The sequence below is a fragment of the Tubulanus polymorphus genome, chromosome 6 (assembly GCF_964204645.1).
Source record: "Tubulanus polymorphus chromosome 6, tnTubPoly1.2, whole genome shotgun sequence".
In the NCBI taxonomy this organism is placed as follows: domain Eukaryota; kingdom Metazoa; phylum Nemertea; class Palaeonemertea; order Tubulaniformes; family Tubulanidae; genus Tubulanus; species Tubulanus polymorphus.
This window is the reverse complement of record NC_134030.1, coordinates 18,054,149-18,198,327: the sequence shown is the minus strand read 5'-3', so window position 1 is coordinate 18,198,327 and position 144,179 is coordinate 18,054,149. Positions and strand designations below refer to the sequence as shown.

Genomic DNA, 144,179 nt, shown 5'->3' with positions numbered 1-144,179 from the left:
CAGACTTGGAATTAATCAGTGGTTTACAAAAATTCAAGATACATTATGTTCCGCCATTCACTTAAGCACTGCGAAAGATTTGGATAAAATGTGGGCAAAGTTTCATGTTGCGACAACTGAAATCGAACTATTATATTATACGATGGAGATATTCAGTAAATGTAAAATTGACAAAGTAAATGAAAGAGCCGTTAACATATTTTTGCAATTTACTATGAAGATCCTCTTTCAGTACATGATCGAGGACCAATTTCACCATGACCGAACAAATGGCCGAACAATCGCGAAATTAACGATCGAGGAGGAGCAGGCGCTGCGATACACTGCAGGTTATATACCATATGCACTCGTAAAACATTATCAGAAATTCCCGAAGAATTTAACCGCCAAATCGTTCATCAGTCTACTAGAAACCTGGCGGATAAAACATGATTCAAAAATCGAAGCTAAAAGCTATTTTGAATATACGAGTCATTGGGTGGAAAAAATTAATCGTGGCGGATTGTTTACCATTCGTGATGATGTGTTCATATTTTTCAAAACTGTTGAGAATATTATACGACCAGAATTGCAAATTAAACAGGTAGATAGATTGATTGGAGCCAACGTACGTTCCAAGCTAGTAGATCAGTTGGAAAAAAGTATAACTGTAAATTATTTGTGGCAATGTTTAGTGCGTAAAGTCGACAATGACGATTTGTGCCAAAGTCTCCTGCATCGTGTTTTGTGCTACTGGGTCGACATACGCATCAATGCATTCAAAGATGCATACATATTCATTAAAAAACAGGACAAATCCACTAAAGTGTCACGCAAAGGTGAAAAGGCACTTCGAAAGGCGCTAGCAACTCTGAATGAAAACACCAACAGTTAAAACATGGTGACACTACCAATTGTATATACAAAATTGTGTGCGATATATTACAATCATACTCATGAACATGTATGTCAGTGTATAATAAATAAAAATTTACGTCTTGCAATTAATCGTCTTTTCACTTATCACTCAGAACTCCACCCGTTTTCTTTTTCGAGGAATTGGTGTGTCATCAACTGCATCTATCTGTTGGTGTTCCTGCCGTTTTCCTCTAAAATTTCCTGAAGGAGAGGCTTTAGCGCACTCGCTGGCGACAAACAAAGATATTTCATTGTGTCCATATGCATGCACAGTAGGATTGTCATGAGCACCTCCACATCCCCGCTGTTTTGAAAAATGTTCTTCCAAGGGATCCTGACAGAGTTTTTCACTGAGAAAGTATTTTACTCCTGGGATTCTAAACACAACTTTCAGCAACTCGGCGAAAGAACAAACTGAAAAATTAAAAGCTCATGAGTCATGGTATATACTTTTCGTAGATGTACATACTTTATGCACGGCTACTTAAATAATGCGCCTTTACCGGTAATTCACAATCCTTCGAGGGTTTCCCAGCTCATGCATTTCTGCGATCTTTCCTTTTTGTTGAGATTTTCATAATGTGCAGATTCGCCCTGCCAATCATCAAGAAAAGGAATAAATTCCTCAGTTAGCCACTGAAATGAAAAAAATGTCAATATTAATTAAGAATTTTTATTCTCAATCCATTACCATTTATTCAATGGAATTAACAATTTCTTACCTCAACCCTTGTATCATATGCTGAGGTGTATTTCTCTAAATTTCTGTTCTTTGTTCGAGCTGCATCATTAATGGTGGTGACGTTCAAACAGTCAAAGAATTTATTCATATTTTTAATGAAGAGTACGAGTGATTCATTTTCAGGATTATTCTGCATTTCGAGAGCCACTGCAACAGAATTACTCAAGACCTAAAAGTCAGTAAAGAGAAGCCAATTTAAATAAAACAAAGATGTAAGGACAAAAAATGAAAAGTAAAAATTTGTTTTATACCAACCTGTACAGCAAGATTTACTCGCATTCTAGTTGCTGGTGTTAAATGGACATGTTCATGTCTTAACTTATGCAGACGCCTTAAACCTGGTGCAGCCCGATTTAAGCCATATTCGTTCTCTACTAGTGACATAACCTGCGTCCATTTCAGTGGTTTATGCTGGTACTGAAAAATATAAAGAAATATTGCATGATACTTAATTTACATATTTAGTGTAGAATTACTATTCATATTCATTATGTTAGTACTTACCACAAAATTGCGAGTTTTCTTTCCATATCCAGAATTTTCCAAGTTGTTCCTAGTCGTTTTCAGCAGATGAGGCACGTCACACACAAAGAAAATTTTCCTCGAAAAGTCATATTTGTTAGTGGTAAAGTAGGTCAGCTCACCATTTTTATTTTGCCCATGTATACGGTAAAATTTCCTGTTAGGTGTTGCCCCGTCACTCACAAATGCCCTTACGTAGAATCCAATGCATTCCAATGTTTCGACTGCTTCCCAAACGCAGGGGTATAAGTTGTGCGAATTGAATCCTTGACAAGGAAAATATGCAATGGGCATCTTCAAATTACTGAACAGGCCACGGATCATGAATACACAAACATGTGTAGCTAGTTCTGGTTCTTTCTTGTTGGAAAGTGATCTTTTATAGGTCTCCATAATGTTGTTGACGGGACCCATGTCAAAAAATCCTATAAGTTCACCACTGCTTTTCGAATACACAAGATCACTTTTAACTTTCATTTCATCGAACAATAGCGCAACGTTTTTCTGAAAATCTTCGAGTTTATCAAATCCAATATTCTGTAGTCCACGTTCAATAAGGTCAAAATTGATGCCGGGATTCGGTTTTGTGAATTTTATGTAGTCGTCTAAAGTTGATGGATGAGGTAATTTGATGAAACCGGAATTTCTGATAAAATCATAAGTCCCACGACTTTTCTTTTGTAGGGCGATACACCACTTGATTATTAATGGGTGCCATCGCATTTGTGTTGTGGGTCCTTTACACTGTTGAACTTGCTGCTTCCAGAGTAATTCTTGGACTGAGCCCGTAGGAAAATCTGACTGGAATTTGTCCTGATTTTGCTGGATGATGTTATGAAAAAGACTGGAATGTTTTTCAGTTAATAAGACTGATTCTCTTCTGTAAAGTTTCGATATTTTCTTTTCCAGAGCAGCATTTGTACGCAGAACTTTTTGTCGATCACTCTGTGTATTTCGCAAACGTTTTATAGCTTCACTATGTGTCAAATAATCCAATCTAGTTGTACTTGACACATCAGTTCTTGAATTATTGGTTACGTGACGTTTCCTCATCACGAGCAAAGATTTTCGGAAATCTTTACATGCTGCACACTGTTGATTAATTTCTAAATCTGATGAAGCAAGAATGCAATGCAAGTGACTAACAGTCCTATCATACATTTCACCACGCCACTGGACACATCTTGAAATATCTTGAGCAATAATTGCTCCGGCCTGATCATAAAACTGTGTTTTTCCATCCTTGCAGCGTTTCTCACAAACATCTTTAAAATCGGGATTACCGGGGCAGGTTCCTGCAGTGAGCAAAAACACAAACTTCTCATCCACACTACCATTAATGCATGATGTAACCTCAATATTTGAAATGAATAAACGCAACGTCTGATCAGCCTCTAAAATTGCTTGCCGCAGTATGCCTTTATCGGAAAAAGCGTACGTATTCACAGGGCTGTTCGGAGAGCTGATGTTCTTAAAATTTGTCTTCTGTGCTGCTGCATCACATAGTTTACGCAGGGGTGAGTCACAACATAAATCGAATGTCCATTGTTTTAATTTGATAGTCACAGGGACAGTTTTTTTAACGTTTTTGTTCTTACGCCATTTTTGTAATTTTACACGACACATATTGCAGATATATATCGGGTACTGTTCAGTATCATCATCAAAATCAATGTTGAACAACTCCTTCACATGGCTTTGGAAATTATTTTTATCGATAGGACGACGATCCGGAGGTTTCGAATTTTTTCCACACAATCGACAAAGATCCATGCCTAAAAACAAGAAAAGGTTAATTAAATGAGATTGCTGATGCTATTTAGGCAACTTGGTTTATATGGGGGACAATAATTTGTAGGCCTAATGTAAACGTTATTATGTAGTAAATACACATTTTAAAGATCATACTTCGTGTATATGTTTGTGTCGTAACATAGCAACATGACGTCAGAAACGAAAGCTGCGCGAGTCTGGGCCGAAATATTTGACATCTTCAAGGCCCAAATAACGCTAAACCCGGAATCGGAACGAACTGGCAAAAACATATGTTTAACACATAAAAACAGACTTTAATCACAATATAAATACTTATTGTTCCGATACCGGGTTTCGGAGATATAGAAGAATAAAAATACATACCTTTTTGGACAAATTTTACGATAAATTGGTGAATTTCAACCGATTTTCTAAAGAAAAATATGTGCATACACAGCCACTTCCACGTTGTTCAATGAACTGCAGTGCGCATGCGTAGTATCGATCGCAGAACATTTATCGGGCTAAAACTATTGCGGGTTGTTCTGCGACCGAATCAAAGTTGATGTTGACTGGTGTTCAGCTGGTAACACACACTCGATAAGCGTAGCTTACTGCTGTTGCGGTAACCTTTGATGTACGGGCTGAATTGAATAGCCTACATCCGGCAATTAAAAGCGTCCGTATTCCATCTCATCACACTTCCCTGATCCAAGCATTGTAAGACTCGTTAATGAAAATACGACTATTAGACCAGCCGGCCACTGAACTCCAATCGCCTATAGAATTATGTTTTAGAATTTGTAGTAAATCTGTGATTGACGGGATTTCGGGTCTTTCAGGGAGTTCAAACACCAGTCTTTCGCTTACTTAACATGTCCCGTGCTCGGTGGAGGCCACAGGTAGTGAAACTATAGCAAAAGATAAGCAGTATTGGTGAGGAGAGAAGAATCTATTGCCTTAACTAGAGGATTTTTGCACTTAATAAAGTTATAAGTCATTGGAGGAGATATGGCGATATCTTTTCAGAGTTTATCACCGGACCCGTATTTGTTTCAAATGACAAAATAGACTTTGGATATTTCTAACAGCTAGCTAAGTGCAAGATAAATCATCACGAATAAATACAGTAATTTCCGCTAATTGCGTCATTAGCTTGCCCGCATTCTTGACACATAATCAGCGGATAAATCGAGGAAGTATTTACTTAAAACCGTATCAATATATTTCTTGAATTATGAAAATTCCAAAATCGTTCACAATGATTTTACCCCATATCTTCTGATGACGGAGCCCATTCATCGAATCTGTCAAATAAACACCAATTTTGGAGGTTCCCTTTGGCATGGTCCCCTTTGGGCCAACGGAAAAAGTAAATCCATAGATTAAATCGAGATCACCCCTTACATTATATAGCGGTTTTTCAATATGACCACCATCGTCATTACTGATGATGGCTGTTTGTCAACAGCCGAAACGTTGTGGTTTCAAAATAATAAATTCTATGTATATCAATGTAGCTCTACGATCCTGTGTAACCATCAGATTCTTGGTGAACATTACTGCACGAATATCACATTTTCAAGCCCAATTTTGCAACCACGTAACGTAGGCTTGTAAAACCATTGTCTTTACCAACTAAATCACAGTCAAACTATCATATAAAATTGTTGTTATTCAATATACGTTGGTTGTTTTTAATGTGGCCGCCGCTGCTATTACTGAAATTCAGATTTTAGTCTCGCATGCCCTTATAGGCAACTAACACGTTCCCAAATGTTTTGATACTTTCTCAGTTTGTATCAAAAATATTGCCAATTTCTGGTCCTTGAGTCCTGAAAAATGGTAAATTTACAGCGCAAAATCGTACAAACGTGTCAATTATACTTCTAAACACTTTATTTGCGGACCAGTTTATGAATTGAGCGTGGGCCATAGAGCGCTATATCCGCCTGTGATCTCGACTTTCAATTTATTACGTAAGCTATTCGTGAACAAAATGCGGCCGGCGCACAATAGAAACTTCGCTCTATGTATTCTTTCATTACCGCCGACAAAGAGGACCGATATTTCGCAAATTGGATTCGGGAGGTTTAAACCTCCCAAGGTCAAATCACTAAAATTGTGACCTTCGTGGAGATTATCTAAAAAGCCGATGGTAATCAAATTTAGCAGAACTTTTTACCCAAACGTTTAATGGTTTGAAAATCTTTCAATGGCATTCCTAAGTATTTGATGAAAGTTGAGAAATCATAAGATATTCATATAACCATGGACTCTAAAACCTAAATCGATTAAGAGTCCCTGGTATAAAAAAAAAACTTTGCATAACGAAGAAGCAAAAATTCGAATCTGAACCATCTGTTTGGAATTGATTCTTATGAAATGGAAACAAATGCGTGAGCACTACTCATTGATTCGTTCATTATTGTACAATATGTTTCATTTGTTGACCGTAAGACGTTGACATTATGTCAATTTCATTCAATTTACTTTGCGGCTTTACAACGGCTATTTCACTGGTTCTGCGTGATGAGATAATTCTGATTAGAGTTATTGTATTAATTTCTACATGTATATACGTAATGATACTCTTTCTGAATAAAAGATGCACGTTATTCGAATCCCCACCATTGTTCTCTACAATGTACGTTAATCAAACTCACGATAAAACCAGAGCCAAAACCATGGACTCAAAAACGAAGAATCCGTGGACAAACATACAATTCTAATTTCCCCGTCAGTTCACTGATGCCGTCAGTTTCTATCGAATGCAAGGATTCTAGCCAATCAGAGAGGCGCATGTAAACATCCATTGGCATGTAAGTTATAGTACAACTTAGACAATAATCAAGGCGCGAGCCAATGTCAGTAACTAGATGTTCTTTCATCAAATATAAATAACACAGCAGTAGTCAGTTAGTTGAGTTTGTTTGACTTGTTTTGTATTTCATCAATCAATCTATTTCATTCTATTTTAAAGTACAAACTAAACGCTTGAATTGCTTATAACACGACTAGGTATGAATTAGAATAGATTGGCTTAATATTTCGAATGCAAATTTGGCGATTAAGCAATCGGAAAGCGATAAGTTCATTGACACATGTGACCATTGTTTGATTACTTTCGATAGCGATTCGAATAAGCTATGCGACAGCTAACGACAGCACAATCGCAATATCAACAGAAGTTCATTTTATCCTACATGATGAGGCTAAATTCAGTGAAATCGATCGTGTTCTAAAATATATAATTGTGTACAGTTAGTACGCAGCGTATATACTGTCGGATTAGAGAATATTGAAAAAACTTAGAAAAAGTTCAGTGAAGGAAAATAAGCTCAGCAGTGACAAATTGTCATTTCATCCCCTTCACGTGATTAATTGATGTCCAAATATGTTCTACCGTGAAAACTCTGCATTTAGCGTCAAACGAATTTTTGTATACGTATCTCAGGATGCATGCTCTTAAAAAAGGTAGCCTATTAGGAAAAAAACTTACCCGGTAAAATCCTAATTTGTCCTAAACGATATTCCAACTATTATTTTGTTAATTATTCAACTATCATCACTAACTGGGTAAGTTAGTTGAACTTACATAAAGATATATCATTAGGGACACTTCAATTTCACACCATTCAATATCATAAGGGAACAAAATTCTTTGAAACTTGGTTAATGGTAGTTCTTAAGACTAGGTTTTGTTTCCGGAATTTACTAAATGTACCAATTCTAATAATTCACTCATTGAAGCTTCTATACATTAGAAGCGAAAGCTCGTGCGTCGAAATAAATAGTTAACCTTTAAAGTACTACTCGTCTCTTCATTTAAATTCTAATAACATGAGTCTTTATTGATTCTTTTTTTGTTGGAATATGCATAACTTTTTCTGGGCAAATTTCTATATTCTGTCAAGTCATGGACGTTTTAGAGTCCATGGTCAAGGTATTTTGGCTATAACGAATATAACTAACTCCCTGGGGCAACGATGTGGCTGATGAAATGATCTCTCCCATTGTAATCCCACCATTTAATTACTCATTGTATAACAACTCTCACAATTAAGCCTCGGACTCTTAAACGAATTATGAGTGCATACTTTAGTATAGGCTCTGATATAGAGCATATTGTCTTGATTTAGAACATGTATGCATAAACTCTAGGCTGCAAAGAAATACGTTTTCAGCGGCTCTTATCGAGTTAAATCTTTCGTGATAGATTAACACAGAGAGGCGGCACCCAATCGCTGCTTATTGACATTAGGCAGAAGCCACTGTTATGTTCATTAGTAAAACTAATATAGAATGAATACGTGAGGAGGGAAAATGTATAAATTAAATTTATAAATGAATTTATAAGAATTTAGCATGCATCGGAGTGCACTTAAATTGGATTATTACAAAATAACTCACTTCAGAATTTATGATATAGTTTCATTGATATTTATTACTTTAAAGCAATTCACTTTAAGAACTTTGGTCAACAATAAGTCTGACCTGCAAATCAAATCATCGGGAGACAAAATACTGTTTCAAAAAATTATATTGCTAATACATTCCTAATCTTAACCTTTCGCCATAAACCTACTGGATTTAGGGCCTGGGGCATTTTAGATGGTGGTAGGTAGAAATCCCCTCGGTAAAATATATATTTACTCCAGTGACAATATTTTGATTCAAAGATTTAATTCAATCATCTAGTCTGAGTCTTTATGGTAAAACTTCTGGCTAACCGAATACCGACAATAGAAGGTGGTCGCTTGAAAATTAGTTAATTTACGCAACAGGAATCTATCTTGATTTCAAGGGCACTTCAATTAATCGTTTCAATAGTGACCACTATAAATTAGCCAGTAGTTTAAATGACCGAATTCAATCAACCGATTCGTATCCTAAGAATGAGAATTGTATCTAACCACAGTAGTTATTCCTCATCAAACGTTCGGTCATCATATTATACATCTATACATCATTACTATCATCTTCAGTTAATAGAAGTGCAATAAAATCTAGAATCTATGAGTTGAGTTTTTTTTAACATAATAAATTGTGTTGATTTTATGTTAGTTAAATCAAATATTGGGAATATTTTACCGGGGGATTTTTACTTTGGGGATAATAACCTAAATTATTTTATATCATCGGTTTTCATTTAAAAAAAAACAACTATTAATCTTAACTACACTTATATTTCTTTTGGAACATTAAGATTCTTTCATTGAATTTAATATGTTATTTCGTACAGTAGTTCATCACAGTGCGTCATTCACGCTTAAATGTACAAAACTTCTTTACAGAGTTCAAAATATAAACCAACAATCTCATCTCAAGCATATACTAGCGCTGACGCTATGGGATAAAACCAAGTCTCGATTCATTGCCTAAAATGTGGGTACATTCATTCAAATCAGGACTAAAATACGCTTATATGAATATCTTGCATGATATCATTTTACATTACGGGTGTCTCATAGGCCTGGTTTTACTTGTACATTGTCATCAATTAATTAAACATCCCAAGTAACTTCTTTATTTACTTATGGCTTAATCACTGGTATTCAATAGCTAGTCGGCTATAGAAAGACTAACCCGATAAAATTCCATTAACCGTTCGTCTAGAGTCGAACACTCGCGCGTTAATTCGCATCGATTTTAAAGAAAGAAAATGATTGCATGAAATCTAGTTTTCGTATCAATCGGCGTCCAATCTCTTAAACCATCCTAAACACAGTAGTTTAGTAGTTTGTGTCTATTTGCTTTTGCTGATGTCATTTAACATAACAATGGAAATGTATTCGTTTATTTGGAAATTATATGAAGATATGGAGTAATCATGTGACAAATCAAATTATTACTGCAAGGCAAAACATAGCGCACTTTAGATATATGATATGGCCTTAAATACTTTTCATATATTAACAGTCCAGTTTAACGTCTATTGATATGAATAGTCCAGTTTTGATATGACTGTCGCAACAGTTGGAATAAAACCTATGAAATCTAGGAGCATTTATCTCATAAAATTTAGATTTGAGATAATTGTATTGTATTGTATGAGGATTAAACATTTCAATGGCTGGTGATTATTTGTGATGAAGTAATCAGTGAGATGGACTGTTGATGTAGCCCTGATTGAGGCACTCGGGTCAAATAATATTTTTAGATAAAACAGTGCTTTTGTTAAAGCAGAACACATGATTTTCAACTAAATATAAGTAGCTAAACCGTTAATTTTCATTCCTAGCTTTTCATCACTCCCGATTATCAAATATAATAATATATAATAATATATTTATTTCCACTAAATATTACAATATATCATTATACATTATAAAAATGAAGTTGAATGAAATATTTTAATATTAAGCAGGGGAGACTTGAAGAAGCCAGTTAAGACTTATGTCAAACGTACAAGTCCCCCAGCACGCAAAGAACCACACTCACACACACACGCACCCACGCACGCACGCACACATAATAAAGTGATAGATGACAGAAACCATAATGATGAAAAACGATAAGTATTACAGACACTGAGTTATTGATTGATTAGATAATGTTTTAATTTGACCTTGAATGATTGGGTACTGGTAATATGTTTCAAATATTCAGGTAGATTATTCCAAACTGTAGGACAAGATATTTTTACAGAGAATTTCACTTTATTGGTTTTAAATCTATCGATGCGAAATGAGTTATTATTTCGAGTGGCATAACTGTGGAAATTGGTACCTTTTTGAAAATAGGAATTAAAAGAACTAGGTAACTCTGAGTTGATGTAGTTATGCATGAATAAGGATAACTGAAATTTGGTAATATCCTTGAATTTAAGAATTTTGAGTTTTTTAAAGATAAGCTCGGTATGTTCAAGATAGGGGGACTTGTTGATAATTCTAATGGCGCGCTTTTGCAATATGATCAACGGCTTAAGGATAGTATCATAATTGCTAGCCCAAATGAGATTACAATATTGAAGGTATGGATAAACAAGGCTATAGTATAGTGAAGACAACAATTTTGAGGGAAATATCTTTTTCAATCGATTTAAAATTCCAAGACTTCTGGCAACTTTGTTTGAAACATGTTTTATGTGGACACCCCACTTTAATTTTTCGTCTATATGAAGTCCTAAAAAAGTAGTACTATGAACTTGATGAAGGGATACGTTATTTAATTTTATAGACAGATTTAAAGGATTGATACTACCAAAAACCATGTAATGACTTTTTTTCAAGTTTAGGGAGAGCTTATTGATTTGAAACCATTTTGATAGCTTGTTCAGTTCATGATTGACTTTGAGAAATAGACTATTTATGTTGGTGTCGCTTAAAAAACAGTTCGTGTCATCGGCAAAAAGTGTAATGTGTAATAACTTCGAAGCGTTAACACAGTCATTAATGTATAAAATAAAAAGAAGGGGGCCTAAAATCGAACCCTGAGGAACGCCTATAGAGATATTCAAGGGATTTGAAAAGGTATTGTTTATACTAACAATTTGGCGCCGATTAGTTAGATAATTTTTAAACCAGCTGAGGGCTACGCCTCGAACACCATAATGATATAATTTACCGATAAGAATATTATGATTGACAGTGTCAAAAGCTTTTGACAAATCCAAGAATAGACCAAGGGTTATCTTTTTATTTTCGAGATTATTTGATAAATCATCAATAACCTTAGTTAAAGCCATAGCTGTAGAATGTTTAGACCGAAAACCAAATTGGTTGGGCACTATAATTTCGTGTTTGTCACAAAAGGATATCAACTTGGAATAAACAATCTTTTCCAGAATTTTGGAAAAACCCGGAAGGACCGAAATAGGGCGATAATTGTTAAAAGTTGACTCTTCCCCGTTTTTAAATAAAGGGCACACTTTAGCTATTTTGAGGTCAGATGGAACGATACCAGTTTGTAAACTACAGTTGAATATATGGGACAATGGGAGATTAACAATATCAATGACCCGTTTGACAAGGTTGGTGCTAACGCCATCAAGACCCGTGCTCACTTTGGAGCGAAAACCCGATACAATATCACTAATTTCCTTAGGTGTAGTAGGAAAAAAGAAAAAATTATCGTTTACATGATTTGTTAAATACAGATGATAATCCTCACTGGTGCCAGGAATTTGACTTGCTAGATTGTCACCAATACATATGAAATATTCATTGAACTTATCTGCTATGTTTTTGCTACCAATAATGGCCTGGTTGTTAGAAATGAAGAGGTCAGGTAATTTTGAGGACGAGTTCCTCCCTAATACATGGTTAACTAATTTCCACGTATCTTTCATACTATTACCAGCGGCGCGTAATTTTTCAGAATAATATGATGTTTCGGCACTTCGTATAACTTTAGACAGAGTATTCTTATAAGATCTATATCTAGCATAAATTAGCTCAGAATTAGAGCGCAAAGATTTTTTATACAGACGATTTTTTTTGTTGATCGATCGAATTATACCGGGTGATATCCACGGTTTATTGAACTCCGGAATCTTCGAATTGATGTCCATAAAAGGAAAAGAACTTTCATAAGCGACATTAAATTTGTCCATGAAGATATGGTAAGATTCATCAGGATCATCATGGCTATAAATTGCTGCCCAATTAAAACTCAATAAATACCTAACTTTAACTAACGAAACTTTAAAATATTGCGCTCACAAAAATTACGTCTCCTGAAGGGTTGCTTATTCGAAACCGGAACATCGGCATAGCACACAGTATATACTGGAAAATGGTCAGATAGATCAGTACATACAATACCCGATTTATGAACAGGGATTAAGTTATTTGAAAATATATTATCAATCAATGAAGAAGAGTTTTTTGTAACTCTGGTGGGCTTATCAATCAGTGGAGAAAAAGAATTAGAAAGTAACGAATTAAAGAATATTTCTGTTTGTTTATGATCACTACATTTTAAAAGGTCGATGTTGAAATCGCCAATTAGATAACACAGTTTCTTTTCTCCGCTAATTTTTTCTAACAAAATATCAAACTCATTTTGGAAAGTTATTAACTTTTCACCTGGCGGCCGGTAAATTACACCAACGACTACATTCGAGTTTTTTCCATGATCAAGTTCTATAAATAAAGATTCAAAAGTTACAAAATCAGACGATAAATCAGACCGGGGCTTAAAATTAAAATCGTTCTTGATAAAAAGAGACACACCACCACCTTGTCCATTAATACGAGATTTAAATATACTATTATATCCGATAAGACGATACATGGTAGAGTTATCGTGCATATCATTGGTCCATGTCTCAGTTAGCCCAATGATTGAAAAACTACCACTGGCACATGACAAAAAATCACTGAAAGCGTCGAAATTTTTTTGAACACTTCGAACATTATGCGAGATTATTGAGAGTTTCCCGTGGTCCACGAGAAAATCATCTTTTGCGTATAAACAATTGTTGTTTACACTGGGTATATCAAAAACGTTCTCCATGTAATGTTCACATGATTAACACACGCTAAATTACATAAGTGAAAATAGACAATATTCATTAAATTTGAAAAAATATTAAATCGACACACTCCTCACAATGTGAGGAAAAAATAAAGAACTCTCTGGCGATCGGGAGAAATATTTAAGTCAATCGTATTACTTAACATTTGGTTTTTTTGAAGCTTTCTCGGCTGATGGTGGCGTTGCTGTGAAAGATCTTACTTTGCGTTTATTGCTAGCACCCGGAGTTTTGAAAACTTCAGAATCAATGGAGCCGTCAATTGCGTCGCAGAAATTTTTGATCAGCAGTAACTTTCCGGCGGGATTTAGATGAAGTCCGCTACTGTATGTAAGCGAATAAAATTGGTCCTGGGTCTTGCCTGAAGCTGATTTAAACGATGCGTCATTGTTAATGAAACTGATATTTTGTTTTGAACACAGATTTTCCATGTAGCTATTAATGTCATTTGCAGCCGTATTAAATTCCTTGCCGTTTTTGGAACCACCTTTTAGGGGAATTATGCTGGACAAATAAACGCGCGCATTGGGGTAATGCTCTGTAGCCTTAGCTAACGCTAGAGACATGTTGACTTTGATTGTGTTGGTGTCATTCTTGTTTTTGTTTACATCGTTAGTACCCAGGTGTAAAATTACGTCACTAACGGATGACGTATCGGGTACCATGGTATCGGCTTTACCGAGGAGTGACGATATCTTTTCGCTGGTTGCACCTGGTTGACACAGAACAACGCCTGTAGGAATTTCGCTGTCCCGTAAATTCGAGTCACCGATTACCAGGACTTTATCAATAGAATCACCTATATCGGAATCAAGGTTCACACTAGTATCAACCGCTTCGCTGGCTGCCGAGTCGTTCGGTTGGTTGACTGGACAATCGCGCGCTTTATGATTTGAGGCGCCACATTTAAAACACTTTGAACGTGACGGGCAATCCGCTGATCGATGATCATCTGAAAGGCAAAGCTGACAGCCTATACCTTCACAATATATCCTCACATTGAATCCAGCAATATTTGTATAGACTGGAATCACTTTAGCGACTTTTTTCAACTTTACGTATCTAGTCCCTGTAAATATTTGCGTGTTCTTTATCACACCTTTTTTGATAGATCCATCTACATATTCTCCAAAATTGCTGATAAAAGTCACAATTCGCTGATCAGACATCTCAATCGGTGCATCGACGATTTTTACATTTATATAGTTCACATCCACATCTACCGGTGTAATTTTAATCCCACCAAATTCTAAACCAGAATGATTAATAACGTTTTTGCTCACTTCGTCCAATGTAGTCACAATGCAAAATTTGGTCGTTATTTGAATGGACAGTATTTTACTCACATCGATAGTTTTACGGACCGCGTCCATTACATCTTGATGGGACACTCGTCCGTTGACTTCGTCTAGCGAGAACTTCGTGGAACATTTTCTATCCAAAACGCTCATCTTGAACGTGCGATATTATCCGTGACAGGGAGAGGAAAATACAGCATATACTAACTTATTAACTTAGTTATTTCAAGAATTTTTAGCGACAGCTCATAATCCGTGTCAGCACTATTCCGCCATCTTGAATTATTATACAATTCAACAGTTTGATTAACGGATAGTTGCAGTTAACAACATTTCTTTCTGATAGAGAAGGTATACAGGTAGAGGAACAAGAAAAGAACATCCAACTAGACACTGAAAAATCTTTATTCGGGTTTTTTACCAAGGGCCTTTACCTTGGGGTATATTTAACTAGGGGATTTTTACTGAAAGGGACCTTTACGGGGCGAGTTTTTACCCGATCACATCGATTATTGAATGACATGTTCGATAAAATCATGACAAAAACTGGTATCACTGGTACAATTTGCTAATTTTCGCTATTCGGGTGGTTCTGTAGATTATTGGCTATACCGTTGGTAACTGACTAGCTATTTGTATTACTGATCGGACTGTGAAAATATAGCTTTGACAAAACCACAACGAGAAATGAATCAAATGCAATATTTGACTCGAAAACGAGCTTAACCATGGAATCAGTAACGTTTTTTTACAGTCCATGGCTGAAATGACGCTATTGAAAAAATCAATGAGAAATACTGCCTCCGATTTTTATGACGAAGATATAGGAATGAATTCCGAACAGAATTAAATCAGGTTGTTCTTATTGGTATTGTGTATACATTTCATTTATTAGATATTTCAAGTAATTCGCGTAATTAGGAAAAACTCGTTCCAATAATGGGTTTTTCTTTCGGTTTTAAGTAATTTACAACTTACCAAATATGGACTACATGGTTTGACATTAAAACCAGTGAGCATCAATCTTGATGGTATCAAGTTCAACCAAAATTGATTACGATCGGCCTTTCGTAGAATCTCCCTGAAGGTCACAATTTTAGTAAATTGACCTTGTGAGATTTAAACCTCCCGAATCCAATTAGCAAAATATCGGTCCTCTATGTCGGCGACAATAAAAGTACCCTGCGCGTAACTATTGTGCGCCTGCCGCGTTTTGGGCACGAGTAGCTTACGTAATCTTAATTGAAAGTTGAGATCACAGGCAGATATTGAGGTCTATGGCCCACACATAACATCATAAATTGGTCAGGAAATAAAGTGTTTTGTGGTATAGATGAGACGTTTGTACGATTTTACACTGTAAAATTATCATTTTTCAGGACTTTCAGGACCTAAAATCGGCAATATTTTTGATACAAACTGAGAAAGTATCAAAACATTTGGGAACGGGTTAACTACTGTCTGTCACACCTGCTCTTCGTGCGACGTTTTTGGTCCGTAATTTCGTTAATAATCATGTTTGCGGTCAAATCAGCGAGTCAGACCTCCGAGCGATTATCTAACTTAGATTAGATAATTGCTCGTAGGAGTCAGACAGACTCTCCGCCATAGTTTGTAAATCTTCTGATTATCTTTTGTCAGTAACATTTAATAGGGCCTGTGACAAATCTCTACGGCACTGACTCTGGCGTCATCGGTTGAATTCGCAATTCCGATAGAAATATAATTACTAAGGTGAGTAACGGAGGCCGCAGTAACTTACTTATTTCATTCGTATTAGCTCCAGATGTTTCTGCAATGTATAAGTTTCCCAATAGTAAAACTGTGCAGATTATTAAGAACAAACGCGTCTTCGTCATCGTGATATAGGATGGATTGATTCACATATATAACAATAATCGCTCTGGTTGAGGAAGTTTAACAGAATACTTCGATGATGGATTGATAATGTTTAATATATCCGAGTGTTTAAGCAAACGGAGGAAGCGAAAATTAAAAACGTTTGATGAAAAAAGTGTCGGACCCTTCTGAGCTGATCGTAGCAGCCGATAGTTCCTTTCATGAAGTCATGAATGATTTTGCCGCGATAAGGCCTGCAGTTATTTTGATTTAAGTTAATTATTCTTTCATTATTATTCAAACAATATTAAAAGTTATTCAAAACACTCAATTTGTTTTAATAATTATTTGATTTGAATTAGTTATCATCTCAATTGATTTAGAGATAATAAAGTTTTCAAATGTAAATTCAGAAAAATTTGAGTTCGCTAAAACTACATGCTCTAAAATATTTCTTACTTTTATTGGAATAATTTATCAATTATAAATTTCGATTAATAAATAATCGATTATCTATGAGATTTTGAATTAAAATGTCTGTTAACTGTTAGTTGTTTTAGGTGGAAGAAAATAATTTACTCATCAAATCAAACTAACTGCAGGCCTTGTAATATCGCAGAAATATCTTCGATTTAAATTAAAATCATCGAAACTTTCACTCTTCATTTTATCCTCTTTGATAACTGTGAAAAAAGCACAAAAAAGATTAATTTCTATAATACTTTAAAAAATACATTACGTTATGTTGGGGAAACTGGTAGGAATATTAAGGAACATATTAAAGAACATAAACGCGATGTATTCAATGGGGTTAAATTAGAAAGTGGGGTAGTTTCTCATTCTTTGGTTACCGGACACAATTTTGATTTTTCTGGAGCCAATATTATTTTTCTCAACAGTAGTCGCACTAAACGACATATAGTTGAATCTGCTTTGATTACTACTCATTCCGATCGTTCTGTCAACCTCAATAATGGTTTCAGCCCCCATAATAAACTTCTTTCAAGTTATGTCAGTGCTCTAGTCCCCATAAGTTAATGCGCAGCGATTCGTATCCTATTTCATATTTCATGTATTAATACCGTATTTGGCAAGTCATTTTAGACTAAAGAAAGGGTGGTAGTAACCACCCGAAATATTTCTTATATGTTTTTAATAAACATTTATCATTTAATTCATTTATTGTGGGATTTTACTCGTAAGGATAATTCTATCACTTTAAAAGCTGTATTTACGGATTATTCTGAACGAACAAAGAAGTGTAAGCTGACACTTCTATGTTTTAAAGTAAGCTAGTGTTGAACGGTAATGATAATGAAAATATCTGTATTCCTCGCATGCCACAGTAGAATAGCGAGGCTGTGTGAAATTCGAACCGGTCAGTGCTGCCCCTATGAATAACGTTAGCGGAATTTCTGTGAACTAAAATAACAGCGCAGACTTACCGCCGGAATATGAAATAAATAATGCACAGTTAAGATTTATGTATGATTTGCGATAAAGTTGAAGTCGAAAATTCGAGTTTAGAATGTCGAAGATTCTACTTAGAAAAGAAAAATCTTATGGCCGCAAAATACTCTTCCAAAACATGTTGTCAGTAGTGGTTGCTATAATACTGACCGTGAACTATATAATATTGTAAACGTGTCTGTATAAAATACGATCAGTTACAACTACTGCTTTACACGGCAGTTAGACTGGTTGCCTGTCCCATTCAATTAGACTGGTTGCCGGTCTCTACCTTCAGTTAGACTGCGAATGCAGGTGGCGCAGAATTGGACAGGCGACCAGTCTACCATTCAATATGGAATTGAAGATAGAGACCGGTAACCAGTCTAGATATGTTCTTTGATCCGGCGACAATAGGTTCGAACCCCACTTATCTTTGTAATCCGCGCACTTTGAAGATGATGAAGTTTTAGATCTGATTGGTTCAGCTCGCATTCATCATTTTATTTTCGTATATCCTTCGAAACAAATTCATCCACAGAAAAGTAAGATAGATAATATTTATAATCATAATTAACTTATTTTATTGAAAGTATAGCCTACTCATGATACAAACTATGTATATTGTCGATCTTGATGAAAGATCGATGGAATCGTCACTCAAAATACTGCCTAAAACAGTGGAGACAAACACGTCTCATTCTGTTTGAATTCAACAAAAATAGCTCGTTTTTAAACTTCATTTTCACAAAGATTACATCATAATTCGTTGCCGTGGCAACAACCGGTGGGAATTGACCTACATAACTTGTCAGTTTTAATGGTAGTTACAGTCACTGAGAATTACCCAAACATTAACTGAAATCGCGATATTTTTGGAGGAAAATAAAAATTCTGGCACAAAATTTTTACTTCTTCAAATTAGTTAGATATCATTTCATTATTGGTCGTGACGGTGGTTTTATATTGTACAATTCGAACATTAGTAAAACAAACAGAATTATTTTCATACTATTTTAACCTCTACGAATTGATAGCTAGAATTATATGATTCGTTTTTCTCTACCAAATCAATTCAAATTACCTGAGGTAGCTCATAATTTGAAATTTAACCTCTAAACACAAGAAATAAAATATAGATTCACGAATTCTATTGAAAATACCGATAAACAAACTAGTTTAATACAAAACACGTTATAAAACCACCCGTTCTAATATCCGTACTTCTCACTGGACGCCTTGATTTGCGTTGGCTTGTGTTTAGTAAACCTTGCTCATCTTCAGGTCGGTGATATCCTGACTTTCGGCTCCCTACAAAATTAAGCGTTTGAAAACAGTTGAAGCTTCTCTGGGAATCAAATAAACAACCGTTTTGAAAAACGTGGTTGAAACGTGATTTAAACCTAGTCAAATAGTTGCGTTGTATCATTGATGAAGTGTTTCCTATATACCACAAACAGTTAAAATGTCTTCTCACCGAATTAATGTGAGCAGTTTCTGGATTATCTTTTCCACGGGAGTCATCTTCTATCGGACCGTGCACATTTAAACTGCAGTTTATACGCCCAGCGTGACAGCAATCAGGTCCCGAAGAAGTGAGGAAGGTGTGAAGACAACTAATTTAGTATCCGTTGGTTTAGTCAGCACTGATTGACAGCAATCAGGCCCTGAGGAAGAAGAGCTGGATCTGAAATAAAAACGTAACGATCACTATTAGAAGTTTTAATCTTACTTGATACGTAACACATTATGATCTGGTCATCTACTCACCACCTATCTATCCGGTCAGGTTGGTTTCGTCAGCTCGTATTGGCAGCATCCAGATCCTGAGGAAGAAGAGCTCATCTGAAAAAATTGCAACTATCACCATCAGGATTTGACTCGATACATGAACATTGTAGTCTGTGCAATACCTACAAATACCTACAATGTACAATGTAGTTTCATTTCTAATGTGTTTAACCAATAGATGAGCAGTCTCTGTCCATCCCTGCAGACATTGGATATTTCATCACCGCCCTCTAATCCTGATCATGCAGAGTTCCACTTTCATGTTCAGATAGCCTTTACTTCCAAAACTGGTCTGTAACAATTACCTGGAATAAGACATTTTCAGAGTGTTTGTAGCAGCGCTTTCTAGAAGAGAAGAATATTTCTAACACATGCAGTAGAAATTAAAACCTCAATAACTCACCTTTATCAAGTTACATCTTGTATTTAGTTGAACTTATTCACAAGAGGTAAGTATAGATATTTTGTCTGATTTTACGGGAGATATGTACATACACCTCTAGATGTGAAGACATACGTACCGGTGGTAAAACAGATCTATGGTACAATCTACACCCAGTCCTGACAGTGTGATTGTCTCCACAGTGATCTGCGTCGCTCTAGGATCCCATCAAAACTGCAGTAACATCAGACACTCGCAGGTTCTTGGTGAATGGTACAGCGCCACGTAAACCAATAATGGTCAAATAACCAAGTGTCGCATTTCATTGGGATCAGTAAACTTACATTACACTAACTGTCATAATGCATCTTCGCTCTATAAATCTACTAAAATCAATCCATTCCCCGCCATGCATAAAGTTTACAACAAAGATTTCAATCTAAACATCTGAATCCATCAAGTGATTAAAAAATTGAATACTGCATGAGATATATCAGTTTATATCCGATGCTGTTAGCTACATCGCGACCAGGGGTCGATTCTACTCCAGCTGCAGTTGACACAAGAAATATCTATATATAAATTCTTTTTATTTAAGCGAATAAAATAAGCACGTTACATTATTAGCAATTTCTAGTAATTTCTTAAATTTTAGAATTTAAAAAAAATTCTTTTAGAATTTTAGAATTTCTAAAATCACCTCAATTTCTGCTAATTTATATTGTAATTTAAATCGCGAATAAAACATTATTATCATTATTATTAGTTAAACCGTAAACCAGTTACATTGCATTTAAAACAAAATACAGTTATACATTGTAAGATAAGTTTAAGTATATCCCGTTAATATTCAGTTACACTGTAATTTATCTACACTATTATTCAGTAACAATGTATTTCAGCTACACTATAAATCAGTTACACTGTATATTTCAGTAGTCAGTTTAGCACATATCAGTATATAAGTCATACAAACAAATCTGAACCTCCGCCGACTGAAGGACTGCGTAAAAACAGATTAGACGCGGAAAACGAATAATATACAATACTTTTTTTGACAAGAGATGAAAGGAGAAAATATCTTATAACATTAACATGATGATATAACAATCAATTGATTTATCAATAGAATAGAAATTAGATAGTGCAGAAATAACATTCAATTAAATAACAAAAATAAGAATGATTTTATTTAAAAGCGCATTCATCTCCTTTCGATGAATTGCTTTTTCTTTTCGTACAAAATCTCTTGATTCAAAAAATCTTGATTCAAGCACAAAAAGATTAATATACAGCATCAATCAGCAATAGGGGTGGTAGGAGTTCGGGAGGTGTGGTAGAGGTGGAGAGAGGGTTGGTAGGGGTGGGAGGTGTGGTAGGGGTTGAGAGAGGGTTGGTAGGGGTGGGAGGTGTGGTAGGGGTTGAGAGAGGGTTGGTAGGGGTGGGATGTGTGGAAGGGGTTGAGAGAGGGTTGGTAGGGGTGGGAGGTGTGGTAGGGGTTGAGAGAGGGTTGGTAGGGGTGGGAGCTGTGGTAGGGGTGAAGAGAGGGGTGGGAGCTGTGGGAGGTGTTGTAGGGGTGGAGAGAGGGTTGGTAGGGGTGGGAGCTGTGGGAGGTGTGGTAGGGGTTGAGAGAGGGTTGGTAGGGGTGGGAGGTGTGGTTGGGGTGGAGAGAGGGTTGGTAGGGATGGAGGGAGGGTTGCGAGGGGGAATGATATGACATCAAACCATCACCGAGATATATAAAATACATACAAACTCTAATATAAGATACGAATTATTTCAGAATATTTCCAATTTTTCCAAGTTATCATAATTCTTAATTATATAGGAAAATATCAAATAAATTGTATTTGTCAACATCTCTGAGGTTATCAAATAATTATATATACATTATTATTACAGAGAGTTTTGTTTTTCTCGAAAGTGTCACAAAGAACCGCTAAGCTAAAATATCATCTTCATTAAACTTAATATACCTCATCTAACTCCAACAATTAGACATTGGCTCGACGTGAGCGAGTGCGAGTTAAGAAGGGAAAAATTTGGTTATAGAAATTCAGAGAAGTGATCCATGTTTTTGGTCCAGTTACTCAAAAGTCCGAGCTTGGAGAAATCATTTGAAATTATTACCCCAAAGTCCGAGGTGAGGTTTATTGTAACGTTTAGCGTTCGTAATCGGAAAGGGCCGCCATCTGGAAAGTTTTATTATCGTTAATCATCGAAACCTTCCTCATCAATAGTGACTGCTTTTGAATGTTTATCTATTAAAGTCTTGAAAAGTTCACCGAGGCCGCGATTATACTGCCATGAGTCTTGGATGAGCGTCTCATACGCGACGTTACAAATTTCTTTAAGCGCTTCCAAACTTTCGATATTGCGGAAACAATATTCCTCCGAATATCAGTTCAGTTTCAGTTCTGTCTCTAGAGAAGCGACGTTGTATACAAAATGCGCGTTAGTCGTTTGAATCTTATAAATCGATGAATCTACTTATTGATGAATGGATACCGATATATCCCGATGAATCTGATGAATCTCTAGATGGTTCACATGATGTGTATTCCTACTCTCACTCTTTTATTGAGTTTTTTAAGTTCTGATATGATGTAATCTCTCGTCGTATCGCGGTCGGTGCTGTAGCAGCCGATATACAGGTCAGAAAGATGCGGAAGATTATTGATTATTCGACGATTAATTTGACGAATAAATCGATATCGTGCTGTGTATTAATCGGCGCGACTGAACTGTGAAACTTTAAATAACGAATTGATGAGACGTTTTTAAATTGTTGTAAGATGCGATTGTTCTGTTCCTGTCTATAGAGATAGCTATCAATACAGACTACTCGCAGCTGATTTACCGCATCTGATGATAGATACCCAACAAGTGCGTCACCATCATCTGACCACAACCGTATCGATAATACAGTCAGCCGCGGCAGGTGATCTAGAATGCGGTTTATTTGTAAATAAAATCCGCCAATGAACAGACGTTTTAGTTTCGGCATTGAACCGACGCTATCACTGATTGCTCCACGTTGATCTGTCGTTAGTTCGCGCATTCCGCACTGTTTGAGCCGAATTGTTTCGATACCTGAACGTTTTATGGCGCTATTAAAGTCCATCAATTCTTCCCTTGTCAAATTTTCATTGAATGTTCCGTAGAGTTCTAAGCTTTTCAAGCCCGGGATCAAGTTTGTCAGCTCTCTGTTTATATTTTCACCTTTACTGGGAGGTACGCGGAGATACAGATGCTTCAGGAATGGATAGGATTTCTGAATGTTGTCAAAAAGTTTCGCACTAACCTCAGTATCAATAATCAGAATCTCCAGTGTATTGTGTGTGTTAGTACCACTGATCAACTGCGTGTCATCATCAGATTCAATCACGTGACTTGTCTTAATCCATTCATTATCGAGTTTCTTGTAACATTCACCAGTCTCGCGGATTTCATGTAGCCGCACAAACCAGTTTATACTGTTGCTCTTCTTACACATACTCGAGTACTGATCACGTATTGATGACCAGTGTGTATCTTTTATCATACCGTGAAGACTAGTGTTACTCGCTATGGCTGTTTCTAATACGCGGTATTTGTCCGGGCTCAGTGTGTCAGTATACTTTATGTAAACTAACTCGATCTGACATTGTTTGTGTTCGAGTATTTTTGCGAGCATGTTTATCTGCGATCTGCTAAATTCAGATACGAACAACATTTTCTGCATGTAGGGAACTATTTCACTAATGGCGTCGTCCGGCCAGTCGGCTTCATCCAGGTAGATTGACCACTGATCAGATAAATCAGTTCTTTCAGATCGGAGTTCGATGTAGCGTTCGTAATCGGGAATGAGCATCACCTCTTCACTCGTAATGAAATCCAAGGAATTGTACTTATCCACTATTGTGATTGCTTTTAAATGTTCATCTATCAAAGTCTTGAAAAGTTCACCGAGGCCGTGGTTATGCTTGTAACGATGCAGCAGCCCTGCCATGAATCTCGGGTATAATTCACCATATTTCACAAGTTCGCGCGGTAGTTGATCAAACGCGCATTTATTCCAGGGTATTTCACGACTGTTGTTGAATTTCACGACCGAGTGTACCGCCGCCATAAATTCGTGCAAAGATTTGTGTATGAATCGTAGCTGGACGGAGCGGTCTGATTTCCGTCTTGGCGACACCTCTTTGCACGTCAAAGCCGTCCGCTTCGATTCGTTGAGTTTGAGATGATTTTTGCTGAAGCTGTTTTGATGCGCGATGAGCGTCTCATACGCGACTTGACAAATTTCATTAAGCGCTTCCGAATTTCCGATATTACGGAAAAAACATTCCTTCGACAACTCGAGGCCCTCGCGTTTACTGATCAGAAAACATGTCAAATCGATGTAGATATCGGTGAGTTTTGATGGTATCGTAATTTCTTCCTCGTCCATATACAGAAAACAAAACATAAGTAGTATCAGCGGGTTGTAGTAGATTCTGTTAAATAAAGGTGGCGCTGTGGCTGCAAGCTTGTTGAATAGCTCTTCTGCATCGCGCTCGGGGAATTTTCTCTTCATAATATCGATGACTTCTTCCTGTTTGAAGCCGGATATCGATACAACGGTGAATTTTGGATCAGTGACGATCATGCTGCCCCCGAACTCACGTGTCGTTATGACGATATACGCTTTCGGTAATTCATTGGTCACGTGTACGATGTCATTCTTCGCTTTATCGCTTTTCAACTCGTCGAAGCCGTCTAGCAAAATATCGAATTTTCTGCATTTTCCCGTAAGAATTCTTTAAAACTATCAATCGGCAGAACCTTTCTGATTTCTCGATTCAAAAGATGTTCGTAAATGTACGTATAAATACACGCGTTTTCAGCGGGCAGTTAATTTAACGGTATATAGAATAACATACGGAACTTCTTTAGAAACGGTGATCGCTCCCATGACAACACTTGATTGACAATCTGTGTAGTTTTACCCATACCGGGTTCACCTACGAGGCACACGGGTTTCACACCCTGCTCGTCATAAGTGAAAAGCTTCTCGAAATCATCGGGTTAAATCAATAATTGTTCCTCACTTTTTTCATTTCTCTGTTATCGGAGTCGAATTTTCGCATGTTCTTGGGTGAAGAAATCGTTGAAATTGGTGACTTCTTCCCTCCACGAAACCTCTTTGTAATATTCAACATCGATCATTTGTAGATACGTTTCTTTCAGACATTTCTGAATTTTATCGACATCTGTAAAAGAGAAATCAGTTTGGGATTTGGCACGTTCTAAGAACAGCGTTTATTTTAGCGCTAACTGAAAAATAATTATAGGTTCTTAAATCAACTAGTTGATTCAAGCAGGTCAAATTTTAATCGACTTTTTGGTCGGAAAAGTTTTTTCCCGCACAGACCCTCAAATTCTGAACCGCCCTCTTCGTTTTTTGTCGCTCGAAAATTCCATGTGTGAAAGTTCCGACCAGTCAGTGACATTCGATACCGAATTATAGATAATTAACGCAACTGATAGTTGACTAGAAATACTAATGGAACGTTGGAGCAGTCTGACGCAAGTGAACAAACATGTAACGACTTTCAAACACTCTCTATAGACTACTCTGAATTCAAATACATGAATGTCTAACCACATCATTTGATTTGAAAATATTTCTTCCTGCACCAAATTTCTTATAAACAAAGTGCTCCAATTTCAGCACAGTTAACAAATATATACGGCTATAAGAATTACTTTGCCGGGCTGGTATACCCCTTCCTAAATTTTCAATAGGCTCCTTAAATGTCAGCCTAACAAAATCCCAATTAACCTTTCCGATTAACATTCAAGCAATATGTCCTTCCTCCCGGGCCTGGAATAATCCCAACATACTTTTCTAGCAACGTTTCCTCTCAGAAATCTGTCTAACCCTTTCTCGACATGCCCCTCTATTCCTGGATCCTAACTATGCCTTATTTACAATTAATATTTCTTTGTTTAGAAATTTGTTCATGCTGTACTGTACTGAAGACATGAGAAAAAAAGTTTTTTCTGATTTATGAATTAAGAAAAAAGATTCAGGTATTTTTTGATGAGATTTGACTCGTCAGAAAATCTATTTAGTAAGTAAAATGATTTTTACCCATTTACCGACGAGATATATCTCGTCAAAAAATGTTTTTCATGAATACATTTCGAAGCATGAAACACTGCCGTCCTGGAGCCATCTTTTCGATTCAAAAATAATTCTTTTGATTTTCGAATTAAATAACAGAAATGCGTACGATTTTCGAATAAAGAAATGGCTGAAGTCTTAAGTTTGTGCTCCTTAACTCTTGTTACTAGGTGTCTTTTGGTTTTACCTATATAGGCAGTGTTTATATCACATAAACAAGTGTATTTGTAGACAACCATAGCTTTCAAGGATTTAGGAATCGGACATTTAAGTGAAAAGAAATTCTTAATCTTAGTGGTTACGAGCGAGCATTGAAGGTCTATTTCGAAATTCGATTTAAACAGTTTCTTTATACTTTTTGAGCATATAGCATAGACGGGAAACCCACAAACGGTATGGAAATGAAAAGAGAAACTTAACTCCTATCAACGGTTTTAGGCTGGGTAACGAATTTGGAGTCGAGAAATCTTTTAAAACAGTGATCAAAAACATGGCTAGGATAACCAATAAGTTTAATGAATAATTTTTTTAGCAAATCCAATTCTTCTGAAAGAATGTTCCAATTGCTGCATATATTGTATGCACGAAAAAGCATCGTGTTTATAAGACCAATTTTCCATCTGTACGGACACATTGCATTAAAGTTCAAAAGTAGTCCAGTATTGGAAGCTTTTCTAGACGCGTGAAATGAAATTAGTACTACCAGTGTCAGTCAGTGCTTGAATGAGAGTATAAGGAGCATAAACTAAAGACTTCAGCAATTGGCCAACATCTGTCAAATTGCCGTGACTGTCAGGTATCGTTTAGTAAAAAGAATTTCAAAGTGTTAGATAAAGGATCTTCGGATCTAGATCGCAAAATTAGAGATGCACTTTTTATCAAAACTCAACAGCCCTCCCTTAATCAACAACTATTCGAACACGGGTCAGGATTTATTCCTACCCCTGTGAAGCTGGCTCCCGGTTCCCGGTTCCTTATTCAGCTCCCGATTCAAAATGCTTTTGAACCGGGAGCCGAATCGGGAAACGGGAACCGGGAGCCGGCTACTGGTTCAGCTCCCGATTCAAAATGCTTTTGAACCAGGAGCCGAATCGGGAACCGGGAGCCGGCTGCTGGTTCAGCTCCCGATTCAAAATGTGAAGCTGGCTACTTATTCGCCAGGTGGCGCTGGTATACACTATGCCGTAGTCCAGACATTTTACGTAACTATGTCTACTCTGCTGATAAACAAGCTCGACCTCGACCTTGACAAGAAATCGCCAGGTGTGGCGCGAGCCAATCCAGACGTGTAAACACGATTGCGTATGCGACCGCGAGACTCGCGGTCAGCTGTATGTAGCTATACGTCAGTAAGCTGCGTCTATTAATAACATAACTTGGTTTAAGAACGTGCGTATTGCTCGGTCGTTTTTCTCGTCACCAATCGACTTCTTCATATGTTATTCGCCTCTTTAATCATTTAATCAATAAACCATCGATTGTTCCCGAGCTATAGGGTATTGATGAGTCAGCACTGAAAGGGTTAAGAAGAGAGAAAGTTTCTAACGAAAGTTATCGAATCCCCAAGAAAACAATATCTGCAAGCCCATGAAATTGTAAGATATAAAATAAACAGACGCTTTCTGCCCGCCGTATAAATCACCCTTCATGCAGGGTAAATCCATTGTCGAAGATGAAAAAACAATCACTTCAATATTCTATTAAACTTAATATTTTCCTATCTATCAAATTCCATAGAAAACATATAAGAACATTTTTCTCATCCCTAAACCGAAAATAGCTTGAAATGAGAGCGCACACAAAATTCTAATCCAAAAGTTACCACGGCTGCATGGTAAAACAGTGAGACCACTAACATTGGCGCAGAGATAAGATGGTTGTTTAGACGTCTCAATTGCAAAATGTGAAGCTGGCTACTTATTCGATTCGACTCTATTGCGGACAGCAGGTAAACATAATTACGTAACTATGTCTGCTGAAATGAGTGCAACCTTGACCTCGGCCACCAGGCTAATCGAGACGTCTGAATTAACACCACGCGTGTGACGATTTCCTCCCGATTCAAAATCATTTTGAATCGGGAGCCGAATCGGGAACCGGGAACCGGCTACTGGTTCCCGGTTCCCGGTTCAAAACCATTTTGAATCGGGAGCCGAACCGGGAACCGGGAGCCGGCTACTGGTTCAGCTCCCGATTCAAAAACATTTTGAATCGGGAGCCGAATCGGGAACCGGGAACGGGGAGCCGGCTACTGGTTCAGCTCCCGATTCAAAATGTGAAGCTGGCTACTTATTCGATTCGACTCTATTGCGGACAGCAGGTAAACATAATTACGTAACTATGTCTGCTGAAATGAGTGCAACCTGACCTCGGCCACCAGGCTAATCGAGACGTCTGAATTAACAACACGCGTGTGACTTCAATATACACAGTTACTATGCAACTATATTCTATACTATAAGCGGCTAAGCCATAGCGTATTAACTTTGTAGCGCGTAATCTCCGTTCGTGTGGCTTCGATTACGCGTTGAGTGGTATGGATTGAAAGAGGATGGTCTGATCTGTGTTAACGAATAGATTTCGTGCCGATACGATAAAGTTTAGGTAGACTTTTCTACCATTAAGTTTGGACTTTCCGCGTGACGTCACTGCGCGCGATGATGAAAACAAACATTTGCGCGATGTGAGCGTCAGCTGTTGCTCGTTGACTACAGAGACGCCGGTGACCTAATTTCATTTTGTCTGCCTACAGAGACGCGGATGACGTCAATTCTGGGGAATGTAATAGTGGAGAATACTGCGATGTGAGCATCATCGGTCTGATACGAGAAAGATGTACTGCATGATTTGTTATATGTTACTAGTTCTTCTGCCCTGGGCCCGGTTTAGGTGATAATTCTAATGGAAAATGCTTAATTCGGGTTAGTTGATTGGTTTACCTTTGTCAGCGATATGAAGTTGAAATGTGTATTGAAATATTGTCAACATATTTGAAAATCATTTTCAATCGGGAGCCGAATCGGGAACCGGGAACCGGTAGCCGGCTCCAGGTTCCCAATTCAAAATGTGAAGCTGGCTACTTATTCGCCAGGTGGCGCTGGTATATTCGATTCGACTCTATTGCGGACAGGTAAATGTTATGATTGCGTAACTATGGTGTCTGCTCTCAAGTGCTAGCCGCAACCTTGACCACCAGTCGAGACGAGGCCAATCGAGACGTCTAAACACATCGCGCAACCAGGTGTGCTGACCGCGAGCGTTGCCCGGAGCGTTGACATGCACTTTGACTCAGCAACTCATAATATCTTCTTTTATTCATTGAAGGTTTTGTGAAATAAGCGAAATCCTCGGAAATTTCTTTCCTTTTAAAAACTGCCAGCTGCTGCTAATACGTCATCATTCCGATATGAGTGTATGAAGCTACGAGATAGATTGTACGCGTGACTTGTGATATGTAGTTTTTCCCACAGCCAAATGGGTTAATGCCCTGGGCCCGGTTTAGGTGATAATTAGGGTTTTCTGTTATTTCACAGAAAACCCTATTGATATCCGCGTGATTGTTAGGGTTTTCTGTTATTTCACAGAAAACCCTATTGATATCCGCGTGATTATTATTATTATTATTTTCTTCCACACTCTTTTTACCAAAAGAACATAGGCTTTGTTACCGCTGTTTCATATACAATCCATATAATATCGTTCAGCTCACTGAGATCTACAAATAGCCCGCGTGTTTTTTCACGAATCATCGTTACAAAAGCGCTGTCGGGCTGTAAACATCGAACATTTTTTTCGAGTCGTCATCCCGAAATCAACCCGCAGGCCGACCGTCACTTCGATTATCAATTCAAGTATAAATGAACTAATTTATTGCCGCAGACTTCACATTCAGTCGCGGTCTTCAAACAGTGATTTTAACAATAGCCTATTTTCCTCATCAGATCATATTACCGATAAACTGGAAATTTACTACTTTAGATTTTAAAAGCACTGTCGAGCCGTAAACATCGACGAATCGACGTGTGTTACTACATCGTCGTTCCGGGGATCAGCTGCGAGTTTCTCCTCATCATGAGAATCAAATCGAGTACAAATTAATTTATTACTACAAGTGATTTTGCTGCGGGTTTCAAGGAGTTAGTTTAACAATACCTATTTTTCTTTACCGAATTAACCGTGTATTTACTAAGATAAATCTTTAGTGTACCGGGGAATCGTAGGCCTAAACTAAACAGGCCGAAGAGATAGGGCGGAGAAAAGCTGTTATGTCGACGAGGTATCAAAATAAAAGAATATATTACTTTATTCAGCCGCGGGCTTCAACCATTTATCAATACTCTATATTTCCTACAGTACATACCGATCATTGTCAAATGCACAAGGTATTTACTAAATACAAGTATATAACACAATCCTTTCCGTATGCTGGACTCACACTTGACATTCGGAGTAAGCGTTCGCTGTGGGGGAAAGGGATCGTTCGCTGTGTCGCTTGAAGTGTTTATCGAGTTTTACGCGGCTTTAGGCCTACCGGTACTGAGCTTTACTGTCTCAAACAAACACAGTATAATTGTTGCGTTTATTAACGGACTCATTGGATTGAACTTTAAACAAAGTTTACGATATTTAGGTGGGTTGTTATTCAATAGGCCTACGACCAATCTGTCCGGATGTTAGGCCTACATAGGCTAGTAGCCTCTACTAGGTTAAGCGTTCGCTGTGGGGGAAAGGAGATCGTTCGCTGTGTCGCTTGAAGTGTTTATCGAGTTTTACGCGACCTTAAGGCTTTAGTATGGTGGCTGATAAAGGCCATGCGTAAAAAAAACACGTATATGCAAATGAGGGCGACATTATGACAAAACGACAAAACTAAAATAACGCGACAAAACAATAATTTTGGTTTTGTCGCCCGGGACAATTCATTATTTTGGTTTTATCGCCCGCGACAATTCATTATTTTGGTTTTATCGCCCGCGACAATTCAGTATTTTGGTTTTATCTCCCGCGACAATTCATTATTTTGGTTTTATCGCCCGCGACAATTCATTATTTTGGTTTTATCTCCCGCGACAATTCATTATTTTGGTTTTATCGCCCGCGACAATTCATTATTTTGGTTTTTATCGCCCGCGACAATTCATTATTTTGGTTTTATCGCCCGCGACAATTTTTTTTTTGTCGCGGTTTTATCGCCTGCGACAATTCAATATTTTGGTTTTATCGCCCGCGACAATTCATTATTTTTGTTTTGTCGCCCGCGACAATTCAGTATTTTGGTTTTATCTCCCGCGACAATTCATTATTTTGGTTTTATCGCCCGCGACAATTCATTATTTTGGTTTTATCTCCCGCGACAATTCATTATTTTGGTTTTTATCGCCCGCGACAATTCATTATTTTGGTTTTATCGCCCGCGACAATTTTTTTTTTGTCGCGGTTTTATCGCCTGCGACACTTCAATATTTTGGTTTAATCGCCTGCGACAATTCAATATTTTGGTTTTATCACCAGCGACAATTCATTATTTTGGTTTTATCGCCCGCGACAATTCATTATTTTGGTTTTATCGCCCGAGACAATTCATTAGTTTCGTTTTGTCGCCCGCGACAATTCAATGTTTTTGTTTTGTCCCACGCGACAATTCAATATTTTGGCTTTATCGCCTGCGAAAATTCAATATTTTGGTTTTATCGCCAGCGACAATTCATTATTTTGGTTTTATCGCCCACGACAATTCATTAGTTTGGTTTTGTCGCCCGCGACAATTCAATATTTTGGTTTTGTCGCCGGCGACAATTCAAGATTTTAGTTTTATCGCCCGCGACAATTCATTTTTTTTGGTTTTGTCGCCCGTGACAATTCAATATTTTGGTTTTATCGCCAGCGACAAATGATTATTTTGGTTTTATCGCCCGCAACAATTAATTTTTTTGGTTTTGTCGCCCACTTTATTAGCTTTTGAATAATTAGGCCAATTAATAACGTAATAAAGACTTATGCTTTCGCCTATTTTGAAGTCGATTAATCTGATATAGTACGGAAGCGATAAAGGGCCTCGAGTTGTCGCGTTCAAACTCGACAAGTCGCCATATTTATGTCGATATATCGCGTCAAGTCCACATGAATATGTCTACATATCGTGACGTTTTCACAACAAATTTCGCTTTTTTGCTCATTTTCCACGGGACAAGCCGTCATTTGAAGACATGTCTAAATGTAAGATGAGGACGCTAGTAATATGACGACTGAGTTTCAAGTCGTCATGAATATGTCGACTTGTCGCGAGGAAAATGGTCGAGAAAACGAAATATGTTGTCAAAACGTCACGATATATCGACATATTCATGTCGACTTGACGCGATATATCGCGGTATGTTGACATAAATATGGCGACTTGACGAGTTGGAACGCGACATCTCGAGGCCCCTTATCGCTTCTGTACATATAGTGTCGAATATTAAGGTCATTTTGGCAGATTTTTTTAAAGTGATATTAAAGCGATCATTCAAGTGATCCTACTTAATGAAAGATCTACGGAAGCGATAAAGGGCCTCGAGTTGTCGCGTTCCAACTCGACAAGTCGCCATATTTATGTCGATATATCGCGATATATCGCATCAAGTCAACATAAATATGTTGACACATCGTGACGTTTTGACGAATTTAAACTCGGTCGTCATATCACTGGCGTCCTCATCTTTCAGCAACGCCAGTCACATGGAGTCGTACGTGTTCTACTTTCTGCGACGCGACACGACTGTCACAACCAACCGACGCGCTCTTGCGACTGGCAGAAACTAGTCGCACACAATCGTATTGCAACCGACTTGCACTGAAACTTGCGATGCAACGCGAGGATCGCATCGTGTCACAAGACTAACCTACATCCGGCTTTAAGTTACTTCGAAGCACCAGAAATATCTTTTTTTCGTTCAAAAGACCTTTCGCTTGAAAATTCTTTCGTCGGAACAAAATTTATTTCGTTCGAACCAATAATATTCTATACGATTGAACCAATTTGAAAAAATCGTAAGAACAAAGTTGAACAAACTTTTTTTTGTCCAAACGAAAGGTTTTTCGTTCGAACTATCGTTCAATTGAACAGAATCTTTTTTAATTTGAACATAATTTTCTTGTCAGAACATTAAGTTTTTCGTTCGAACAAGTATATTGAAAAAAGTTCAATCGAACAGAATTGTTTTCATTCAAACATTCGTTCGAAAAAATTGTTTTCGCTCGACCAAATTTTTTTGCCGGGAAAATTTCATTTCAACAATAACATAGCTTTTTATTCGAACACATTTTTTGTCAGAATGAAGAAAATTTTTGGTTCAAGCAAAAAGAGTATTGTTCGATCAAACAGAATTATTTTCATTCGATCAAGATTTTCTTGTTGGAACATTAAGTTTTTTGGTCGAACAGCGTGTTAAGGTCGATTTGGAAATTTACTCGGTCTGGTATATGTTGGATTACTGTGTATGTCATTTGTCAGGACATTAAACAGAAGACAACTTAGGATACTACCTTGCGTGACTCCACTAGTGTGACCGACTTATTCCAAGATGAAGCGTTCCGTTGATTTGGGCTACAAGTTTTCGTTCAGAGATAACTGCTGAGCCATTTGGGCGACCTATCATTGATACTGTTTCCTAATAGCCTGTTTAGTAATGGCTGATGTTGTGCCTTATCAAATGCTTCGTCGAAATCCACCGTTGAACAGGATTCTAAGACTGTGCAGAAAACCCGTTATCGCTGCTTTGCAGCTATATTTATTATTATTATTTTCTTCCACACTTTTTTTACCAAAGGAACATAGGCTCTATTACCTTACCGCTGTTTCATATACAATCCATATAATATCGTTCAGCTCACTGAGATCTACAAATAGCCCGCGTGTTTTTTCACGAATCATCGTTACAAAAGCGCTGTCGGGCTGTAAACATCGAAAATTTAGCCCCATTCAATGGGGCGACATGTTTTTCGAGTCGTCATCCCGAAATCAACCCGCAGGCCGACTGTCACTTCGATTATCAATTCAAGTATAAATGAACTAATTTATTGCCGCAGACTTCACATTCAGTCGCGGTCTTCAAGCAGTGATTTTAACAATAGCCCATTTTCCTCATCAAATCATATTACCGATACACTGGAAATTTACTACTTTAGATTTTAAAAGCACTGTCGAGCCGCAAACATCGACGAATCGACGTGTGTTACTACATCGTCGTTCCGGGGATCAGCTGCGAGTTTCTCCTCATCATGAGAATCAAATCGAGTACAAATTAATTTATTACTACCAGTGATTTGGCTGCGGGTTTCAAGGAGTTAGTTTAACAATACCTATTTTTCTTTACCGAATTAACCGTGTATTTACTAAGATAAATCTTTAGTGTACCGGGGAATCGTAGGCCTAAACTAAACAGGCCGAAGAGATAGGGCGGAGAAAAGCTGTTATGTCGACGAGGTATCAAAATAAAAGAATATATTACTTTATTCAGCCGCGGGCTTCAACCATTTATCAATACTCTATATTTCCTACAGTACATACCGATCATTGTCAAATGCACAAGGTATTTACTAAATACAAGTATATAACACACTCCTATCCGTATGCTGGACTCACACTTGACATTCGGAGTAAGCGTTCGCTGTGGGGGAAAGGAGATCGTTCGCTGTGTCGCTTGAAGTGTTTATCGAGTTTTACGCGACCTTAAGGCTTTAGCATGGTGGCTGATGAGATAAAAAAACACGAATATGCAAATGAGGGCGACATTACGACGAAACGATAAAACTAAAATAACGCGAGAAAACAATGATTTTGATTTTGTCGCCCGCGACAATTCATTATTTTGGTTTTGTCACACGCGACAATTCAATATTTTGGTTTTATCGCCCGCGACAATTCATTATTTTGGTTTTATCGCTTGCGACAATTCATTATTTTGGATTTGTCGCCCGCGAAAATTCAATATTTTGGTTTTATCGCCCACGACAATTCACTACTTTGGTTTTATCGCCAGTGACAATTCATTATTTTGGTTTTGTCGCCCGCGACAATTCATCATTTTGGTTTTATATTTTGTTTTTGTCGCCCGCGACAATTCTTTTTTTGGTTTTGTCGCCCGCAACAATTCAATATTTTGGTTTTATCGCCTGCGACAATTCAATATTTTGGTTTTATCGCCCGCGATAATTCATTATTTTGGTTTTGTCGCCCGAGACAATTCATTATTTTGGTTTTATCGCCAGTGACAATTCATTATTTTGGTTTTGTCGCCCGCGACAATTCATCATTTTGGTTTTATATTTTGTTTTTGTCGCCCGCGACAATTCTTTTTTTGGTTTTGTCGCCCGCAACAATTCAATATTTTGGTTTTATCGCCTGCGACAATTCAATATTTTGGTTTTATCGCCCGCGATAATTCATTATTTTGGTTTTGTCGCCCGAGACAATTCATTATTTTTGTTTTATCGCCGGCGACAATTCATTATTACGGTTTTATCACCCGCCACAATTCATTATTTTGGTTTTGTCGCCCGCAACAATTCACCATTTTGGTTTTGTAACCCGCGACAATTCACCATTTTGGTTTTGTCACCCGCGACAATTCATTATTTTGGTTTTATCGCCCGCGACAATTCATTATTTTGGTTTTGTCGCCCGACAATTCTTTTTTTGGTTTTGTCGCCCGCGACAATTCAATATTTTGGTTTTGTCGCCCGCGACAATTCAATATTTTGGTTTAATCGCCCACGACAATTCATTACTTTGGTTTTATCTCCAGCGACAATTCATTATTTTGGTTTTGTCGCCCGCCACAATTCTTCTTTTTGGTTTTGTAGCCCGCGACAATTCATTATTTTGGTTTTATATTTTGTTTTAGTCGCCCGCGACAATATTTTTTTTGGTTTTGTCACCCGCGACAATTCAATATTTTGGTTTTATCGCCCGCGATAATTCATTATTTTGGTTTTATCGCCCGCGACAATTCATTATTCGGTTTTGTCGCCCGAGACAATTCATCATTTTGGTATTATCGCCCGCGACAATTCATTATTTTGGTTTTGTCGCCCGCGACAATTCACCATTTTGTTTTTGTCGCCCGCGACAATTCACCATTTTGGTTTTGTCGCCTGGACAATTCACCATTTTGGTTTTGTCGCCCGCGACAATTCATTATTTTGGTTTTGTCGCCCCCACAATTCTTTTTTTGGTTTTGTCGCCCGCGACAATTCATTATTTTGGTTTTGTCGCCCGCGACAATTCACTACTTTGGTTTTATCGCCAGCGACAATTCATTATTTTGGTTTTGTCGCCCGCGACAATTCATTATTTTGGTTTTGTCGCCCGCGACAATTCATTATTTTTGTTTTGTCGCCCGCGACAATTCATTATTTTGGTTTTATCGCCCGCGACAATTCATTATTTTGGTTTTCTCGCCCGCGACAATTCACCATTTTGTTTTTGTCGCCTGGACAATTCACCATTTTGGTTTTGTCGCCCGCGACAATTCATTATTTTGGTTTTGTCGCCCCCACAATTCTTTTTTTGGTTTTGTCGCCCGCGACAATTCATTATTTTGGTTTTGTCGCCCGCGACAATTCACTACTTTGGTTTTATCGCCAGCGACAATTCATTATTTTGGTTTTGTCGCCCGCGACAATTCATTATTTTGGTTTTGTCGCCCGCGACAATTCATTATTTTTGTTTTATCGCCCGCGACAATTCATTATTTTGGTTTTATCGCCCGCGACAATTCATTATTTTGGTTTTATCGCCCGCGACAATTCACTACTTTGGTTTTATCGCCAGCGACAATTCATTATTTTGGTTTTGTCGCCCGCGACAATTCATTATTTTGGTTTTGTCGCCCGCGACAATTCATTATTCGGTTTTGTCGCCCGAGACAATTCATTATTTTTGTTTTATCGCCCGCGACAATTCATTATTTTGGTTTTATCGCCCGCGACAATTCATTATTTGGTTTTGTCGCCCGAGACAATTCATCATTTTGGTATTATCGCCCGCGACAATTCATTAGTTTGGTTTTGTCGCCCGCGACAATTCAATATTTTGGTTTTGTCACCCGCGACAATTCAATATTTTGGTTTAATCGCCCACGACAATTCATTACTTTGGTTTTATCTCCAGCGACAATTCATTATTTTGGTTTTGTCGCCCGCCACAATTCTTCTTTTTGGTTTTGTAGCCCGCGACAATTCATTTTTTTGGTTTTATATTTTGTTTTAGTCGCCCGCGACAATATTTTTTTTGGTTTTGTCACCCGCGACAATTCAATATTTTGGTTTTGTCGCCAGCGAAAATTCATTATTTTGGTTTTGTCGCCCGTGACAATTCATTATTTTGGTTTTGTCGCCCGCGACAATTCATTATTTTGGTTTTGTCGCCCGCGACAATTCATTATTCGGTTTTGTCGCCCGAGACAATTCATCATTTTGGTATTATCGCCCGCGACAATTCATTATTTTGGTTTTGTCGCCCGCAACAATTCACCATTTTGTTTTTGTCGCCTGGACAATTCACCATTTTGGTTTTGTCGCCCGTGACAATTCATTATTTTGGTTTTATCGCCCGCGACAATTCATTATTTTGGTTTTATCGCCCGCGACAATTCATTATTTTGGTTTTGTCGCCCCGACAATTCTTTTTTTGGTTTTGTCGCCCAGTACAATTCATTAGTTTGGTTTTGTCGCCCGCGACAATTCATTATTCGGTTTTGTCGCCCGAGACAATTCATCATTTTGGTATTATCGCCCGCGACAATTCATTATTTTGGTTTTGTCGCCCGCAACAATTCACCATTTTGTTTTTGTCGCCTGGACAATTCACCATTTTGGTTTTGTCGCCCGTGACAATTCATTATTTTGGTTTTATCGCCCGCGACAATTCATTATTTTGGTTTTATCGCCCGCGACAATTCATTATTTTGGTTTTGTCGCCCCGACAATTCTTTTTTTGGTTTTGTCGCCCAGTACAATTCATTAGTTTGGTTTTGTCGCCCGCGACAATTCAATATTTTGGTTTTGTCGCCTGCGACAATTCATTACTTTGGTTTTATCTCCAGCGACAATTCATTATTTTGGTTTTGTCGACCGCGACAATTCATTATTTTGGTTTTATCGCCCGCGACAATTCATTATTTTGGTTTTATCGCCCGCGACAATTCATTATTTTGGTTTTATCGCCCGCGACAATTCATTATTTTGGTTTTGTCGCCCGAGACAATTCATCATTTTGGTATTATCGCCCGCGACAATTCATTATTATGGTTTTGTCGCCCGCAACAATTCACCATTTTGTTTTTGTCGCCTGGACAATTCACCATTTTGGTTTTGTCGCCCGTGACAATTCATTATTTTGGTTTTATCGCCCGCGACAATTCATTATTTTGGTTTTATCGCCCGCGACAATTCATTATTTTGGTTTTGTCGCCCCGACAATTCTTTTTTTGGTTTTGTCGCCCAGTACAATTCATTAGTTTGGTTTTGTCGCCCGCGACAATTCAATATTTTGGTTTTGTCGCCTGCGACAATTCATTACTTTGGTTTTATCTCCAGCGACAATTCATTATTTTGGTTTTGTCGACCGCGACAATTCATTATTTTGGTTTTATCGCCCGCGACAATTCATTATTTTGGTTTTATCGCCCGCGACAATTCATTATTTTGGTTTTATCGCCCGCGACAATTCATTATTTTGGTTTTGTCGCCCGACAATTCTTTTTTTTGTTTTTTTCGCCCGCGATAATTCATTAGTTTGGTTCTGTCGCCCGCGACAATTCAATATTTTGGTTTTGTCGCCCGCGACAATTCAATATTTTGGTTTAATCGCCCACGACAATTCATTACTTTGGTTTTATCTCCAGCGACAATTCATTATTTTGGTTTTGTCGCCCGCCACAATTCTTTTTGGTTTTGTAGCCCGCGACAATTCATTATTTTGGTTTTATATTTTGTTTTAGTCGCCCGCGACAATATTTTTTTTGGTTTTGTCACCCGCGACAATTCAATATTTTGGTTTTGTCGCCCGCGACAATTCATTATTTTGGTTTTGTCGCCCGGGACAATTCACCATTTTGTTTTTGTCGCCTGGACAATTCACCATTTTGGTTTTGTCGCCCGCGACAATTCATTATTTTGGCTTTGTCTCCCCCACAATTCTTTTTTTGGTTTTGTCGCCCGCGACAATTCATTATTTTAGTTTTGTCGCCCGCGACAATTCATTATTTTGGTTTAATCGCCCACGACAATTCAATATTTTGGTTTTGTCGCCCGCGACAATTCTTCTTTTTGGTTTTGTCACCCGCGACAATTCATTATTTTGGTTTTCTATTTTGTTTTAGTCGCCCGCGACAATATTTTTTTTTGGTTTTGTCTCCCGCGACAATTCAATATTTTGGTTTTATCGCCCGCGATAATTCATTATTTTGGTTTTATCGCCCGCGACAATTCATTATTCGGTTTTGTCGCCCGAGACAATTCATCATTTTGGTATTATCGCCCGCGACAATTCATTATTTTGGTTTTGCCCCCCTGCGACAATTCACCATTTTGTTTTTGTCGCCTGGACAATTCACCATTTTGGTTTTGTCGCCCGCGACAATTCACCATTTTGGTTTTGTCGCCCGCGACAATTCTTCTTTTTGGTTTTGACAATTCATTATTTTGGTTTTATATTTTGTTTTAGTCCCCCGCGACAATATTTGTTTTGGTTTTGTCGCCCGCGACAATTCAATATTTTGGTTTTGTCGCCCGCAACAATTCAATATTTTGGTTTAATCGCCCACGACAATTCATTACTTTGGTTTTATCTCCAGCGACAATTCATTATTTTGGTTTTGTCGCCCGCCACAATTCTTCTTTTTGGTTTTGTAGCCCGCGACAATTCATTATTTTGGTTTTATGTTTTGTTTTAGTCGCCCGCGACAATATTTTTTTTGGTTTTGTCACCCGCGACAATTCAATATTTTGGTTTTGTCGCCCGCGACAATTCATTATTTTGGTTTAATCGCCCACGACAATTCAATATTTTGGTTTTATCGCCCGCGATAATTCATTATTTTGGTTTAATCGCCCGCGACAATTCATTATTCGGTTTTGTTGCCCGAGACAAAATCATCATTTTGGTATTATCGCCCGCGACAATTCATTATTTGGGTTTTGTCGCCCGCGACAATTCACAATTTTGTTTTTGTCGCCTGGACAATTCACCATTTTGGTTTTGTCGCCCGCGACAATTCATTATTTTGGTTTTGTCGCCCCCACAATTCTTTTTTTGGTTTTGTCGCCCGCGACAATTCATTATTTTGGTTTTGTCGCCCGCGACAATTCATTATTTTGGTTTAATGGCCCACGACAATTCAATATTTTGGTTTTATCGCCCGCGACAATTCAATATTCGGTTTTGTCGCCCGAGACAATTCATCATTTTGGTATTATCGCCCGCGACAATTCATTATTTTGGTTTTGTCGCCCGCAACAATTCACCATTTTGTTTTTGTCGCCTGGACAATTCACCATTTTGGTTTTGTCGCCCGAGACAATTCATTATTTTTGTTTTATCGCCCGCGACAATTCATTATTTTGGTTTTATCGCCCGCGACAATTCATTATTTGGTTTTGTCGCCCGAGACAATTCATCATTTTGGTATTATCGCCCGCGACAATTCATTAGTTTGGTTTTGTCGCCCGCGACAATTCAATATTTTGGTTTTGTCGCCCGCGACAATTCAATATTTTGGTTTAATCGCCCACGACAATTCATTACTTTGGTTTTATCTCCAGCGACAATTCATTATTTTGGTTTTGTCGCCCGCCACAATTCTTCTTTTTGGTTTTGTAGCCCGCGACAATTCATTATTTTGGTTTTATATTTTGTTTTAGTCGCCCGCGACAATATTTTTTTTGGTTTTGTCCCCCGCGACAATTCAATATTTTGGTTTTGTCGCCCGCGACAATTCATTATTTTGGTTTAATCGCCCACGACAATTCAATATTTTGGTTTTATCGCCCGCGATAATTCATTATTTTGGTTTAATCGCCCGCGACAATTCATTATTCGGTTTTGTCGCCCGAGACAAAATCATCATTTTGGTATTATCGCCCGCGACAATTCATTATTTGGGTTTTGTCGCCCGCGACAATTCACCATTTTGTTTTTGTCGCCTGGACAATTCACCATTTTGGTTTTGTCGCCCGCGACAATTCATTATTTTGGTTTTGTCGCCCCCACAATTCTTTTTTTGGTTTTGTCGCCCGCGACAATTCATTATTTTTGTTTTGTCGCCCGCGACAATTCATTATTTTGGTTTAATCGCCCACGACAATTCAATATTTTGGTTTTATTGCCCGCGATAATTCATTATTTTGGTTTTGTCGCCCGCGACAATTCATTATTTTGGTTTTGTCGCCCGCGACAATTCACCATTTTGGTTTTGTCGCCCGCGACAATTTACCATTTTGGTTTTATCGCCCGTGACAATTCATTATTTTGGTTTTATCGCCCGCGAAAATTCATTATTTTGGTTTTATCGCCCGCGACAATTCATTGTTTTGGTTTTGTCGCCCCGACAATTCTTTTTTTGGTTTTGTCGCCCACTACAATTCATTAGTTTGGTTTTGTCGCCCGCGACAATTCCATGTTTTGGTTTTGTCGCCCGTGACAATTCAATATTTTGGTTTTGTCGCCTGCGACAATTCATTACTTTGGTTTTATCTCCAGCGACAATTCATTATTTTGGTTTTGTCGCCCGCGACAATTCTTCTTTTTGGTTTTGTCGCCCGCGACAATTCATTATTTTGGTTTTATATTTTGTTTTAGTCACCCGCGACAATTCAATATTTTGGTTTTGTCGCCCGCGACAATTCTTTATTTTGGTTTAATCTCCCGCGACAATTCAATATTTTGGTTTTATCGCCCGCGATAATTCATTATTTTGGTTTTATCGCCCGCGACAATTCATTATTTTGGTTTTGTCGCCCGAGACAATTCATCATTTTGGTTTTATCGCCCGCGACAATTCATTATTTTGGTTTTGTCGCCTGGACAATTCACCATTTTGGTTTTGTCGCCCGCGACAATTCATTATTTTGGTTTTGTTGCCCCCACAATTCTTTTTTTGGCATTGTCGCCCGCGACAATTCATTAGTTTGGTTTTGTCGCCCGCGACAATTCAATATTTTGGTTTTATCGCCCACGACAATTCATTACTTTGGTTTTATCTCCAGCGACAATTCATTATTTTGGTTTTGTCGCCCGCCACAATTCTTCTTTTTGGTTTTGTAGCCCGCGACAATTCATTATTTTGGTTTTATATTTTGTTTTAGTCGCCCGCGACAATATTTTTTCGGTTTTGTCACCCGCGACAATTCAATATTTTGGTTTTGTCGCCCGCGACAATTCATCATTTTGGTTTTGTTGCCCACGACAATTCACCATTTTGTTTTTGTCGCCTGGACAATTCACCATTTTGGTTTTGTCGCCCGCGACAATTCATTATTTTGGTTTTGTCGCCCCCACAATTCTTTTTTTGGTTTTGTCGCCCGCGACAATTCACTATTTTGGTTTTGTCGCCCGCGACAATTCATTATTTTGGTTTAATCGCCCACGACAATTCAATATTTTGGTTTTATCGCCCGCGACAATTCGTTATTTTGGTTTTGTCGCCCGCGAAAATTCAATATTTTGGTTTTATCGCCCGCGACAATTCACTACTTTGGTTTTATCGCCAGCGACAATTCATTATTTTGGTTTTGTCGCCCGCGACAATTCATTATTTTGGTTTTTACGCCCGCGACAATTCGTTACTTTGGTTTTATCTCCAGGTTTTATCTATTTTGGTTTTATATTTTGTTTTAGTCGCCCGCGACAATATTTTTTTCGGTTTTGTCACCCGCGACAATTCATTATTTTGGTTTTTTCGCCCGCGACAATTCGTTACTTTGGTTTTATCTCCAGGTTTTATCTATTTTGGTTTTATATTTTGTTTTAGTCGCCCGCGACAATATTTTTTTCGGTTTTGTCACCCGCGACAATTCAATATTTTGGTTTTGTCGCCCGCGACAATTCATTATTTTGGTTTTGTCGCCCACGACAATTCACCATTTTGTTTTTGTCGCCTGGACAATTCACCATTTTGGTTTTGTCGCCCGCGACAATTCATTATTTTGGTTTTGTCGCCCCCACAATTCTTTTTTTGGTTTTGTCGCCCGCGACAATTCATTATTTTGGTTTTGTCGCCCGCGACAATTCATTATTTTGGTTTAATCGCCCACGACAATTCAATATTTTGGTTTTATCGCCCGCGACAATTCATTATTTTGGTTTTGTCGCCCGCGAAAATTCATTATTTTGGTTTTGTCGCCCCACAATTCTTTTTTTGGTTTTGTCGCCCGCGACAATTCATTATTTTGGTTTTGTCGCCCGCGACAATTCATTATTTTGGTTTAATCGCCCACGACAATTCAATATTTTGGTTTTATCGCCCGCGACAATTCATTATTTTGGTTTTGTCGCCCGCGACAATTCATTATTTTGGTTGTTTCGCCCGCGACAATTCGTTACTTTGGTTTTATCTCCAGCGACAATTCATTATTTTGGTTTTGTCGACCGCGACAATTCTTCTTTTTGGTTTTGTCGCCCGCGACAATTCATTATTTTGGTTTTATATTTTGTTTTAGTCGCCCGCGACAATATTTTTTTTGGTTTTGTCGCCCGCGACAATTCAATATTTTGGTTTTGTCGCCCGCGACAATTCAATATTTTGGTTTAATCGCCCGCGACAATTCACTACTTTGGTTTTATCGCCAGCGACAATTCATTATTTTGGTTTTGTCGCCCGCGACAATTCATTATTTTGGTTTTATCGCCCGCGACAATTCATTATTTTGGTTTTATCGCCAGCGACAATTCATTATTTTGGTTTTGTCGCCCGCGACAATTCATTATTTTGGTTTTATCGCCCGCGACAATTCATTATTTTGGTTTTATCGCCCGCGACAATTCATTATTTTGGTTTTGTCGCCCGACAATTCTTTTTTTTGGTTTTTTCGCCCGCGATAATTCAATATTTTGGTTTTGTCGCCCGCGACAATTCAATATTTTGGTTTTGTCGCCCGCGACAATTCAATATTTTGGTTTAATCGCCCACGACAATTCATTACTTGGTTTTTATCTCCAGCGACAATTCATTATTTTGGTTTTGTCGCCCGCCACAATTCTTCTTTTTGGTTTTGTAGCCCGCGACAATTCATTAGTTTGGTTTTATATTTGGTTTTAGTCGCCCGCGACAATATTTTTTTTGGTTTTGTCACCCGCGACAATTCAATATTTTGGTTTTGTCGCCCGCGACAATTCATTATTTTGGTTTAATCGCCCACGACAATTCAATATTTTGGTTTTATCGCCCACGATAATTCATTATTTTGGTTTAATCGCCCGCGACAATTCACTACTTTGGTTTTATCGCCAGCGACAATTCATTATTTTGGTTTTGTCGCCCGCGACAATTCATTTTTTTGGTTTTATCGCCCGCGACAATTCATTATTTTGGTTTTATCGCCAGCGACAATTCATTATTTTGGTTTTGTCGCCCGCGACAATTCATTATTTTGGTTTTATCGCCCGCGACAATTCATTATTTTGGTTTTATCTCCCGCGACAATTCATTATTTTGGTTTTGTCGCCCGACAATTCTTTTTTTTGGTTTTTTCGCCCGCGATAATTCATTAGTTTGGTTTTGTCGCCCGCGACAATTCAATATTTTGGTTTTGTCGCCCGCGACAATTCAATATTTTGGTTTAATCGCCCACGACAATTCATTACTTGGTTTTTATCTCCAGCGACAATTCATTATTTTGGTTTTGTCGCCCGCCACAATTCTTCTTTTTGGTTTTGTCGCCCGCTACAATTCATTATTTTGGTTTTATATTTTGTTTTAGTCGCCCGCGACAATATTTTTTTGGTTTTGTCGCCCGCGACAATTCAATATTTTGGTTTTGTCGCCCGCGACAATTCAATATTTTGGTTTAATCGCCCACGACAATTCATTACTTTGGTTTTATCTCCAGCGACAATTCATTATTTTGGTTTTGTCGCCCGCCACAATTCTTCTTTTTGGTTTTGTAGCCCGCGACAATTCATTAGTTTGGTTTTATATTTGGTTTTAGTCGCCCGCGACAATATTTTTTTTGGTTTTGTCACCCGCGACAATTCAATATTTTGGTTTTGTCGCCCGCGACAATTCATTATTTTGGTTTAATCGCCCACGACAATTCAATATTTTGGTTTTATCGCCCACGATAATTCATTATTTTGGTTTAATCGCCCGCGACAATTCACTACTTTGGTTTTATCGCCAGCGACAATTCATTATTTTGGTTTTGTCGCCCGCGACAATTCATTATTTTGGTTTTATCGCCCGCGACAATTCATTATTTTGGTTTTATCGCCAGCGACAATTCATTATTTTGGTTTTGTCGCCCGCGACAATTCATTATTTTGGTTTTATCGCCCGCGACAATTCATTATTTTGGTTTTATCGCCCGCGACAATTCATTATTTTGGTTTTGTCGCCCGACAATTCTTTTTTTTGGTTTTTTCGCCCGCGATAATTCATTAGTTTGGTTTTGTCGCCCGCGACAATTCAATATTTTGGTTTTGTCGCCCGCGACAATTCAATATTTTGGTTTAATCGCCCACGACAATTCATTACTTGGTTTTTATCTCCAGCGACAATTCATTATTTTGGTTTTGTCGCCCGCCACAATTCTTCTTTTTGGTTTTGTCGCCCGCTACAATTCATTATTTTGGTTTTATATTTTGTTTTAGTCGCCCGCGACATTATTTTTTTGGTTTTGTCGCCCGCGACAATTCAATATTATGGTTTTGTCGCCCGCGACAATTCAATATTTTGGTTTAATCGCCCACGACAATTCATTACTTTGGTTTTATCTCCAGCGACAATTCATTATTTTGGTTTTGTCGCCCGCCACAATTCTTCTTTTTGGTTTTGTAGCCCGCGACAATTCATTATTTTGGTTTTATATTTTGTTTTAGTCGCCCGCGACAATATTTTTTTTGGTTTTGTCACCCGCGACAATTCAATATTTTGGTTTTGTCGCCCGCGGCAATTCATTAGTTTGGTTTTGTCGCCCGCGACAATTCAATATTTTGGTGTTATCGCCCACGACAATTCATTACTTTGGTTTTATCTCCAGCGACAATTCATTATTTTGGTTTTGTCGCCCGCGACAATTCTTCTTTTGGTTTTGACGCCCGCGACAATTCATTATTTTGGTTTTGTCGCCCGCGACAATTCCATATTTTGGTTTTATCGCCCGCGACAATTCATTATTTTGGTTTTATCGCCCGCGACAATTCATTATTTTGGTTTTATCGCCTGCGACAATTCATTATTTTGGTTTAATCGCCCACGACAATTCATTACTTTGGTTTTATCTCCAGCGACAATTCATTATGGTTTTGTCGCCTGCCACAATTCTTCTTTTTGGTTTTGTAGCCCGCAACAATTCATTATTTTGGTTTTATATTTTGTTTTAGTCGCCCGCGACAATATTTTTTTTTGGTTTTGTCACCCGCGAATATTCAATATTTTGGTTTTGTCGCCCGCGACAATTCATTATTTTGGTTTAATCGCCCGCGACAATTCAATATTTTGGTTTTATCGCCCACGATAATTCATTATTTCGGTTTTATCGCCCGCGACAATTCATTATTCGGTTTTGTCGCCCGAGACAATTCATCATTTTGGTATTATCGCCCGCGACAATTCATTATTTTGGTTTTGTCGCCCGCGACAATTCACCATTTTGTTTTTGTCACCTGGACATTTCACCATTTTGGTTTTGTCGCCCGCGACAATTCATTATTTTGGTTTTGTCGCCCCCACAATTCTTTTTTTGGTTTTGTCGCCCGCGACAATTCATTATTTTGGTTTTGTCGCCCGCGACAATTCCATATTTTGGTTTTGTCGCCCGTGACAATTCAATATTTTGGTTTTGTCGCCTGCGACAATTCATTACTTTGGTTTTATCTCCAGCCACAATTCATTATTTTGGTTTTGTCGCCCACGACAATTCTTCTTTTTGGTTTTGTCGCCCGCGACAATTCATTATTTTGGTTTTGTCGCCCCCACAATTCTTTTTTTGGTTTTGTCGCCCGCGAAAATTCAATATTTTGGTTTTATCGCCCGCGACAATTCACTACTTTGGTTTTATCGCCAGCGACAATTCATTATTTTGGTTTTGTCGCCCTCGACAATTCATTATTTTGGTTTTGTCGCCCGCGACAATTCACCATTTTGGTTTTGTCGCCCGCGACAATTTACCATTTTGGTTTTATCGCCCCCGACAATTCATTATTTTGGTTTTATCGCCCGCGACAATTCATTATTTTGGTTTTATCGCCCGCGACAATTCCATATTTTGGTTTTGTCGCCCGTGACAATTCAATATTTTGGTTTTGTCGCCTGCGACAATTCATTACTTTGGTTTTATCTCCAGCGACAATTCATTATTTTGGTTTTGTCGCCCGCGACAATTCTTCTTTTTGGTTTTGTCGCCCGCGACAATTCATTATTTTGGTTTTATATTTTGTTTTAGTCGCCCGCGACAATTCAATATTTTGGTTTTGTCGCCCGCGACAATTCATTATTTTGGTTTAATCTCCCGCGACAATTCAATATTTTGGTTTTATCGCCCGCGATAATTCATTATTTTGGTTTTATCGCCCGCGACAATTCATTATTTTGGTTTTATCTCCAGCCACAATTCATTATTTTGGTTTTGTCGCCCACGACAATTCTTTTTTTGGTTTTGTCGCCCGCGACAATTCATTATTTTGGTTTTGTCGCCCGCGAAAATACAATATTTTGGTTTTATCGCCCGCGACAATTCACTACTTTGGTTTTATCGCCAGCGACAATTCATTATTCTGGTTTTGTCGCCCTCGACAATTCATTATTTTGGTTTTGTCGCCCGCGACAATTCACCATTTTGGTTTTGTCGCCCGCGACAATTTACCATTTTGATTTTATCGCCCGCGACAATTCATTATTTTGGTTTTATCGCCCGCGACAATTCATTATTTTGGTTTTATCGCCCGCGACAATTCCATATTTTGGTTTTGTCGCCCGTGACAATTCAATATTTTGGTTTTGTCGCCTGCGACAATTCATTACTTTGGTTTTATCTCCAGCGACAATTCATTATTTTGGTTTTGTCGCCCGCGACAATTCTTCTTTTTGGTTTTGTCGCCCGCGACAATTCATTATTTTGGTTTTATATTTTGTTTTAGTCGCCCGCGACAATTCAATATTTTGGTTTTGTCGCCCGCGACAATTCATTATTTTGGTTTAATCTCCCGCGACAATTCAATATTTTGGTTTTATCGCCCGCGATAATTCATTATTTTGGTTTTATCGCCCGCGACAATTCATTATTTTGGTTTTGTCGCCCGAGACAATTCATCATTTTGGTTTTATCGCCCGCGACAATTCATTATTTTGGTTTTGTTGCCCCCACAATTCTTTTTTTGGCATTGTCGCCCGCGACAATTCATTAGTTTGGTTTTGTCGCCCGCGACAATTCAATATTTTGGTATTATCGCCCACGACAATTCATTACTTTGGTTTTATCTCCAGCGACAATTCATTATTTTGGTTTTGTCGCCCGCGACAATTCTTCTTTTGGTTTTGACGCCCGCGACAATTCATTATTTTGGTTTTATATTTTGTTTTTGAGCACCCGCGACAATTCATTATTTTGGTTTTGTCGCCCGAAGAAAATTTTTAAGACGCTTTGATCAATTAATTACCTTGATCTTTCGTTTATATTTGAATCTACCAAAGGCCCATCAGCATAAGAAAATTGGGTCGATCTGACTCAAGATGGCCGTCCTATGACCTTTTTAGTGCCCTAAAATGTCAATTTTGGCCAGAATTTTAGGTCCTGTAGCTTCCTACTGGTTTGCCATTTCTCATTGCAATTGCTGATGGATATTCTTTAGAGAGGGATGTTTTATACCTTGGACAGGTATTTTGATCAGCCAATTATGACGCAATTGGCGGCCATCTTGGTGTCATCAGTACTCATTCGTAGGTGGGAAAAAGTTTTTCCACAATTAATTGATACCTAAGCATATTGTGTTACTATATTCAATTGGAAAGTTGTAGCCCATAACATGTTCTATGATTTTGGTGAGTTTCAAGGTCATTGGTCTTTGTATGTGGCCATCAGGGGGCGTTGAATAATACAATAACTTAGTATCGCTATATTATATTTGTACCCAGGCATATTTTGTTACCATGATCAATGGCAAAGTTGTAGTTCATGACATCGTCTATGATTGTGGTGAGTTTTTAAGGACATTAGTTATTCCATATAGTCACCAGGGGGCGTTGAATAGTAGAAAAGCTTAGTTTTTCCTTATTAGATTGGTAACTAGGCATAGTTTATTACCATGATCCATTCCAAAGTTGTAGTTCATGACATCGTCTATGATTGTGGTGAGTTTTTAAGGACATTAGTTATTCCATATAGTCACCAGGGGGCGCTGAATAGTAGAATGGCTTAGTATTTCCTAATTAGATTGGTACCTAGGCATATTTTGTTACTATGATCAATTGCAAAGTTGTATTTCATGACATGTACTACGATTGTGGTGAGTTTTAAGGTCATTGGGTTTTGCATATGGTCACCTGGGGGCGTTGAATAGTAGAATAACTTAGTATTTCCATATTAAATTGGTAACGAGGCATATTTTGTTATCACAATCAATTACAAAATCATAGCTGCTCACATGTTCTATGATTCTGGTGGGTTTCAAGGTCATTGGTTTTTGTATATGGTCGCTAGAGGGCGTTATGTATTGAAATTGTTAGATTGTTGAGCATTTGAAACCACTGCCCAAGTGAGCATGGTGTCCCTGGACCCCTAGTTTGGTTTTGTCGCCCGCGACAATTCATTATTTTGGTTTTGTCGCACGCAACAATTCAATAGTTTTTTTTTGTCGTCCGCGACAATTCATTATTTTGGTTTTATCGCCTGCAACAATTCAATATTTTGGTTTTAACGCCCGCGACAATTCATTATTGTGGTTTTATCGCCCGCGACAATTCATTATTTTTGTTTTGTCGCCCGTGACAATTCAATATTTTGGTTTTGTCAACCGCGACAATTCATAATTTTGGTTTTGTCGCCCGTGGTTTTGTCGGAACATTAAGTTTTTGGTCGAACAGTGTGTTAAGGTTGTTTTGGAAATTTACTCGGTCTGGTTTATTTTGGATTACTGTGTATGTCATTTGTCAGGACATTAAACAGAAGACGACTTAGGATACTACCTTGCGTGACTCCACTAGTTAGACCGTCTCATTCCAAGATGAGGCGTTCCGTTGATTTCGGTTACAAGTTTCCGTTCAGAGATAACTGCTGTGCCATTTGGGCGACCTATCATTGATACTGTTTCCTAATAGCCTGTTCAGTAATGGCTGATGTTGAGCCTTATCAAATGCTTTGTTGAAATCCACCGTCGAACAGGATTCTAAGACTGTGCAGAAAACCCGTTATCGCTGCTTTGCAGCTATATATCGAATTGAAAGTGCTTTATTCTAGTTAGTGAATTCGATGATTAAATCTCTTTCACAAACGCTAATTAGGGAAAAGTAATTAATTGTAATTATCTCCGAAGTTAATTCCAAATTAATTATTGCATTATTCCTATACGATGAAAAAACTATCATTAATAAAATGACCAGCCCCGTCGCTAATTATGCACACCGGAATTAGGGGGAGCTTAAATTCCCCTTCGTGAAACCCGAAACCCGACCCTGGTGAAAATGCGATCAACAAGATCAAAATTGTGACATCGTCAAATAAACAGGCGTTCGATCGAGACGTCCGCCCACCGTCTGAATCACCTACATATACATACCTATAGTCGCCTTTTTTGTTGAGTATTATATTTTCCGTAAATATTATAACACACTAGAAAACGAAAACATGTGGATAATTTGGAAGAAAGGGTTGTATTGTAGGTAAATATATTCATATGTATTCTAATCCAGTGGTTACTGTGGTTGCATAGCAACTGTGAAACTACTGAAATCTGCACACGCAGACGTCTCGATTAGCCTAGTGACCGAGGTCAGGTTAGCTATCGCTTATCTCAGAAAATTTTGAAAATTCAATCGCCGGAGATGCGTTTTGGGGCCATTTCACGGTCTCACTCACAGTAGCACGAGAAGCCGTGAGCCAACCACCTAGTACAGAGAACGACGAGCTGCTACGCGGTTCAGCGTGCTTTTGAAAAATATTTTGTTAAGCAAAAAAGTGGGGCGGCTTTGGCCGCCCCTGCCGCCCCTGTTCCGACGGCCATGAATAGAGATGTTACGAGAGGTCATCGGTTGGTTTTTCGATGTATTTGATGATGCGCTGTAACTTAAACCATAGCGCCGAATCGATTTAGGGTGTTTTAGTAAAAAAAGTCGAATCGGAACAGTTTTCCAACTTATTACTACCAACGGAATTCCTTTGTAAAAGTACATAATTTCAAAATTTTAGATATATCTCGAATATCGTTGATGAGTCATATATAATGAAGGTCGAAGGTTTAGAGAGTCGATTTATTGGAATTTTAAAGGCATAGTTATATAATTTCTGGAATGAAAAAAAAACAAAGTTTGGAACTTAATGATAGTGAAGTTTCAGCATGTCTCCTTTACAATGAAGGATTCAATCCGCGATGTTGATTCTACTTGCTTAAAGGGCACATGTACAATTAATAGAATATCATGTCATACTTTTTCTATGAAGTAATATGTTCACAAGTTATAATATGCTACTGATTATCATTTCAGTCATTTCCTGAAATACACTTATAAATCGGCAGTTTGAGCAGGTGCTCACTGTATCTAGATGTGTGCAGGTACGTGTTCCTGACGTCATCTCTGTTGAAAGCTTTCTGTTTACTCAGTTTCTATTCATTTAAAAGGGGCATTTAAGATTTTTTAAATTAATGATTTCTAAAGTATTGTTGGTGCCATCGTATATGATATGATAAACATATATGTTAGTGGGTGCATCATATAGCCGTGATATATAAGAGGGAACAAATTATGACTATCAATTGGATACGTATATATCAATTGTATACGCTAGAGAGCGCATACGTGCTTAGGTTTATCACCGACATACCGTGAAAAAAGCAACAGTGAGTTTGGTGAACTGTGTAAACAAAGTGAAGAATAAATGAACGACGCATTTATAAGTAATCATTCCTTTGCGAAATAAGCATTGCGTTTATCAATCACGAAAAGTACAATTCATTGGCCATGTGGCCAAAAGAAAAAAAACGTTTGAGACGCTGAAGCAAGAGTTTCGGTGGGCTGCAATCAAACCCACGCAAGTATGGCGCCAGAGAGGCGATCCGATGTTTATTGGACAGTGTCTGTCATCGAGAGGATTTTCCAAGGTTGCGCCAGACGTGATGACACGATCAACTGGGACTATCGTAGCTACGTCACCAAGCAATGATGCTGACCTACTATTTTGATATCGGAAAAGCTGACCGTGTGAAGAAATTGATATCTGTTATCACTCATCACCGCTCAATGAGATACGCGTGAGAATCCCACCTGTTGCTGACGCACTGTTGCCGGGGCACCGCTCCAGGGGAAATTAGTACGTATGATCACAAATGTGAAAATGCAGTGTTAAGTATTATAGCAATACAACACGACAAGTTGAGTCGCTTTATCGCTTTTCTAGCAATCAATAAATGCTCCCTATTGTGCGTACTGATCACGCCGCTTAAAGCGTATGTATGTTTCAATGTTTAAATAGTTCCAATTGTCACCTAATTTTACTTTGCTTTCCGGAAGAAATTCAGATGTGTCGTTACTTTTACGCAAAGAGTGTAAACATGTAACAATTAATTATTGGAAATAATACGATAGTTTTGTGCTTGAAGATAAGATACTGCCCGCGCGCATCAATCGACCGCGCTTTACTACAAGTATTCAAATAGGCCTCCAACTGCTGTATCGAATCGATGATGAGTGTTGCATTGTATTTATCTCTGTCTAAATCGCAAATTTTTCTCTGGCTTTGCGCATAGTTTATTTCAAGTAGTGAGAAAAAATGGTACGGTTAGCTTTGGTGCTACTGATGTCGATTTCTATTCTTTTATCTCATCATTCCAGAGAGCAGTGGAAATATGTAGAGATTTAGGGGGGATGAGGGTTATTGAGGCTTGGGTCACATAATTTTTCTGAGATCGGTAGATCACATTTTGCGGCCGTAAAAGCGCTGCGAACCGTAAAAGCGTTCATTGTTTGTGTTTTCCCGATATCCGTTTACCTTACGTTGTACATGTTTTATATATAAGTGTAACACGGAAAATCGCAATGCCGGGTATTGATGTGCAGTCGCGGCCATGGCCATGTTTCAGAAGGTACCGGTATAATACCACGGAATATAAATGTTCTAAACTCGAAAGGAGGGACACCTTTAGATGTATATGAATCCATCGGGTAATATGTAAATAGTATGTTCCGTAAATAATGTTTGTTGAGTTTTAAGATACGTTTTCATTTACCTCCTAAATGAATGGTGTTTTCCCTCCTCCATATACCATAGAAGTGATTGGAGTGTAATGAATATCCCTTATGAAAATGGTACACGTGTATTTAGCTAAATACACGTGTAATACACGTGTAATATACAATTACACGTGTACTTTTGACGTGTATTTTGAAGTACACGTGTAAAACACGGGTATTTCTAAAATACACGTGTAGTTTGGACATGTATTTTGAATTACATGTGTACTGAAGATGTGTATTTTGAAATACACGTGTAACTTAGGACGTGTATTTTAAAAACACGTGTAAATCTGGATGCATGTACTAGGCTAAAAAATTATACATGTACCTTGTTTCTCATAATTGGTCACTTTTGTAAACTGCAATAAAATTTGTAATTACATCGTTTAGCTTCACATGATTTTATAAAAAGTAAGATTGTGCATGTAATGTTCGAGGAATTGAAGGAATCTCCTGTCTTTTTAATTGTTTGATCCTCATTTAGTAGTTTTTTCCAGGATGCCGTGTCAAAAAAGTCATGTTGTTTGTCCTGTATTGACTAGATTGGATCCTGTATGAATGAAGCACATGTCTTTGTTGCCCCTTGAATAAATCCAAAAACTTTTTCACAAAATCATGATCTGAACAAAAAATTTTGGATATTTTTCATTTATTATCAAGATAACTAACAATAATAAAATAACTAGAGGCTTAGGGGACTGCCCAAGCCCCGAATTACAATGTTATTTATGAAAAATGTTGAATATATTGCTGTCACCAGCTCAAAGTGTTCTGCTTTCCTTGTAGGCCCATTCATTAATTTTGCTAGCTAGCTCTTCTTAGCCGAGGAGTCTTTTCAGTTGTTCATTAATGGGCATGTACAAAAAAAATGTCCTTTTTCCTCTAATGTTGCCTTATCATACTGTATAACACATAAAGAACATTTGTATCATACCTGCAGTTTTTTGAATAATGTCTTATATACAGGGCAGTAATATTTGTTCACCTCCGGACATAGAGAAAATCTTTTGAAAATAGGCTAATTAGAACTTCGTAGAACTGCTTCTCAGTAACAGTGAATTCAACTGATCCAACAATCCAGTCAAAACAGTTGAAGTGGATCCAGCTTTGAGGGAGAACGCCATAATACTAGTAACAGCCCCACGATGGGTCACCTCAGCATTTGTGTGGAGAGGATCATCTATTTCCATCAATGAGCTGTGGCTGCAAAACAGATTAAACATTTTTGTGATTGGTCAAGTTCATATCGGATGAGCAGATTGGCAATTAAGATTGCATTATTAGTCATAAGGCACTGTATTACTAACTTACGTTGTCATAACCATTGTCTGCATTATTGGTGGATTGTGGCCATTTTCAATTCTTAAATCTTCCAGATTCTCAAAATCCACTTCTTGAAAAATCGAAATGTCCATCATTTAGCAACATATTACCATCTACAAAACAAAAAGTAATTTGAGATTAAATTATTCCCAAATAGAACCCATATAGAACTAAAGGCTACAGTAGGCCTATACGTAGGTTGATTTCCAGCTAGCGATTTTGTAGCCTATTGTTGCGATGAACAGTAAACCTCATGCATAACATACCAGATCGGAACTGGATTAAAAGATTAACTAACAACATTAACATTAAACTAAACAATTGGCCTATGCAATTGCATAATTCTCCATGTCTCTTGTTTGTCCTGTCAACTTTATTGAACTGTCAAACCAATAATATACATGTTTATTGATATTGATAAGGACCAATAAAGTCAATTTGATTTGCTTAGATTTAAAATGATCTTACCTCCAAATGTTTCACATGTAGGCCTACTGGCGTATTTTAACTGGCCTTTTACTTGCAATTTCTTTTTCAAACTCCATGCTTGCAAAAGACGAATTCGGTTGGTGTACATCGATATTTTCGGGTAATTTTCCACTAAAAAGCGCATCTTTATGTTATTTGTCTTCCATTTTGGAACACTACTAAAATGAAAACCTCACTGACGAACTGACGAGCTCCAGTTAAATGGTTTTCAATGAACAGAAAAACAACCTAGACAAAATAATCTCATCTAAATGTTGAATTAAATAGTTAGAGGCCTTATTCATGCACCTTTTTGTCTATTTTTATAATACAGCGTATATTAAAATGATCGTCATTTCTTCACTGAATCGTTATTTTCAATTTACTTAATTGATTTTGCCTTAGCTTCATAATAACCCTTAGTATAAGTAATTTTTGCTAATTAAATATCACTTAACACGATTATTTTTTAATTCTAATAGAACTAAAATGCAGACATAAATCTTATTAATAATTAAATAATTTATTTCAATTAAACTCCCAAGCACCCCTGCGCGGTGGCAGCCATATTGCCATTGTTAAGCAACACGTTTTCACAGGCTTTCACGATCTATTCTATTCTCATAATGATTGCAAAACGCAATAATGGATGACAATCAGTCCATAAAAGGGGATCATTGACAACTCTGTCAAACTCTTGTCAAACACATAGTGGATCATTGAATGATTATTAGATTCATTAGAATGGATTGGAATGGAAGTGGAACAAAAAAGTCGAAGAAGGCCATTTATTATTATCCCGCGTATAAAGGACGCGTTGTGGATTGTTCAGGTATGATTATTGTTATGTAGTAAAGTAAAGGTTTATAGGTCACTAAAAGAATATGTTTATTGGAATGAAAAGCAACATGACTAAATATTGTAGGCCTAGTATTGAATTGAATTTGAATTAGTTAGCCTATATATTATAGGCCTTAAATGATTGAATGTCCAGTGAAAAAATTGTAAATGATCATTCCAATTGTGAGGGATAAAAACGGAGTGTCTTTGGTGTTTATGCATCCAATCTAAAAACCGCAGGGTCATTTAGATTTTGTTGTGCGCCCATCATCGCCATTAAACTTGTATGCTGGACATGAAATTAGGTCGCTGTCGGAGTTTCGACTGGGGGCAAAAACGACGTTAGTGCAATCAATTCTTGACCATTTTTTTCAAACTTTATAGGGTCTACACCAATAAGAATTGATCCAAGGACAGACACTATAAAATTGGAATTCCCGTTTTTTTGGCTTAAAAATGTGTCCACTGGGGGATTGTTGGAAAACGATGTTAGCGCGAGAGAGCCTTCAATTCTCCACTGATTTCTCAACAACGACAGCGTGATGAAAATCAGGTAATTACATTATATATTATATGAGCGTCGGAATGGTTTTAGTAAAGATTATAGCGTAAGCATTGTAAATTCTTCTCATTTTAGGATGCCTACTCACTATTGGATGATACAACAGCTGCTGCCATACGCTGATTAGTCGGAAAACCTAATACTGTTGGGTGCATGCATGCTGTTGTCCACTCATTTAAAAGAAGAACTAATTGTCAAGGCATTGGACTGGATGCGACGCAATGAAAGTCTTCCATGAGGAAAAAAGTTGGACCCAAACCGGGTCAGCTAAATAATACGTAAGTACATGAACTCAATATATAATGGCTAGCATTCATTTGTTGTTGATTTACAGGGGCATATCCAAGCTGAAAAAAGAGGGTTCAGCTCTTATGAAAAGAGCACTAGTCAATACAGGTCTCCCTGTGTGAAACGGTTGTATGGGGTTTGTGCACTTTGATCATAGGGTGGAATTTTTTACCTGTGATTCAAAAGGGCACTTGGTCAGAAAAGGGGAGGGTTTAACGTTTAATATGGCGCTCGAGGCGAACAATCACCGTGGCCTGATGCGTTGGGTGATTCAGTCGCAGGACGTGTTGGATTCGGGCGATTCAGTCGGCGTAGACCCTGACAAACTAGGTGATTTTACCGACGATTTCGTTGCACAACTTAAGTGCTCGACGAAATTGCCTAATGTGTCCCCAGCTTTAGCCCATTTGAGACGTAAGTCCAAGCAAGCGGGCTATTGCATTCAACCTTTGTTCGTCTGTAGATGGAATCCAGTATTTTGGGAAGTTTTAATACTCTTGATATTTAAGTTACACACATATCTATCCTAGACATGTCTTCAGCCCAAAACTGGTCCGAATCAAGATGGCCAACTGCATTGGCCATTTTCGTTCCCCAAAATCATCACTTATGCAATTTTTTGAAGTTTTCAAAGGAGATTTTGAAGATGAAGATGGCCATCTTGACACAAGATGGCCATCATGTGACCTTTTTTGTTCCCAAAAAGGTCATTTTTGCCTTGTAGCTGCCTAATGGTTTGCAATTTTTCTTTGAAATTTGTGATGGGTATACATTCTTAACAATCTAAAACATACGAGACAGATTTTTCGATCAGTCAAGCATGACACATTTGGCAGCCATCTTGGTGTCATCAGTTCTCATTCATAGATAGAAGAAGGTTTTTGAAGGAAAATATCAACAGGTTTTGACTTATAGTCTTGATATTTGATAATTGTTACCACTGTTGTAGTATTCATCTCACGTGGAATTGGGGTTACCCAGGTTTTTGTTCTCACCACCAGGGGGAGTTGAGTATTGAATTATATACAATTTGTCTAATTTATTTTGCTACCTATGAATACATTATAACATCGATCAATTGTAAAATTGTAGCTTGTGACATGTTCTATGATTGTGGTGAGTTTCAATGTCCTGTTTCTATTTCATTATGTTGATTGTTTAGCATTCGAAACCATACGGGCATGGTGTCCCTAGACCCCTTGTTTTTTCATCAGGTGGCGTTGAACATTGAAATTGCCAGATCGTCAAGCATTTCACCATATGGCTTAAAATCAAGTCATTGAAGAGTGAAAAAACTTAACTGTTATATGCAGAAGACTCTTAGAAAAAGCTATATAATTTAATCATCATCCCAAGCAGCTGAAGTTGATTTATTTATCCTCGTAAAGAAATCATTGTATACTTTTGCTTAATTTTTTTCAAATGGTTATCATTTCAGAACAATGTCGAAAGGAGAAGGGTGCAAAAGAGGCCAACATAAGACATGCCATTACTCAAAGATTTATAAAATTTATGAAGATGAATAAATCAGTTAGTATGGAAAATGTGAATCTCTTGAGTGTTCATTCTAAACAGCACATAGATTAAGGAGATTTCCTCACATGGTGGTTTGATTTGAATTCAACAAAAATGGCAATCAAAGACACATGTATTTAGCATGAAGTACACGTGTAAGACACGTGTAATATTGGATGAAATACACGTGTAATTAGGATAAAGTACACGTGTAACACAGGATGAAATACACGTGTAATACACGTGTAATTAGGATGAAGTACACGTGTAATTGGGATAAAGTACACGTGTAATACAGGATGAAATACACATGTAATAAGGATGAACTACACGTGTAGTTAGGATGAAGTACACGTGTAATTTGGATGAAGTACACGTGTAATACACGTGTAATTAGGATGAAGTACACGTGTAATTGGGATAAAGTACACGTGTAAAATTGGGCCAATTTTACACGTGTACTTGAAATACACGTGTATTTTCATTTACAATTACACGTGTACCATTTTCGTAAGGGATTCGTATTCGTATTAAAAGTATTGAGAGCAATCTGATCGAATAGCATTAAAACATGTGTGTAACTGAAGCTTTTATATATATATATATATATATATATATATATATATATATATATATATATATATATATATATATATATATATATACGTAAAAACAAGAATTTATTTATTGAATCTAAAAAATTTTTATTATCCGTTCACCACGTTTGAGTGTGGTTATCGTTCTATCCTGAAGTGAAGCTACAGCTGACCGCTCTCGCGGTCGCATACGCAATCGTGTTTAGACGTCTGGATTGGCTCACGCTATCACCTGGCGATTTGTTGTCAAGGTCGAGGTCGAGTTTGTTTATCAGCAGAGTAGACATAGTTACGTAAAATGTCTGGACTACAGCACAGTGTACACCAGCGCCACCTGGCCATAATAAGTAGCCAGCTTCACATTTTGAATCGGGAGCTGAACCAGTAGCCGGCTCCCGGTTCCCGGTTCCCGATTCGGCTCCCGGTTCAAAAGCATTTTGAATCGGGAGCTGAACCAGTAGCCGGCTGCCCGGTTCCCGGTTCCCGATTCGGCTCCCGGTTCAATAGCATTTTGAATCGGGAGCCGAATAAGGAACCGGGAACCGGGAGCCAGCTTCACAGGGGTTTTATTCTTAATGTTGTTAGATAATTAACTACTAGTCAAATATCTTCACTCAGTAATTTAGATTGCGTGTAATTTATTATCTTTATATTATGATTATCCTGTCACTCAGTAATTTGAAATTGTTTGTAATTAGCTTCGTCTTATTCTATATAAATACCAGGACCCGGTTCCATAGTTGTGGGTTAAATTTTAACCCTAGGGTCAAATTCCTTAACCCCCCGTCAAATTTTAACCCTAGGGTCAAATCTGTTCCATAGTTTTCGGTTAGATTTGACCCTAGGGTTAAAATTGGAAAAAAGTTAAATTTTAACCCAGGGTCAGACTAGAGTTAAATCCTTAACTCAGAGATAAAAATGCCTGCTTTCTACTTGATGGCTGGGCGACAAGCTAAGGAAAAGTCATATTCCTCGAGGATAGAACGTATTTTAACAGATGATGAATGCTACCACCGATATAGATTTAGTTTAGCAGGCATTGAGCGACTTTACGGTCTGTTATCACACCATCTCGTTGACAGAGATTCGAAACGTGGTCTACCTTTAACCAAAAAAAAACAAACTTCTGATAGCATTGCGCTTTTACGCAAGTGGATCCTTCTTAGAAGTGATTGCTGATAGTTTTGGGGTGAGCAAATCGACGGTGTCAAGATGTATAAGCGAAGTGACCAATGCTCTATGCTCGTTGAAGAATGAGTTTATAAAATTTCCCACGTCAAATATTGAAATCGCAAAAACGAAAGCGGACTTTTATCTGATATCGCAATTTCCTGGTATAATTGGGTGCATCGATGGAACGCACATACGAATACAGGGACCAAATGAGAATGAAGCCGACTATGTTAATGGAAAGGGATACCATAGTATCAATGTGCAGGCTGTTTGCAATGCCGATGGTAAGTTTAATATCTATAGTAAGATATGTAAGCATATACATTTACACACCGCAAATTTATTGGTACAAAAAATAGATATTTAATTGACTCGCAAATAACAAGATTCGAAATATATACTTTAGAAGATTTTGGAATTTGGTCTGAGCTCCGGCTAAGGGAGGGGGAGGGATTTTGGTAAGATATTCATACTTTTTAGCTTATGCTTTAAGAACATTCATTTCATTTTCAGGATTATTTACGAATATCGTTGCACAATGGCCAGGAAGTTGTCACGATAGCTTCATCTGCAGAGCCTCTTCGCTTGCCAGGTAACGTATTGAGAAATTAATGGCCGCGTAGTAAATGTAAAAGCAATATTGGCCTACAAGGAGTTGAATATAACTAAAGTGCTTAATATTGCTTCAGCCGTTGTTGGCATAGCCCCGATTGGTTATTTAAGCCTAATAAACTTCGCAAAATGCAATAGGTTACTAAATAGAAAATGTCTACTCTAACTTCAATATAAAAAATCCATGTATTTTAATTAATCAATTATAATCTTACATTTTAGATACTTGAATATAACCCCTTACAAAGGTCACTTGCTTGGGGATAGCGGATATGCCTTAAAACAACACCTCATTACACCATACTTGAATTGTAATGGACTGCAACAACATAACTTTAATAGATCTCATAAACAAACCAGGTCAACTATAGAGAGAACATTTGGATGGCTAAAGAGAAGATTTCACTGTTTACATGGTGAATTAAGATTAGCTCCTACAAAAGCATGAAAGGTTATAACAGCATGTGCAGTATTGCATAATTTCGCAATAATGAATAAAGAGGTTTTCAGGGATGAAGATGCAGTGAATTATGAACTAGTAGTAGATGAAAACCATGTTGCACATGCCGCTGATGAACAAGGGCTACATATGAGAACATATATCACAAACACTTATTTTTAAATAAGATTCGGTTCTACTTGTAATTGGTGAAGAGTGTGTGGAAAAGATGATTGGACAATTTCAATAACCAATGCCATGAGTTTTCTGTCATACAATTAATGCAGACTTGAGTATCAAATCATCAAAAAAATGTGCACGTATTAGAAATTTCAAGTTTTCGTTTTTCGACACTAATTAGGTAAATGTTAGAGGTTATTGATGATATTAAATTTGGTAACTGGTAAGTAGTATCCCCTGGTAAAATTCCTCCAAATTTGAATTCGGAGCAAAATTCAACAAAATATTTTAATTTCACAAACTTTTCAAATACTCTGTGGTGACATTATCGCAGTTTGGAAATTTCTATGAAGAAATATAGTATAAAAGTAGTAATACAATATCTATCTACATATTAGTTCCTAAATTTAATCGTAAAAAGTACTATCTATTTTCATTTGGGGTTTTACATAACACTGTAAATGATTGTGGTATGGAAATTTGGTCAATATTTAAAAAAAATATATTAACCCAGGGTCAGACTAGAGTTAAATCCTTAACTCAGAGATAAAAATGGCTGCTTAACTCTAGGTTAAGAGTCCCGACTCGAACCCACCGACCGTCAGCTCGCCACGAGGTTTCACCCAGTCCTGGGAATGGCCGGTTCGCGGAGCTCCGTATACTGCCTATACTAAAGAGCTCGCGTGAACCATAGTTAGCGATATACCACTGACACTAAAGTTCTCAGTGAACACGAGGTCCGACTATCCATGGCCAATTTCTGGGCATTATGAGAATGCCGGTTTGCTAGCGTATTGCTCTGGTTAGTTTTACTACCAACTGGTGGCGCTGTATGTAAATATCGCATAAATCAACGACTTTCGGCTATTTTAAGACATCATGAAAACATCATAGTCAATTACGGTGGTAGTGAAAATAAAAAGAATTAGATACAGTAAGCACTATAGCACCCATACCAGAGACATTTTATTCAGACTAAGGACTATTAGTTAAACACTGATCTTCATTTCCATGTAATTCAGTCTTTCGGTGTTCGAGACATAATACCCGCAAAATAAGAACCTTACGAACCAGGGCTGACCACAAATTGCCCAACAGATAAATTTTCCGAAACGACACAATCCAATCATGTTTGGTATCAAATAACTCGTAGCGTGGACCTTGGTCTATAAACTGACCAATGCATGACCAGTACCATATTTAGTAAATTATCTGTTTTGCAAATAATTTAGTTGTTTGGTGTCAAATAACTAGATATGATGTGGGCATTAATCTAAAAATTGTTTAACTGACCAATGCTTGACCAGTACTGACCAGTTACCACTAACTAGAACCCACCATAAGTAATTTATATGTTTAATAAAGCAATAAAATCGTGTTTGGGCGTCGAGCTACTAGATACGGTGCGGGATATGATCTAACAACTATTTAACTGACCAATTTTTGACCAATACTGACCTTAAATTAATTTGTCTATTTTAAAATCAACACAGTCGTGATTGGTGTCAAATAATTAGATATGGTGTGGGCTTTAATCTAACAACTATTCAAATGGTATAACATATCGTTCAATATAATGAAGAAGTATTCAACTGGCCATCTGATCACAACAATAGTTTGACTTATCTTATTGAAAAATACCGGAGTGTTAATGGGAGATCCCTGAATTCGAAACAATTCCACACTCAATCGATATTTTGAAAACACAAAGTGCGATTTGTGGACATGCGTTTTTTGCACAAAAGCATGAAGTATATTATCTTTGCTCGTGAAAATTTGAAATTTTGGGGAAGATTTTTGGCCTCGTTAACCTGTGAACACGTCCTTCATATATTTTCTTCATATAAGACCGACCCTTGAAATAATGGTGAGAGTTTCGAGGAAAATTATGGTAGGATGTAAACTTAGACCGCTTCGTATCCGTGGAGGGTTGCTAATTATCGATTCTATACACAATAATCATAAGTACCACGAGACTCTACGTACACAAATTATCGCGATATAAAGCTAAATAGTACTTCTATATTCTAGACTATTTACGTCTTATACTGTATATTTCTTTAGCAGTGTAAGTAAATCAGTGGATCAGCAGGCCACCGGATACCATTCCTCGATCTAAGGTCAGTTGCCAAAAGTTAGTAAGTTTACCGGTGGATAGTTAACATTTATGATGACAATTAAAACTCGCTAAACGTTGCTAAAATAACTTTATACTTGTAGAATAGTCACACTCAAATGAGGAGAATTGATAATACGATAATACGATACGAAAACCCACTGTGCACAAATTCAAAAGGATTATCTCTAGTGAGAGATCGAACGTTGTGTCGTTATTTTCTAATGATAAAACTTGGTTTGAAATTTGAAATGTGTACATAGTGGATCTTTTTCATATTAATGGTGTTTTCGGTCATGTATAATGGTTAATTTAAACTAACTTTTGAGAAACTGGTCCCAGAGCAGCTATATCCTTAATTCCTGTAATAGAGGACGCAATCTTTTTTGCGGCAAACAGTACAATAGCTAGAAAAGGCAACAATAGTCCATTGGCAAACTTAAAGCAAGCGTACATTGGTTGTTTAGGTTTTCGAAGGGGAGAATTTTTGAGAAAATTAATGTTTAATCATCATTGAGATATAGTTGAGCTTTACACAAGGAATTTCTTTGTAGTCCGATATCCGTGATTACCTCTGGCGTGGAGAAATACAATCTAAAACCAACCGTAGAGTCAAATATTTAACTACAATTTTTCATGATCAATACAAATATTAATAGACATTCCACTCCATTTTAAATTCATTCATCTTTACACAAACTCCAACTTGTTGAACAGTTCGAAATCGCGTGGCTTGAATTATTACGATAACTAAAATCAGGGACCACGATACTTGCTCATCTACACTGGCTACCAACAGAGGATAACAATACCAGACTGAATTATGGATTCAGTTGCTACTTTTTGATTGAACATTTATATCATATATTGGGCACCAGTATATATGGAATAACCTATCCATGTATCAATTTCATATAATCTGACTTTTGAGATTCAATCAATGCATTCATATGCGGTCGTCGCATTCAATAGCCACCACGGACTGGCTCCTTAGCGATACCTTGGCGAGAAAATTGAATATTTTGAAAATAATGATTTTATGTTTAAATCCGTTATAACTGGAGTAATTTTCATAAAAAAATATCCATGGAATCAGCGAAATGTAATTAAGAAGAATAGTATGTTTAAAATGTTATCAATGACATTTGATGAAAGTTTTCTGAATTCGTCAACTGTGAAACTAGTGTCAACCAGATGTGTTCCCATTAAACAACCGACCGCGAGCCCGAGGCGATGTGAGATGTGCCCTACACTGAAAATCCCAAGCGCTACCACCGGTTTTTATGAGCCTCTGAATGTCGGCCGTTAAAAAAACTGAACAATTGCCATTTAGAAAGGGCCTAGTTAGATAAAATTCTAGATGTGTTTATCGTGTGATACAGGCTCCATATTTCATGTTTGGAATTTAACCTTGTTTATAACGAAACACAGATGTTTTTATGCTATTTTAGATTTAAAAAGAACCCATGATAGTGTTTCATAAGACCCTCAATGTCATCTTGAAATATTAACATAACATTTTTTTGACGGAAATATCGTCACCATCGAATTTTCAAAACTTGAAGGAATGGTTTAATGCCTTGGTGACCGCTGGTCTACGCAGTTTTCTGAAACAAAAGTGGCCAAGTCTAAAGGACAACTGTTGCTTGAAAGACGAGTGTTAGTCATCTTGTGATTTAATTGCTTTTCAAGCATCGATTTTAACCATAGATTTAATCTTGTCGTGACTTATTTGTAGGTGCTTCCCGCAAACATTTTCTATTCGTTGAGTTTTCAAACGCAGTACTGTTCAGATGATTCGGGTCAAGTAGTAAAAACGTTTATGTATTAGCATTACTATGCAGTGAAAATAACGCACTGCGGCAAGTGAGGTGCTGTGATCGAGATGGGTAACCTATTTAGGAGTAATATATTTCCATCATGTCGACGCTATTCACAAACAGTAGCAAAACATCCTGCTGATCAATACGACGACAAGCACTTTCGAATTCGACCACGATATTCGGTTCCTGAACTTCGCTGAAAAAGCTGAAACACTGAAAAGCTGAAACGCTGAAATAAAAACGCTGAAATTTCAGGGAATTTCCGAAAAACGCCGAAATTTCAGGGAATTCCCGAAAAACGCTGAAATCGTGCTAGGTACATACAATACACGTTTTGAAATTTTTTCCGGGCCGGTGTCCGCTGATGAGTCCTGAACCGTGTTTTATGCTCTACCTTCGGTTACAGAGACATGCCTTAAGGTCGTCGTCATGATCGACTTGATCGATTGCGGATTGCGTGGATTGTTAGATGTGTTTTTTGCCATAGTTTTATGTGCATATACCGGTACGATCTAACAATGAAGTTATCACTTCATTTGAATAAATTCTTAATCACAGTAATATTAATTCACAATATTTTTTCTTATGTTTGGTGATTTCTTGCAACTTATCATTACCAAGTCTCATACAAGTAGTAGCTGAATGAAAGTACAGTTAGGCTGAACCTGATAACCCAAATTAAGTGCTAGCATGGAACTAATGATTATTTTGATTCTATTTTCGGTGTCATTGAAATTCGTTAAGAAAGGTTCAACCGTCATAGTATACTGTACTTAGCATTGCTACAATTGGGTGCCATATTTCTACAATTTCTACAAGGAGGAAGGAATCTTTAAGTGTCTTTGTTCCCGGGTAGGGTACGGGGTAAAACCTGGTTCACTTTCTCTTTCGACTTGCCGGAGACTACTATCTGCAATGTATTGCATGCTTTGATGTGTCTGGCCTATAGGAGTCGAACGATATTTTTTTCCCATACACAGGCTTGGCTTTAGTGTAGATGAAGGCTAGGCACTGCACATTGTGGATTGACTGGAACTCTTAACTCACAAAATTAAACGAGTCAACAAGAAAGATCCAATAATTGGACATTTGTCTAACTATATTATTTAACAGCTTGAAATAAAACATAACACATTCTGCAAGAGTATACAAAGGAAATCAGTTCTTACATTATATCAGAATCAATAGTTCGCTTAACTCTGGCTAGAATTCTGGTTCCATTGCTTCATATTCTAATGAAATCCACTAGTATACCTTAGAATATCGCTTAGCTTAAGACTAAAAATTTGGTACCAGGAAACAGGGAAGAAAAGTGGGTGTACTGTACATCCGCAATTGACTTATTTCTCTCAGGTTGAATCAAGTTATTATTGAAATAGCATTCGAATAGCCATTTTATTTTTAAAAATTGTGTCGTTCAGCTATCCTGCTGCAAATTTCGCAGTTGAAGTTTACTGGTGCCATCTGATTTCTCAGTATCTCAAAAAATTTGCACATTCTAAGCCTGAATCTAAAAATAGAAAAAGGTGCATTTTAGTCGGATATAAAAGAATAGTGGCTAATGCACCCTGGACTATATAGCCTATGGGGTGGGCCTAGTTTGAAAGCACTGAGGTCCGAGAGAACAGCACTTAGTAAATAAATACTGAAATTAAACTTACAAAACACCCAGTACTTGAGATGATGTACTTGACAAGAAGTGTCACCAGCTAAGCAAATCAACTTTGTCTATGACTCCTCCTTTTATAGATTCAGTAGTAGTCTAAAAATAAGAATCGGTACATTTTTCTAACAGTTGGTATGTCATTTCTTCAAAAAAACTAATTATTATCACGCCACAGCAAACAAATTATTCACAGTTGTTGAATGGTTAGCCCGATTTAGATTAATTGGTTGACGCTAATCAGTATGACCCATACGTAGGGGCCTACTGCATGCCATTGGCGTCAATCCATTCCATTCCATTCCACAGTGAATTAAAAAGAAATTTAGTTAGATCCCTTTTGTCCAAAAGCTGCATCATTTATATAACTAGCCGTCAAATTTAATTTACCTCCTTCAGAGAATACCATAGTGACATAGTCCGTCGCCCATCAACGTGTTGACAAAAGAAAAGTTGCTGCATGTTTTATACATGAACGTTCAAATAAGATATTTTGCGTCTTGCAGGGAATATTGAGCATAGTGTTTAAGTTGGCTTGCACGGTTTGTGAATGGTTTTTCCTCATTATGCTGCCTGTATGCATTAAAAATCCGGATTTCAAGCGAATTAATTTGTCCAACAAGTGGCCCTCTAGAAGTATACTCCACACATACTGTCCATGCATGTCTCTGTAACCGAAGGTAGAGACTAAAACACGGTTCAGGACTCGGCAGCGGACACCGGCCCGGAAAATATTTCAAAACGTGTATTGTTGGTACCTAGCACGATTTCAGCGTTTTTCGGGAATTCCCTGAAATTTCGGCGTTTTTCGGAAATTCCCTGAAATTTCAGCGTTTTTATTTCAGCGTTTCAGCGTTTCAGTGATTCAGCTTTTTCAGCGAAGTTCAGGAACCGCACGATATTCGAGAAGTTTCACCTGGTCAGTGGTGGACAGTGATGGTCAATTTATGAATATGCAATGATGATACCTCAGTAGTTCGGAAACAAACGATGACTTTAAAAATCGAAATTCGTGTGCTCAAGTGTTCACACTCGGGAATATCTCAATTGGTCAGTTACTGACCATCATGGTGTCAGCATTGTGGTCTATAGCTCAGGTGAAACATGTGGAATCGAAATCAAATCGATCAGGAAAATCAAAATTTGGGAAGGCCACAGGCAGTGGTCTTTCTACGAAGCTAGCGGTATAGCGTATTGGTATTATGACATCTTTTTTGTACCACATTAAGTAATAAGCACTTGAAACACCCATTAACCACTTGAAACTGTCAGATCAATCATGATACCGCATCCCGGCCAAGAGAGGTAGTTCAGCAAACCGGCGATTTCATTGGCCTCTCTAAACTACCCCGCCAGTACGGGTAGACTACCCCGCCAGTACGGGTAGCCGAGCAAGCCGGAAAACTCATAATGCTAAGAAAAACCTCGGTGGTTTATAAAGTCTATCCCAGTAGTTATGATCAAAGAAATGTTACACTAACATATCGGGATCCCTAGCAACCATTCGATGATACTACGAACGCCATCTATCGGCATATAGAGGTGTCTATCCATCTATTTCAGGCGAATAGCAGATAGGGCAACTCTAACACATGCGTAATAATAAGTGTCGGGTAGCCTAAATCGAGAAATCATTGAGTCCTAGAAAATCGAGAAACCTAGTCGAGAAATCGTTGAATGCACGGGCGTCATGACATACCGTGTATTTGTATAGGTTTTATCGCACTTTTTGGTTCAGGTCCAGGAGAAAATTCATATTTACATGAACTTTGATAATGCCAGTTGCACTAGTTCATTCGTGCGTGCTACGTGTAATCATCTCGATTACTCGTAGCTATTAGGTTGCGTGCTATTAGGCTTTTTCTGGAAATGTCTTCTGACAATTTGTCGAGACTAAGCTAAGCTAAGGCTCGAATCCAGAATGTCAAATAGCAAATGATCTTAAATTTTTAGCAACACCTTCACTTGTTTGCTGACAAGCGAATTGTCCAAATAAATTTATCAATTCTATTCATAAATCATTTGGCTTGTTAATCAATAAGGATAATGAATTTTTCGCTTTGTCAGTTTTAGAAAGGATTAGTTAGTATCTTTCCTGATAAGAGTCATTCATGAATTGTCAAAATTTTATGAATATGTGATAAAATTCCCACAACAGTCTAATAAGAGTGTAAAGCATCACAATTGTTGACGCAAAGTTTTTCTTAAGAAAAATTAATAAGCATTTCTTATTAATATTAAAGGCACCCCGAGAAGTCATGAATGGAACAAAAATGCCTCAGAATCCAGGCATTCTAGATAAATTTACAAAAAATGATCACAATTCATTAGGAAATACATTTAAATAAGGGACTCGAACATGATCATATTCAATCTGTTTGGGATTCGAAGATTATAGCGCGACAACAGAGTGTGAAGTAGAGACATTGGAACTCATACTTTTTACCAGAAATAGATGGATTGATAGCCTCTATATGCACAGATGGCGTTAGTAGTATCATCGAATGGTTGCTATTGGCAACCGTTGAAAGATAATGAAAAGGTGGTAAAAGATGAAAAGGTGATAAAATCTGAAAATATGATGAAATACCATCGATTGACCTATTAGGATATAGTGGAAACGCTGAATAGACTACACTAGCTCAAGGAATACAGTATTCCCGAGGATGACTATTAGGATTAGTCGAAACGTTGAATTAACTACACTAGCTCAAGGAATACAGTATTCCTGAAGATGACAATTAGGATATAGTCGAAACGTTGAATAAACTACACTAGCTCAAGGAATACAGTATTCCTGAAGATGACTATTAGGATATAGTCGAAACGTTGAATAAACTACACTAGCTCAAGGAAACATTTCGGATTCTATTTTTCATTTCTATAATTGTCAGATTCTCACACGATTTTTAGGCATTTGAGGGACATTTAGGGTATATAAGCTAAATCTCGCGCTGCGGATTGCTGTCTTATTGGGGGCTGTATTTTCAAAAGGGTACGGGATAAATTTCGACGTGAACACGTGTGCTCCTTGTGTTCCTGTCTCGATTCGCCCTGCAGTTAGATAGTTTTTCAAATCCAAAATCCCATTTGATTCCGGGCCTCCTATAGAATTTATATCAGCATGATTTGGGAGTATTCATTTTACAGCTGCAATATCAGTCGATAGCAATTCAGATATAAAAATCGCATATAAAGCGGAAGTTCTCTCCTTCTGTGAGGTGAATAGATTTTTCTAACTGCATTTTAGTTTGGACCGTTGTGCTCCACGGGTACAGGGTATCTCAGGTAGCCTGTTTCAATACTCATGGTTCTCCAGCGGAGGGCCTATTTCAATACTCATGGTTCTCCAGCGGAGGGCCTGTTTCAATACTCATGGTTCTCCAGCGGAGGGCCTGTTTCAATACACTCATAGTTCTCCAGTGGAGGGCCTGTTTCAAAACACTCGTGTTTAGCCCTAGTTCAAGACTCTATATTTTATGTTCTTTATTTATTTTTGTCCAACTTCAAAACTCGGGTCCATCGGGATGTGGATGATTTTGATCTTATTTGGTAATTTCAACTAAACTAGAAAATAATTGGATATTTTCACAATGATTATAATAATTTATCGTCCGGGTTGACGATAATGGTATTCATTTATGGCATGGAATTACTGTCAAATGGATATAGCATTATCGACGCGTCAATTCACTTTATTCAAAATTTAATTTGGCTGTTAGAGATTAATGTAAAGCACTCATATTGCGCACCATGGGCGCACAAATTTTGAACGCCGTATTAGGCGCGAAGACAAGGGAATCTGGGGATCATCCCCCAGAATATTTCAAAATTCCATGTGCAAAATTGGTGCAATTTCCTGCATTTTAGAACTAATTCATGATTAGATTATTGCTGCACAAAACTCTCAAGCCGGGGCGCAACAGTATTCGGGAAAATAAGAAATAAACGCTCGGTACTTCGAGGGGGAGTGGCCCTGGTCTCTCGGGTCCCTAGATCCGCCGCTGCTTCGTTTCGCGGCAGCTGTTAGAATTCAATGTATTATTGCTACAACATATACAATTCGGACTGGCGGCCCGTCGGTGATTCTGTCCCAAAAACTGACCTGACCAAAATCAAGATGGCCGACTACACTGGCACTATTTTCGACTTATAACGGACTCGGGCCATATTATCTAACTATTGGGATCACTGGTCATAATCTGGGTTAAAATCAGTTCATTTTCAATGAGTTAACTCATAGTCAAATCTTAATTCACAACTGTGGACCCTGTGGAACCCCGTGTGGAACTCAGAGTGAAACTCAGAGTGGAACTCAGAGTGGAACCCCGTGTGGAACTCAGAGTGGAACCAAAACGGATACTATACTACTACAATACAATCGATACAGACACGCGAGTGCTTGCCTGACTTCCGGGAAGCGATCGATGAGCTCATTAATATTCATGAGTTTCACAGGACAAATGACCATCATTACCACGTATCTAAAAAAATACAAATAGATCACGTGACGGGGGCGGGATCGGATAAAGTGCGCAGTTCAGTCACTTAGCGGAAGACGAACAGTAGTGTCCTGTGGACGTACGGTTTTGATACAGTATATATTCATCTTACAGTTTTGTCATATCGAGAGGTATGTTGTTAGGATATTCTTGTCATTTTTGTGAACAAACGCGATTGTGATTTAGGTAGGAGGAGGGGAGGGGTATTTTCATAAAAATGCACTCACAATGAGACGAGTTACGAATTATCGATAAGGCAGCGTCAATCAGGCGCGGCGGATCCAGTCCAGGAGGGGTTCATAAATAAAAAATGATAATGTTAAACCGCCGACTAAAATATCTAATGATAGCCGGGGCCTATACGGCATATTGTTTGGCCAATCATAAGATGATATGGTACCGATTATGTAGTATTGTCTCTGCGCCTATCAATGTATTACGTGCACAATGAACACATACGTGACAAACAGCATGAATCATGAACTATACTGATAAGCGTAGCCTACATTATATATCTTTTAACAAGTTATATCCTTATTTATGTAGCTAGTGAACTGTGTGACAGTAGTGAACTGTCTGATAGCTAGTGAACTGTCTGAAAGCTAGTGAACTGTCTGATAGCTAGTGAACTGTGTGACAGCTAGTGAACTGTCTGAAAGCTAGTGAACTGTCTGATAGCTAGTGAACTGTCTGATAGCTAGTGAACTGTGTGACAGCTAGTGAACTGTCTGAAAGCTAGTGAACTGTCTGACAGCTAGGGAACTGTCTGACAGCTAGTGAACTGTCTGACAGCTAGTTAACTGTCTGATAGCTAGTGAACTGTCTGATAGCTAGTGAACTGTCCGACAGCTAGTGAACTGTCTGATAGCTAGTGAACTGTCTGACAGCTAGTGAATTGTCTGACAGCTAATGAACTGTCTGATAGCTAGTGAACTGTGTGACAGCTAGTGAACTGTCTGAAAGCTAGTGAACTGTCTGATAGCTAGTGAACTGTCTGCTAATTGTTGCTGTTCGTTTCCTCGATTTCGTCACTTTCAATTTGTGACGTCTGAATGTGTGTAGATGTAACAAAATTTCATTTCTCAAGACAGATTCCTCCTTCCCCTTGTTTATTAGCGACCTTGCAGAAGATACCTTCCCCTTACTCCGGCGCCGACGATAACCCGCGACTCCTTAATCCCGAAATTGTTCCCGGTGGTAAATAGTACCGCCGCTGCATTTATCTCGCCTTTTACACACGAAATAATTATCGAAAGCTATCACGTGTGATACCGTTTGAAAGAGGATTATAAAGTCTTGACTCGGTGAAAGCATCTACGAATTTCATCATTTTTAGGCGACACGAGCCGTAGTTTATTAGTTGAGACGATTTCGCCGGTTTGTTTTCTTCCGGTACGAGCACATGGCCCGCTCGACTAGCCTAACTGGAGAGTTTAAGTTTCTACACCGACGTCTTGCGGCTATCATTATAAGCTATCACCTTAATTTCTAGTCACGAAGTTAACGCCCTTATATAGTCCTCAATATTACAAATCCAGAAGATGATTTCGGCACCCTCATATCCTAAAAATGCCGAGAATTCGACGATTGAATCGACGGTCCTGAACGCGGTCACGCATGACGACCGCCTTTCGAGACCTTATTAATCTTTACGAATGGACGATCCTCCACACATTTCACACCATTAGAAAGTGAAAGTTCTAAGCTTTTTAATGATATATGGCATCTGCATGTAGACGACGTAGTCCAGCAGCAGAGCGACTCGAAAGAATGCGAAGAAGCACATCTACCGCGACGGCCATTGTTGAGCGACCAGCGAAGCGACGCGGAGTGATGCAACACATCGGAGTCGGCAATGCGTGAATATAAGACGTGCGACTTTTTAGTATAGTCAGTTACTTGGAGATCATCCTTTAACGATGTAAGTCGGTCCGGGGACAGCGCCGCCTGGCGGCGTTTCGGGTCTTGCACCCGTTCGTCTCTGTTCTTCTTTCCGAGTTGAAAATCAAGGGCCTTAAGCCCACAGAATGATGATCTCACTCAATTGGTCCGGCGCGGGGGTGATGATCTCACTCAATTGGTCCGGCGCGATCGGTAATCAGGTGAACCGTAAAAGCGTTCAGTGCCTGTTTTACTTATCGTCACGTAAAAGTATCGCATTTCAATGCATATTCATTGCAACACAGTGATTTTGTATGTACATTTGTACTACGATGAGTTTGTATGTATTTTATCGATCGGTTGCAGACACGCACGCACAGCAACAGTAGGAACGTATATAGGTCTACTTACTGTTGCTGCGTGTGTGTGGCGAACGCTTTCGGATATTATACACTACTTGGTGATGATTTTTAGTGAGCATTCATCGGCGCATTTTTACTGCAATAATTCAGGGCTCGACCCGTAATGCATGAGATGCTGAATGTCATCAAATGAGGATGTACCACATTGGAACTAGCCATTACCTTCCAAAATATAATAGTCGTTCATGGGTTCGAGATCGCTCTAAGTGCTCGGAAAACGTATTTAATTTCTAAAATTTTCTTGGGGGAGGGCCCCCAAACCGCCCCGAAATAGCTTCGCGCCTTCGGCGCTCGCTCGGCAGCCGTCAGCTGGTTCGCGTATGTCACTCAAGAAAAATAACCCGCGGATTTTACAGGTCGGCGTTCTCATCCCTGGTCCGGGTACGGCGATCAGTCGCCTCGAGCGCCGTATTAACCAGCCAATCACGGCTCTTTGATTTATTAAAGGTGGCGCTAGCAGCTGGTCGTTTCAAAATAAGCGGCGCTGTTCGCCGATTTCGTCGGCCGACGAAATCGCCCAGTGTGTCCGCGGCTTTAAGCTTTAAGCATTATAGCTCCCGCCCATACTTATGTATTACAGACGGGTTTCGGTCGTGTTTCTATTTCGGCTATAGGATCTTTGAACTAAAGTCCGTCAATACTTATGTATTAGAGACGGATTGATTCGTATCGTTATGTATCACGGCTGTACGGCGTTTCGCTTCGATTGTCAATAGCGATTATTGATCCACGGCGGGGTCACGTGACCATCGCGCGTATGCTCCAAATGCTTAAGTACGCGATCTAACGGTTTTTCCTAGCTCCCTTAGTGTGCTTAAACGAACGAGGTTGACTTGATGCAATCCCCTGTAGCAGGTTCTTGAGTATATAGATTAGTTCGTAAGGGTATTAAACGCCATTTACCTGCGACTCTTTTGCCGCCGGACCGCTTCAAAGTGGAGAGAAAATTTAACGACTCGGGCGATACAAGTCTTGGGTAAGATACTTTATATATCGAAAATATAGTACGATGGATCGTTTATAATTTTCGTCTATGAACTATATGAGCTTTTTAGCTTTCGTTTGATGTATAAAACGTCGGCCTTCCCTATCGATGATGGGAGAACAAGTGGAGCTCAACCCGACTCGGCCGTGGTAGGCTATGGCTAATTATTTAGGCCACTCGAGATGCGAGCTCGTCGCATTAGGCTATTTACCTGTTTACAATCCAGCACACTTCTTCACTTTCCGGATCAACCACAATACCAAAAGGCCTATTCAAACTATTACTAAGTACTGTGGTCACTCATTGGGCCAGTATTATTTTTTCAAATCTAGGCCAGGCCTCTTATGTCTAATAAGTAGGGTTTTCGGTATTATTTTCAGTTTCTTTTTTATTGCTATTACGCATGTCGGTAGGCTGGTGGATGAATGGCCTTGGGTGTTTGAATTCGAACCCTTAAGCTCGACATCTTTCCACTTTGGTAAGTAGGGCTAAGCTTCCTAATCAGAAATTGTCTATAAAATGCACAACTACCCTATGATTTTTGGAATATTTTCAGTTTTCTCGTTGGAAATAATTTGGAGTTCGAATTCAGCCCCTTACTCAAAATTTTGTTGTCGCTCCAGTTAGTATTCCTAATCAGAAATTGTCTATAAAGCACACAACTAGGCCTACTACATGGAGTTGATATATATTTTCAGTTTTCTCGTCGGTCTACTTCAACTCTCACTGTTTGAATTCAGACAGTTGCAGTTGCAGACATTTTGTCGTCGCTCGGTAAGTATTCTATTACTAATCAGAAATCAGAAATTGTCTAAAAATGCCAAGCTGCATGAAGCTGATTTTTCCAAATATATTTTCAGTTTTCTTGTCGACTTCTACAACTTCAAAATGTCACAACACTCTGGTAAGTTGAGCAACAACAAAATTAATTTTTTAGTTCATATGGATGAAATTGAAAGATCTTTAAAAACATTGCTATTTCTATTTTTCAGGTGGATCGCTTGGTTCAAAAGTTGGCGCTGGCGGGAAAAAACGACGGTTCGGCCAAAAAAGAAGAAACTGTGAGTCTAAATTTCATGAAAAACTCTTGTTGACTTTTTGATACTAATAAAGAATTCCTTAAGATATTCATTGTTCCTTTAATTCATTCATTGCATTTTATTTCTGCGAATGGTTTCTGGTTCGTGTTTCACATGATTGATCATGCATTTGTAAGTTCTAGATTTTCAGTAACCTTGAATTTGTTATTCAATCCAGAAAGCTTACTCTTATAAAAAGATACATGTCTTATTCAAATTTTGGAATACTCTGTTCCAGTTCATGGGAATCCAGGATGAAGTCATAATTTTAGGGATTAGAAAATCCATATCGGGGTTGTAGTCACGTAGTGATATTTTTTGGGAAAATAGATTGAATAAATAAAACCTTGAATATCCTGGGCCCGGTTTCATAGACTGAGTACCAAATAATCCTCAATCGGTGTGACAACCACCATAGTGAAAATGAGAAACCATGGTTATAACTGACAATTTTCTAAATGTTCCGAAACTATTTTGCTTCCACACATCTCTGAAACCCAGCCCTGGTGTAGAAATGAACTCAAATAAAATCACAAACAGATCAAGCTTCAAATGATTGATAACAAATGTCATACATGTACTGAATTTTATCAATTATGACGATTTATTTCACTGAGATATAGTTAGATATAGAAAAACTTGCACTTAATTGTGACGTAGTAAAATACATTTGATTATTAATCAATTACTCTAGAATTATGAATTGTTTTGCCTCTATCTTCTTCACTCTTACTCATCTTCAACTTCAATTTGCCTAGGTAAAAAAAAACTGGAGTTCATAAATTCTCCACCCCATAAAGATGAGTCAACTTTGACAGAGCCATGCTTAGATACTATAAGCATTACAACTGACGAAGAATCAAATTTCTGGCAAAAGTCTGACTCAACAAGAATCATTGAATTGGAAAATGAAGTTTCAACTTTGAGAAATCAAATAACAGAAAAAGACAAAATAATCAATCAGCAAAATATAACTATTTCTTCATTACAATCCCAATTAAACTCAAATGTACCAGTAATCCGTACCCCGTCAGTGTCAGCATCTAGAAACACGCTTAATAGTCGCGCAGATAAATTGAAAGATTTTGTTGAAGGAATATCATCACCAGAAAGTAACGTCCAAGATTCTGCTTGTACACTCGCCAAATTTTTCAAAAGGTATCCCACGGTAACGAATGCAGCCTTACGTGAAGCTGATATCAAACTGTTCCACATGCTCACCCCAAAACAGGCTGTTGACATTAAGTTGAGGCAACGAATGCCAATGATTCGTCTTCTTGATTTGAAGAGAGATTTAAAAAACTTTGACATTCCTGTATTTCCAACTGTGGCAGAAATTCGAACTGAAATAAAAAACAGAGAAATGTCATTTGCCCCTTATGTCATTGCGGGTGAAGAAATCCTAGAGATTAATTCCCGTACACACGAAAGAAAACTTGCGCCCTATGTAATCATAGATGATTTTCACGCACAAGCTCAAAGACATGCAGAACATCTGCACAAAATTGGAAATCTCTTATTCCATCAAAACTTTCACGATGAAATATGGATTAAGACAGGAATTGATAAGGGGGGTGGGAGTACAAAAATGGTTTTTTCCATAGTTAATGGGCTATCACCCAATAGCCCCGATAGTTGTGAATTGGTCGGTTATTTTGAAGCAACTGATAATGCTGAAAACTTGAAGATGATTTTCGGGCCATTAAAAGAGGCATTAGAAACCCCATTCACAATTTTTCTAGATGGAAAAACAATACAAGCTCGAACTTTTTTCATCGGGGATCTTGCATATCAAAGCACAATGATGGGTCATCAGGGCTCAACAGCATCTTATCCATGTCTTAAGTGCATGGTGCCTCTTGATCATCTGAGAAAAAAAGATGGCACCTCTCATTCCGCGAACACTTATCAAAACCGTAGTATTAACCACTATATCGAAAGTTCTAAATTAATCGAGACGGCACCAACCATGATTGGCCCGTCATCGCACAGTATTAGTGGTCCTATGCTGTATAGGCCACTTGATTTAGAACACTTAGTACCACCTCCTCTTCACATAACATTAGGAATCGGACTAAAAATCTATGATATGGTCGAAGACAAATGTAAAGATCTCGACCATTCAACATTAGGGAACAGAGACCCAGAACTGTACCATAAATGGAAAAGTGTATCAAACGTAGTCCAAAATCTTGTAAATGAATTGGAAGATTTGAAATTAATACTCGCACAAAATATCGAGACTATAGATGTATTGAAAAGAGCAGATCAGAGGCGACGTTCACCATTTCATTGTGGTGCCCCAATTTGTGTCATACAGGAAATAGAAAATGGAAATGTTAACAACTTTGAATACTGTACCTCTTGTGATTCACCGTACCACACTGACTGCATTTCGATTTATGGCACTGTGGAAGCGTTTAAGTGCATAAGGTGTCTCAAACCCAATAGTACAGGCCATAAGTTCTTGAAAAACCTCGAATCTGAAACTAATAAAATCAAATCTGACATAAAGGCAAAGAAAGATCAAATAAGACCTAGAAAATTAAAGCTAGATGAAATTTACAAAGAGGTTTGCTCAAAAATGGGTCCACTACAGTCAGCGCTCAATGAAAAACTGCATGAAATTGGGATAGACAGACAGGCTTACCATTCACTTTCATTCAATGGTAACCATATCAACAAGCTGTTGAACATAAACCCTGATAAAGGAATAAATAATCCGGTTAAATTACTATCTGTACTATCAGATTACCCAGACATTCAGCTCATATACCAAGAATTATTTCAACGGTTCGCACAAATGTACAAACTGTATTCTGCATGTAGATTTTTATCAGATGAAGAAGTGGCAGATTTGGAAACCTTTTGTAAGGATTTCGGTGCTTGGTTTCCAAGAACTTTCCCGGAACAAACAATAACACCCAAAATGCATATGTTAATTTTTCATGTGCCTGAATTTGTCAATATCTGGCGTTCTCTAGGAATGTTCGGGGAACAGGGCTTGGAAAGCAAGCACGCTAGCATGAATAGGGATGTCCGTGTTTATTCATGCTTGAGAAATAAAGTTACACCAGCGAAACTGATGTTTATCAACCAGGGTTTGTATAGTACTAAGTCCAAAACCGATGTCCGCGTTACACGAAAATGTTTTTGTGGAGGTTTCTACAAAAAAAATGGAGACACACGTTCTTGTAAATTATGTTTAAATATTGCAAACATACATTAGTCTTGCTTGTGTAACATGATTTACGGCTGTCTATCTGTCTGTTTGTCTGACAGTAGAGAAGTGGATGGGAAATGGGCAACTCTATGGTTTTTAAACCATAGAGTTATGTTCGGGTTTAATCCCTCCCGCTCGCTCTACTGTCAGCCGATTAAATATTAATGTATTCTGTCTGTCTATGTCTGTCTGTCAGTCTATCTGTCTGTTTGTCTGACAGTAGAGAAGTGGATGGGAAATGGGCAACTCTATGGTTTTTGAACCGTAGAGTTATGTTCGGGTTTAATCCCTCCCGCTCGCTCTACTGTCAGCCGATTAAATATTAATGTATTCTGTTTGTCTATGTCTGTCTGTCAGTCTATCTGTCTGTTTGTCTGACAGTAGAGAAGTGGATGGGAAATGGGCAACTCTATGGTTTTTAAACCGTAGATTTATGTTCGGGTTTAATCCCTCCCGCTCGCTCTACTGTCAGCGGCTGTAAACGTTTCAATAAAATCTTAATCTACTTACAACAATCCTTTCTACTTCACATCGGCATCACTTGAATTTAACTCTTGGAAATATCGCATCATCGCAGTATGTCATCTCCAGTAGGCTATGTCCTAATGAGTACAACAACAAAAATTTAGACAAAATATCGAGGTCAAGGGACTGACTAGCACAAAGCTGAAATAATTTTTGTGACAGCTTCTTTTTACAAATTGATTCACTTATGGCACCTCAGACTCAAAGACAAATTTCGCTAGTCCCAGTCAGACGAATCTCGCCACCCGGCCCCCCACAGTCCCAGTCCCGAATGACAAGAATTTTTAATTTCATCACAGGCACTTGAATATGGGCTTTGACCTTGTTGGTGTGTTAAAAATGATAAAATTTATTGTAATTTACGATAAAAACACCACGAAGTGGCATCGCAAATTTTCAAAAATCAATTTCGTTGCCAGTTGAAATCTTTAACGGAGCTAAAACAGTGTCAATATTTCCAAAAAATCATCTACAATTGAAATTATGGGCGCTCCTTGTATTTCAGGATTAAAATTAACACTTGGGACGTACTTCGGCAATCATCGGCAGTGTTCGGCTGTCCCGATAGTTGCGGGTAGATTTAAGCATTACGGAGATAGGAGCGTTTCCAGCCTTTCTGTATAGTATAGTTAGACGAGGGGCACGCGTTGCATCACGGGTAACTTCATTATAAAACATGGCGGATTATCGAAGTCAGGAATAACATATCGCTGGTGAATTATTAAATATTTATCCATTATCAAAGCCCATATTCAAGTGCCTGTGATTTCATAGGCTAGGCCTATTCCAATCACGTGGCCTAAGGATGACATGTAAGACAAATTGGCTTTCCTTTTGTCTCTTTCTCTGAGAAAACCACAGGACATTGGGGCCTAGGCCTACTACTATTTGCTGCTCTAATCGCTAAGTAGACTGTCTGTGCCAACTTACTCGACCCGACAACTGACGAACTGTTAGTGTTCCCTGCTATTTTAGGCCTACACTACTACTCGCTTTTGCCACACACAGCGCTAGTCGGAGCTAAAAAGTGCATGCTCCGATCAGCAGTAGACTCTTCCCGGACATATATGTCGTAAAATACCCTTTGAGTAGTGTTATTACTATTTTCCGAGGATTTTAGGCCTAAACAAAGTGAAACAGCTGAGAGTTACTTCCGGGTAGCAACGCGACTAAAAGATGGAGATTAAGTTTATTTTCGCTTGCCGGTGGAGATTAAAACGGGTAAATTCTTAGAGGAAATTAATTATAAATACTACTCACACATATTACAACTATATTGTGTTTTTACTTACTATACATTTTCGAAATATAATCGACTGTTAAGGATCGGTATTGAACGCTCGCGCCGGCTTGCCGACTGCTTGAAGCGGCAGCCATTACAGATACACGGAATATTCCCAGCGGCCTTTGCGAATTTCTTAGAAAAGCACCTTGCCGCAGGTGGTTGTGGCAGGTGCGAGTTGACACTTTGTACAGCCGTGGTATTAAGTCTTATCTTCTCTCCCCGTTCATACTTAAGTATTTAACACGGGTCTAATTCATTGCTTTTGATATCATTATAAGCTATTATCGTCTTCGTTGTCTTTTTATTATAGGCCTCTAAGGCCGGTTTGTATGTGCGCGTACTTTAGTTTAAATGAAATTCATATAGGCAACCCTTAAGGTTATGTAATGTCCGCGGTCTATATGTGTTCGTTGTGTGAGGTTAAAGTTTAATAGCAAGTGTCAATCGCATAGTCTTTTCCCTTTTTGTAAGTATGTAAGCATTTGCAGAGTATGAACCTATCTTGTCTTTGAGCATGACGTATGTTGATTTCTTGTGATTAAGTAAAAGCTGCTGTCGCAGTACGTGAAATTATATTAACGATTCCGTATGAGTATGTCGGCCGTAGCAAAACCGTGGATTTGGTCTGAGCGTTCATGGTCTGCGTAGAGGCTCGCTCTCGGAACGGATAGAGTCCAGCGGAACGTAGTGCAATCCCGTTCGGGTGACGGGCGGTGTCCGTTTATTCCGCTATCCAATTTAGGCTCAAGCGAGGAAATTCCACGTCGGGGGTGGGTGACGTGGTGTGTTTAACGGTCGACTCGGGTCCATGTATAACCACGAGATAGTGAGTTATTTGGTGGACATAAGGGTGCGCATCGCTATCTATAGGTTCTAATATAGGGTTGGGGTCCGATCCTTAGTTCCCGGAGGGTAGTTTTCGAGTCGGCCCAGTCGTTGCGTTCCTGGATCTATCAGCAATCTACACCCGGGGTTGCGGGAAATGCTTACTCGTGTGCTAGGTCGAGTTAAGCCTGAGAGCCATTTGTTATTCTACACACAAACATATCTTCCTGTGGTGGTCGTATACCCCTTCATAAACATCTTTCCCGTTGTTTACGCGACGCAGGCGAACCCTTAGTAGCGACGCCATTTTACATACATTATTACATACGTACACGTTTACACATATATACTCTGAGGATACAAAAGAGGATCACGCTACCACGATGATTAAACCTGGTACGAGCGAGTACACACGCTCGTCCGGTGAGTATTTTTCAGGTACCATGTAGATGCAGAGACATGCCAGAGTTTTAATGTATACTAACTACGAAACGCTACATAGAGGCTAATTGTGTAAAAACTGGACAAAACAATTAGGTCAGAAAAATGTGTTGCACTTGTGATAAAATAACTGAATTCTAAATCCTGTTTTTCAGTAAACGGTACTATGGCGGAGAGTAATCGTAATCCAGGAATAAATGCAGAAAATGCAGAAAATATTCAATTAGGCGTCAATAGTACATTGACGATACATGAATCAAGCGATGACGAGGAGCAAACCGTCGATAGCTGTTGCTGTTCGTTTCCTCGATTTTGTCACTTTCAACTTGTGACGTCTGAATGTGAGTCGGGGCTGATTGTGTAAATACTGGACAAAACACTTAGGTCAGGAAAAAGTCTGCACTTGTTGAGATTAAAATGACTGAATTTTTAATCCTGTTTTTCAGTAAACGGTACTATGGCGGAGAGTTTTCCAGGAATAAATGCAGAAAATGTTCGCGATGACGAGGAGCAAACCGTCGATAGACCTGCTGAGAATCTCGGTAATTATTGAGATCAGAGTTCAGTTCAGTACAGAATGATGTGACTCGAGTCCAAATGTGATCTCGCATATAAAACCGGTGTAAAGTTTTGAGGCGACAGCAATATTTTTGTCTTTCAAAATTCTGAGGACCAAAATGGACCCACCAACCCGATTGTTTTAAATCTTTGACTAAAACAGTCAGGGTCTGGTTATATAATCGGTATTTTGAATTATGGTCTCTTATCAGATCTGGTGACACAGTTTGTTTATCAGTCCAGGGTAAATATAAAAACATATAAACAGTTTATCAATAGCAGTAAATACTGTTAACAGTAAAATAAGACCGCCGGGTGAAAGTTACCGCAATCAGATACTATCATGTTTCAACTCGGTGAATTAGAGTTTTTTTTTTCTCATAAGGTCTATAAACAGCGAATTGAAGGGGAGGGAGGTCCCCTAGAAAAAACCTAACCATCCACACATCGTTAATTATTCGGATTATCTGGAGTATTTTACATTTGCGATTAATGATTTGCTGATCTAAAATTGTTTTCAAAACTGATTTGCTAACTAACTTTTTCCTTCCAACCCTCCTGTCATGACGCGGAATGATTTACTCACTCCTTGCTTATCATTGTTGAGAGAACAGCTATTCTCTGAGAGTTACCAACAGACGTATACAACAAGAGAAACTTTTAGAGAGCTAATATTAACATTTAACACAAATTTATTTTCATAAAACGTTAGAGCGATTATAAACCTTTTGTTTTTTATTAACATTCTCAAATTAAATATATTTTCAAAACTTAAGCATTCGTCTCAAATTACGGTACCACTCATTGTTTCTTTTTGAATGATTTAAAATACTTTTCATTCGGAACTTCATTATCTAAATAAATTTTATTACAATACGGGATAAAGCAAAACAACAATGTCTCCACATACTTTTATTTCATGAAGTAACAGCGCGATCCTTCCACCAGCCACATTATTAATGCAACCCATTGTTCCGACCAAATACGGTTCCGTCTATTCTTAAGTTTATAAAAAGATTTCTGAATGTTTGCCAGATATCGCAGCAGAAGAACCGAGAAAGAATTATTTTTACCTCAGGCTGATTTATGGTCAGCGCTGATAGATTAAAGCATCAAACAACAACTTGCTTACTACCATCGTTTGTTGTCTGACACCCATTAATGACCACCAACGCATACAGGAAATCCACATTACAAACATTTTCTAGCCACTACGAAATCTTGCTGCGGATCAGTACGCCCAATTTGGCTCGACCAAAAACGTCGGACCAGGTCCGGGTCAAAATTTAAGCATGTGAATTGCAACTGGTACCGGAAATGATCCACTTCGCTTTGTTTAAGCATTGTTTAGTATCGAGTGAATGGTTTGCGTGCGAATGCGCTCTCTAAAATTAAGCACGGGCCAAATTTGACTCGGAGCTGATCCGTGCCAATTTGGCCGCCCGGGTCAAATCGTCTCCCCGTGATCGCGGCTATAGTCGTTAGTATCGAGTTGCACAATATCAGACATAATTGATATTACGTGGAGGATTGCTACATATAATGGGAACGTTAGTGAAAATAGCTGTGACTTGAAAAGTTTATAAACAGCGGCATTATTTTCAGTATCATTTAAAGTTTGGTATCCATCGAAGTAATTGGCAAAGTGGGCTTTCAGATCAGAGGGCGAGAGGGCGAGACACCACTCATCACCACAAGTAATAATTCAATTGAGTATGAGACACCACTCATCACAGCTAGGCTCTAGTGAGAACGGACGATTGCTCTGTGATACACATATACAGTGAGTGCGGGTAACAACAGCTGCGCGTGGATAGATCGATACAGTGAGTCTCTACTGAAAACGGTTATTAACGCGTGTGCTATTACTGTAGTACAGTGATTGCGTGTCAACTGTGCCCAGATAAATAGATGCTGTGAGGCTTGGGTGAGAACGGTTAATAGCGTGTTTGTTATATACAGGGGGAAGTAATCCCCACTCATCACCACAAGTAATTTGTTTTCCTTATAAATGGGAGATAGAAAAGCATTCTTAGCAACAATAAATAACAGAATAAAACCAGCAAAAAACAATTTGAAATAAAAAAGTTAGTTGATGTTACAAAAGAAATTGAACATAAAATATTGAAATTAGAAAAGATAAAAACTAAATATGGAGAGAAAGTATCAGCTAATTTAAGCTACTGTAATGTTAGTACATCGAGAGAATTTAAAGTATTTTTACCTGATAAATGGGTTTCATTGAGTACAGAGGAATTAAAAGATTTAGAAGGATTTAAAATAATCTATCATGGAAAAAATGAAGATGGACATCATGATTTAGAAATTGTTGATTAAATTTAAAAAAATAAATTAATAAAAATAATGAATATCTAGAATCCGAAATGACTTATCTGGAAAATTTAATTGCTCCGCATAGATAGACAAAAGTAGTGAGCTATTCAATTAATATTCAATTAATTAAAAAAATTATTTTTTTGCTTTTTTTCTAAAATATTAATCCATTTTTTTATTGTCAATTTTGGAATTTCAGAAGTATTTTCATTTTTGATAGCAGTTGTATCAGAATTATTAATATCATGAATTTTATTTGATTTCTTATACCAATTACACCCAATCAAAATGAATACAATTACAAATCCAACTGTAAAATATAGACATTTATCAAATATTCTATCATTAGAAGGATTAGAAATAACAATATTTTCACTATTTTTATTAACATTTTTATTACTTATTTTTTCTTTTACAGCTTTTTTATATTCTTGTGATTTAATTCCTAATTGCCGAGACCATTCAATTTGTTTCTGTGATCTCGGTTTTTTCTTCACTTCTTCCACCTCGCTCACTTATTATAGAAATATTTTTACTTTCAATATTTGAAAATGTTATAACCCCAGTTGATAATAATGTCATAAATCCACCTAATTGAAATGATAAATATCCAATCCATTTATTTAATTCAGTCATAACTAAATAATCATTTTTTTAAATCAACATATAATCTATTTTCATCTTCAATTGGTAGTATATAATTACATAATTTGCTATAACCTTTTACTACATTTTCTGATATCGCGTCATTAATTCTAGCTGTTCTCGCGGCTTCATAAATCTTAAATAATCTAATAATTTCATCTGATTTCATTGTATCTAATTCATTATAAGTTAAATTTTTACCGACAAAATTTTTACATTTTCCAGATGCTATTAATATTTCTAATTGATGTTTACAATAAAGATAATATTCATAATTATTATTTGTTGTAACATTATTTAAAGCACCATCATCTGGAATTAATTTGTTTTCTTTTATTCCTAAATCATCTAAAGTTTTTTCAATTGGAACATCACCATTTTTAGATTTTATTTTCTTTTCACCTACCATTTGTATAACAAATAAATTAGTTGTGTTGTTGCAACTAGAATTCAACTAGAATGTAACTAGAATTCAACTAGATTAACAAGCTAGTTGAAATATTGTTGTTTTTGTTTATTTCTTGTTAAATCTAGTTGATTTTTGTTTCAACTACTAACAACTAGAATTCAACTAGAATGTAACTAGAATTAAACTAGATTAACAAGCTAGTTAAAATATTGTTAAATCTAGTTGATTTTGTTCCAACTACCAATAACTAGAATTCAACTAGAATGTAACTAGAATTCAACTAGATTAACAAGCTAGTTGAATTTAAATAAATTCATAAGTCTTTAACAATTGAATTATATTTTTGATTTAAAACCCATGTTGTTATCCCAAAATGTCTACCAGAAAAAGCTAAATAACATAACTCACTTTCTCTAACTTTTGAATCATGTAGATTAGCACAATCATCTATAATGAATAATGTATTTGATCCTTTATAAATATCAATTGCTATTTTAATACAATTATCTAAATTTTCTTTTACTGTTTTAGGATCTAATATAATAAATTTATTATTTCTAGTAATATTTCTATCATAAGTTTGATTAAATTCATATGTTGGACAAAATAATACTATATTATCAAAACAGTTTTTATAAACAGTTTCTAATAAATTTAATATAAAATAAGTTTTTCCACAATCTGTTACACCAGAAATTAACATATTATGAGGCTCAAATATGAATAATTCCTTATTCATTTATGTATTTTTAATTTTACTTGATAATATCCATTCATTGAATTTATCTGGCCATCCAACCCATTTTACTAAAGAATATTTTTTTCTTTTAATAGTTTTTGTTTTTAATACTTTTTCAATTTTATATTCTTGTTCTAGATTTTCAGTAGTTAAACTTAATTCTTCTTCGTAAAAGTAGCCATCAACTTCTTCACCATCTAAATCTTCTAATTTATAGACATATGGTTTTGTTGTTATTACCTTTTTTATTTTATATATTTCCCTAGTAAAATTTCGATCGTATCCTTTGTCAAATATCTTTTTATACTTAGAAATTCTAACATTTTGACCAACTTTAAATTTAGGTTCACCAAAATCATCTACAAGAAATGCTCCATATAAATTATTCCAAACAATTTCAGCATTTTCAGGTTTTCTAGCATTAATAGGTTTCATTCCAATAGAAGAATGATAAGAATTATTATATCCTTCTATCAATTTTGGTAAAACATCAATCCATTTAAAAGTATTATTTGCTGTAAAATATTTCCACATTCTTGTTCTTAATGTTCTATTAAATCGTTCAACAACTGCTGCTTTTTTATCCGATTTTGTTGAAAAATATTTAATATTATGATTATCTAAGAGTTCATGAACAAGTGAATTATCAAACTCTTTTCCATCATCAAATTGTATTTTTTCTGGTTTTAGTTTATCATCCGAAAGAAATTTTCTTAAAAAATTTGATGTTTGTACAGCATCTTTTCTATAAAGTGGGAAGCTCCATACATAACGACTAAAAATATCAATTATATTCAATAACCACCAATAATCATCATTATCTTTCTTAACATTTTTCATATCAATTAAATCTCCTTGCCACTGTTGATCTACATAACTTACCATAGTTTTACGAGTTTTATATTTTCTAACAATTTTTTTATGTGTTGTGTATGTTGGTTGTTCTAACATAAATTCATTTATATCTTTATATTTAACTAAATTTTGTGGGATTGTCTTATCTAATTTATCTTGTTTTACTTGACGCCATATGTTTTTAGTAGAAGAATAAGCAACCGAACACTCAGGGTTGTAATATAAATTTCTTAAATATTGTTCTTTAGTATTAGGAGTTTTTTTACCACCCATTTATATATCCTTAATTTTAACTTTATATTTCTAATATTGAATACTATCTAATTGTGAATTTACAATATTTAATTGTGCGTCAGATATAATATAAATGTGCATTTTGAAATTTTTGATTCCTTTATTCTTTGTCATGAATAATTGTATTCCATCTTTAGTATTTTGTAGTTTTTTCCCAGAACCATGTAATGAATTATCCTCTGTTGTTCTAAAATCTAACCATAATGCATATTTATTGCCGGTATAATAATCAATTTGATTAATATTACAATTTTCAAATGATTTTACTTTTTCATTCATAAAATGTTTTCTAATTTCTGGCCACTGATCTATCATTCTCATTCCTTGACAAAATATTTTATTTGCTATTCCTTCGATAGTTATTTCTACTTTTGTTATTTCAGGATTATAATAATTATCAACCTTTATTGCGCCATTAGAATTTGTTGCAATGGTAAAAAATATTAATTTACCTTTAATAGATCTTCTTGGGAAGTTAGTATTCTCATTAATTCATTTGAGAATAATTTGCATTAATAGTTACAGTTTTAAATTTATCAATATAATCATAAAATAATGAAAATCCTTGATTGTATTGAGTTTGAATTGTGCTAGCAATATTTTCATTAGTTACTGTGTCATATTCTAAACATATATTTGATAATTTATAACCCATATCTTTAACAACGCTAGATAATACAATTTCATTTACAGGAGCAAATGTTATCTCAAATATAATATCTTCTTGAATTGCGTATTTATATAAAGGTGCATTATTATTTATCAATTCAAAGTCTAATGGAATTTTATATTTGCTTCCATAAATCTTTTTAATCAAATTATCTGTGGCACGAGTGACTATTGCGTCATTAGCTCCTGATCTTATTTTATTATGGTTTTCCGATTGAATACCCTGAAATATCATATTATTTCTATTTTCTTTAGTTAACCATAAATCTTTATAATGCATAAATAAATTATAATCATCTAATGAGAAAACTGTTTCTGGACCAATCTTTAGAGTTAATTTTTTAATCAAATATCTCCCAACATTATCAACAACATAATTATTATCATGACCAATTACTTTTATATCAGCTGATAAATAAATACTATTTGGAACATAAAAAGTATTTTGTGTTAATCTAGGAATTCTAACATATAAAGTTTCATCGGGATTAATATTTGAAGGATTATGAGTAATTATATGATGTGATCTTTCTGCTTTAATAGCATTAGATATTCTAGAAATCTTAGAAGGACTTATATAACTCCCACTCATTTATTTAACAAAAAAATTAATTATTTATTTTTAATCATATTCACTAACCCAAAAATAATAGCACTTACAACTGTAATTAAAATTAAAATAATATGTTCAGCAGCAAAGTAAAGAATATTCCCAGCAGATTTCAATATAAAACCAACAATTGATGCAATAATTCCTGGTAAAGCTGCAGCAGATTTTTTAGATAGTTCCCATAGATATTTTGCTAATTTTTTTAAACCATCTTTAACTTTATCTTGTATAGAATTATCATTCGGGGGTTTATCCGGTTTATTGGGAGTAGGAGTAGATTTTAAAGCATTTGATATTGCTAAACCTATTGTTGTAAATAACATAGTTACAGCTGTTAGAATTGAAAGAATTGTTATTCCTTCTAATTTAAATAATAACTTTATTCTATCTTTCAATGATATTTCAGAATTTGGTTTTATCAATAAATCTTTAAAAATAACTTTTAATCTATTAATATTATAATCATATGATTTTGATAATAATTTGATTTCTTCTTTTTGTAATTCTATGTTATATTCTAAATCATCTTTTTCTTTTTCTAAATACGCATTTCTTTTTTTAAATTCGATTTCTTCAATAACTTTATTATCTCTATCTAATTTTACTTGTTCCGATTCTTTTCTTGATTTAAATAATTCATCTTCTAAAGTTCTAATTTTTAAATCTCTTATACTTTTATCATGCGCAATTTTATCAGATGCATGTCTTATACTTTCAATTTCTCTAATTGCTTTATCAGAAAATATATTATTTAAATCTTCTAATTCTTGATCTGTTGCATCAATTAATCCATTCGGTAAAAGTTTTTCAATTGGAACTTTATTTGAATTAAGTTTATTAGTTTTGGAAGTTTTATTCTGTTCAGAAGTTGTTTCTGTTTCTGATTTCTTTTTGATTATTTCAAATAATTCATTAATTTTTTGTTTAAATACGTCTATATTATCATCTATTTCTTTTTGTGTAACATCAGTTATTTCATTACTATTACTTATTATTTTAATTCTATCTGGTTTTAATTTTTTTTAAAGTTGATTTTGCTATTATTTTTTCTTCTTTTTTATAAGAGATATCAATATAATAATCACCTTTCAAACGATAATAACATTTACCATTATCTAAAAATCTTAATTTATCTGCTAAAGGTCCAACGTCTTAATCATTTATGTTAAGTTTAGAATTTTCAATTATATATTCTAATTTCTCTATTTTGTTTAAATTATCTAAATCTTGTTTTACTAAATCTGGGTCTAAATTTTCAGGATTTAATTGTGATTCTGCATTTTAAATATAATCAGGCATATTTAAATTATTATTATATCCTGGCTCATTACCGTCATTAAAACTTGTTTCACTAAAATCAGGTTGTTATTCATCAGTTATACCAGTTTCATCTAAAGGATCCATTCCAATATCTTCTCCACCTTCTACATCCATTTATATAATAAAAAATAAAATTTAAAATATAATATTCCTCCTATAACAATTCCTGTACAAGTTAAAGCTAATTTAGTATTTTCATGGAATTTATTATCATTATCAGTTTTAATTATATCATGTTGAATATTATCAGTTTTTATATTTTCTGATGTATTGTAATCTTTTATTTTAGAATCATTATGCAATTTAATATTTTTAGTTTTAGTTTCTGTTGATTGAATGTGTTTTTTATTTTTTCACCTTCCATTAATTTTGGAGCAGTAATAATCTTTTTATTTATATCATTTAATCCAAATGAATTATTTATTGTTGCAGTTTTAATTAGATTATTATAACCAATTATGTTTCCCATCTTTAATACTAAATCGTTAGAAATAATAAATAGATTAGGGCCTATACAATAATTTAGTCTAATATGTGATTTATCTAAATAATTTTGATATCTCACAATGTTTTCTGGAATCGATCTATTTTTATCATTATGAATAGAATCTTCAAATAATACTTTGAATTGTTTCTGTGTATCAAATGATGTATTTAAATTTCCAATTATTGGGGATCTTGTTTCAACTTGCGCACCTAAAATACATATCAAATAAGTTCTAATAGATTGATTTATTCTTTGTATACCTGATTTTGTAAAACCTTCATTATTTTCTAAAATGAAATAAACCCAACCATTATTGTTTTCTTGTTTTAAATTATCATAAAATGTCGGTAATTTATTGAAATTTAATGTTTCTAAATCCTTAGTTTCTATTTTACCATAACCTAATTTATTACTATAGATATTATACAAACTATTAGATGGTATGGGAAGTGCACAATATTCTGCAATCTTTTTAGGGCAAGGAAGTGATCTTATTGTTCCAATTTTTGTTCTAAAATCAGAATTATTTATATCTATATTAAATTCATTACAAATTTTAAAAAACTTTGATAAATTAATATTATTATCTAATTCTTTAAAATACCTAGATCCTGGTAAAGCGCACTCTAATTCATTTAATATTATTCTGATTTGAAAGTATGTATGAAATCTAAATAAACTTTGAATTAATTCATATTTAGAATTATTCAAATGATCATTCCAACTAATTCCACATCCTGTTGTTGCACAATAAACAGCAAAATTTAATTGGTTCTGCCAATACTTCATATTAGATTTTAATAACCATTGTTTTTCATCTTTCAATTTTTTTAAATTAATTAAATATACATGAAATATATTTTCCATCTTTGCACTAAAATTATTAGTTTCAGTAACATAAATTTCTAAATTAGTTAATGAATCTAAAACTTCATTTCTATATGTAATATCTTTATTAAAATCTATTGCTGGAATATTATATTTAATTTATTTATTATATTGGAAAGCTTTTGGAAAACCATCTACCATTTATTTAATTGAAAAATTAATAATTTATTAATTCTTTTAATAATTTATCTTGTTCTTCAACTGTTATATGACCATTTAAACTTATTATATGATCTAGTGTATTCTTCAATTTATTAATTTCTTTTATATTAGTTTTAATTTTTTCTTTATTACTTTTTATATTTAATTTTGAACTTATACCAGTTAAAACACTTGAACTTAATCCTAATACACCGATTGATATAGCTAAAGGTGTTAATGGACTGAATATTGCTAGAAATGTTATTACAGAACTAATTGTAACCGAACCACTAATAATAAGATAATATATAATTTTACTTTTTAAATATTTTTTCTTTTTTATCTTTAAGTCACCTTCAAATTCTAATATTTGTTTTTCTAAATATATTTTTAATTTAGTTTTATTTATATCATGAGGAATAATATCAATACTATCAACTTTATCTTCCATTTATTTAGAAAAAAAATTACTAATTAGTAAATTTATATGCTACAAATATAACAATAACTGTTCCACCTAAAATCCAAATTATTTCATATTTCTGTTGTTCTTTACTTGGGGTATAATAATCTGATAATTTAGGTTTGTATAGATGTAATTTTTCTTTATTGGTTACTGCGTTATATAAACTCATTGCATCATCAACTGATTGAAAATCTCTATGTGAAATCTTCTGATCATATAATTCCTTGTTAATATAATCCATATAGTTTTGTCGTTTTTCTCTGTATTCTTCTGCTGCTTTATTATATTTCTCTAATGCTAAGTTATGTCTTCTTTGTTCTCCTAATGAACTATTTTTATCAATATGTTTAAATAAATAACCACCACCAGTAAATGCTAAAGCGTTAACAATTGCCGATCCTATAGTAGTTATAATTGCAGAAGCCATTTATTTAGCAAAAAAATTATGTATTTATATGGGAGGAATATATTTTTGTTTTTCTAAATAATCAATAGTTAAATTAGATGAAGTAACTGCTAATGTTAATTTTAAGATATCATTTATATCAAATCTATCAACATTAACACTTCCCATTTTGAAGACCTTTTTTAATACCATTGAATAACCAACAGTTCCAACTGATAGTAATGCTCCATTATATAATCCAGTTATTATCCACTTATTATCACTCATTCATTTATCAAAAAAATTACTATCTTCAAAATATTTAGTTATCTTAGTGATGATTAATTCAACATTTATTTCATTACTACTTTTATGATTATCATATATTTCCGTTAATATGTTTTTAATATCATCGATTATAAAATCTTCATCTAATTCATAAAATCTTAAAGATTCTCTAATTAAATTAGTTATCTTTTCTACATTTAAAGTTTCTTTATCTATTGTTTTTTCATACTCAAATGTTGTTTCATTAGAAAATGCAATATTTTTGATATGTGTAATTACATCATTAATGTTAAATTTCATTTCTTTCTCACCTTTAAAATCAAATCCAAAACATATACTCGGTCCAACAGTTATATTCATTTATATAGTGAAAAAATTACTCTACATCTTATAACTAATTCATAAATTACAGGAAAGTTATTCAAATCAATTAAATAACCATTATGATTTCTTATTTCTAATTCAAAATTATTGAAATGTGGAATACAAGGTTTGAAATCACATTCAGTTAAATTATAATTTATTTGAGTTCCAAATTGTTTGACATTTTTTAATGGTAAAATATTTAATAAACCAGAATTACAAATTGTATCTTTAGTTGCTTCGAATGTTTTTGTAGGATCAATTAAATTACAATAAATATAGAAGTGCGTAAAAGGTATTATATTTGGCGTAGTATCAACATTTGAATAAACTTTATTTGGATTAACTCCTAGCATTTAAGCTAATGGTTTTCTTACTATGAATTTATATTGTTCATTAGTTAACTTTATTCTTATTTCATTAGTACTATCAATTTTATTAAATTTAATGTTAAACCCAACAGATTCACCCACTTTTAACCGAGCTCTTCTATTAATTTCTTGAGATAATGTTTCTAAATTATATAATCCTGGTCTTAGAAATAGATGATACCATTTATCCATATTTTTATCATGAATCATAAACAATCTATGATCAAAAAAAAATATAAAAGTGTGTAAAAGGTATTATATTTGAGCTGCCTTCTGCGTTTCCAGTAACTGTAAGCGGTTTAATTCCTAACATTTTAGCCAGTGGTTTGTTTACCATAAATTTATGTTGTTCATTAGATATCTTTATTCTTATTTTATTAGTACTATCAATTTTATTAAATTTAATTTCAAATACAGAAATGCCCCCGATTTTCAACCGAGCTCTTCTATTAATTTCCTGCGCTAATGATTCTAAATTATATAATCCTGGTTTTAAAAATATATGAAACCATTTATCTTTATTTCTCATATAAATCATAAACCCTCTATGTTCAAAACTTTTATCCGATTTATTGTAAAATGAGTTACATACACTTATATTAACTAATTTTAAATCTACACAATTCTTAAATTCTCTATCTAATTGTACTAGTAAATTATGAGATTTATAATTTGTAAGTCTTCTAGAATCAACAAATATTCTGTATTCTTTTAATTCTACCATTATTTATAACATAAAAAAATTACCACTCATCACCACAGGCAATTTTTTTCCCTAATAAATGGATGAGAAGATAGCATGTGAAATTTGTGGTGAACTTCTAAGAAAAAGTAATATGGCTCGACATATGAAAAAACATGATGAAAATTATAAACCCCCTAAACTAAACTGTCCAAAATGTAATAAATTATTCTCAAGAAATTATGTTAAAAAACATTCAGAGAAGTGTAAAATTAATGGCGCAACGGCTAATGTTGATAGTAACGAAAGTAATAGTAATTCTGTTGAAGTTGAACCTGAAATTATTTGGAAAAGACCTTTCTTATTCTATGATAAGGATAATATAAAAGATCATTTCTGTGAGCCTTGTCGAATAAAATATAGCCCTGAAAATATAGAAGATTGGGAGAATCATCAATTTCGTAAAGTACATATAGATAATATTTCTAATAAATTTGAAACTGAATTCAATGAAAGAAAAAATAATTTATTAGAAAAAATAAAATATGAGAAAACGTTACCAGATAATAAAGAAACAGTTGAAAAGTTAGAAAAACAATATAATGAATTAACAAGAAAAACATATTATTGTAAATATTGTAAATTGATTATTACAACAAGTAATTCAAATCTACATAATAGAACAATAAAACATAAAGAAAATGTAAGAAAATACCAAGAGCTTAATGAAGATCTATTACCAATAAATTATAAACGAAAATGTCCACAATGTAATTACGCGACCTTAAGACAAGAAGGTACTGTGTTATTTTGTGTTGATTGTGGATTGTGGATGGCAAAAGAATTCATGGGGTGAAGAAAAAACTAGAAATTTTCTCATAGAACCAAAATTAAATTATCTAGATGAAATTTTTAAAATATTTTCTATAGAAGATCATACACCAGAATATATGCAATGGCTTGAAAAAATGAAAATAATAGAAAATAAAAATGGTGAAATAACTAAAAAAGATATTATAAAAACAATTATTCCGTCAACATTTAACAAAAACAAAAGAAAATGTATTTATATTTATTATTTAACGATTATTATGAAAAACCTAAATTAACAGAAGAAGATATGGAAAATATAAAAAAAATATTTAAACAAATATTAATGTATTATTTGGAAAATAGAATAACAGATTCAATTAATTATGAATTCTTTTTAAATAAGATTGTAAATTATTTAAACATCGATATTATAATTCCATTTGACGAATTAACAAACAAAAAGAAACAAAGAGAGCGAGATGAAATGTGGAACAAGAAAGAACTTTATTTAAATGAGATAAATGAAATGGAAGAAGAACCTAAACAAATTATACAAGAACAATTAAATAAAAATGAAGAAGCCAATAGTGAATTCGAGTATGATGATATTGATTGTATGTTTTGATAACCATAAGGTAATGTTTTTATACCATCATCTAAAATATGCCTTTTATCATCAAATGGATTCAAACTAGTTTTTTCAACTTCATTAATGTACATCTCGTGATCTTCTGATCTTAAACAATTCATTTTATGTTTCATTACAATTGAATTACAATCTTGAAATTCTATATGTTTATCAACCACATGTTTTGTTATTCCTTTTAACTTTTTAGCTTCATGATCTTTTGTTCTATAACTATACATTTTACTTCTTATCCCAACAAATTCAATCATTTCATCACCCCCTAATTCATCTTTAAATTTACCAGGAATCTTTTTATTATCATTGCTAAATAGTGCATGATCTTTGGGATAATCAAAATGATGTTTTAATGTTTTTAAGTCTTTTTTTATGTCATTTGTCTTGATTTTTAGTATGTAACTGTCAGTATTTTTTTGGATTAATGGGAACCCAGAATTGAATGTTCCATCTTCAGTTGATAAATCATAAACATAATCTGATGGGTTATATATTTCAAATAAATCTTTAACTTCTTCTGTTAATTCTTTTTCTACATGCCTTAAATTAAAACAATTTGGTTTAGATTTATTTAATTCTATATTCATATTAAATCCTAATGAACTGCTTAATATATTTAATCCTGATATAGCAACTTTTCCTTTCTGTGCAAATGTTATCTTTTTATCCTTTGTAATTTTTTTAGTGCCATCTGCGGCATAGAATCCAATGAAGAACCACTTTCTTAAATTATTTTTTTGCATTTAATACATAATCTGGTACTATCTTTTCTTTTGTTGAAGTATTACTTTTCACTATTGCATGAATTCATAATTATATTTTATAGCAAAATCTTTAGGATTATTTACAAGTATTCTATAAACTGCTGATGATTTCATAACATCTATGATTTTGAATGTTTTATGTGAATAAACTTCTTCACAGAATTTCTTAATTCTTTCTTATAATTTTAAGTCTTGATTGCATAAATACCAGCAATATTTATTACCCCAAACATAATTATACACACCTGCTGAACCATCTCCCATGAAAAATCCTTTGATAAAATATTCTTTTTCTTCAAAAGTTTCGGGTTCTATGTTATAAATATTGTCAATTATTTCATCAAATGACATATGATTCATTCTTTGGAAAAATCTTTTATGTTATAATTCATCTCCAATTTTTATATCAGTTGGTTTTATTTCTTCGCCATTTCGTTTAATTAAACTATGATTTTCTGTAACATCTACAAACCCTAATTTAGTTCTAACTCTATAGATTTTCTTATTTGTTTTATGTCAGATAATATTCTTTAATTTTTTCCATCCATTTCTTGTCCAACCATCCATTAATCCATTTATTTGTATTAATTCTTTTTCACCATATGAAATATAACATTCATTTTGTTTTTGAATTATTTATGAAATTCTTCTTATCAATATTTTATCATTACATTTTAACAATATTGGGGTGTCAGCTGTTACAGAATCAAAACATAATATTTCAATATGCTTTTCCCCAAAAAGTGGTTGTAAAACATTATAATAAAAATCATACATTAATAATTTTGATACTTCTAAAACAGTTGAACCAATGAATATAGGTTTATTAAATTTCATTGACGTTCTTTTTAATTTAACTGCTGTTAAATAATCTTCAAATCTTTTATTTCCTAAATGTCTAGGACTTGATTGTAAATGTCTTAATCTTTCAGAATTATTTACTAATTCAATATCATTTCTATTTCTAATATTTTCACATGTTTTACCATAAAAACTATTATTCATTAATTTGAAGAAATCTTTTTCAAAATCTGTTTTTGATATGGTTCTCTGTTGAGTATTGAAATCTATATATTTTTCTAACCACTTCGATTGATTAAATTCAATATATCTATGTACTTTCTTTAATTTCATTCCTTGTTTTAGATAAAATCTTAACATTCTATAATGAACAATATAATTGTATTTATTATTTAGAGTAAGTATTAATTTTTCTGTAAAAACATGATCTTTCGGTTTTATTTTCTTCTGGTATTCACTTAAATAACTATCATCTACGGTTAAATGTTCTGGGCAATAAGGTAAGTTTCTTGTTTTAAACTTTATATTTTCAGGATATTCTAAATCAACTACAAAGAAATAACCAATTGCTGCTTCATCTTCTAAACACATAATTGCGCTTTCCCAATTAGTTTTATCATCATTTTCAACTTCTGTTAATATAAAATTTTTATATGGTTGAGGTTGCATCATTGCCCAACCATATAAATTATTGGCGTCAATATATAATAATTTATATTCATCATTTGCTTTAAAATACCTATCTCCCATAACACCACTAATTCCACCTCTAATTGATTTTTCAAATAATAAAACCATATCTGGTTCTTTTAATAAATCTAATTCTACATTTGTATATTTTAAACCACATTGCCAGGTAAAACCAGGACTAGAGTAGCAATAACAAGGATCAACATTAAAATGATTCAAATTAACTTCTCTAAATTTTTCAAATATGTCAGCCAATATCATAACATCTGATTTTAAATATAAATCAACTAATTCACCATGATTTTTCATCTTAAAATGGTTCCAAATATTTAATGTTCTATTAAACACTTCGTCTTTCACATACTCCTCTTTTAATTGATCATAAAATTGATCTTTTTATAATTCTGTTACATTAAAATCATTGTGTGTTTTATAAAATGAATAAGGAATTGCACCTTTGTATCTCAATAATTTAAAATCTTGGTCATTTGGATAATAATATCGAGTTATAACAAAATCATTATCAACTAAACTTTTTGATAAATTATCTAATGAACTTGCTAGAAATCTATAAGAATCTAAAAATCTAATGCAACCAAATTGAAATGAAATATAATTTTCAGATGTTTTAGCTAATAGTTTAAAATCATATTTTCTTACATTTACACCATTCATAGCATTATATTCTTCTATTTCTTGATTAATTGCGCCCAATTTTCCCGATAATTGTTTTATAAATAGATGGGTATCATAGCCTGATAAATTATGAAATAATATTGGTACGAAATTAACTTTCTTAGCTTGTAAATTGCAATCTTCATGAGCAGCTCCACGATATTTTGAATTTAAATGAGCATGATCTCTAACTTTTTTATCAAATGAATAAAAACGTTTTTCACAATAACATCAATGAGTTGCATAATTAAAATCAATTTCATCTTCTTTTGTCATAACTATTCTTTTATTTTTGTTTAATAATTTTGCAAAATCACTTCCTAATTCAATCATTTTGTTACAAAAATCATTAACTACATCTTCACCTCTAAAAGAAATATATTGACTTTCATATAATTCAGGATATTTTGATTTTATATAAATTCCATAAGCAGCAGCTCTTTGATGAACTTTTTTAATTGTATTTATAATTGGTGGGTCTTGTATTGTGTCTTCATTTAATTCATTTCCTTTATCCATTGATTTTAATAATTGCTTTTTGTTATATATTTCTTTTCTATCTTGATCAGTTAATTCTTTATTCAACGATTCAAAATCCCCATAAATTACAAATGGAACAATATTCTTAAATTTATGATTAGTAAATTTCAATTTATAATCTTTTTCTGTTGGCATTATTAATTTACAAAAATCTTTATTATCACATAATTCTTTATGTTTTAATAATGTATTCTCAGTCATAAATTTAGATAAACATTTTCTATATAGATAACTTTTATGATGATGATCACTTTCTGTTCTAAAGAATAAATCAATTTGTTTTAACCACATATAATGTTCATTTTCATCTTCTTTGTAATATAACAAATCTATAGCATTTTCATCATCATAATATTCTGTTAAATATAAAGCTTCCAATGTATAATCTTTAATATTTTCACCTTTTGTCTTTGGTAATTGCATTAATTCGAATACATTTATTTTTAAATTATTAACTTTTTCTATTTTAGAAATCATTTTTATAGTTACTGGATATTGATCAATTTTATGTAATGTTTCATATTTCCGATAATCTGTTATTCTACAAACATTTTCCTGTGTTGGATGTAAGCAACTAATAATTGACCATAGAAAACATTTATTATCTTCATTTTGAATATTTATTACTGCTTTTGTTGTAAATGGTAATTTAATATAAGATAATGCTTTAATATCCTTTTCTGTTGTAAAGTTTGAATCATTTTTAAACATTTTATTACTTTTTGATGTTTTATTTCTTTTTGTATTATAAACATTTAAATCTAAATATATAATTTCATTCAATGTTAAGCCAGAACCCTCAAAATATCTTTCTTCAATATGACGTTTAAATTCATTAAATATTTTTTCTAACTTTTCTTTTATTTGTGTTTTTGAAATTATTTCTTCAGAGTGTGTTTGAATATTATAATTAATTTTTTCTTCTGACTTTATAAAACTTACTTTCCCAGAGATACTAATTTTTGGATATTCAACATCTGTTATAAAATCTAGTATTTTTTCTATTATTTCATTAAATTTACTATAATCTCCTATTGTTGTACCTTTAAAAAATCTAAATATAATAGCTGCAGGACCAATTTTACTATGTAATGTTTCTAAAATTTCAATTGTATCTTTTATTTCTAGTGAATCAATATAATTTCTAACATTTTCCATGTAAGGTTTATTTGAAATGGATTTAGTTTTTGAAGTTGGTTTTATTACTTTTTGAGGTTAATCATCGAAATAATCTTTTCCTAAAACATTATTACTTAAATTTTGTTTGTGTTTTTGTGATTCGAGATGTCTATTATAATTCCTTTTTACTATAAATTCATTACAAACTTCACATTTTATTTCATCCACATTCATATTTTCTAATCTTTCTTTTCTTTCATTGGAATTTTCTGGAGTTTCAAAATCTATTACATTTTTTATATGATTTGCAGTTTTTTCATGTCGTGTTTTATGAGATGTATCGACGTATTTTTTACAATATGTGCAATAATATTGATTTTTATTAACATTATTGTTTTCTGGCTGGTATTCATTCTCCCCCGTTTATTAGGGAAAAAAATTACTTGTGGTGATGAGTGGTGTCTTGCCCTCTCGCCCTCTGATCTGAAAGCCCACTTTTCCAATTACTCATCGAAAGTAGACAACGAGGGGAACATTAATCTAGACTTCAAAGATTTAACAATACATAAAGGCAGTAGAGTAGATTTAGGTCCAAAACAGGGCAAATATCATATAGAATAGCGCGTTACAGTACTGTCGACTATAGGCGATTGTAGCAGAAACGTTGCAATATTCCCCGCTACGTCAAGCGATGGAAAATTATTTTTTGATAAATGAGCGCGATCTTTAAGCATGCGTTAGTTGAGTTCAGACATAAGACTTTCTCTCCTAAAACCTAATAGTCCTACCCTTACATCGATGTGTACGATTTTAGAATACGCATCCAAAGTGCCACGTGATATGTTCTCGTTTTAGAGAAAATATCGTTTGAATTCTTTTTTGTCTTCACAATTTCCTCGGTTTGGTTGTGGGAGGAAAACAGTTTCATTTCAATGCTCAAAAAGCTCGAAGGAAAAATCGCTGGCTAGTTCCATGTATGCGCGAGCGCGAATTCGCGATATTCCACTGGTCTATAGATGAGCTCCCGATTGCTGGTCGCTGGTCCAGCAAATTAAGAAAGTATTCAGGCATTTTTAGATACAAGTCTTCTCGTTGCAATATCTAACATAAGTCTGTCTTTTGCTGACACAGTTTTTTTTCTACGTAAAATGGCTATACGACAAACTAACCACAAGAAGATTTCTGTGTTTCTGCTTCTTTATTGCTGTTTCTGATGTGTCTAAATTTCGACTTTTGAACTGCTCTAATATACTAAATTCTTATCATTTTATCTTCAAAACCTATTATCACTAATTATATTAAACATTCATCATCATGTGAATTCGTCAGAAAGTCTAGATAAAGTGTAGCGCAGGTATTAAAATGTCATTAGTCTAATCAATGAAAGTTTTACATGTTACACTTGTTCGCTTCTCAACATAAAATCCTTGAAAGAAACCGATGCAGGTTACATTTCGATGTCAGATTGTCGAGTGTGCGCCTCTTTAAAGCCGGGCGTAGGTCGGCCTTGCGACGGCTTGCGACTCACTGCGACGCTACTCACTGCGACCGCCCGCGACGATCGCGTCGCGTCGCAAGGCCGACCTACGCCCGGCTTTAAACTAATCCAGCAAATTAAGACAGTATTCAGGCATTTTTAGAAGATAAATTAATGTCTTGTTGTTGCAACATCTAATGAAAGTCAGTCATTTGCGGATGGCGACCTGTTGTGGCGTGTGATTTGATATCTCAGTCGATGACCCCGGCGCGTTATCTGAATGCATTTTTCACTCGATAAAAACCTAATAAACAATTTCAACTGTGTTTTGTAACGTCGTCGGAAATCTCTCGGGAGATCGAGGCCATCTCAGTCGCGGATGAACATTAGTAAATTATTCTAACGTTCAAAATGCGAACTTGTGATGGAGATTAAATTGAAAGCTTAATTAACATTGTCAGTAGTTCTCATTAATTTTCCTTGGCCTTTTTTTCCTGGCCATTTTTTTCCTACATTCCATTATCCTTTATCAGTAGCGGAAACAAAGAAAACTTCAGTCTGAATATGAGTAGAGGCTGATTGTGTAAATACTGAACAAAACAATTAGGTCAGGAAAAATGTGCTGCACTTGTTGAGATGAAATGACTGAATTCTAAACCTGTTTTTCAGTTTGTGGTACTATGGCACAGAGTTATACAGGAATAAATGTAGATAAATCGAAAATGGTTCAAATCGGTGACAATAATACGATGAATGTTGTTTACCTTGGAGATAAACAAACTATCGACAGACCTGCTGAGAATCTCGGTAATTATAGATTTTAACTCGTCGTGCTTGAGTCTTGAATCCTAAATCATAAGACTGGTCCGAAGTCTTTGACCATGTCTCTAAAGATGTATGTAATTAGGATGGAACATAGGCGAATTTGAAACATTGCTCTATTTTGCATTGGCAAGTTTATTTTAATGTACTTTAATATATTTTGTGGATATTTTGCCAATGCGACATTATTCCTGTTAACGCTATTTTGCCAATGGCGCGTTCTGATTGGCTAATTGATGCCGCGCATGCGCACAGAGGTGCGTGATTTAGAAAATTCAAGGAAAGTGTGGAGAACAGAGTTAAAGATAATAGCAACATAGAGCGGGATTCGAATCCGGGCCAGCAGATTGCTAGTCTAACGTCTTTCCAGTAGACCACCGGGCTCACTCAAAACCACCCGTAATTTTTCACTGGATATAGACTCACCTTCCTTACCCTAACCCTATCCCTAGGGGTAAAAACGGACCCTAAACCTCACCCTAACCCTCTAGACCCCAACCCTATCGAAACCCTGACCCTAAAACCAATATAATGATGTTATCGTTATATTTTATTACTATATCTTATTATAAATAGCCATTGGCAAAATAGCGTTTACTCAAATAATGCCACATTAGCAAAATAACCATTTCCAAATCTTTAACTAAAATGATGGAAAATTATTTCAAGACATTCTATCCACCAGGTGGCGTATGATTGTTTTTTTTTGCCCAGCTGGCTATTACGTTCACTTTTCGTCTGTCCGTCCAACCGCCTGGAATCCAGTTATTTCGGATTGTCCCTGTTCACAATCAAGATGGCTGACAGGCAGCCAGTTCACACATATTTATGCTATTTAGAGAACTTTTGACTGACACCTACTCAAAATCTAGTAAACATACGATCAGTTTCTGTAGCCACATTTCAGGCATGAATTGCTCGACTGTTCATTTTTCAGTCGCGAAAATTAATTAGCGCCACATTATTGCACGCCTTTCAAATTTGCCTCTGTTCCATTCTAATTACGTGCATCTTGCCTTTTTCCAAACATTTTGCCCATAAACTTTCTTCGAGTTTAATGCTTTATTAGTAATAGGGTTTTAGTTGTTTCATATCAGAGGTCGAAAGGTCGACGAAAGGTCGAAAATTTTAAAAATATGAAAATATTACTAATTATCAATTAGTTATATTCTCATATTTTTTAAATCCCGAACCTTTCGTCGAACTTTCAACCTCTGATATGAAACAACTAAAACCCTATTACTCTAATAATTTCATATATGGTATAGATATATTATGTTTTTAGTTGTTAAATTTATTAACTAAAAACATTATACAAGTATTCAAGTGTATCCATGGTGCGGCTCCTAAATACCTTAAAGACCTCATATATAGATAAGAGTGAGTAAAGTGCTAGCAAAATAATTTAGATTTACTATGTTTTTACTATAAAATTATATTCCTTCACTAAAAAAAACAGTGAATTACTCAAATTTTTTTATATGAATAAGTGTGAGTAAAGTGTTAGTAAAATAATATAGATTTATAACATAGAATGTTTACATTTGTATAAGTTATATCTTTAAATATAAAATATCTAAAAAAATTTTTTTAATAAAAGTTTTGTTATAGATGAAGAAAGAAGAATAAGAAACTGAATATAAAATTGAAATAAATGAAACCAATGAATTATTTTCACTTTTAAACATTAAAAAATATATCTCAGCAACAAATTTAGTTAATGGAAGACAAAATAATATAGATAATATTACTGTAATTAATCAAATACTATTAAATGAAACATATTTAATTACTGAACTAATAGATACTTTCCATAATGGCACCAAAAATCCTAAAATATTCAATACAGTTTAGGATTATGAAGGTAATTGATGAAAAAATAATGAATATTCTTGAAACTCCCTTTAAAGAAAGAAATGATGATTTGATACTTTCTAAAGGTTACAATGATTTGATTAACATGAGAATTGAAAAACGAAAATAACATAATTTCAATCTTAATTATAAACAAATTACTTATAATGAAAATTCATCAAATATTGGAATGGCTTTAATCAATATCCTTTATCTTTTATAAGTATATATCTCCACAGCGCACATCAGCATAAGAAAAAGTTAAAATTGGGTCGATCGGTCTCACGATGGCCGTCCTGAGACCTTTTTGTACATATTTTTGGTCTAAATTCCGAGACCTGTAGCTTCCTAATTGCTTGGTATTTTCTGTTGCGATGTGTTGTGATGTGATCAGACAGGTTTTTTTTCATCATTCAATTTTAACGTAATTTCTTAAATCAATTGAAAAATTCTAAAACTGAATTCATTTTTACAGATGTTACTCAAGTTCAGAAGAGCCTGAAAGAAACGTATAAACGAATGATCGATGTTGAAAATTACAAAGAGGTTTGGTGGAGCGATGACGTCACCAATTTCAACGACTTCTTCACCCAAGAACACGCGAAAATTCGAGCCCAAAAACGAAACCCGAAGGAAAATAAAGAAAGTGAGGAGCCGCCAGTGATTTTACCTGATGATTTCAAGAAGCTTTTCACTCATGACAAGCGTGCTATGAAACCCGTGTGCCTCGTGGGTGAACCCGGTATGGGTAAAACTACTCAGATTGTTAATCAAGTGTTAACCTGGACAACATCAACAACGGAGTTTCCTATGTTATTCTATATACCGTTAAATGAACTGCCCGCTGATAACGCGTGTATTTATACGTACATTTACGAAAATCTTTTGAATCCAGAAATCAGAAAGGTTCTGCCGATTGATGGTTTTAAAGAATTCTTACGGGAAAATGCAGAAAAAGCGTTATTTTTTCTAGACGGCTTCGACGAGTTGAAAAACGATAAAGCGAAGGAATATATCGTACACGTGACCAATAAATTACCGAAAGCGCATATCGTCATAACAACACGTGAGTCCGGGGGCAGCAAGATCGTCACTGATCCCAAATTCACCGTTGTATCGATATCCGGCTTCGAACAAGAAGAAGTCATCGATATTATGAAGAGAAAATTCCCCGAGCGCAATCCATATTTGCTATTCCGCAAGCTTAAAGACGCAGTGCCACCTATATTTGAAAGTATCTACTACAACCCGCTGATACTACATATGTTTTTTTGTCTGTTTATGGACGAGGAAGAAATTACGATACCATCAAAACTCACCGATATCTACATCGATTTGACATGTTTTCTGATCAGTAAACGCGAGGGCCTCGACTTGTCGAAGGAATGTTTTTTTGGGGACATCGAAAATTCTGAAGCGCTTAAAGAAATTTGTCAAGTCGCATATAAGACGCTCATCGAGCATCAAAACAGCTTCAGCGAAAATCATCTCAAACTCGACGAATCGAAGAGGACGGCTTTGACGTGCAAAGAGGTGTCGCCGCGACGGAAATCAGACCGCTCCGTCCAGCTACGGTTCATACACAAATCTGTGCACGAATTTCTGGCGGCGGTACACTCGGTCGTGCAATTCAACAACAGTGGTGAAATACCCTGGAATAAATGCGCGTTTGATCAACTACAGGACGAACTTGTGAAATATGGTGAATTATACCCGAGATTCATGGCAGGGCTGCTGTATCGTTTCAAGTATAACCGCGGCCTCGGTGAACTTTCCAAGACTTTAATAGATGAACATTTAAAAGCAGTCACAATAGTGAAGTCCCATTTCTTGGGTACGGTTACTAGGGAGATGGCGCTCATCCCCGATTACGAACGCTTCATCGAACTCGAAAGATCCGAAAGAACTGTTTTATCTGAACAGTTGTCAATATGCCTGAATGAAGCCGACTGGCCGGACGACGCCATTAGTGAAATAGTTCCCTACATGCAGAAAATGTTGATCGTATCTGCGTATAGCAGATCGTGGATAAACGCGCTCGCAAAAATACTAGAACACAAACAATGTCAGATCGAGGTAGTTTACATACAAGGTATTTTCGAACTGAAACCCGACGAATACCGTGTATTGGAAACAGCCATAGCGAGTAACACTAGTCTTCACGGTATGATAATAGATACACGCAGGTGGTCACCAATACCCGATCAGTGCTTGACTATGTGTAAGAAGAGTAACAGTATAAACTGGTTTGTGTGGCGAGATGAATTCAACGACACTGGTGAATGTTACAAGAAACTCAATAATGATTGGATTAAGACAAGTCACGTGATTAAATCTGGAGCTGACGCGCAGTTGATCAGTGGTGATACTAACACACACAATACAGTGGAGAGTCTGATTATTGATACTGGAGTTACTGGTGTTAGTGCGGAACGTTTAGGTAATATTTCAGTCAATATTCACAAATCGTATCCATCCTTAAAACTTCTATATCTCAGGTCGCGGGGATATCAGCTCGATAGAAATAAGATGAGAGAGCTGATAAACATCATTCCGAGTTTGAAAAGCTTACATCTTAGTGGAGTAAAATTCGATAAGAATTTGATCGGTTCGGAGGGATTAAAAGATTTTAACAACGCGTTAGAATCTTCACACATCGAATCAATTCAGTTCGAACCGTACGAAATGCGCGGACTGCTCGGACTGCGAGGACTGCTCGGATTGCTCGGACTGCGCGAACTGCGCGAACTGCGCGAACTACGCGAACTAACGACAGATCAACATGTAGCAATCAGTGATAGCGTCGGTTTAATGCGGAAACTAAAGCGTCTTGTCATTGACGGATTTTATTTACAATCAAACCGCGTTCTAGCTCACCTGCCGCGGCTGACTGTATTATCAATAGTATTGCGGTCAGAAGCTGATGGTGACGCACTTGTTCGGTATCTATCATCAGATGCGGTAAATCAGCTGCGAGTAGTCAGTATTGATAGCGGGCTTGATAGACCGGAACAGGACAATTGCATCTTAAAACAACTAAAACACGTCTCATCAATTCGCTGGTTAAAGTTCTGCAATTTACGCACAGCGCCGATTAATACACAGCACGATATCGATTTATTCGTCAAATCAATCGTCGAATTAATCGATAATCTTCCGCATCTTTCTGACCTGCATATCGGCTGCTGGAGCACCGACCCCGATACGACGAGAGATAACATCATATCAGAACTTAAAAAACTCAATAAAAGACTGAGAGTAAAAATAGATGTAGATCGAATATATCGAGAATTTATGCAATCAAGTTAAAAAAACCCGATGATTCGATCTCACACAAGATCATCGTCAAGTGTGAGATATGGACTAAATATTACTTCATATATCTTTTCAATTTTTGTTCTCTTCTTACTGATTTTAATCGTTTCACTATTTTTGTCTTGCGCGCTGAAGTCAATTGCTTATATTATATTGAAGGAGCCACCAAATCTACTGAACTGTGCGGACGTACTTTCGGCGCGCTCCTTGAATTACCTAAACGACCGTCAAGGTAAATTTTCACATTTCACTTACAAACATTATCCAAGGAAACTATTTTTTCTACCTTAGATCTATTATATTCCGTTGCCGTTTTTGTGCGTTTTGCCCGTATTAGCTGAGAATTTAGTATTAATTATTCGGCCACGACAGACACTAAAAACTAGCTTATATCAAACGAATTAACATTGCATAGTCGACAAAGACTAATCGCACCGGTTGATGACAAACGAACTAACGTGCGTAGGGCCTAGATTAGTTTAATTCTTTGCGTCCAGTTAATGCCGTTTCTATATATTGAAACTTAACCGATTTGTTTTTCTTTATCAACCACAAAATCTGTGTGATATTCGGTGAGACCTGGAGAAAATGGCGGGAAGACAAAGTGTTTCACCCCCTAACAAGAAGCAGAAGACTGCAGCATCAAATCGTCCGAATCGCCAGAATCATAAATCGACTGAGGAAACGGCATCACGTGTGGAAGCAGACAATGGAATATCGTCAAAACTTGATGCGATTCTTTCCCAGCTTTCGAAATTAGAGCTTCTAGACGACTTGCAGAGGGACATGACCGAAGTTAAACAATCGCTTGAATTTTGCCACCAGGACGTATTACAACTAAAGAGTGAAAACGAACAACTTAGAAGCAAAGTTCGCGATTTAGAGAAAGTCGTCGCTGATCAGGACGCAATTATCAAATCGGACCATAAACTACTCCTAGATCAGCAATGGCGTAGCATGCGCGATAATTTGATCTTTTACGGCGTCGAGGAATCCGAAAATGAGAATACCGAGGACTTAATTAAAGGCTTTTGCGAGAAAGACCTTAAGTTACCGAAGACGACCGTGGACTCATTCAAATTCGCGTGAACACATCGCCTTGGACGAAGGAAAAACGAACAGAAAAAACCGCGCCCAATTGTTGCAAAATTCGAGTTCTTCAAAGATCGTGAACTGGTACGTTCAGTTGCGAAAAATCTCGCGGGCTCGTCTTTAGGACTGAATGAACAGGTGCCTGAGGAATGGGCGGCGAGACGACGCGAAAAGCTACCCGAGCTGAGAGCCGCGAAAGCGAACGGAAAACAAGCTTTCTTTGTACGGGACAAACTCGTTACCGCGAAAACCGTGACCGCGTACCGATGGACAGCCACTAGGAACCAGCGGAGGGACTTTGCGTACAATTCGTAGACCGGACTGTCCTTGTATCTCGAAGTTGTTGTTATGTTATAGAATTTGTAAATAGTGTAAATTTATGTGACAGTTATCCAAATGTAAATAGAGATATCGTTGGCTCGCATGTAAATTCTCATACGGTAGATACATACCCTGATGTAAATAGTAACAATCATGTACCTGATGTAACTGCTAACAATTTCATTTCTGATGTAAATAAGCGAAATATTAACACTTCTGATTTAAATAAGCAAAATTTAACTAGTACAGCAAACGCAGCAAACATAAGTGAAATTCCTTGTATCAAATCATCATTAAAGTTTTCTACGCTGAATGTATGTGGCCTTATAGCTAAACTCGATATCCCAGAATTCTGTGAATTTATTAGCAATAATGACATCACATGTCTAACTGAAACTCACTTAGATGATTTAGACGGTAATTTAGGTTGTAGCTTGCCCGCCTCCCATATGGCGCACTTTAAAAATAGGAAAAAATCTTCAAAAAAAGGATCAGGTGGCGTCGGTATCATATATAGGAAGTTCATGAAAAAAAAAATAATTCCAATTTCGACTGACTCTCAGTTTGTATCTTGGTATTTATTAGATAAAGATTTATTTAATCGCGACAAACATGTACTTTTAGGTGTAATTTATATTCCTCCAGAAAATAGTCGTTATTATTCAGAAATAGCTATCAGAGAAATTGAAATAGAGTTATTGCAATTGAAAGTTGAGTATGATTTCAATCTGTTAATTTCTGGTGACTTTAATGCTCACACCGCTTGTATGCCAGACTTTTTGGAACCTGATAATCAGATAATTCAAGATGATAACTTAGACCCTATTGTTGACTCATTGATTAATTTAGGCGTTCCCACTACTAGAAATAATCAGGACAAAAGAAAGAATAATACAGGCTATCAACTAATAGATTTGTGTAAGAACCATTCACTAATTATCCTTAATGGCAGATGTGGCAATGATCAGACAGGTAATTATACTTTTAGGAACACTAGTGTCATCGATTATTTTGTGTGTGATTTAGAACTGTTTGGTTATGTTGAGGACTTTGAAATAATGCCTTTTGACCCATTATTATCTGATGGACATAATCCTATTAATCTGTGCGTGTATACGAATTCTAGGGACACCATTGCTAGCGATAATGAAAGGGGTAATGAACACGCGAACTTTAAAACTTCAATTAGGTGGGTCAGTACTAGATCAAATCAATTTTTCCTGAATGTAGAATCAAGATTACGAGATAATGATTTAGATAAGTTACTGTTGGACGGGTTGCAAGATCTAGGAAATCAATCGCCAGATGACATTAATGGATTTACCGATAGATTTGTATCTTCTTTATTATCAAGTGCTGATGAGTGTAATTTGATGTACCATAGAAAAAGTAGGAAAAGTAATAACTGCAAAAAACCGGTCCGCAACAGATGGTTTGGCAGGGACTGTAGAGATGCACAGAAGAAATATAATTATATGAAAAAAAGATATAGGGGTTGCCCTACCCCTTCCAATTTTGAATCCCTTAAGAACTCGTCTAAAAACTATAAAAAGGTCATCCGAGAAAATAAGAAGAAACAAAAGGATGAATTTATTAAGGAATTGAGAGAATGCGAAATTAATAACCCAAAAAAGTATTGGTCGATGCTAAACTCTGCGAGCGGAACAAAAAATAATGAGGCTAATATAGATATTGATATTTTTCTTGAACATTTTATGAGATTAAATGATTTGAATAATGTTAACAATGAAACCGATGACGGTGATGAGCCCCCAGACGTGGGTGACCATCCTGTCTATGACAATTATATTTTGAACAGTGATATAACCAGTGATGAGGTAATTAAGGCTATCTCTTTACTCAAAAACAATAAGGCCCCAGGCATTGATGGAATCACGAATGAGCTGTTGGGAGTTAGTCAGTATCCGTTTTTAGTTGATATATTACAAAAATTATTCAATTTAGTTCTTAAAACAGGATATGTTCCAGAGATGTGGTCTATAGGCGTCATCAAACCGATTTTCAAAAAGAATGGCGATCCCTCTAATCCTGATAATTATAGAGGTATTACCTTAGTTAGCTGTCTTGGTAAATTATTTACAAGTATCCTAAATCAAAGATTGTCAACATTTCTAGATACGAATCACATTATAAGTGAAGCCCAGGCTGGCTTTAGATCGAAATATTCCACCATTGATCATATTTACACGCTTAAAACAATCGTAGAGCTGTATCTTTGTCAGGGAAGAAGACTTTTTTGCGCCTTTGTTGATTTTAAGAAAGCTTTCGACTCGATTTGTAGGGTAAAGTTATGGCGAAAATTAATTGCTAACAATGTTAATGGAAACTTTTTCAATGTGGTCAAAAATATGTATAACTCCATAAAATCATGTGTTGAATTAAATGGTTGCACGTCACAATACTTTGCAGCTGATAGAGGCTTAAGACAAGGCGAAAATCTCTCACCTATCCTCTTTTCGTTATTCTTAAACGACATTGAAGAATTTTTCATTGATCGTGGAAAACCGACTTTGTCATTTATAGAAAAACTAAATTTGAATCGTGATCAGGATATTGATACTTTACAGAATTTATTCATAATATTCATAATAATATTGCGCGGCTAATGGTCTCACTGTTAACTCAGAGAAAACTAAAGTACTAGTATTTGCGCGAAGTAAATCCCGGATAAAAACGATTTCGAAATTTATGTTTGGTGATCAAGAGTTAGAGGTAGTGGAAGATTATGTTTATCTCGGAGTAAAATTCAATTGGAATGGTAACTTTGCTAAGGCAAAAAAGTATCTTTACGATAAAGCTATCAGAGCTATGTTTTCGATCGTTCAAAAAGGCAGACGTTTGAAATTGCCCATAGATGTTATGTTTAAATTATTTGATACGTGTGTTGCTCCAATAGCCATGTATGGGTGTGAGATCTGGGGATATGAAAATCTTGATTTATTAGAAAATATTCATTGCTTCTTCTGTAAAATCTTAATGAAAGTGACGAAATATTCTCGCAACTTACAAGTTTTATCAGAGCTAGGACGTTACCCTTTGAATATAGATGTTAGACGCAGGATGATCAACTTTTGGGTGAAAACAGTATCTGGAAAGCAAACCAATTTTAATTCAATACTCTATAAAATATCTTTCAATTTATTTTTAAGGGATAAATTTAAGAGCCCTTGGTTATCATATATAAAGAAAACGTTTGATGACTGTGGTTTGTCCTGCATTTGGACGCAGCAATTTATGACTAACAGTAAATCTTTTTCAAAACGAATAAAACAGATACTCCGTGACCAGCACCTTCAAGAAACTGTATTTGCCATAAATACTAATCCGATATACACTAACTTTAGGCAATATAAAAATGATATTAGGTTAGAGAAGTATATAATAGAACTTGGTGATGACTTAGGAACTAGTTTATTTGAATTTAGGGTCGGGTCCTATATTTTACCTGTGAACAAATTCTCAAACCTTCATTTAGACAGAGCCGATAGAATATGCCCCACTTGTAATACTTTAGGTGACGAATCCCATTTTCTGTTTGACTGTACCTTACTTAACGAACAACGCAAAAACTTTTTGAATTTGAATACCTTTAATACCCTTGATATTCTGAAAAACCCAACGGTCAACTTCGCTAAATTCATTAAGACCGGCTTAGATGTATATAGATCCCTCCAATAGTATATATAGTATTGTAAATAGTTGATGTATATAATAGTATATATAGTATTGTAAATAGTTGATGTATATATATATATTTCGTTACGTTTTCATTCTCTAAATTTTAATCACTTTAGTGTTGTTCTGTAAATATTTGTATATACATGTGTAATAGTTTTCCTCCATATACCATGGAAATGGTTGGAGTGTAAATAAATCGTAATCGTAATCGTAATCGTATATATTTTGCGGTCGCCATGGCAATAAATCTCAACAAATGGAGATTTTTTTCGAGATAATCTGATATTCACTATTTGTCTTGCTCGCTGTAGTCAATTGCTTATATAATTTTGTATTTCATGTCTATTTTATTGTTAACCAAATGCTTATTCATGTACGGGACAGAGAAGGTCTCGAACTATATTCTACTGAAAATAATGTACGCTTGGGGCTTGGACAGTCACTTCAAGCCCAATATATTCTGTTAAAAATAAAGACCGTCATCTAGTTTATAAAGGTTGTTGTGTGGTGTTTATTTGGAGCTGGGCATTTTTCATTGTAGGGAGAGAAGATAGGACTGGACCCGGTCTAATCTTACACAAGTTTCCATTTCTAAAATGGACTGGGCCCGGTCTAATCTTACACAAGTTTCCATTTCTAAAATGGACTGGGCCCTGTCTAATCTTACACCAGTAAAAAAGTTCCGGCGAAGGATAACGTGTTTATGAGGAGAGATTGAGCGCTCAGAGTTACTGGACCTCACCCCCCCCCCCCCCCCGGTACCGCGTCTTACCTACAGCGCCTCCTATTCATCATTCAACTTCAGGTTCAATCTTCTGTGACTAGGGGGTCTTGTTCTTCTCACTGAAATAGAACATACAGGCCGCACCTGAATCGGGCCACTCTGTTGTGTGCTGAGGGTGAAGACGCGTACTCTGTAGTCTTCTGGGTTCTTGTCTCAGCGATGACCCTGAAATTGTTCTGTTTATTTCAAGAAAAGTACATAATAGACGTTGTCTAGTAAAACAATGAATTTGAAAAAACGGAAATTCTAAAAAAAGAAAAAAACACCTGCAAATATAGAAAGAAACCCTGGAAAAAAACCCATGAAATACGGGATCCTGAAATAAAGACATTAGGCATCAAAATAAACAAATTGCTTCCTTCAACTGATGTCCACCTGAGATCTCCCAGGTCCCTCGCCGCGTATAGCACCCAAATTTATATTTAAACTACCGTATTTTATTTGATATATATTGTACTAATTTCTATAACTTACTAACTCACCGAGTAAGTTCCTAATAAATAACTAAACCTATAAAACATAATTTCAGCCGTTAATGTTTTTCTTACTTACAGTTTATCCAATCCTGTGTGTGTAATGTATGAATCCAGTCATAATCAGAGTCAATTTGAATCCTTGTGTTTTTAACAACAGTTCAGCTTTTGAGAACAGTTTATACTATATAATCCTGAATTAGTTTGAACGCGATTCTATTCCTAATAAATCCTGAAAAAGCAAGAAATTCCCAGAAATTCGTAGGCCAATAAAAATTCCATTTTTGACTTTACATGTATGTGAACCTACCGGGTTTGGATGGCGCTTAAAACCAAATACAGGAAAAGGATCCAAAATCGCGACCAAACGCGAAACCTACAAATAAAATCATACAATACAGATTTAAAAAAATGAGTTGACTTTTGACAGTTGTACAAAATACAGAGTTTTTGCCGCTTTCAGAAAATATTTTCAAATCGTCAATTAAAGTGTACTCATTCCAATTACGGAGCCTTGATTGAGTCCCGTATTGTTATTTTTCGTCACTACCTCCCCGTGCCGGGAGTGGGTAATAGAATCTTCAAATTTGGGTCAGAAAATTGTTGAAGAAATCAACATAAAATTGGTGGCAAATATTTCAATGTTTGACTTTATCAAAACTACAACAAACTCACCTTTACCAGTCACATCTTGAACTATTTAGAATATGTGTAATTCACAAGTATATGTGATATTCGTCTAAATTTTACGGGAGACATGTGCGAGCACCTCTAGGTTTGAAGACATACCAGTTGTATAAGAGGTCTATCTATGGTACAACGCCACGTACGACAAGAATGGTCGAACAATGCGTTACATTTTACATTATCTAACTATTGGGTTCAGTAAACTTACACATGTCCAACTGTTATAATCCATCTTCGCTCTATAAACTGCGGGTATCTACTAAATTCAATTCATTCCTCGATTGAATAAGGTATATTCATGTGTATCAGAGACTTAAATATCTTTTAGCAATTGATTTGATTTAATAATTGATATTATTTACACCGGGTCCAGCTCCTAAAACATCCTCATCAGTGATTGGACGCATAATCAGTCATACTCGTCACTGATTGGCTAAAATAGTACAAAATCTACATATCGAAGTAGATAGCGAAACTGGTTTAAACTGGTCTAGCGCGCATCACGTGACCTCGTATTGGCCGAGAACAAATGAATGACATTTTAATAATTATTTAGTATCGAGGACGTTTTGAGTCACCAAAGTTTTATGTGTATATCAACCCACTTTAGAAATAAAAAAAAGTTTTTCAATAGCGTAACCTGTAAGCATCTGAGTCGCCAGTGATCCCAATCCTAGCTATTTAGTAACCCTAACCGTAGCTCGCCTACATCCCCAACCCTAGCAGGACTCGATCCTGACACCTTCAGTATGTCAGCCGAGCACGTTAACCACTAAACCATAGATTAATGGTGACTGACGGAGGATTTAAGTTTGTCTGGTTAGTGTGGTGACCATTTCGCTGTGGTGACCAGTCAGGCGTGGTAACTGGTGATCAGTCAGGTGTGGTGACTGGTGACCAGTCAGGCGTGGTGACTGGTGACCAGTCAGGCGTGGTAACTGGTGATCAGTCAGGTGTGGTGACTGGTGACCAGTCAGGCGTGGTAACTGGTGATCAGTCAGGCGTGGTAACTGGTGATCAGTCAGGTGTGGTGACTGGTGACCAGTCAGGCGTGGTAACTGGTGACCAGTCAGGCGTGGTAACTGGTGATCAGTCAGGTGTGGTGACTGGTGATTAGTCAGGTGTGTATACTGTTGACCAGTCAGGCGTGGTAACTGGTGATCAGTCAGGTGTGGTGACTGGCGATCAGTCAGGTGAATATACTGTTGACCATACATTTTGCTAATTTATGCTTCTGAAGACGCGTTCTGTGGACTTCTCAGAGCCTCAATAAATTATAATTTTCATTAACCTAACGTAGCGTATATAATTTGACAAAATCTACGACGTAAGAAGGTAATTGCGCATTAGTCTAGTATTTATAGGATCACTATGAACTAAACCTTTGTCTTTTCATATGCTTGTAATTTATTTCGGCAACTTTTTAATTTTTTTAAACAGCTCCGACTGTCACACGTGCGGCAATTGCGACAGCGTGGAACCGCGCCTGAACGGTTATCTCCGAGTTGAACGGTTATTTCTGAGTTGAACGGTAACCTCCGAGTTGATCGGTTAACTCCGAGTTGAACGGTTATCTCAGAGATCTCGGATCCGACTGGAGTGGAGTTAAATACTAAAGCAAACTCACCTTAATCAGTTACATTTCATGACTTTTTCACCAGATCTCTGTGGAAGTTGTGTCTTTTTGATTATATAAATCCTTAGTTTTAAAATTTTAGAATCTGAACTAGTGTTTTTATCATGTCATTGTGAAGTTATTACACTGTATTTCATTTACACTACAATTCAGTAACACTGTATTTCATTTACACTATAATGCAGTAACACTTAATATTTAGCACATTTCAGAAGCCGGTTGATAAACTCATATAATCAAATCTGAACGTTCACAGGTTTAACAGAGACGCGGAAAAAGGAGAAATATATAATTCATCTTTATACAAGAAATAACAGCATAAGAAATAAGAAAATCAATTAACCTTCAAGATATTTTCTAACAATTAATTGATATATCAATAGAACTACAGTAAACGATGGTCGAGTTCTGAACCTTCAAAGCAGCATAACAAAGACAGTATTTCTCACTAGCGGATGAACAGATTATAGACGCGGAAAACCAGCGATATATATTTCATTTTTTACCGAAAATTTCAAGATTGACTTAATGTCATTACAATTGCACTGGACCCAGTTCCACAGTTGTGAGTTAGAGTTAACTCTGAGTTAAAGTTAGTTCACGTTCAATGAGTTAACTCAAGATTCAAATCTTAACTCACAAGTGGAACTGGACCCTGATGAATTATTCATCAATTTACAAATATGACTACAATGACTCAATTCAAACAAATTACACACATTTTATTTGAATCGTTTTTTTCATCTCATTATCATTTATTCTTTTCGTATAAAATCGCACTAGATTCTAGAATAAAACGATTAATATACAGCGTCAAACAGTAGGTGAGGTCAAACATTGACAACAGAATATCTAGAAGTAGCTTGATCTATTATAACCACTCCTCCAGTCAGTACCACTACTATCACTACTATCATCAACAATCGATCCAGGACTATCATCTCTTAACATTCTACTATACCCTATAAATGAATACAATATAAACCAAACATCAAATACAATTGCAAACACCTTAGAGTTTGTTCTGCTTTAGATATCCAATCATTAACTTATATTCACTGTGGTATTCTATAAGTTCTCTTAATTTGTTTGAAAGGATTGAAACGTTGAATGAATATCTTCTTAAGGAAACAATTCAGACTCTTTTTATTCTAAGTGAAGGGTTTTGATATTGTATTATTGAACATTGTTGCTCATTTATCTCTTAAACTGTTCAGTAGAGATTAGAACCATACCGGATTAACCTAATCAGGATCAGTTAAATCCGGATTATGAGATTCGGTTAAATTCTATGACTCTTTTTTTTAAACAATCAACTACGTAGTTTCTCGTGGAAAACGATTCTAAAACTGGATTTCTCATAAACCAGGAGAAAACGGAACTTAATTTCATCTCAATTTCATCGATATATTTTATTTCAAACCATTTAACCTCAAAACTAGTTTAACCTCGATCATATGGTTTAAATCAGAAAGTGACGACTGTATGATTTACTTGCACTATTCATCATCTACCAGGAAACCGCGCCTTCTTAATATGTCTGAAAATAAAATAAATTATTCCCGAAAAACTGATGCATCAAACTATAAACATTTTACTGGTGATTGGTTGATGAAGGTGATTTTCAAGAAAGATCGCCGAAGAAAGTTGAGGCGCAAAATGAATTTCAAATGTATTTCCCGAATTAGAGGAAAGTCTATCAACTTACAACGCAAATATTTTGAGCCAGGAAATATTATTTTGAAATTTCCGGTTTGGGAACCTTAAGACATGTTACATGACTATATATAAATGTGGAAACATGAATTCATGAATATGGAATTATTGAGTCAGTAAGATGCTTATAGAAGTCAATATTGATTACTTTTATCTGTTATAGCACGTATCTCATCTATCAACTCTCTTGATTTTCTCATTACTGAAATAGAAATAGAATATATTATAAAACATTATCAAAATTGATAACATCAATTTTAACACACATTATTTATTCATTACCTTCTACTCGTGCACGTTTAGCAAATTCATTACGCTCTGAAAAAAACATCAGGATTTTTAGTGAATTGTTACTCAAATTCCCGCCCAGTTGGCTGACAGATGAGGCGCCCACATAACATATATAGATATAAACAATATTACTTACCATAAGATTCAGATGGTATAACCGTGAAATCTGAAATTAGAAATGATTCAGTAAACATCAACACAAACTCATAATGAAACTGAGTATTTATTATCAGTCAATTTACCTTTCATTTCATCAGCTATCCACTTCACTGAAATAATAAAATTTAATTCTGAACAGAATATTACATAATCTTCCTGGTTTCATAGACTGCTTTTCATAGTTACCCTTAGGGGTAAGTCATCAATAAGGGTGACTACCCCTCTAGTAACGACGAGAAACCATGGAAATGGAAATAACTGACATATTTCAAAATGTTCTCAGGGAATTTGTTTTCTAATCTGTGAAATTCGTCAGGTCAAATTAGCAGAAATTTGAGTTTTACAAACCTGCAGCTTCATAGTTTGGTTTATTGTTAAGTCTTGATTCATCTGTAAAAATGAAATATGTTGATACAATAAAAAGATACATTTTCAGCCAAACTGAACTCAATTCTGAAGTCAATTCAAAATTTCAATTGAAGAATTAATTGGAAATTAATTAATTGGAAATATTCAATTACCTGAATTCTTGATAGCTTCATTCACTGCAGTCTCAACTGAACCTATAAATAATAATACACAAATATTTGAGTTCTGGTTGTTAAAACAGGTTCTGATTTTATTGGAAACTTACTTCTAAATTCGGGAGTTTGAAAATAGTCGCGTTTTATCTCATCAACAATCACTTCTATAATACAAATAACAGAATAGATACATCTCATACAGTCACCAGGGGGCAGTACTAGGCTGAATATCAGAGCTACACAATATTTACCTGTATCTACGATCATTTTGCGTTTCTTAAAATCACCTAAAAATATCAAAACATAAACATAAGTTCACAGAAAAACTGTCATTGAAACTGGTTCCGTTGCAGTTTGTTTCAACTTGATCAATAAATTACATCATTTAAATGTCTTTAAACGATTCAGGTACCGGGACTGGGTACTCAGTTGAGTGTCTGTATTTGGTACTCATGTACTCACCACTACACTGATCACATATCTCGATAGTTAATCTTTGTTACTCATTCGTCTTCCAGTAGTTTATTGTACTCGAATTAAGATTTGTATTCACGTTCCGTACTTAACAGAACTCAAGAAGCTTGGTGGTTATTAGAACAACGTACTCATGAGAGGTACTCATTGGGGGTGGTCATGAGAGGTACTCATGATGGGTACTCACCAAGGTGCCACTTGTCACTTATTGTTTTAGTGCATTCACCCAAACACTCATCAACTGAAAACAAATAAATAAATAAATGATTGATTTTAAATCTGATAATATTTGATTTGATACCGGTTGCTTAAACGTTTTTGTGTTTAGACGCAACTGATTTTAGTCATCTACGATGAACTCGGTCTGAAGATTATTTCACATCGATACAAACTGTCATTCATAGTTTAACATCACTTAAACTTGGCTCTGAATCAAAACAGATGCCTCTGATGATCTGATGACATCAATAAATTTTATCTTCAATGAATTCAACGCAAAATTTTTTTGTTAATTTGAATAATAAGTTGTTATTGTATTGATATTCACCTATATCTGTTAGTTTAGTTGTATTTGTTTCACTGTTAATTTTATCTCCTATTAAAACAGAACAAACAATTATTATTCAAAACCTAAAAACAGATCATTTGATAAAACGTTCAGTGAAACAAGAATTTATTATTTACCGAAACATTCTTTGACTTGTTTCCAATAACCTGTGTTTGTCTTTGAAGTTTCACTGGTAAATTCACTGAGTACAGACACTATATGTAATAAACAATAGACAAGTTTTTATACAATAGAATTCTATTATAAATCACAAACTGATTTCACCGTGAACTTACACCTTCCAGATATATCATATACCCAGTGTTTTGATGACCACATACTGCGAGCCTTTTTACATTTCTCTTCTAAAACAGTCACTAGTGAATCTGAAATTTTACATGTTACAATGTACCTAACCAGGACCAGAGACTAATTTAGAAAATATTTAGAAAATATCATGATGTCAACTGTTGTAAACTATTTATGCTGCTATAGCGTCACAATATCTTCCTACAAAATACAGTCGACCATATGCGAAATAACTGTGTATTCCACATGAGAAGCAAAATAATCAGTCAACATAATATATTCACCTTCAAATTCTGGGATTCTGTTTTCAATAATTGGTTTGATGTAATTCACTGAAACAGAATGAACACAATAGATTACTGCAGGGAGAGGGAAACATATTATTCTTTACCAATCCTTCCCGTTGAAGGAAGCATTTTCATCATCTGTAAAGCACTCTGAGCAGTTTCATTGGATTTTTTTTGGATTGGAGCTATCAAAACACAACTTATCATATCATTTCGTAAATCTATTTACCTAGACTACAATGTGTAAGTTGTTATCAGTACTTACTCGATATTTCATCTTTTACTGAAAAACAGAAACACAATAATTCATATACAAACATTGAGTAGATCTAAACAGGTCAAATCATACAGTTTACTTCAACTATGGTTGAATTTAGTTCAGTCTCAGTGGTTGGAGTTTAGTGTTAGGAATATACAGGTTAGGAGTCTATATAGTGTTATAGGAGTTTACGGGTAACTCGAAACTGTGGAATTCTGCTCACTTCTATATAAGCTACGATTCCTCGTTCCTTTAATTCCTCTGAAATCACAAATAGAAGTAGAACGTAAATTCAGACATAAATCAATCTGCGATGAAGAATGAAATAAAACTAATCACCTTCAAAATTACGACGTGATATGACGTGACGTGACGTGAGCGGGAAATATATCTCACATTTAAATGCAGGAATTGATAGTAAATTATCAAAATACAAACCTGTAGATATTGATTTTATTTTGTTTTTCACGTCACCATAAATTCTATCAACAACTAAAAATAGAAGACAACGTTTGAATCATTTCATCTCAAGTAAAATTTTTCGGTTCGTAAAAACAAATATCTTATCCAAGTTTCATGAGAGAATTTTACCTTTCGAGTTTTCTCTCCTCAACAAATCGTTGATGTTACTTGATTGTTCAAGAAACCACAAGCAAATTTCAATGATTAACAATCTCAGTGAATAACTGTGTCTAATTGTAGATGTAAATGTAGTTTACTGTAGATGTAAATGTAGTTTACTGTAGATTACTGTAGATGTAAATGTAGTTTACTGTAGATGTAAATGTAGTTTACTGTAGAAGTAACTTACTTTTATCTAAGGCAGTTCGAGTATCAGTTTTCAATGATTCATCAGATTGTATTGCACGAATGAATTCATCCTTGAAATATTCCACTGAAATTCTGATGAAAACAGCAAACATAGACACAACATTCATTGAGCTTGGTTTCATTATAAAACTTCATTTATAAGACTAGTAAACCCGGGTTAGAAAACCATTTTCAGGGTATGCTCCTCATGATCGAGTTTAAAATAGAATAACATTTTCTGGTAATTCCTAAACGATCAGATAAAGGATTTTTTGCAGGGACAAAGATCAGTCGCAGAATATTCCAGACTAATGCTCCTAAGAAGCTGAAAATTCCGTTATCACAGAAAAATTATTTCATGCCAGCCATTGTTGGGATCGATGAAATACATGGTGAGATCAGTGGCATAAACAGGTAAGATTTATAACAGACTTATACAATACCCGCTCGATCCCACAGAATAACTGGATCACGTCTAGCTGAATCCAACTCTACAAAAATTAAATGAAATTCCAACGATTTAAAAACACAGAAAATTTGTAATGAACTGATTTGCCTCGTTCTCAACTTGTCAAAATAACTCGCAATTCATTTTAACTGTATTGAATTCAAGTTCACCACTTCACTGTAGTCACTTACCAGTGCGGAGTTGTGCCGGTATATTCAGTGTTACAGTCACTATTTCTTCAGGTGTCTTTATTCTATAACCACTACCAACTGTAATAAACATTGATAATAAACATAAATAAGATTTTAAACATAAAACACGTTAACTTTCACACTTTGTAATGTGTACAGTACCTTTCCTATCTTCAAACTCTTTATCGGCTAATTCATGTAGTTTAGAATCTATGAATATAGAAAATCACATGCAACTTATAAACAGGTAAATATGACAAATTACAACATGACATTTATTGATTAGTTTCATGAAATCAGAGGCAATCGCGCAGTCTAACGTACTGATAATATTTACAAATTGTGCTCATTATAAATATCAATCAGAACTCACTTATCTCATTTCGACTCACTGAAATATAAATAGAGAAAATCAAACAGATTATTCATGATAAAAACTGGTTTGTGATTGAAACAGTTGAATTATGTACAAACCTCTATATCCAACAACTTTATCATCCTTCAGAGTTTCTGAAATGTATCAAAGATGTTTGAACGATGTTAAATGCGCATTCATTTACATGAACATGTTACATGTGCATTCATTCCCATTTAGCATGTTACATGTTAAGTGCATGTATAATTTGAGATATTAAATCAATATTTAGTTTCATTCATATCAGCGATATATTTAAACGCCTGACAAACTGAACTGTGAATTATTCTGTTCAATTCCTCCTCATTTTTACTCTCTTCATTTTCCTCTTGTTTCAGTTTCTCTTTGAGTTCTTTCTTAAATCTTTCAGCTCGTCCAGCGTACAATTCTAAAAGTTATTCAACATGAAAGCAATGAGCAATTGAGATCCACAAAAAATTGAGCTCAGGTTGAATCTGGGAAAATGATGAAATAAACCCTGCTGATTCTGATGCAATATTTACATAGACCTCTTACCTTTGATAGATTTGAAAACTGCGATTTTCAATTTCATTTCTGAAAAATGGAAAACAGTATTCACAATCAAGTTTGATCAAACATAGCATTAACTACTGATGACATCAACACTTCTATTTTAAACCTCTTTTGAAATATTTGATAAAAAGTCAGTCAAACAAGTTTCTGGCTCATCAGGAAATCACGAGACATAAACAAAAATGGACTAAAGATTCCAGTCAGAGTTCTATAGATAATTTTCTTTTAAAGCGTCTGCTTTCGACCCTAGACCTCGATATTTATAGTTCGTTACTATTATTTAGTTCTTACCTAAAACATCTCGGCTTATTTCATAGACACCTGAAAAACAAAAACAGTTGAACAGCTTATCAAATCAAACAATTTCCCAAAATGGAACATTTTGACAGAAATCCACCCGGAGCCATCCTCTAATGATAATATGATTTGGATATTGTCAGAGCCACCCCATTGGATATGTGCATGGCAATCAAAACATGGTCAATTCAGCAATTTGGAGCGATGAAGAATAATCTAATCTAATTCAAGCTACGATTGATTTTGTTCCCATGATACTAACTGGGCAACTTTCTAGTTCAAATGCAACTGATTTTAATCATCAACGATGAGGTCGGTCTGAAGAATATTCACATCGATACATACTGTCGGCTAAAACTTGGTTCTGAATCAAAACAGATGCCTCTGATAATCTGATGACATCAATAAATTTCATTTTCAATTCATGGTCATCAAATACTCTGTAAATTTAGTTCGAGGGACAAAGAAAGTTTACACTCACTTTTATCTAGTTCTGTAGAATGTTTGTTCTCTTCTAATTTCTGCAAACTTGACGCCAATAAAACTGATTCTGCAAATGAATACATGAATGAAATGACATAAATATTGACCGGATCAGTTCAAACTATAATTTCATCCAAATACATGTGGATTAACCGGGTTTTATAAAACCTTAAATTTGCCACAAAGCCGATGAATTTTGACAACGTTGCCATTTGTTGCACATTACCGGGTAGCTGGTTTTATTGTAAACCGGAATCCTCATTCACGAAACGATTTGTAATTAGCGTGAATATTAAGGAAAGAATAATATCTAAATGAAAACATTTTCAGTCTTACCATAAATATCTTTGTTCACAAAACGGTTCGGTGAACCACTCCCATTTCTGTAATACCAACCATAAAGATATTACAATTGCGGGGTAAATTTCTATCCATGATTTTAGTACCGGTAGATAGTTTTAATCTTGACAATATAGAATAAATTATGGATAAATTATGATAATTAATTTATTGTATAACACACCTATCCTTGTTTCATCAGTTACTTTCTGGATTTCTATTTGTGTGACGGGGTTTCCTGTAATTAGACAAACTATGTTTAATTTGTAATCAGTTTACAGTTGTCAGCCCCCCTGATAGATTCAGTGAAAACTCACCATTCTGTTGTTTAACTTCTGTTTGAAGTGTTTCTTTTACAAACATATCTATAAAAAGATACAGCGATATTTCAGTTATAATTGAACGGCCTCAGCACCAGTTTATACATCATAGTGAATATTATAACTTACCAGCAATTTCATCAGTAGCTGAAATATAAAGTAAAAGTGTTTGAAGAAAATAGTTCGCACAGGACTGAGAAGTACAGAGAACTCGCATGTACATGTAGCTCAGTTGTACATGTACATGTACAGAGAACTCACATGTACATGTACGGAGAGAACCCACATGTATATGTACAGTAGATTATAGAGCTCATGTATTTATAAACTCAGTCGAGGATAAATGAGAATTAAAACCTACGTTTAATGTTGAATATTCCTCGTTCACATAATTCAGCATCTACAGTAAAAATAAACACAATCAATTATTCAATGATTCCACAACAAACTCCACAGTATTTTTACTGAAATGATTTATGGAACCTACCGGACATATCAGCAAACAAATCAACAATAGCTTCAACTGATAAAGCGACTGAAAATATAGAAATTCATTATAACCGTTTACTGGAGATTTGAAACTTACAAAAACTACAATATTTAAAATGATGTTTGATAACTTCCAATAAAAGCTCAATGTGATTCACACAGAGCAGTTGCTCTTTTGGCGCTCGCTTCATTTTGCAAATCTATAAATACAGATAAATCCTAAAACATTAGCGACAAATTTGAAAAATGCGGAAGACCTTTTTTCAAAAGGTTAGCAATTTTCGTCAGTAATTTTTTGAAGCACTTTTCAGACTCTGTGGTAAATCTGTGTAGTCAACTTATAATTGAACTCAGATCGATTTCATAGTTTACTGACCATCCCTGGTGAACTCTTTCTCTTTGTCTGTCAAGGGTCTTTTCTCTTCATTCAATTGCGTCATAAAACTAACATGAACTTCATCTGAAACAAAGAAATAGATTGGAAATTCTGTTTCATGTTGTATCATTACCCCTAGTTTATATCACATCTTATTTCTCAATCTTATTTCTCAGTTTCTTTGTTCTGGATTGTGTAAATCTGATTATGTTGTTGTAACTTGAGTATTTCTGAATGTATCGAATCGTGCAAAATGGAACGAATTTAGGCAAAAATGCGATTAGAATAACATTCCATTTACGAAATAACACACTGAATTATTGCAAATTCTCAACTGGTCGCTTCTATCAGGTTTATAGACTTATTGCAAAAAGGCTGCCAGGTGGCCATGTTGAATTCGCTACATTTCTATCAGCGAAGCTGAAAGTTTGAACAGTAAAGTACCTTCATCTCTATTGTAAACTGCATCAGCGCCATCTATTGACCTCTTTTTGTTCAGTAGTTTATCTGTAATACATTTACAACATAACATAAGAGTTAACAGTAGAATAATAATCAATAAACTCATACACCAATAACTGTATTCAACCGAATCTTACCGATCTCATTAAATAGTTTCGTTTTTAAATCGTTTATTGTCGCGTATTTTCCTGTCAATAGATAATTATAGACTCATTTGAATCCATGATTCGAGTTGAAGAGGAAATACTGAGTCATTTCGTAAACTTACTTAGGATTTCTTTCACCAAATCTAACATACCTGAAAATACACCGACATTAAACTCTTATATTAACTTAACTCACATTTACTTGTTCACATACATCACATAAGTATTACTCACATGCATGCACATGTACATTGCATGCATAACTCATATGTGCATGTTCATATAACACACATGTACAATGTTAGAGTGTGATCTCTAATCGGTTTACAAATGTGTGTAACACTGCTGCACGTGATTATGACGTATTATTTAGAGGCTTATAAAAATACGCGGGATTAGTTGTGCGCAGCTCAGAAACGATAGTTACTGTCCTATCTGGTGTCACGACAAGATCGTTTGCGGCTCAATATTAAAACATTATAGTTATCGTTATTTTCCTGCTGAGATATTTTCTACCGTCATGATGGAGCCTAGAGGTGACTTCCACGCAACATACATGTTCACATATCACACATGTGCATGTTCACATAACACACATGCGCATGTTCACATAACACACATGTGCATGTTCACACAACTCACGTACATGAACTTAACACAAACTATAGGTAAAGAATAACTTACTTTGATCACGTGATAACTGTTGGAATAAGAATTCTCTGATAGCTTTTTCTGAAATGAAATATAGAAAGTATTTGTTCAATAATCAAATAAACTGTGCATCAAACAGTTTGAATTACTGCTGGATGAAGATAGGAGGTAGAAGTGTCATATTTAGAGACAGTATGGTATGTACTATGCACGGTTGCAAGAGACCAAACATCCGGTTCTGCACTTCCCCTGGCAACTGAGTCATCACTCCTCTTACCACTCACTTCTCTTACCACTCACTCCTCTTACCTCTCACTCCTGTTACCACTCACTACTCTTACCTGTAACGCCTCTTACTTCTCACCACTTTTACCTCTCCACTCTTACCACTCACTACTCTTACCTCTGACTACTCATACCTTTCACTACTCTTACCTTGTTTATCCTCATCTCTCGTTATCTCCCAATCATTCTCAGTTCCGTAAACATCGCCGATTATTCTAACAATTCCTATAAAAGAAAAACTTATTTTAAATTCATTTTTTAAATGAATTCATCGAAGTTACAAACAATCTGCTGATTTATAAATGAACTCTCTGAGTTTATATTGTTTAATCTAAATGAAATTACAATAAATATCTAATATACCTGGACTGAAAAACCTTTCAATGACCTCAAAGTCTCCAGTTTTAACTATTAAACATATTAGCTACAGATTGACATGAAAAAAAAACGTTTCTCGTTCCCCGCATTTCCAATCCTCTAAATCTAAATCCGCAGTTTTAAAAATTTGAATCATTTTCATTTTAAAATTTGAATCATGAAATTTTGAAATTTGAAATTTATTTACATTCATCACCTCAACGAGATGTATACAAAGGGGCATCTAGTAATATATGTTGATCACGTTTTTCTGACTATATCATGGAATACGGTGGATCCGCCCCTAATTGTGAGTTAATTGTATTTAAAATCAACCAAAAACATACAATAAAACATAACATGCTGGTTCAACATATGAGTCAACAAATTGTGCAAAACTGCTGATTTTACCGAACAGGGGCGGATCCACGCTGTCAGAAAGAGGGGTTCAACTCACATGAGATGGGCACTTTTTATTTGTGATAGGTGGCAGGCGCAAAGTGTAAATATTGTACGTATAGGTACATCATTTTTATTTCACTTTAGTGCCATATTAGATCATGATCAGTACCGAGCAGAAGCCTATATTTCCGGCACTTGGTCACAAAAGGGTTCATCTTATACGAAAGGGCACTTTTTGTTGGTGTTGAGTGGCCCTGCAAGGGTCGCAGGCACGAAGTGCAAAATAATTGATAATCTAGGTACATCATTTTTATGCACATTTAGTGCACATTAGATAATGACCAGTACAAGGGATGAGAAGCCTTTATTTTGGGCACTTGGTCAGAAAGGGGGTTCGAACCTCGGACCAGCCCGAATCCGCCGCTGCCAAACAACAATAGTCTCGGCTGTAACTATTACATTTTTATAACTGCTGATACATTTAGGGTAAGTACATGTATAAAACAAACATCAATAAAAAATCTATCAAAGCGTCTTAAAAAATCTCACAAAACCTAAAAAACAGTACTGATTTTTGAAAACGAAAACCAGTCGGCCAAATGTTTATGTGGCAGGGTGTTGTGTTCAGGGTATAATAATTTATAATATATTTCAAACGTCAAGACAATTAACCCAAATGTCTTGAAGTGGTAACTTCTGTGTAAAACAATGGCTGCCAGGCAAATGTTTTGGACTGCAGACGGTCCAGGTTAGAAACTAAAGTTGCAAAGCTGAAACTCTCCAACCCTTAACTCATCATCAAAAATTTCGTTTGGAGGGGAGTAAGTAGGTCCGCGTGGTGTGCCCACTGAACCAAAGTTACTGGCCAGGCGGCTGCGACCGGAAACCGGCTACACGAGTAGCGCTGACAAAATCACCACCTGGCCGAGCGGGGAGGCGGTAATAACCTCCCCAACCGCCTTAAGCTGGATTGGGCTAACCACCCGATTGCAGGGGCACTTGTAACTGGTTCCGAAACGTATTAACGAAAATAATTTTACTAGCGATGCTAGTCAATGTGATCCGCCGATAGTTGACGGATGCCGAGATCTGGTATTGCATAGAGGGTCGGACCCACCATAAGTGTGTCCAGTTTGCTTACTAGAATTTTATGGCGACCGGAAGTAACGAAGGTGACTTTCAATGTAGTAGGAAATTCAGTAGTAGTAACGCGCTAGGTGTCCATAAGTCATCAGCACATAGACTTGAGCATAATCTTGCTATTGAAGCAGAGATCCGTGATAAAGATTCGTAAGCGATCTAGGCGCATTGTCGCTCCAAACACCACAAGAACCAGATAGGTTCATGGTAGTAGTAGGATCTATACACGTAGACCGGTTCCCTATTTTTTAAGGCGGTCATACCACATGACTAGACCATCGCGGCTACATGGCTAGGACGCAGCTTTATATTTTATAATGTACTAATAACCAATATTGGACACCCAATTTACAATGATGTATACTAACATTGTTAACCAAAAGAGTTCCGATCTCGCAGGTGACGGACCTGGGAGGGCTTGGTCGCCTAAACTTGTTCACTCCGATGGGGGTGGGGTGGTGACCTCGGCCCCTTCCCGGAGAGAAATGATGAGTCGGCAGTGAACTCCGGTTCATAGACCAACGTTCACCGCTCTGATCTCACTTAACTAACACAATTGATCAAAAAGTTCTTCAATATTTTGCAAAAAGGATGATTGTGCTCAATATTTGGCTGCAGATTAAACCTTATCTCAATTGACTGAAGCGCCTTCAAAAATATGCAAAAATGCACCAGTCAGCCATCTTGATTCCAATCATGACATTCTTTAAACTACCGACGTCGTTAGCAAAGCACAAACTTAAGTTGATAATTACAGTTGTTATAATGAAACAATATCTGTTGGATATAATTCAGGGCCCAATTTTATAGACTGGTATTAACCTTAACCCGAGGTTAACCTAATTGATAATGAATATAGTTAACCCCGGGTTAAAGATAATACCAGTCTATAAAACCGGGACCAGATTATTAGTGAATGATTTCTAAAACTATGAACTGTATTCATGCAAGATATTCTACATATTATAGAAATAAAGGGTTAATAATTCTATAAATACCTGGCTGCAGTTGGTCACGTGTTTTCACCCAATTCTCATGATCTACAAAGAAAACAACACCTAAAATTATCAAACCGATATCTGAGAATATGTGCAGTAAATCATGTGAGAGAATCTTACCTTTTTCATACCAGGTTTCACTTGTCCAACGCAACAATTCAATCGCATCTTTAGATTTCGGAACCAAAAACGGTACTGTAAATTAGAAAACTCAAATACTGTTTGTCTACACTCACCTCACAGACAAAACCTGACATATTGATCCAACAAAGAAAATGGATGATGCTGTGATTTGGATATCGTAGATGCAGCTAATGCTATGATAGATTTTGAGACAATTGAACCGATGATACTGCGTAACCTTCATGTGTTTAAACCGTCCAGTTTGCGAATTAGAAAATTAATTTCTCGAGATTTTGGGAAAATTTTTGGCGTTTTTTCGAGAAAATTATTCCAAAAGCCCCGCCGTCTTATTATAAGTGTTTGGGCATTTCAACGACTGTAAGACGCCGGTAGGGCAGCGAGAGCAGCCGCCCACGACTAGTTCGCCATCGGACAATAACGTCAGTCGCACTTGAGTTAACTTATCTCAAGGTTTTCAGTGTTACTCCCCACGTGACCACGCCACCTGATGGGCACGCATCTGATTTAAATCATCTATGATGAACTCGGTCTGAAGAATATTCACATCGATACAAACTGTGACCAAAGACTTTCAAACACTCTTGGACTTTGAATTCAAATGCATGAATATCCAATGACAATAACAGTTAATTTTGCAGGATTAATCATCAATGTTTTCAATGTTAATACAACTTACAGCAATTACATGTACACGGCTCACTTCTCAACAGCACTGCAAATAGAAAAAAAATACAGCAGTTTATTCTACAGTTACTGAATATCAATCATAATCAGTTTCAAAGAATGTTTTCTTATAGATCTCACAGCAGCAACAGTGACACAGTTCATCTGAGGAGTCATCCTTATCACCAGGTTCATCGGCAGCAGGTAATTTGCAAGTCACTGAAAACAAACAAACAAAATATTCTAATTTGCGATAATCCTTTCTAAGATTCTATGATGGCATTTTTCTATGACACTTACAGCAACAACAAACACATAGTTCATTGTCCGACGAGTTCTCGGTGCGACAATTACATCTAAACAGTTTATCAGCAGGTTTTCTATAGAAACACAGTACTGGAAAACAAAATAAAATACTGTACAGCATGTTAACACTCACATGGCTTACGCAGGGAAAATTAGCCGATTATTACAGAACTTACAATTTCCATATCTACACAGTTCATCATTAGGTTCTCTACACCGCACTGTCAATTAGAAATAATACAGTATTTTATTTCTGCAGTTTGTTTATTGTTGTTTCATTATCTAGATTTAATGATGGTTTTATGTAAAACTTACAGCAGCCACAATGACACAGTATAAACAGTATTATCAGAATCAGTAATATCAGTACACCGATTACAGCACCAGCCACTCTGCCTCCATTCATTCCTTCGGGAACTGGATTTCAAACAAATCAGCAATTTTCATTAAATTGTGCAAAGAAAAAGCTAGAAATATTTCTGTTTTTACTATTGATAAAAGTAACAGCAATTAAATTGAATAATTAAATAGGTCAAGCAAGAAATATCTGTCTCCTTATTTTCAAAGCTCAAATAGCCTCTAAATAAAGTTAATAAGTGAAATGCAAAACACCAATAACAAACGGCTTCAAAATGTAAAGTAGAAAATGTGAATTATTGTGCAAAGTGTAACATTTGAATGTGATATATTCACAAATAATGAAATATGCCGAGGTCAGTTGATACTGAGAAATGACACTTTTAAAGGATTGTCATGCTGTTCTTACCGTGCAGAGACTCAAATCTGATTACATCATGAGACTCTACCGCATTATGTGCAATTATGTGCATAATGTGCAATTATGTTGACTTATCCAAATTGGAAATACAGTATATAGAATTAGAGATACAAATAATATTGGGACACAAGAATATCGAAGACTTCAGTGATGTGACGACTTATCGAAATGATGACTTACACTTACTTAATGAGTACGTCTGATCATGTTTGACGTTTTTAACCCCCCCCCCCCTTAGTACTTCCACGATCCCTCATCCCCCTAAAATTGTACGTACTATTTGAGCCCTCCCTAAATTGTTTGATTGCATAGAATTAATGAAGTTTTATCACGTGGCAACCGGGACTTAAATCATTTGTTCAGATTCAGATAAAATTCATCCAATTTTTACCCGCAATCTTACCTGGTTCATCAGTTGGACCGGCGTTATGATAACCAGCGACATCAATCACCCTTTCATTAATACCATCAGCCAAACACTGCCCTCTATAGTCAGTTATGATACTATTTACGATAGGTATCGTTACGTTCCACCGAAAGTTTGATAGTTTTTGAACGACAGCTGGAGGGTCACATGTAACTTGTTGAGTCGATGGGTGACTATCAACTGTTACAATATACGCTGCGTATGTTTCATTTTCACTGGATTTCTTGTAAACTGGTGCAAAATCTGTTTGAAAAAACAAAACATTCGTTTTCACTGTCTTTCTTGTGATCAGTAACGAGACGTGTAGTACTGTATAGGTTAACTATTTATTTGACGCACAAGCTTTCGCTACTAATGTGTAGAAGCTCCATCAGGTGAATGAGTGATCAAAATCTAAAAAATACAAAAGCAATGTTCTTACGAACACACTCTCTAACAGAGTCCTGACCCCTTTCGTGAGTGGCAATGTCGGCGATGTCGGCAAGTTAAACTAACCTACATTAAAAATCTCTTTCCCAATGTCGGCAATGTCGGTGATGTCGGCAAGTTAAACTAAACTACATTGATCTCTGGCATATTGATTTTTTTCTTATGATAAGTCTCGTCGTTCTACTTTTCCGTAAACTATACTTGAGCCGAATCACCGGCAAACATCTGCATTTCATTTCCTTTAAAATGGTGTATTAATCAAGTAAGCAGAGCTATTTGATATTCAATCAAAACTTATGTTTTAAAAATGAGCGTAAATTATTTCGAAAATGGGGAACTCGAGGGACCGCCACAAAATGGCGCCTAGAAACTGGAAACTTCTTTATTGTAGCAGGGAAAACGATTTTCTCCAATTGATGGCAGATGTTTTGGCTGATATCGGGCGGTACAACATTGAACTTGAGCCCAAACATAAATGTCTAATCACCAGGAAGTGAAAAATCAATCGCTAGATTACTAAATCAATCACTTTGAAGCGAAAACAATTTTTACATCCAAATTTTGAAATTTTGAACCCTTATCATACAAGGTATAAACTTTTCTCTAGAAGATTGGATTTCAGAAAGGAAATACATATAGTCGTTGTTTGTCCTCTCTATTATTTCTATTGTCTCGACAAAAAAAAAAATTCACGAACGACCTGATAACGTCCGCAGCAGGGGGAGAATGCACCGTGGCCTCCTGAAACTGGCTCAGGTCTCATGCGACGTTAGTTGTTTGCTAGTCACTTGTAGGACACCCTCAGACAGAGACATTCATATCTGGACACCTCGGACAAATGTTCTAAACCAACACCAGACTGATGTAGTCTGGATATTGTTACGGAAATGTTTCTTTACTTACACGTAACGTCCATCTTAGTTTGATGTAGTATTTGATTTTGAAGTGGTTCCGGTAGTTCTATCCGATTATACTTCCATAAACGACACTGAATCAATGTTGCGTGTTGCATGTACAGATAATACATCTGATTCCTGTTGATAACTCCATCTTCCAACGGAGTATTTACGCCTTGCTCGGGTAATTTATCAATATCTGTTAAGTCTTTTTCATATCCATCGGCATACCATTTTACTTTGATGTTTCGATTACCAATCATACTTGTGGCTTTACAAGTACAAACCAGTGATTGGAATACAGCCAGTTTACACGGGTTTTCAAATATGTTTATACCTATAAAAGATTTACATTACGATATAATTTCTGTTTGCTCTTCAAAATGACTGAAGGAATCAAAAGTAAATTGAGTAAAAAATCAAGATTACAAGAGTTGCGTTTCTTCAACTGTTTAGCACATGAAAAGTCATCTTATTTTATCTGAGTCTGTGAAAATGAGTTTCTTGTTCGATTAAGAGTTTGATTTTAGTTTTCACGCTGGTTTTGAATATCAGGGTCACAATGAATACGACACTTATGGCGAAATTAAGCTCACGGAGTTAGTATCGAAAAAAATATAGTGTTCACAAAAGACACATGATTGCTTAGGTGTTTTTTTTCTAATTACTTGGATTTCGGATCCTCCGCCGAGAATTCCTGGCTTTCTTGAATAAAATAAAAATTGTTTTTTTTTTAAGTCCGCTCCCCGCCCTAACAAAAAACGGAAATAAGAAAAATAGAAAAATAAAAATCTATATCTCATTTTCTAATGCGTTCCCCGTTAGTATTTTCTATCCCAAAGCGAAAAAAATTACCAAATTGCAAGCATCTTACACACGTATTGCAAAAACGCGTTCGTTCGGTTAAGCTGACTGTGCCAGGATTCGAGCACCTCAACGGTATAGCCCGCGACAATTAAATCGTGCCGTCTTGTGCTGCCATCTGGTGCTGAAACATGGCCTGTTTGTAAATTATGTATTGTTATTCAAAGACTTGACGCAACTAAAATACATGTGAAGCTTGAAATCTCATCAGTGAATCAATTAATTCTATTCTTTGTTGATTTATAAACTGTCTAGTGAAATGACGTAAGTTCCAGTCCGCGATAGTCTTACACAGAGCAGTTGCGATACATCTCCATTTAATTACAGGGTTTAACTTAACTCTGTAGTGTAGATTTAATAATAGAGAGCCGTTAGCTATCCTATATACTTGAGATGAAATTGGAATTCTTACATGACTGGATTCTCGGCGATCGATCTGAAATCCAAGCAATTCATAAAACAGCTCAATTACTTTTGAATCTTAGATTCTTAACTGAAAATGACATTTTCAAATTTGTTGTGGATTCCTTTTGAATTCTGCCTAAAGGAATAGGTTAAAAAAGAGAATTTTTTTTTCTATTCCACCCACATAAAAGTGTACACCATCTCAGAATAAAGAAAAAGTTGTGTTTTTTTTTTATCTATTCCCTTTACCCGACCAAAGATTTCCTCCCAAACTCCCGAAATCCAAGTAATTAAAAAAGCGCCTTATGATTTGGAAACATCCATTATTGGATACAGGGTTTCTTCACGTGGGTTATGATTGATTTGAACCAAACTCGGGGTCCAGGGATACCATGCCCAAATTGGAAAGTGCTTTGAAATGTCCAACAATCTAACAATTTCAAAAAATTCAATGCCCTCTGATGAACATATACTGAAACCGAAGACCGTGGAACTCACCACAATCATAGTACATGTCATGAGCTACAATTTTGCAATCGATTGTTGTAACGAAATATGTCTAGGTACCCAAGTAATATGGAAATACTAAGTTATTCCACTATTCAACGCCCCCTGGTGGCCATATACAAAAAGCAATAGCCCTGAAACTACCACAATTATCAGAAAATTTCATTAGCTACACTGTCAATTGATTGTGGTAACAAATTATGCCTAGGCACCAACATACTAGGGAAATACTGAATTATTCCACTATCCAACGCCCCCCGCTGACCATATACAAAAACCAATGATATTGAAACTTACTACAAATATGTATGAGCTAAAATTATGTAACCGATTGTGATTACAAAGTATGCATAGGTACCAATATAAATAAACAAATTGTGTATGATTCAATATTCAACCCCTATTGTTGGTGAGAACCAAAAACTGGGTATCCCCAATTCCAAGTGAGGAGATGTATCCTATGACAGCGCTGATAATAATATCAAGATTATAAGTTAAAACCAGCTTTTATTTTCCTAAAAAACCCTTTTTCCAAATGATGACTTTTACCGAATGAAGGCTGTCAATTGATGACACTAAGATGGCCGCCAATTGCGTGATATTGAACAGATCGCAAGAACCCATCATGTTACAGATCCCTCCTCATAGATTACTCTTCACACATTTCAATGAAAGATGGTAAACAAGTAGCAAGCTACAGGTCTCGGAATTTGGGCCAAAATTGACCTTTTTGGGCACAAAAAGGTCACAGGACGGTCATCTTGGGTCTGATCAATCCAATTTTGTCACGCTGATAGATCCCCTTGGGGATTAAAAAATACACAAAAGATCAAGGTAATTGATGGAAGCGCCTTCAAAATTTCCCTTGAAAACTTGTGTTAAAAAGTAAAAATATAGCCTGCTGGGGCCGGTTCCTCAGTTGAGACTTAAGTCCAAAAATGGCCTTAAATTTTAAGACTGGTCTTAAGTTGTTAGATTGGCTATAGAACTAAGATGGTCTTGAATTGATCTTAAGTCTAAGCTATGACTATGGAACTGGGCCCTCGGACTTAAGTCCAGAGTGGACTTAAAATTGAACGGAACTCTCCAAAAACCAACGACTGACGACACTGAAAACAATGATGTTAAGCAGGAGTGTATGCGATGATCGTACAGACGTGTGTAATGTCAAAAACAAAGGCCCATACTCACTGATCACATCTGATTGGTAGATTTCACTTTCTTTCGTTCCCGCTGAATTTGTGGCCACACATTTATATTGTTTACCAGCCTCCAGTTTAAAAACCCAAACTGATGCTGGTGCCGTATGTAATGGAGTCCAGGTCCCTCCTGCTCCACTGTTCACTCGTAGCTGGAAGTGTACACCAGTCGCTTTAGAGTTGCTCTGTTTACAGGTAATACTGACATTTTTGCCATCCTGCGACAATAATACACGTGTATCCGGTAATACATTCACACTGTCCAGTACAACTCCATCAGGTGCTGAAATATCAAATACACAATACGTAATATGCTTGTACTCGGTAATACATTCACACTGTCCAGTACAACTCCATCAGGTGCTGAAATATCAAATACACAATATACGTAATATTCTTGTACCCGGTAATACATTCACACTGTCCAGTACAACTACATCAGGTGCTGAAATATCAAATACACAATATACGTAATATTCTTGAACCCGGTAATACAGTCACGCTGTCCAGTACTACTCCATCAGGTGCTGTAATATCAAAAACACAATATATGTTACATTCTTGTACCTGGTAATACATTTACACTGCCCAGTACAACTCCATCAGGTGCTGTTTTTAATATCAGTCTATAAAACCGGCCGCTTCAGTTATAAAAGACCAATGGTCTTGTAGCTCACCTGACCATTAACTTATAGGCAGTTTAGACGTCTAAAATGAATTAGACGCTGGTCCTATTGCACTAGGGCCGGTGGCAAGATGGGAAGAGGAAAATCGATATACACATTGCCTTTCAAACCTTCAAAGGAGCGATCGAAATCAAACGGCAACTCTTGCTTTAGAAAATAATCATATTTATTTTCAGATAATAATTTTCATATCAAAAGATAGGATAGGAGCTAGGCCAAATCCAGCTGGCGTAATCATATCAGAAGTTTTGTCTTAGAATATTTGCTGAAACGTGCCTTTCGAAAAATCTATAATTCCTGCTGCAATGAATCGAGGTGGTGATTCATTCTTGGGATACCGGTATCTGTAAAACAATGAGTAAGATCAATAAAAATAAGGTGAAAATTAGATCGCATTGAATTGAATTGCAATCACATCGTAATAGACGAAGGATTAATATTCTGTCCGTCCCGTACTAACATCTTGCTGTAGTAGACATTTTCGGGCACCAAGGACCAATGACAATCATTATTCATAGAATATCTTTCAATGAGCAGAAATACCGTGTACTCGTGTGAATACGTGAATAAACCAGGAAATGCGCGGTAGTGCTCGGTGTCTCTAGTGTACGGAGACGCATTGGAGTCATTCACAAATATAATCAAAGAAACCGAAAGTTGATCTGTTGAAACAAAATATCAACATTGCGACTGAAATATTATGAAATAAAAGTTAACCTTGATCTCGATTGATTCGAATTTGAAATTAAAATCCACCATTCTGTCCACACTTGAAATTTGAAAATGTTCCTTATAGGCTACCATATTTCTTGGATCTATCCAAGAGACCATAGTTTAGGGTCGAGCCATGTAATTAGAGAGTTAGGTGCGAGTCGGACCCCTGCGTTTAGACCGGCCTGGGAGAAAATCTAGACGTTTTTCCAGCGAAAATTATGTGGAAATGTTTGAACAACACCCAAAACTTTATAGTACTAGCAGTCCGGGTCTATTTTGATTTCATGCATGGTATACAAAAAGAACGGCAATTAGCTTCGATTTTGGTATATGTTCGATTATTTCACAAAAACCCGAGTTCAGAATTATATGACATTTTCAGATCGTAAAATAGATACTATATGACACCTCCGATAAAAAAATCAGATCACAGGACCATCTAGATAGGCAAATGCATTGGAAGCATGACGTCATCAGCTAGTGATAGCAAAAGCAAAACATAGGTTCGCTAAAAAGTAGTTCATCATTTTAACTCACCAGTATTTCTCTTATTTCGTACCGATACAGCTTCTGAATTGAACGAGATTGTCAGCAGTAGAATTACATCGAATAACAACCAGATCCAATTCTTCATCTCCAATGCGTTACCTTTAGAGTAAATGAACGGCCCAGAATTGGTACATAAAAATACGTGATCTTTATTCCTATCTTAAGTTCAACAACCAGTTTTTATCGGTTGTTTTTATTTTACGTAATCTATTCCCTAAATAAATTTTATCTTATATGTTATATCATTCTTTCTTGTAGAGTAGTTTCTATTATCCGCCAATTAATATTAGTCACCCTAATATTAAGAACCTTATTTAGGATATGATTTAACTATACACAATTTAGTGTTCTCTGAACAAATTCACGCGCAATCTTATCCAAAAAAGAGCTGATGAGAAACAAGGGTATTTCTAAATACGCATTATTATTGCTATTAACGCAGTCTCAACTGTTTTGTGACTTGCTCAAAATGTATCAAAAATTTAACTAATTTTTAGTTCATAAGTCCTCAAATATTCATAAATGAACAGTTAAAAATTGTTGAAACATGTCGACTCTGCCGTTAAATCAACCTATTAACAGTCCGGAATTTGGGATAATCATATGACAATATTTCGAATATCAGACCAGGTCCAGTTTCCTTCGTTTGACATTCGGAGGAATATTCCTCCCAAAGTCAATTGTTAAAATATCGGACCCCATGGTCAAGTTTCCATCGATTGACATTGGGAGCAATATTCCTCCCAAGGTCAATTTTCACAATAGTGGTCCTCTTAATTGGTGACACTCAAAGAACGCGCGGCTCAGATTTCTATTGTGCGCCTATCACGCGCTGCGCGTGAATCACTTACGTAATCTTTTCTGTAAATGTGAAGACCTCGGGAGCATTATGTTCTCTAAAGCCCAATATTATCCCAAATTCCGGACTGTTAATAGGTTGATTTTACGGCAGAGTCGACATGTTTCAACAATTTTTAACTGTTCATTTATGAATATTTGAGGACTTATGAACTAAAAATTAGTTAAATTTTTGATACATTTTGAGAAAGTCACAAAACATTTGAGACTGCATTTATTATGAAATAATTTGAAACATATGTAAATACGTCATGTACTTCTATGTACATAGTGTTCTCGACCCAAAAGGGTGCATTAATAAACGTGTCTCATGGTTACTGATTATGTGCATCAGAATAAGAACGAGTAAAATAGACCTATAATCTCTCTTCAGGTGTAACAAGGATTTATTAATAGTAATTTCGTCCTTTAACACACTGAACAACTAAATACACCAAAAAAATATTAAGAAGGCATTCTATTTAAGGCGGGACAAGGTCAACTCTCAAGGTGATACGCACACGCCACGTCGTCAGGGCACATTTTTAGGCCTGATTTCTATCGGTGATCAATATCGCCTAATTGTAGGCCTACAAAAATCAACAGAAATTTGTCACTTTTATTACCATTTTTCGTTAACAAAAAGTACCTTGTTGGTTTCTTTCACTTTCTCTCGCCACGTCGTTAGCTGCGCCAGGCGTCAACTCGAATACAATACGTCAACCGTAAGTTCATGCGGCTTATTGAATAATAACAATCACGTGGTGTGGCGCAATGCCGTCGTCTGTGCCCAATAAGAGACATATAAATATATAAATTTTAAATATCTCGTTATATAAATTTTGCATGTGAAAACAAAGAGACTGCTGATTGGATGACACATGTCACGTAAGTTGCATATCAGTCAGCAGTGCGCGGCATTCTTTAACTTATCTACTTCTTTCAAACTGACGTAACTGTTACATTTTTTGTATGAGAAATCTAATGGATTAGGCTTCTATGGGAAGTCCATTTTTGAATTACCAAAGAAACCAGTTCAAGATCCGAAGGTTATACGCGAAAAAAATATGAAATTAAGAAGCTTAAGACATATTGTATATGATATTGACGAATCTACGTCTCTGATGAGTATACTGTAATAAGTCGGCGTCTTCGGTGCGAAAGGGTGAATTCTCACCTCCGCGGCCCTGGCTACTTTTTCTCTCTTCCTCGCCTCCTGGCTACTTTTTCACTCTATTCCACCTATAGTACGTCGGTTCGATTTAAAGCTCCAGGTCCTGGATAAATAAGACGACAAAGTCCAACTCCGATGAAACCATAGTTCATATCAACTAGCCAATTTAAGGTTAACAAAATCTTGGTGTTTTTCAAATATTGAGTATGGAAATTCCAAGTCAAAGCGAGGATCCATAGAAGATGAAAATCTAACTCTGACTCCCTACAAAACTCTGAAATATTAATGTATATCTTTCATAAACTAGACACGTTCTTGACATGTCTGAAAGAAATTACTATTACAACTGCTCAGAAACAGATGTCAAATTATTGTAAAAATAGGAACAAACGCTGAGTCGATGATCACTTGAGTAAAACGTACACTGTCTTCAGTTTGCGACAAGAAGATATAACATAAAATGCATGGTTAAATGATAAATGCATAAGATACACGAAAATGATAATTTTTGAGATTAATAATGATAATATAATGAAATATCTTTATCTATCCTAAATTACGAAATGAGGCCAACAAAAGTTACAGATTATCGTTATATGCTGTTCTTTTATTTGTCTCTCGAATATGAACTGATTAGTTGTCGAATAAACACTATAATCCGTGTAAACTGTAGATAAATGAAGAAATCCCACACTTCGAATTTGAAATTATACGATCAAATTTATAATTACGAAACCACAACGTTTCGGCTGTTGACTAACAGCCATCATCAGGTCATCAAATCATTCCACCTGATGATGGCTGTTAGTCAACAGCCGAAACGTTGTGGTTTCGTAATTATAAATTTGATCTTATAATTTCAAATTCGAAGTGTGGGATTTCTTCATTTATGAAAACTGATCTCTACAGAAGTTCCCCATATTTACAACTACCACGATGTGCCCTTGACTAAATCTTATTGGTCAATTCTATTTTGAAAATACAGTCAACATATCAGATCCAGTTCTTCATCTTCAAGGCGTTAACGTGTCACCTTGAAATAAACAATTGGAATCGAATGTAATGTACAGTAAACTCCGCGCTCTTCTCACGCGTCTCATGTATGTGTTCATATAGAAACGCTATCATCGACTTTGAATTTTACGAGAGATAAAAAGCTATGTTTAAAGTTTAAAGATGATAACCCAAATAAACAAGATAATAAGACAGTATATATTCCCTTTCCACCTTGAAATTGTATACTCACTTCAATTTGCTATTAAACTCCATTTCTTGGCAGATCCCTCGTTTTTCTTCAAATCAGATATTTCTAGCTCCATCCTCTAATAGTTTAATGAAAGGCCCTGGTTTGATATGACATATGTTTCATCAATAGACCGCATTCATTCTTCATTCCTATCTAAAGGTCAGCAAATTGTACCAGTTTTACTATTCTTATCTGTTTCCTTCTTATCATCAGTAGAGGAGCTTATGTTCGGAAATTTGGTTTATTATGCATAGCATGTTACAGCTTGGCACCGCATGCGGGGTTGTTCAGTGGACTTCCCTGAACACGAAAATGACCGGTGGCCAATTTTCATTGTTACCGTTGTTGCCATGGCTACGGTTTTGTAACCAAATTACCAAAAAGAAACCATATGGTCTTTGAGGCTTGATTATGGAATTCACATTATATATGTTGTCACGAGGTCACATGACCGGGAAACCTCAAACCATATAACGGAAACTCGTCACGTTGAAAACGAATATGTTTATTTACACTATATACAGATAGTAGCGGACAGATACTTATATTCGGCGCAATAATGATCTTTGCTGCATCAAATCATGCGGTCCGCAATGGATCGCGGCACTTGCAGGGAACAAGATGAAAAATCGCTCGGCACTTGTAGGAAACAGGATGAAAAATCGCTCGGCACTTGTAGGAAACAAGCTGAAAAATCGCTCGGCACTTGTAGGAAACAAGATGAAAAATCGCTCGGCACTTGTAGCCGGAGAAGTAACCTCGGCACTTGTAGCCGGAAAAAGTGATATTATCGACGCGGAACGTATAGCCGGAGATACAATAAGCCACTGGCAGGCGTTAGCTACAAAATATATGCCCACGTATCGGGCAAAGGGCGCTCGTGGCAGCTGCGAAGTACACTCGCAAAGGCTTATAATATATTGCCACGATATATGGCTAGTAAAGGCTTATAAATGCCGTAAACGTTACGGTCAACAGAGCAAGGTACGCCTAGCTAACATAATAAAGCAAGGATACGCTGAGTGAAGATATATAGATTTGACACGTAGTAATTTATCGACCCCATTCGGTCGTGACATATGTGTGTCGGAAATTGATCTATCTTACTGTCGGAAATAAAAGTAAACTTTACACGGTATCAGAATATCTCGGAAAAATCTGCATTTGTTGGGATATATTGCCATGGCGTCCGCGAAATCTTTTGTTTTAGCATTTTGTGTGTT

General features: G+C 35.9%; 4 protein-coding genes and 2 long non-coding RNA genes across 9 annotated transcripts; 2 read left to right on the top strand and 4 right to left on the bottom strand.

Moving 5' to 3' along the window:
• Window positions 1–56,520: 56,520 nt before the first annotated feature.
• LOC141906993 (uncharacterized) lies at window positions 56,521–58,916 on the top strand. The gene is made up of 4 exons (XR_012619450.1): window positions 56,521–56,571; window positions 56,964–57,132; window positions 57,217–57,419; window positions 58,868–58,916. It is a non-coding gene; the product is annotated as an uncharacterized LOC141906993 (long non-coding RNA).
• A 16,109-nt stretch (window positions 58,917–75,025) lies between these two features.
• On the top strand, window positions 75,026–76,438 carry LOC141907810 (uncharacterized). The gene is made up of 7 exons (XM_074797552.1): window positions 75,026–75,038; window positions 75,228–75,327; window positions 75,717–75,814; window positions 75,893–75,958; window positions 76,035–76,110; window positions 76,197–76,240; window positions 76,329–76,438. The coding sequence occupies exons 1-7, from the start codon at window positions 75,026–75,028 to the stop codon at window positions 76,436–76,438; spliced, it is 507 nt and encodes a 168-aa protein (XP_074653653.1).
• A 580-nt stretch (window positions 76,439–77,018) lies between these two features.
• LOC141906992 (uncharacterized) lies at window positions 77,019–81,315 on the bottom strand. 3 transcript variants are annotated; one of them, XR_012619447.1, is made up of 6 exons: window positions 81,094–81,315; window positions 80,149–80,240; window positions 79,066–79,117; window positions 78,777–78,904; window positions 77,429–77,758; window positions 77,019–77,169 (listed from the first exon to the last, which is right to left on the bottom strand). It is a non-coding gene; the product is annotated as an uncharacterized LOC141906992 (long non-coding RNA). The 3 variants fall into 3 exon arrangements; XR_012619448.1 differs by having other exon boundaries at window positions 77,637–77,758; XR_012619449.1 differs by lacking the exon at window positions 79,066–79,117.
• Window positions 81,316–117,630: 36,315 nt separating this feature from the next.
• On the bottom strand, window positions 117,631–122,481 carry LOC141906989 (uncharacterized). Of its 2 annotated transcripts, XM_074796513.1 has the most exons (18): window positions 122,428–122,481; window positions 122,213–122,250; window positions 121,996–122,013; window positions 121,728–121,775; window positions 121,431–121,520; window positions 121,272–121,349; window positions 121,135–121,182; window positions 120,775–120,828; window positions 120,365–120,400; window positions 120,224–120,277; window positions 120,111–120,152; window positions 119,938–119,979; window positions 119,673–119,699; window positions 119,567–119,596; window positions 119,422–119,457; window positions 119,288–119,341; window positions 118,918–118,963; window positions 117,631–118,385 (listed from the first exon to the last, which is right to left on the bottom strand). In XM_074796513.1, coding segments are annotated over exons 3-17 (681 nt in total). In that variant the 5' UTR covers window positions 121,997–122,013; window positions 122,213–122,250; window positions 122,428–122,481; the 3' UTR covers window positions 117,631–118,385; window positions 118,918–118,922. The 2 variants fall into 2 exon arrangements, with proteins under 2 accessions (XP_074652614.1, XP_074652616.1); XM_074796515.1 differs by lacking the exons at window positions 122,213–122,250; window positions 122,428–122,481 and having other exon boundaries at window positions 121,960–122,001.
• A 336-nt stretch (window positions 122,482–122,817) lies between these two features.
• Window positions 122,818–125,099, bottom strand: LOC141907809 (uncharacterized). The gene is made up of 10 exons (XM_074797551.1): window positions 125,030–125,099; window positions 124,679–124,708; window positions 124,370–124,408; window positions 124,131–124,241; window positions 123,913–123,948; window positions 123,812–123,829; window positions 123,601–123,648; window positions 123,439–123,516; window positions 123,243–123,290; window positions 122,818–122,892 (listed from the first exon to the last, which is right to left on the bottom strand). The coding sequence occupies exons 1-10, from the start codon at window positions 125,097–125,099 to the stop codon at window positions 122,831–122,833; spliced, it is 540 nt and encodes a 179-aa protein (XP_074653652.1). The 3' UTR covers window positions 122,818–122,830.
• A 91-nt stretch (window positions 125,100–125,190) lies between these two features.
• Window positions 125,191–132,651, bottom strand: LOC141907808 (uncharacterized). Its single transcript, XM_074797550.1, has 20 exons — window positions 132,561–132,651; window positions 132,422–132,466; window positions 132,240–132,335; window positions 132,081–132,158; window positions 131,953–131,988; window positions 131,253–131,327; window positions 131,133–131,174; window positions 128,386–128,460; window positions 127,984–128,031; window positions 127,422–127,451; window positions 127,291–127,341; window positions 127,136–127,198; window positions 126,692–126,775; window positions 126,314–126,361; window positions 126,188–126,226; window positions 125,956–125,973; window positions 125,824–125,871; window positions 125,691–125,744; window positions 125,504–125,550; window positions 125,191–125,234 (listed from the first exon to the last, which is right to left on the bottom strand). Exons 1-19 carry the CDS (start codon window positions 132,649–132,651, stop codon window positions 125,519–125,521), a joined length of 1,053 nt encoding a protein of 350 aa, XP_074653651.1. The 3' UTR covers window positions 125,191–125,234; window positions 125,504–125,518.
• Window positions 132,652–144,179: the final 11,528 nt, after the last annotated feature.

Bases quoted from the DNA above. Each gene is read 5' to 3' on its own strand.
- LOC141906989 (XM_074796513.1), bottom strand. The intron at 121,521-121,727 runs GTGAATATATTA...GTAAAATTTCAG, and splicing joins CAGAATCCCAGAATTTGAAG to ATTCACTAGTGACTGTTTTA. The intron at 120,401-120,774 runs GTGAGTACCCAT...TGATATTTTTAG, and splicing joins AAGTGACAAGTGGCACCTTG to GTGATTTTAAGAAACGCAAA.
- LOC141907809 (XM_074797551.1), bottom strand. From the start codon at position 125,099: ATGAAATTTATTGATGTCATCAGATTATCAGAGGCATCTGTTTTGATT. The intron at 124,409-124,678 runs GTAAGAACTAAA...TCCATTTTTCAG, and splicing joins AATAAGCCGAGATGTTTTAG to AAATGAAATTGAAAATCGCA. The intron at 122,893-123,242 runs GTATTGTATAAG...TGTTTTCATCAG, and splicing joins TATTCTGTGGGATCGAGCGG to AATTTCAGTGGAATATTTCA.
- LOC141907810 (XM_074797552.1), top strand. The intron at 75,328-75,716 runs GTAAGATACTTT...TATTATTTTCAG, and splicing joins TCGGGCGATACAAGTCTTGG to TTTCTTTTTTATTGCTATTA. The intron at 76,241-76,328 runs GTAAGTTGAGCA...TCTATTTTTCAG, and splicing joins CAAAATGTCACAACACTCTG to GTGGATCGCTTGGTTCAAAA.
- LOC141907808 (XM_074797550.1), bottom strand. From the start codon at position 132,651: ATGAATGGAGGCAGAGTGGCTGGTGCTGTAATCGGTGTACTGATATTA. The intron at 127,342-127,421 runs GTAAGTTTACGA...ATCTATTGACAG, and splicing joins TTTGGTGAAAGAAATCCTAA to GAAAATACGCGACAATAAAC. The intron at 126,227-126,313 runs GTAGGTTCCATA...TTTTTACTGTAG, and splicing joins TTTGTTTGCTGATATGTCCG to ATGCTGAATTATGTGAACGA.